This window comes from Balaenoptera physalus (assembly GCF_965194825.1).
Source record: "Balaenoptera physalus genome assembly, chromosome: 3".
Taxonomy (NCBI): Eukaryota; Metazoa; Chordata; class Mammalia; order Artiodactyla; family Balaenopteridae; genus Balaenoptera; species Balaenoptera physalus.
In genome coordinates this window covers 143,465,268-143,568,991 of record NC_138890.1, presented here as the reverse complement: position 1 = coordinate 143,568,991, position 103,724 = coordinate 143,465,268, and the positions used below count along the sequence as shown (strand labels likewise).

General features: G+C 39.5%; 3 protein-coding genes and 1 pseudogene across 7 annotated transcripts; 3 read left to right on the top strand and 1 right to left on the bottom strand.

Moving 5' to 3' along the window:
- Positions 1-3,862: 3,862 nt before the first annotated feature.
- Positions 3,863-6,596, bottom strand: RPL37 (ribosomal protein L37). Its single transcript, XM_082453635.1, has 4 exons — positions 6,456-6,596; positions 5,580-5,715; positions 5,251-5,335; positions 3,863-3,978 (listed from the first exon to the last, which is right to left on the bottom strand). Exons 1-4 carry the CDS (start codon positions 6,456-6,458, stop codon positions 3,909-3,911), a joined length of 294 nt encoding a protein of 97 aa, XP_082309761.1. The 5' UTR covers positions 6,459-6,596; the 3' UTR covers positions 3,863-3,908.
- Positions 6,597-6,697: 101 nt separating this feature from the next.
- On the top strand, positions 6,698-36,289 carry CARD6 (caspase recruitment domain family member 6). Of its 4 annotated transcripts, none has more exons than XM_082453632.1 (3): positions 6,698-6,822; positions 13,406-17,399; positions 22,802-22,943. In XM_082453632.1, the coding sequence occupies exons 2-3, from the start codon at positions 16,952-16,954 to the stop codon at positions 22,837-22,839; spliced, it is 486 nt and encodes a 161-aa protein (XP_082309758.1). In that variant the 5' UTR covers positions 6,698-6,822; positions 13,406-16,951; the 3' UTR covers positions 22,840-22,943. The 4 variants fall into 4 exon arrangements, 3 of the variants coding, with proteins under 3 accessions (XP_082309758.1, XP_082309759.1, XP_082309760.1); XR_014261508.1 differs by lacking the exons at positions 6,698-6,822; positions 22,802-22,943 and adding exons at positions 26,064-26,164; positions 31,861-36,289 and having other exon boundaries at positions 12,281-17,399; XM_082453633.1 differs by lacking the exon at positions 6,698-6,822 and having other exon boundaries at positions 12,281-15,152; positions 16,848-17,399.
- Positions 36,290-36,379: 90 nt separating this feature from the next.
- On the top strand, positions 36,380-36,963 carry LOC309656775 (large ribosomal subunit protein eL21 pseudogene; annotated as a pseudogene). Its single transcript has one exon. The product of its transcript is annotated as a large ribosomal subunit protein eL21 pseudogene (transcript).
- Positions 36,964-44,193: 7,230 nt separating this feature from the next.
- C7 (complement C7) lies at positions 44,194-100,376 on the top strand. The gene is made up of 18 exons (XM_082453631.1): positions 44,194-48,895; positions 54,314-54,369; positions 56,171-56,246; positions 59,200-59,341; positions 61,222-61,369; positions 62,371-62,509; positions 68,929-69,099; positions 70,386-70,629; positions 72,691-72,801; positions 75,922-76,088; positions 78,388-78,616; positions 81,185-81,356; positions 84,449-84,536; positions 86,705-86,837; positions 90,313-90,504; positions 94,727-94,817; positions 97,492-97,676; positions 99,151-100,376. The coding sequence occupies exons 1-18, from the start codon at positions 48,890-48,892 to the stop codon at positions 99,330-99,332; spliced, it is 2,532 nt and encodes an 843-aa protein (XP_082309757.1). The 5' UTR covers positions 44,194-48,889; the 3' UTR covers positions 99,333-100,376.
- The last annotated feature ends 3,348 nt before the right edge of the window (positions 100,377-103,724 follow it).

Sequence of the window (103,724 nt, the reverse complement as noted above, 5' to 3'; positions counted from 1 at the left end):
CCTTGGCCTAGAACTGCTTCTGACACATAGAGGTCACTAGATCTGGTTCATAAGGGGCACTGTATCAATAGAAATGAAAGGGAATCATAGAACATCTAGGTTCTTCCAAAAGTGTCTGTTTAATTTTAAACTCTTGGTTTCTCATTGCCCAATCTCCCCTGAACCTCTAGCAGGTTGGCTTTGTTCTTGATGCTCTATTGAAACAAGGTTTATGGAAGTAAACACTAACCTAAATTTTGCAAATCCCGTAAGTCTTTTTTTTTTTTTTAATTTTAAAATCTTTTTCTCCTTGGCCTCAGCCACATACAATACTTGGTTTGTGTGACTCAACCCTATCCTTGGTCCTGGGCTATTTCTGCAACCACTAGAGTCAACCATCAACTTCAACCATGTCAGTGGTTGCTCCCACTGCATCTCTAACATTGCCTAGCACATAGTAGCAACGTATGTATTATGTTGAACAAATTAATGAACCACTCTCTCTCGTGTCTCCTATGGACATCTCCCCAAATCGTTCCTTGAGCCTCTCCAAATTGTCTTTTCTTTCTAGAGTATCTGTATTTTCAAATGGTTTCAACCATTACTGAGTCAAGGATGGTTTACTGAAGTTAATCAGTCAAGAAACTGAATCCTCAAAAAAAGAGAAAAAGAAAAAAGAAAGTCCTTTTTTTCTCATCATTTCTAAATGCCTACCAGGTCTCACCATCACCTCATACCTCCATTTAAATTGTCCTCACCATTTTAACCCCTAAAATCAGTTCTCTTTCACAACTCTCTGGTCATTACTTCCAAATGCAGACCTCCAGCCCAGGCTTCCCACTTGAATAGCCACCAGGCTTACTCACTTCTTCCAGTGAACTTCCTCTTGGTATCCCACAGGCAACAAAACCTAACTTTAATATTTTCCCCCTTGTTGCCTCCACCCTATATTCCCTCAGTGAATGCACCACCTCCTTGCCCCCTAGTCCAAAACATCCAAGACTCCTTCCTACCTCCAATATTTCTGAGGCCTACCGCACTAGACACAATGCTACGTTTTTTAAGTTATTATTATTATTTTATTCATTTTTGACTGCTCTGGGTCTCCGCTGCGGCTCTCGGGCTTAGTTGCAGTATGTGGGATCTTAGTTCCCTGACCAGGGATTGAACCCGGGCCCCCGGCATTGGGAGCATGGAGTCTTAACCACTGGACCACCAGGGAAGTCCCGCTATATTTTTATATGTGATCTCATGGAAGCCTCACACAGCCTATGATACAGAAGGAAGAGGGGGCTTGGAAGCTACTCCCTTTGATTCAAGTTTTACATGTTCTCAGTAGACACATTCCCCCCTACAGCCAGCCCCACTGCTACCTTAGTCCACGACCTCATGATTGTCAGACTATTTAAGAACCTGTTGCCTGGTTTTCCAGCTTCAAAACTTATCACATCCATACCATCATCTTCCATCACCATCATATTAATCTTGCTAATGATAACTAATCATGCCATTGTGTGTGCTTAAAACCTTCCAATGATTTATCATTGCTTCAAGCTAAAGTCCAAACTCCTTAGTATAATACTCAAGACCTTCCACAATCTGATCATCCTCACCCCTCTAGATTCTTCTTACCAACCCCCTCACATTCTCTCGACCTGACAAACCACAGTATCTGTGACTGAAAGGCCAAGTAAACACACAAAACATTAAGACATGTTCCTGGGTCTCACTTCAGATACCCTTTGGCGACACCCATCTGGTCCTGAGTATCCTCTGCCCAAGAAACACAAATTCCTTAGTTGTGGCATTGGCCCCAGGCATCTTCTGTCAGATTGAGGTCCACTGTCCAAACCAACTTTGACCCTCAGGACATGATGAGATACGTCAGATATGAACTTCCTGCAAACTAGTATTCAATGAACCTTAATCCACCTGCTTGCATTCTATACTGAAAGTGTTAACCCAGCTCTCTCTCTCTCCCACTGCTGCTCCCTGAGTCTTAAAATTAATTTTAACTGTGATCGGAGCAGCTTTAATTAGTCTGTGAGCCACCTATGATCTATGGAGATAATTACCATTGCATCAATTTCCCACTGAAACCCAACCTATTTGTCAAGGGTCATAGGCACTGGCAAACGAGATAAGCTCACCTTACACTCAAACACACTTTCTTAATGCATCACTGCCCACCTCTCTCACAACCCCTTTGTGCCAACTGTTTTCTGGCCCAGGATTTAGAAATTCCACGTCTTCAGGTCAGTGCCCACTCACCTCAAGGCCTAATATTTATTCCATCCTGGGCATTACCTATCTTAATGGGCCTCTCCATCACTCAGGAACCAACCATTAGTAACACCGGAAGATTTCAGAAAGATCTTAATACCAAGTCAGATTATTTCAGTACTCTGAAGCCAAAGTATATTAAAACCACTATTTTTGTAGGTCAAAAGCAATTTCATAAACTTGAACCTACCATACCAACTTTAGGCCGCAGCCACTGTATAAGCACCTTCACTCACTTAACTCGGAAGCCCATAATGTTAAGACCTCCAGCTTACAACTGCACAGGCACAGCAGTAACATCACACTAACAAATGTCAACTGGATCCAGGAACCATGCTCTCAATTATGCATCCCTAAAGTACAGAGTACTGAGTCATTATATTGAGTCTCACATACTGGGAGGAAGCCCAATGTAGATTTAGATCAGCAGGGGCTTCTGTGGAAGTCAAGTGTAAGCTAAGACCTGAAGGATGAGTTAGGAAAAAAGCGGGAGGAAAGAAATTAGCTAGAATTTTGTGAATGCATTCTAAAGGTAAGATTGGTGAGGCAGTGATGATCATGAAGGCCCCTTCAAGGTCAGGTTAAGGACGTTATACTTAATACAATGGGAAGCTAAAAGCTAGGACTGCACAGCATGGCCACACTGCTACTTTATGCCAGTTGTTCCAACACTTACGCTGTTTAATTAATGTTCTGTTCTCTCATTCAGCAGTCCAACAAACTCAGCCTTGTCTTCACTTCAAAAAACTGTAGAGCAGTAACACCAGAACTGGGAAAGCAAGGCAAAAAAATTCAGAGCACTGAAAATCAATCATCACCCAGCTAAGGGTTAAAATAATTCCAGGGATCTACTTATCATTGCCTTTAGCCTACAAATATTAGTTTATACTTGGCCTTCCTTTACATTCTACTCAATCCACTGCATTTGTCTGTGGCCCTACAAACCTTCTTCCATATTTTGTTGTTGACTCACACTAAGCAGGTTGCTTTAGTTTTTCACTTAGCTGACCACCTTAAACGGCATGCACAGCCTATAACCTAGGTGCCAAGCAACAGTTAAGATCACCTTTCCAAAAATCTGAAAAAGTATATGCATAGCTGCATCACTTTGCTATACACCAGAAACTAACACAATACTGTTAACCAACTATACGCCAATAAACATTTTAAGAAAAAAGAAAAAATCACCTTTCTGAAATACAATTCATTGAACTCCTATCCTTCACGTTCTCACCGGTACTCCAAAGCCTATCGTACACGATTGACAACCACTCCCCAAACACCACAGATGTAACTAAAAGAAATTAAGTTATACTCTTTCACTTACACTAACATTTTAAATATCCGTATGTGTTGTACTAAGAATTGTACTACGTAAATTCACTATATTCTTCACATCATCTGCCAGTGTTGTCTGCTTGAAGGAATCCTGGAATTCTGCTTGTTCCTTGTCCTCTTAAGCAGTACCACAACCCAGTTCAAAAGTTACTGTTCCAGAACAGCCACTTAACAAGTAAATCTGATTTTAAGCTGTCCCATTTGCAAACCTATATAAATCATCGATACAAGCCTATTAAAAATACCTTAGCACACCAGACACTTTTTTAAAACCGGAACATTTATTGCGTGACTAATAATTGAAATCCTTAAGATGAACTGGATGCTGCAACAGCTGCCCTCTTGGGTTTAGGTGTTGTTCCTTCACGGAATCCATGCCTGCACCGTGTTAAAAACAAGAACAGTTACTTCAGCAATGCCAACACATACATTTTAATTTTTGCTAAAACAGATTTTTATGAGCTTATCTCAGTTAAATCTGAAATCAATATTGAATTCATATGTTCAGACATTTATTTTTACAACATCACTGATAAGCTGCAGTATTTACTTCCTTCTGCTTCAAGATAGCCATTTCAGGAATACAGATAACTTTAATTAGAAAAAATAAAGAAAAAAGGGCAACATATTTGGTTGTACTGATCACTGGGCCAGCATTTCCCCACCACTTAAGATTCCTAAGGCATTTGTGAAAACGGGTTCTTAAATTACGAGCCAGAGATCCTACTTTCCTTTAGCCAAAGAAAAACAATGTGTTTAATGGTAGACATTTTCTCAACTGCTTAACTACTCTATATCGTAACTCATTTAATATTAACACCTACTTGAAGTGTACCGTTATCCCTCTTTTGAGGGACAGACAGGTTAAAGTTGGCTTCAATTCATGCTCTTAACTCTTACATTGAACTAGCAGACCACTGAATCCTAAGCCTATACTACTGTATAATAGTCTTATACATTAGGAAGTGCAAAGCGCAAAGAAAGGTCACTTCAGCACATGAACACAAGCGCATCTAAGGGTGTCATGTTTACAAACGCCCAAACTGTCTTGAGGTCTTTTAAAATTTGAAAACCTGGAATTGAGCGGCAGAGGTCAGAAATTCTGCTAAATATCCTACCCTGCACAGGACAACCGCCCTCCCCAACAAAGAAATCACCTCAGCTGAGACCTTACATGGGTTAACCCCTCAAAAGCTACCACTAAAATGCAGTTTCTCTGTTTAGTCTAGATGGGGGCTGAAATTAAAACTCTAAGGCCTCTCTTTAAGTAATAAAAGATATAAAATTTCTTTCTACACAAACGCAATAGCAACTGACAGTTTTCTAAGGCAGACTTGCCCAAAGCCACAAAACCCTAAAGTCTCCTTTATGCACGATTATCTTGACAAATTTTGGTAGGAAAGTGAAATGTAGGTATGCCAACAAATGTCATCACATTTTCTGGAGTCTAGCTCCAACTAAGCCCCGGCATGTATAGCTCATACTACTGTTTACTGAGAGATTCACAAGATCTAAACTAACTGATCTGAAGGTTATGGTGGCAGAAGAGAAAAGTTCCTTGCTAATACCTCATCCCACCAACCAGGGCAGTTGAGAGGCTAATTATGCAAGCTCACAGAACCAACTACAACTGAAACATAAAAACTGTACCTGAATCTGCGGTATACAATTTTTAGGTGCCTCATTCGACCAGTCCCGGTGGTATTTCGTCTTTTAGCTTTAGCACTCCAGTTATCTAGAACACACATTCAGGTGAAGGTTCTATAAGGTTTTTCCCCACACACCTTGTAAGCACAGTCGGTCAATATACTTAAAAATGCCTGCCCTGGGTTTTAACCCCACTTCATCGCTATGCAGGTGCCCCATTCTGCTAGGGACCGCCTAAGGCTCAGTCATGCCCCACTGAGGTACAAAACAAACACGGGACAATTCTCAACGCCAGGATACACTCTACCAGAGTCCCGTAAATATGCACTTACACTTCCTCTTCCGCTTGGCAGGGTAGCCACATTTACCACAGGTCGACTTCTGCAGGTGGTAGGCCTTAGAGCCACAGCGGCGGCACAACGTGTGCGTCTTATTCCGACGCTTTCCAAACGAGGACGTTCCCTTCGTCTACAAGTTAAGGGGACAGACGATTCTTCAATCTGGCAATTTCTACACACGTTCTTACGTTTTCAGTTAAAGAAACACCATGACAACCACAGGGTCTCCAACTGTGGGAATCTGACTTTTCTTTTTTTTTTTTTAAATGTGGTTTATTTATTTTATTTACATGTTTTCAAATCCACTGCAATGTATTAAGAATTCAAATGCTATAAACACAGCAAAGTCTGACTTTTCTTAAACGCTAAATCAGAAACCTCTACCGGAATTTCACGTCATCTAAAGCCCCCTGCAAGAGTTGCTGTGTTTTGAAATCCGCTACGTTATTAAAAAGAAGAAAAAAAGATATAATGCAAAAGACGAGATAACGCGGTTTTCCTACCCAACCCTACTCCAAAAACTAAGAGCTCCTGCCCAGGGACCACCGCCAACGATTCCTTGGCTTACAGAGCCCAACACTCTCAAACTATGCTTCTTCTGTCCTTTCCCATAGGAGCAGGGCTGTGCGGGCTCCCCAAAGGTCAGACAGAAGCAAGGCGCCTAGACCAGCTGCAGCTCCACGACTGCAAGCCCCGCACTCCCAGACAGATAAGGACCATTCTTCTGCCTCTCGAGGGCCACCGCATGTCCCTTTCCTGCCCACCGGCTCCCATTATCGGAAACCTTGCCGGGCCCCCACGGACAGCAAGGAACGCGGCGCAGGGCGCTAGGATGGAAGCCGATTCCGAGAGCCCTTGCAGACCACTCACCATCTCGCTTCTGCCGCCGAGACCAAAGAGACCGAAAGAGAAGTCACTTCCGCTATATCGCACTCAGAAGCTTCCGCCCAGCAAAGTACTTCCGGCGGGGCGCGGTGCACCGCTCTCAAGCGTCCGTCGCTGCAGCGTGGGTGGGGCCGAGAGGAGGATCCCGAGCCAGGCGGGGCCAATAGAAGGTTCAGAGGGGCGGGGCTCACAGCTTTCTGGGTCCGGGGTGGGCGTCTGTGTAGGTTTCGGGGTGGGACTGGGGTTCTTCGCCAGGTTCTTCCTCAGTCCCGCCGGAAGCTTTCGGCTGACGCTGATCATCGCCGAGAGGTCGCTAGGAGGACGGAGCTGGGCTCAGAATATGAAGAGAAAGGCAAATAATGTTTTTTTCTAACTGTAGTACTTTAGAGGCAAATGATTTGATCCCCAATCTTGTTATGCCAAGGAATCAGACGTGGAACTTGTTAAATATTGTTTCCTAAACTCTAACGTGAGGAAATCTGGTTCAGCAGCTTTGGATGGGGCTTGGACATCTGTACTTCAAAACACTATAGTGTTAATGTTGGTGGTTCCCAGGCCTTCTTGATAAACGCTAATCCACTTGTAACCTTCTTGCCTAGGAAAGCCCCCACCCTCGCAAAAGGATAAAATATCCTAACATTTAAGAGTTAGGGAAAAACGATCCTAAATGTGCGTGCTTTCTAAAGGAAACAGAATTCGTGACCTATCACTTGTGAAATACTGGCAAAGTTTATTAACTAACTACCAGCAGAACAAGGTGACGTCTAGGAATTAGAGGTTTAATTTTGACAGGTTAACAGTTGATTAGTGCCTAGTCAGTACTAGGCTCTTCTAGAAACTGGGAATAGAAACATTAACAGGACATAGTCCCTGTCTTCATGGAGGTGGTAGGTGGGGAGTAGGGGGTTCAGGGGGAGGTGCAGCCAGGAGAGAGAGAGAGAAGGCCAACATTTGGGTGTTTGGACCATATGGACCATACTGCAGTTCAGGGGAGACTTAACTGGATTAGGTGTTGTATTAGTTCCCCATTGCCATTCTAGCAATTTACCACAAACGTAACGGCTTAATACTAAACATTTAATCAACAAGTATAAAGTTTCAGTTACGCAAGATGAATACATTCTAGAGATCTGCAGTACAATACTGCATCTACAGTTGACAATACTGTATCTTACACTTAAGGACGATAATCACAAACCACCAGCTAGTCTTTAAGCTACAGTCAATCAAATAATTTCCTTTCTTTGCTTCACACTTTATATAGTCTTTCCCCTGGCTCATAGAATGTTACTAACCACTTCTGGTTTGGTGCTGCCCTTTTTGGATCGATTTTTGCTAAAATACACTTAAATTTTAACTATGCCTATTTATCTTTTAATAGGCCCTTGTAAGTACTCTGACCCCACCCAGATAATTCTCTCATCTCCATGTCAGCTGATTAGCAGCCTTAATTGTCCTTTGCCTTGTAACGGTATTCACAGGTTGTGTCATCTTTGGGGAAGATGATTATTCTGCTTAGCACAAGTGTTATGACAAATGAGATCAGTGTAGACTGTTGTTGAACCCAAGTTAGTGTGCCTGAGGCACAGTGAGGCCAAACAAACTGAAACATTGGAGTTTGGAGCAGAGAAAGGACCAAACAAGGAGGACAGCGCAGCGCATGCTCAAAAGACCTGAACTCTCTAGTGGTTTTGGGGGAAGAATTTTTTGGGTTTTTTAAAAAATCATTTATTTATTTTTTGGCCCTGTGGTGCGGCTTGCAGGATCTTATTTTCCTGACTAGAGATTGAACCTGGCCCTCTGCAGTGAAAGCCCAAAGTCCTAACCATTGGACCACCAGGGAATTCCTTCAGGGAAGAGTTTTTAAAGGCAAAATAAGGGCTGCAGGGCATGTGACTTTCTTCTGATTGGTTGGTGGTGAGGTAAGAGAGTGGTGTTCCAGGTTCTGATTGGTTGGTGGTGAGGTAAGAGAGTGGTGTTCCAGCAATCTTGTGCTCAGCCACCCTCCACCTCCACCTGGGGGCCTTAGTTCCCATAGCAGAACTCAAAAATTTGTATCAGATTACTATGTATATCCATTGGGGAGTAACTAAGACTCTGCTTTATCGCTGCACTGTTGTTTCTTGACTGCCTTTCTTTTGTTTCTGCATTCCCTCACTTCCCTAATTAGTAACTGTTCGAATCTACCCTTTGGAACACAGCAGCGAAGATCTAGGAGGCTGAAGCCTTTTTCCTACAGACAAGAAAAGGGGGACATGGAAAGGCTTTTGTACCCAGGAGGGCCCCACAGGGTGCTGCTCGGTTTCAGGAAGGGTAGGACAGGTAGCAACCACTGAGGACACAAATTGTGTGACAGGCACTATGTCCGAGTCTCTTTTACCCCAGACATTCCCCAAACTGTAAACATCAGAGTGAAATATTTTTCCTCCTCTCCCTTTTTGGTGTGCTTGAAATCACACCATTCTGGCCCTGGTCAGGTAGGCCCTTGGCTCTATAGAGGCCTATGAAGCCAGTTTAGAATTTCCAGATTTCTATCCAAATGCCAGGTTTAGGTCGGGAGTAGAATGACTTCTGAAACAGATGATCTTGTTACAGAGTCCAAGCTCTCCGCTTGCCGCACGGCAGGCCAATAAACTGGGAGACGAGGTGCTGAGGCAAAGAATATGACTTTATTTGGAAAGCCGGCAGACTGAAAAGATGGCGGACTAGGGTCCCCAAAAAACCATCTTAGCGGGGTCTGGATGCCAGTTTCTTTCATCGAATCAGCGAGGGGAGTAAAGTAAAAAGGCAAAATAGAGAGGGAGATTCGGGGAGGAAGTAAAGTAAAAAGGGTAAACATCTTCTGGAATGACCAGCCTCGGGGAGGGGATGGTTAATTTCTTCTTTCTTGCAGCCATTCACAGGTGGGTAGGGTTCCCTGAGGCAGTCCATTATGTATGATTATAATAACAAAAGCTACGAAAAGCAAATGCTAAAGTCAAACAGATCCAACATGGAGTCAAAATTGGCTCTTCCCTGTTGCAATCTCTGCTGTTACTTATGGTGTTTTGCCTTTTGGCAGAGTGATAGAGACTTCATAAGTCTTGCATCTGTTGTTCTGATATAGTTCAGGTCTCTTGACTTGACCTGCCTTTTTTTCCTACAATAGATGAAATTAGTGCTGACTTTTCTCTTCAAAAAAAATCACATAATTTAAACTCCTAGCTGCAAACAAAATTTTTACACCCGTTTCACTGTATTTGATGTGAGGGATGTATTTTCAAATCTTCATCTCCTGGCCACCCTTCCCCCAGCTCACCCTTCATCTCCTGGCCCACCCTTCCCCCAGTTTCAGCTTCTGAAACCTTGTAACTCAGATTGGGACTTGAACCCGCGGTGTTTTAACTGAGATCACACACCTCACCTGGTCTCAGGATTTAGACCCACGGTCTTTTCTTGATGTCTCATCACAGAAAGAATTCAGTGAGAGACAAAGTGACAGGTAAGAAGTGGATTTATTTAGAGAGAAACACGCTCCACAGACAGAGCGTGGGCCATCTCAGAAGGCGAGAAAGGCACCAGGGTATGGGGTTGTCAGGTTTTTTAGGGGTGGGTAATTTCATAGGCTAATGAGTAGGAGGAGTATTCCAGCTATTTGGGGGAAGGGGTGGGGATTTCCAGGAATTGGGCCTACTTTTTTTTTTTTTAAATAAATGTATTTATTTATTTTTGGCTGCTTTGGTCGTTGCCGCGTGCGGGCTTTGTCTCGTTGCGGCGAGCGGAGCGGCAAGCGGAGGCTACTCTTCGTTGCAGTGCGCGGGCTTCTCACTGCGGTGGCTTCTCTTGTTGCGGAGCACAGGCTCTAGGTGCACGGGCTTCAGTAGTTGCAGCACACGGGCTCAGTAGTTGTGGCTCACGGGCTCTAGAGCACAGGCTCAGTAGTTGTGGCGCACGGGGTTAGTTGCTCCGCGGCATGTGAATCGTCCCAGACCAGGGCTCGGACCTGTGTCCTCTGCGTTGGCAGGCGGATTCTTAACCCCCGAGCCACCAGGGAAGCCCAGGCCTACTTTTTGACCTTTATGGTTGGCCTTGGAACTGTCATGGTGCCTATGGGCGTGTCATTTAGCTTGCAGATGTGTTACAGTGAGCCTATACTGAGGCTCAAGGTCTAGTAGAATTAGACTAGTCTACCATCTTGAACCTGTTTGGTTCTAATTAGTTTATGTCATGTCCTCGGGCTATGTCGTTCTTTTAAAGGTTTTGCCCTGCCCCCTTCCCTCCTGTTCACTTCCATTTGCATTCTAAGTGTGTGCAATGCAGATTTCCTGTTACCAAGGAACTGAATTTAAACTTCCTCCCCTAAATTTAAATTTTACTGTGAAATATGCAACTTCAAATCAACACTTTTCTTCCCATCAGCTTTGAGATCTCCTGGAGCAAGTTCTTGTGGGAGAGGAGGGTATTTAGGGGGAGCAGTGGGGAGGAGATGGGGTTTGAGAAGCTGGTTATTAGAATACCTTACCAACCAAGTTGAATTAAAAAAAAAAGATTGGCAAACCTACTAACATTGCCAATCAAATTGTTAGTATTAGGTGGGATACATCTCTTGAAACCCATACCTTTGTGACACATTTTAAAACTCTCAACCTAAAGTTAATTTTTAATGTCATATATGGATTCTCTTATTCTTTTCCAACCTTAGGGACACCAGAATTTAATGAATCACTATCCTTGGTTATGCTCAGCATTGGTCCATGCATGGCCTGCTTTCACTTACATGTTTAACTATTTACCTTTAATAATTTAATAAACATCTATAAACTCATTCCCAGATGATATCCTATGTCTAACTCCATGATTTCCCTGTCCTCCAATCCCATCCCATCCCTAGCCTCCCCTAACCAAGGTAACCATCCTTCTGAAGTTCATTTCCTTACTTCTCATTTTATATAATTATATTGATTCCATGTGTATTCCTAAAATGTGTGTGTATGTGTCTGTATTTACATTATTTTGAGCTTTTTAAAAAGGGTTTCATGCAGCATATAATATTTGGGGACTTAAAATTGCCCCTTAATATTGTTATGATTTATTTATGTATGCTGTGGGTCACTGAAGTTCATTCTTTTTCAATGCTGTATATTATATTATATGAGATACCACAGTTTACTCATCCAGTATCCTGTTGATAGTTATTTAGATTGTTTTCAGGTTCTTGTGAACTATAAATGAAAATAAAAACCAACTAGATAGTTTTTTAAAAAATTAAAGTCAGCTAACAAGACAAAAAATGTAAACTATTAAAATAAATAGAAATGTTTAAAGTAGAAGGTATGAATACCACTGTAATCATATCACCAGAGATACCAGTGTTACAATTGGAGTATCTCTTTCCTGGCTGTCTTCTTTAAAATATAATGTATATGTATATACACATATTGTATACATACACTATACACATATTAACTTTTTAAATAAAAATGGGATCTAGGGCTTCCCTGGTGGCGCAGTGGTTGAGAGTCTGCCTGCCAATGCAGGGGACACGGGTTCGAGCCCTGGTCTGGGAGGATCCCACGTGCCGCGGAGCGGCTGGGCCCGTGAGTCACAACTACTGAGCCTGCGCGTCTGGAGCCTGTGCTCCGCAGCCGGAGAGGCCGCGATAGTGAGAGGCCTGCGCACCGCGATGAAGAGTGGCCCCCGCTTGCCACGACTGGAGAAAGCCCTCGCACAGAAACAAAGACCCAACACAGCCATAAATAAATAAATATTTAAAAAAAAAAAAAAAACATCCTGTTCCTTGTTTCAGTTCTAGTTAAAAAAAAAAAAAAAAAAAATGGGATCTATAACTTGTTGTTTTCCATAATATATCATGGATATCACTACTTGTCAATATGTGTAGATTTACTTCATCCTTTTTTTTTTCTTTGTTTTTTTTTGTGGTACATGGGATGAGGGCAGAATGGTTTTGTAGCTTTTGCACTTTATTTAATTTATGTATTTATTTAAAGTCTTTATTGAATTTGTTACAATACTGCTTCTCTTTTATGTTTTGGTTTTTTGGCCGTGAGGCATGTGGAGTCTTAGCTCCCCGACCAGGGATCGAACTCGCACCCCCTGCTTCGGAAGGTGAAGTCTTAACCACTGGACCACCAGGGAAGTCCCTACTTCATCACTTTTAACTTCATTTTGGTATTGCATTGGAACTGAGCAGAACTCTGCACCCCACTCCCACCCCACCCCAAGCACAAAGGCTCCTTCATGTCTCCTGCCTCTTGTTTATAGAAAAGCTGAAGTCCCCCAGGCCTCCCTGAGTCGCAAAACAGCAAGCTCAAGCCGTTAATGATTAGGACAATAGAGTCACAGACTCAGTGTCTGATGCACATTCCTGAGTTGTTTTACAGATACTATAACTGCCACCAGAGGGGAAAAGCTAACTGCATGATGACTAGACTGTAGCCATGACATAAGCTGCTCCACCTTGAGCAGTACTGAATCTATGGCTAGTACAATTCCAAGAACTGGCCTTAAGAGAATGGGATTAACACTATTGCTCATAATAATCTATATCTTGGTGGGCATCAAAATAATTGTAGCTTGTTCTGCCTGCATATGTAAGTGGGCAACTAAAATTGTCAGCAAAGGGATACTGCAAACCCATGCTGACATCTTCCACTCTAAGAATACGGTGCCCTTTGTCAGAATGAAGAAGTTACAGAAGACAGACCTTCGCCCATGATCCCGTAGAAATGGAATGATGTTCTGACAAGTGGGGATTTGTAAGCAGCTTTTGGCAGGAGAAAGCTTTTTGCAGGAAAGAGCTCTCTGCAGGAGGCCCTTTTGCCTTGTCATTAATCTTAAACCAGGCGCCCCCCATGCTCTACTCATCTCCAGCCCTAGCATGCCTTTCAAATCTTGATCACACAATACCTTGCCTAATCTGTTGGTTCTTTCTATAGATCAAAGAAGTTGAAATGAAGAATAAGTAATTAACAGATGACCAGATCTCTTCCCTAGCTTCCCCTTCAGTAATCTTGTGAACAAACTGTGTGAACAAGATAGCATCTAAAGAAAAATCACAGGAAGTTGACAAGCCTGCATACAAGTCTGCACACAGTGGGGGATGGCGAGGACTCCCACCCCCTATCTCAATGATTAACTGAGATTAGTTCCCTTTTTCCCTATAAAAACTTTCATGGCCAAGCATAAGTTTCAGAGGTGGTTTTTGGGGACACTGAGTCCACCATCTCCCCAGATTGCCAGCATTCTGATTAAAAGCAACTTTCCTTTCTACCAACATTTGTCTCTCTCTCTCTCGAGTATTTTTTTTTGATTTTTTATTTACATTTATTTATTTATTTATTTATTTATTTATTTATTTATTTATTTATTTATGGCTGTGTTGGGTCTTTGTTGCTGCACACGAGCTTTCTCTAGTTGCAGCGAGCAGGGGCTACTCTTCATTGCAGTGCACGGGCTTCTCATTGAGGTGGCTTCTCTTGTTGTGGAGCATGGGCTCTAGGCGTGCAGGCTTCAGCAGTTGTGGCACGTGGGCTCAGTAGTTGTGGCTCGTGGGCTCTAGAGCGCAGGCTCAGTAGTTGTGGCGCACGGGCATGTGGGATCTTCCCAGACCAGGGATCGAACCTGTGTCCCCTGCATTGGCAGGTGGATTCTTAACCACTGCGCAGCCAGGGAAATCCCTCAAGTATTGATTTTTTGAGTGGTGAACAGCCAGACCTGATTAGGTAACACCATTGTTGATGTATCAACATTTGTTCCATAAACCCCCAATTTGTGGATATTTGAGTTATTTTCAATTTTCTGCTATTATAAAAATGTTGTAATGCAGATTCTTGCACATACATCTTTGGGCATTTGTCTGATTATTTCCATAAGATAATTTCCTATTCAGTGCAGTGGGATTGCTGCACTGAATGGTATGAATTTTGATTTTTATCTGTCACATTTATTTATTTATTGCTGCATATTGACAGATTTCTCTCCAAAAGGGTTAATCAATTCACATTCTTATTATCTCAGATAGAGCTCAGAGTAGAGAATACCTAGTCCAATCTGAAGTTCGAGAGAGGCTTCTCAGAGGAGTTGACTCAGAGGAGTTCTCAGGGGCTAAGTCATATGAAACTGAGTCAAGTCGTCAAAAAACGATAAATAATCTACAGGGAGCCAGGGTCCGTGGGGGCTGAGGGCTGGGTTCCCCTGCTGCTTTGGCTTGTTTCTATCCACCCTCTCCAACACTAGGCGTCATTGACATAGTTATTCTTTGCCAAATAGAATTACTCTTTGCCTTAAAAAAAACAAAACAAAAACAAAAACCAAAACCCCCCCCTAAAACTTGTATTTATGCATTGGAACTATTTCATAGTTCATTTCCTACTCTGCAGAAAACAGGAACATTGGCTACTGGGAGTGTTCCCTCAGAAATCATAGAAAAAGAATGAAAAAAGTTACTTGAAATCCTCCAACAAGATCCTGATTGTATCTTAGATACATTAACCTCTCGGAGGCTAATTTCTGAGGAAGAGTATGAGATTCTGGAGAATATTACAGATCCCATCAAGAAAAGTTGGAAGCTGTTAATTTTGGTACAGAAAAAGGGAGAAGTGAGCGGTCAGCTTTTTCTCAACTGTTTACTTAGTACTTTTTCAGAGTCAGCTACCATTTGGGACTTAAATCACTTAAATCATGGTAAGTTAAATTTCTATACTTTTTTGGGCTGAGAGGGAGGAGGCAGATTTCCTGAAAAAAAAGAAAATTTTTACTTTTTATTTTCATTTGTCATTCTCCTGCAGATAATTTTCACTGAAATATGATAAAAGGGAAAAGTGTCCAAGATTTAAAATGCAGGGAATGATGTATCTTATTGTTTTAGGGGATTTATAATTGTTTGTTCAAACTCAATCCAAAAGCTGCAATTGTTTTGTTTTTTTTTAATATTTATTTATTTTATTTGGTTGTGCTGTGTCTTAGTTGTGGCAGGTGGGCTCCTTAGTTGTGGCATGCTAACTCTTAGTTGCATCATGAATGTGGGATCTAGTTCCCTGACCAGGGATCAAACCCGGGCCCCCTGCATTGGGAGCATGGAGTCTTACACGCTGCACCACCAGGGAGTTCCCCAAAACCTGCACTTGTTTTAGTGCTAGTATAAACTTATTATTCTGGCAGTGACATTCTGAAATACTCATAGTTGGAAAGAGACTACTGTTAGTGACACATCAGAATTTCCTTATGAAGTAAGTGAATTCATGGGTATTAACAAACTCAAGACCAAAAGCTGCATCTTTCACTCAGTATAGCCATTTTGAAAATATAGGAAAAATAATTTTTAACACACATATGTGGTAGATTAGCAAGTTCTTTTTTTTTTTAATTTATTTTTGGCTGCGTTGGGTCTTCGTTGCTGTGTGTGGGTTTTCTCTAGTTGCGTCGAGCGGGGCCTACTCTTCATTGAGGTGCATGGGCTTCTCACTGCAGTGGCTTCTCTTGTTGAGGAGCACAGGCTCTATACGTGCGGGCTTCAGTAGTGGTGGCTCGCGGGCTCTAGAGCGCAGGCTCAGTAGTTGTGGCACACGGGCTTAGTTGCTCTGCGGCATGTGGGATCTTCCCGGACCAGGGATCAAACCTGTGTCCCCTGTATTAACAGGCGGATTCTTAACCACTGCACCACCAGGAGAGTCCACAACTTCATTTTCTCTGTGAGAAGAATGCCAGCAGAACCTTAGTTTTCTGGAGCAAATCAAATTCTAATTTTTCAACGTTCAAAGATAATTAGTGGCAAATGAGGGCGCACTTCTTCCAGAATGAATTGTTTAGCAGTTCTGTAAATTACTACCAGAGACAGGTGTAGCTCCTTTTCTAAAAAATAGTGAAGATTATTTTAAGAGATGTTAGAGAGGCAGAGGCTCAGATAAAAAGATTAATGTTAATGGTCTCTAATGTAGTACAGGACCCGTATGCTTAGAGAAACAGGTCTTGTTATTTCCAGGACTTATTCCAAATCAGAGTTATTTGCTTCTTGATTAGAAATGATTAGGATCAGATTTTGTTAGCAATGGCCTTATGTAGTCTGAGCTGGTTTGGGGTCACAGTAAATCCACAAGTAAACACAGGATTCAAGTTTTCTATTTCACTCATTTACCCTTTGAGTTTGCTGTGAAAGACTCAAACTTTTGAGCAAGGCAGGAGTGTGATCTGATATTTTTCAGTGGGAGAAAGTTCTGACAGTTGAGTCGTTGCCATTTATGTAGGAGGTGGTAGGTATTCCTGTTATCCAGTGAAATAAAGGAGGTGATGCTTTGAGGTCATGGAAAGTCAAGTTATTATAACATCTGTTAATTTCAAAAAAGAAAATAAAAATCCCCCAACCTTTCCTATTCTTTCCAGAACTTTTAAAACATGAGTATATGGAGCCACCGCAACCTTGGGGGTAAGCAGGGAAGGTGTTTTTTATTCCTGGAGAGAAAGAGCTTGAGGATCCTGAGATCACCATGTCCTTCAAAGAGAAAGAACACTTGGATTTGGAAACCTCTGAGTCTTTCACGGACAAGAAGGCTGGTTATCAGGAAACTGCTTGGTCCTCAAGGGAAAATGAGAAGGAATACAACACACCAAAATTCACATCTCTGCAACTGGTTGAGAATGTTGAATATGAATTTCTAGCAACTATTGAGTATTTACAGGATGAACAGAGATATGAGGAGCCAGGTGATTTTTTACACTTAGGAAAAGAGGACTATCTAGAATCTGTTGGGTACTCTGAAGATGGAGACACCCCCGTGGAAGAGGATGCTTATGATGACCCAGAGTGCATTATCTATGACAGCAAAGAGGACTCCTTGTATTCTGAAACCATGGAGTTCTCTGATGAAGAACAGAATTATGGGGATTCAGAAACTGGCATGTCATTGGAGGAGGAAGAGGAGAAAAGTATGGAAGGTATGGGAATGATGTGTGTGTAGTTACTTAGGCAACAACTTATTTTTAGGTTGCCGTGACATAATGGGGAGAGGGGCTGAGGAAAGGCACCAGATGGCAGCAGAAAAGTAGCTACACAAAAATTTCTTGGACCTCTCTAACTCGGAATTGCCTCAGAGGTGAGTGTTGACAGGGAGGAAAACCCAGGACCTAGGAACAGTGGACAGTATAAGCTAAAGTAAATATTGACTATCAACTTAAAGGTTTCTGCAGTCACCTCCATCATACATATAACCACTGATTTTAGCTGTTCCCTTCTGTTCCTCAGATTAAGCCTTTTTAATCATTTTAGCTCCTTTGTGACCAATGGAATATGGGGATTATAAACCTAACTATTGAAGTGGAAACAGGAGAGGAATTTGTGATAAATGGATAAAATCCCAAAATAAAGCTTGTCTTGATCCAGTCCAAATATTGCCATTTTGATGAGGAAATCTTGAATTTGAATATTTCTCAATGAAAATTCAAAATATGAGAAATGCTTAATTTGGAGAGATACTGTCTGGGAAAATAAACATCACCAAGTTCTGAGTACAGAAGGAGAAGGTAACTACCAACTCACATTCAGTCCAAATCCTGGGAATTCATAATCCAGTTATGGGTCAGAAAAGAGTAATTTCCAAAAAAAAAAAAAAAAAAGAAAAGAGTAATTTCCTCCTCAGCACACCTTGACATAGCTACTAGGGCTGCTGTAACAAAATAGCACCGCAAACTCGGTAGCTTAAACAATAACCATTGAAACGTATTGTCGTACAGTTTGGAGGCTGGAAGTCTGAAATCAAGGTGTCTCTAGGGTTGGTTCCTTTGGAAAGCTGTAAAGAAGAATCTGTTCCTAGCTTCTCGTAGTTTGCTGGAAATCTTTGGGCTTCTTTGGCTTGTAGAAGCATCCCCTCCACCCTCGCCCCCCTCACCCTACCCCTGCAATCTGCCTTCATCTTCACATGGTTGTCTTCCTGGGTTCACGTCTCTATGTTCAAATTTCCCCTTTTTATAAGAATACCAGTCATATTAGGTTAGGGCTCACCATAATGACCTCATCTTAACTAATTACATCTACCATGTGATGCCATTTCCAAATACCATTACCTTCTGAGGTACTGGGGCTTAGGATTTCAACATACGAATTTGAGGGGTACATAATTCAACCCATAACACAGCTCTTGTCCCACCCCCATACCTTCCCAATATATAGTTGCTTTTAGACCTCATTCTTAATTTTTTGAATATATTACAGTTGTTGCATAGGGTTGAATTAATTAATTAGTCATTGCATACTACCCTCATTATTCTGCAAAAAGCCCCTTTTGTTTATCTATTTCATTTTTTTCTCTATTTCCCATTCACCTTCCTCCATAGGTAACATTCTAATATTATGTGTTTCTTGCATGATATTGTTTTGTTTTGCATGATTTTTCTGTATAATTTATTTATCACAATAGTAATATCTCAACATAGCATCTCAAAATTAGGGTCACTTAAAACCATAAGAGTGTATAATTGTGCATGTGTCTGTAGTTGGCTGAGCAGTTCTGGTCTGCGCTGGGTTTACTGCTATATCTGTGGTCAGCTGGCATAGGCTCATCTCTCATCTAGCAAGCTAGTCTGGACTTGTTCTCAGACTCCGCGAGGCATATTCTTATGGTGAGGGAGAGTAGTCAGAGAGACAGAGAGAGAGAGTAATGAAGGCATTTTTAGGCTTAGGCTCAGAACTATCACGCCATCTGTATGATAGGTTTCCTAGGGCTGCCACAATAAAGTACTACAAAATGGTGGCTTAGAACAACGGGACATATATTGTTTCACAGATATGGAGACCAGAAGACTGAAACCAAGGTGTTGGTAGGGTCATACTCTCTCTGAAGGCACTAGGGAAGGAGCTGTTCCAGCCCTCTCTCGCAGCTTCTGGTAGCCTGAGGTGTTCTTTGGCTTGTAGACCATCTTCTTGGTGCATGTCTCTGTTTTTAAGTTTCCTCTTTTTATAAGGACACTGATCAGATTGCATTAGGGCCCACCCTAATGATCTCATTTTAGCTTGATCACCGCTGTAAAGACCTTATTCACAAGTAAGGCCACATTCTGAAGTACTGGGAGCATCAACATATCTTTTTGAGGGGGGATACAATGCAACCCATAATGCATACAATTCTGCCACACCCTGTTGGCAAAAGCAAGTCGCAAAGCTAATTCGAATTCAAGGGTTGGGGAAAAATAGACTCCACCTCTTGCGAGGTAGTATTGCAAAAAGTATGGATGCCAGAAAGCCATTAATTGGGGCTATTTTTGCAATCAATTTAACACCTTTAAGAAAATAGGTCAAGAAAAGTCTCAATAATAATGTAGTTATGACCTGCAATATAGTTCTAATGGTTACCAATCCACTCTAGTTGACTGGAGGCCTGTGGCTATCCTCTGTCTCTTTCCTTTGTAATATTTGTCTATGCAGCTGGGAACCGGGGTGGGGGGGTGGGGTGGGGAGGAATCCAAATGCATCTGATTCAAAGGAGAAGGATCTTCACGCTTTTTGTCATGTTAAATTTTATGCCCCCCACGCCCAACATTGTGTCTCAAATCAAAGTCTCAGGAAGACTTGCCTATGTGCTCTGCAATGTATAAGGTCAACTTGTATATGGACTATATCAATCAACTCCCTTCCCTTCTAGCTTATACTAGTTGGGGTCAGTCGATGGTAGGAACCCATATATTTACCAGTTCCTCTGCCCTTTCTTCTTCCTGAAGATCAAAGTTTTAATTTGATGTTATTTCCTGTTATCCTGAAGAATTTTATTTATTTTTTGTTTATTGAAACGTCTTTATTTTGCCTTCAATCCAGAATATTTTTGCTGCGATGAATTTCAGATTGGAGATTTTTTGCCTTCAGTATTTTATGGATGTCGTTCCTGTCATTTGGCTTGCATTCTTTCTGATGCTAAGTCTTGTCATTTTATCATTGCTCCCCCTTAAGTGTTGTGTTACTTTTCTTCTGATTGATTTCAAGATTTTTTTCTTAAAATTTTTTTTCTGCGGTTAACTCTGACGTGTCTAGGTGTGCTTTTCTTTGTTTTCATCTTCTGTAGGATTTGTGAATCTATAAATTTGGAATTTTTTTTCCAAATTTGGAAAATTCTCAGCCATTATTTATCCAACTATTTTTCTGTCCCACTTGCTCCCTCCTCTCTTTTTGAGACTCCAAGTACATGTGTGTTAGAGTTTCTGATATCTTTCCTGAGGTCCCTGAGGCTCCATTCATTTTTTTAAAAAAATTTTTTCTCTTTATTCTTTAGATTGGGTTATTTCTACTGCTATACCTTTAAGTACACTGAATTTTTCTTCTGTCATTTCCAATCTTCTTTTAAGTCCATCTACTGATTTTTGAAAAAATTCAGGTATTATTACTTTTAATTCTAGAATTTCAATTTTTAAATGCTTTCTGTTTTTTTTTCCTGAGAATTGCTATTTAATCATTCATTATGGGTTTATTTTATTGTACATTCTTGAAAATAGTTAAGATAGCTGCTTTAAAATTCTTATATGCTAAATCCAACATCTGGGTCATCCTGGAGTGGGTCTCCATTGATCAAGTGTGCATTACATTTCCTGTTTCTTCCTATGTCTCATAACTTTGGATTTTGTCCTATGCATTGTGTATGATCAGTTATAGAGACTCTGGATGTGAAACTTCTCCAAAGAATCTTGGGTTTTTTTCGTTGGTTTAGTTCCTAATTAACCTGACTGGACTCAAATTCAAAACTCAGTCTCCTTTCAGTGGGTGGTAGCTAAAATCTCTGATCATTTTTTTTTTGCCTTACATGGGCTATTTTCATGAATTTTTAATTTACATAAATGGTATTGGGTTCTAGAAATTACTGCTTCTTAATTTTTCATCCATCTCTATGCTTATTAGGTATATCACTGTACTGCTCCACAGTAGCTTGTTATTACCTTGTCAATGTCAGGCATCTGGCTTGGGCTGTGTGAGTACTGATTTCTGTGCTGAAGAAGCAGAGGATGGTTGTCCAAAGGAAAAGCAGGGGATAGGCAAGAGCAGAAATTAAATGCTTTCTGCAACCCATCTTCTTAGTGCCTCCTCTGGGAATCCTTCATGCTGGCCTTAACTCCTCCCTCACCTTTTTATCCATGTATACCGGTTCAAGCAACTTTCAGACCATCCAAGGATTTCTTAGAGTTACTTTTGTTAATTCTTTTTTTTTTATCATTTTATTTATTTTTTTGGCTGTGTTGGGTCTTTGTTGCTGTGCGTGGGCTTTCTCTAGTTGCAGCCAGCGGGGGCTTCTCTCCGTTGCAGTGCGTGGGCTTATCATTGTGGTGGCTTCTCTTGTTTGCGGAGCATGGGCTCTAGGCACATGGGCTCAGTAGTTGTGGTGCACGGGCTTAGTTGCTCCGCGGCATGTGGTATCTTCCTGGACCAGGGCTCGAACCCGTGTTCTCTGCATTAGCAGGTGGATTCTTAACCACTGCGCCACCAGGGAAGCCTTACTTTTGTTAATTCTTGAAATCCATACTTTCTCTCACTTCTACTGTTTCTTCTAGGCTATTTTTATAGAGGATCCAAGAATCTTATGCTAATTTGCTATCCATCAGGAGCAGAAAATGCTCTCTGATTTTCTTTCTCTACTAAGCACTGTCTCCGTATTCCCAAGAAGTGGCTAGAAGATAAATTAGAAAATAACATCAGGAGAAATTAGGTACAACATGTAAATTCTGAGAAAACTTCAATGATAACAAAATGTTCCATTTCTCCAAACTTTAGCAAGAGTTAACATTTAAGAAATAAATTGGTATCAACCTAGAGAATTCCTCATACATGTGTATAATGAAGCTTTAACAGGGTTTTTCATTGCTGCATACAAACATTAGCCAAAAAAATTGGAAAACCTAAATGATCACCAGTAGACAATTGTTAAATAAATAATGGTTCTTCCAAACCATGAAGTACAATGGATTAGCTAAAATGAATTAAGTAGTTCTCTATATATACTTACCTGGAAGAATTTGCAAGGAATACCACTGAGTAAAAAGAAGTTTTATACCGAAGAAGAATCATTCAGTATAATATCATTTATAAAATAAAATAGCATCTATTAAACCAAACTGTGTATTTCTACATATGCAAACATACTTATGTACTTGCATAGAAAAAGGATGGGAAGGAAACGTACCATACTATATTGACATATCTCTTAGAAGGAAATAGAATTGACAGAGCAATGAAAGAGAACTTTACTTGTATTGTTTCATCTTTTTTTTTTCCAATGAAAATGTCAATAACTTATTTAATTAAAAAAGTCATTGAAGGAAGCTTAGATGCTGAACACGACATTCACTGACTATCTTCTTTCCTACAGAAAGAAAAAAGTGTTTAAAGATGTCCTGTCCTGTTTAAACCCAGATACAAGCAGAAAGCTTCTGCCAGATTTCGTTAAACAATTCTTCTTAGACCGAGGATGTAGGTGGGTGACTGAGACTCCAGGTGACTTAGCCTGGAACTTCCTGATGAAACTTCAAGCACTGGATATGACAGTCAGAGATTCAGTCCTCAGGCACAAGGTTCTGGGTGAAGATAGCAAAGGGGAATTTTTGACTGGAGTAGAGAATTTGGAAATTAGAGAAACAGAAACCATTAATCCCCTTGATGTCCTTTGTGCCTCTATGCTGTATTCAGATAGCTCTTTGCAACGTGAAGTCATGTCAAACATGTATCAGTGCCAGTTTGCCCTTCCCTGCTACTGCCAGATGCAGAAAAGAACAAAAGCATTTTAATGCTGGGGGCCATGAAGGACATTGTGAAGGAGCAGTCAACGCAGTCTTCAGGAAGGCCTGCAGGGGATACAGAAAATTTCTGACTCTCATGAAGATGCCTGTCATCTCTTTTGTGCGTCTCGGATACTGTAGCTTCTCCAAGTCCAGAATCCTCAACACACTGCTCAGCCCTGCCCACCTGAAATCCACAAAATCTTTCTCCATCAGGATTTGCCTGTTCTGGTGCTTCCCCAGCAGATCTCTGATGGCCTGGTTGAGGTAACATGGAGTTTTCCTGATAGTGATGGTCTAAAGGAAAACCCCAGTTTTTTCCAGAAAGCTGTTGCTGTGGCCAACCTTCGTGGGGATCTAGAAAGTTTTTGGACACAGTTTGGTTTCTTGATGGAAGTTTCCTCAGCTGTGTTTTTTTTCATTGACTGCCTAGGTGAGAAGGAATGGGACTTGCTAATGTTTTTAGGGGAAGCTGCCATTGAAAGATGCTACTTTGTCCTCAGTCCCCAGGCCAGGGAGAATGAGGAGGCTCAGATTTTCCAGAGGATCCTGAAGTTGAAGCCATCACAACTACTGTTTTGGGAGGAGGAGGAAGCTGGAGAGAGAGGGAGGAACATGGAGGGTCTTCAAGCTGCCCTGAAAGAAGTGATGTCCTCTTCACTCAGATGTGTGTCTGTGGAGGACATTGCACCCCTGGCCAGGGAGTTGGGGATACAGATAGACCACGACTTTGAGAACATGCAGGGGATTCAAGTTTCCCCTACTGAAAACTTGGCTGGAACAGCTGAAGATGAGGGACCACAAAGACACAGTCAGCCAAAAAACTCATCTGAAAGCCCCGCTTAGATGTCAATAAGAGAGGCAGAGGCTAGATGTGAGATCAGCCAAAATCTTCAGAATTTCCATCTCATCCCAGTATTCATGCCTCTTCTGAAAAACTGCCGTCCTTTACCAACCAGAATTGGAGGTAATTTTTACCGTGTTTCTTTGACAGCCCCATGGGTTATGGTCTCACAGTTTTGGTTAGAGCGGAGGTCTTAGAGTTTCCATCCTTCACCCTTTCAGAATACAAGGGCCCATAGTCCAGGTAAAGTTTTGGGATTCAGTACTTCCAACCTCAGAGATTTTATTCAGATGAAAGATTTATGAAATTTTCTAGAACTGCTCAGGGACGTCACATGGATAAAACTTTTGGGAGACCACCAAGACCCATTTCTCAGCATGTACAGGCCTGGTCTGAGAGACCGCAGAAAATGGGAGCCCTTGAAAAGTCTGGGGAAGTGGACTCCCAGGGAGCTCACCTCCGTTCCCTGGGTTCACAGCCAGCAAGAGCGGTTGGGAAATCACAGCCTAGGCAAGTCTATGCCTGGGAAACACGGGAGACAACTTTACTAGTGATTAATGCACTATAATTTTTGGCTCGGGTCCTGATTTGACAGCCCTGCATCTCTAAGCCTCGCAGACCAGATCAGTTTCTCTGGGATGCAGAGGCAGAGAGAAAGGAGAATAGATGAAGATACTGAGACGTGCATATCGTCCAGAGGGCCCCTGCCCCTTATCCCCAGTTCTGGGTAAACCCCCAACCCTACCCCTAGGCCCCAGGTGAGCAATAAAACCCAAAGAGAGATTCGAATACCGCATGTCTTTAGTATCTGTCACACTTCCCATAATCGGATGGGTGAAGGGATCATGCAAGAGAGGAGGAAATATTATTAATAAAAAACTGCATCAGTTAATACTTCAAATATCATTCCATCACAGCAGTAGCCCAGGTAGTGTGGACAGAGTGACAGGCGCAGCTTGAGGAAGGGCAGAACGTAAGGGACAGGCAGAGGATCAGTGATGTATGCAGAGGAGGACTGGATGGGGAAGAAGAGCCGAGAGGGGCTCCTGGAAGCTCTGGGTGGGGTGTTTCAGGAAGTCAGCAGAGACTGTCCTATCAAATTAGGGCCAATTTCCTTACCTTTAGACTAGACCTACTTTTGGTGTTTTTAAGATAAGGAATGAGATGAAAGTTTCAGAAACGAAGAGATAGAACTGTCGAAGGATTATTCTGTTGCCTCTTTATTCTGCCCAAACCATATTAAAATTATTCAAATAGTAACCAGCCGAGTTCAGTCCTGGGCAGCCTGGGAGTGTGCTGCTGGGGATCCTGCTGTGAGGAGAGTCGCCGGCCAAGAGCCCTCTGTAGGGACCCACTGCGGTGGTCCAGAAACCGCACTCTGGGCTGGCTGCTCCGAGTCAGGGACTCAGCATGGTGAGGGTCCCGGAGCCGGGCCAGTCCTTCCCACGTGTGGGGACCCTGCCAGGCGGTCTTGGCTCTGGGGCTCCTTGTTGGCCTGGCTGAGACTTTCTCTGAGCTGCAGTGTAGTCCGATGCTCTTCCTCACCAGTGCCCCCTCCCTTCTTTCTTGCCTTGTCTGACCTGCAGGCAGTATGAGCTCTCCCCACTTCTGCTCCCTCCTCCCTTTCTGTGTCACAGACTTTTCACGGACTTGAATTCTATCTTAGCATCTGCTTCCTGGAGGACCTGAAGTGGCACAAGTTATTTGTGAAAAATGTTTCTTCTTCTTTCAGTGTCTGAGCAGTCTTGGACACACCTACTTCTCCCCCTCCCCCTTTGTGAGAAAGCAGACCCAGGGAAACTTTGCTATAATTCTTGAGAGTCTGCTTCAGAAAGGGAGAAATGTTTTGACTCTTTTAGTTCTTTTAGGATGGACATTAATTTTGGATGTGGAGAGATTTTTTTAACAAGAGCTTTGCATGCATGCATATTTCATCTGTTGCCAGGTGTCAGCACTGTTCCTTGCTTAATAACAACACGGAATCATTCATCATTTACTATTCTCATTTGTAGCCCACAAGAAAGAAGAAAAAAATCATTAATGATATGGTGTGTGCTGGGATATTGCTTTAGGTTCCTGGGACCTCTTGCAACATTGGCCAAAGATTAGTAAGGTAAGAACTGAGACGTGACCCCTTGTGTTGTGTGGTTATTGTCAATACAGCTTTAGGGAGAAAAGGGCACAGAAGCCAGACTGGGGAGGGTTGAGATGTGAATGGAAAGTGAGGAAGTGGACACTTTAAGAAATCTGATTGAAAAGGAAAGTTCTGTACCTACTGGATCAAGAAAATTTTTTCTTCCTCCCCCTCCCCCCTTTTTTCTTCTCTTCTTCCTTCCTTTTCCTTCTCCTCCTCATTCTTCTTCGTCTTCTTCTTCTTTGTTTTTTTTTTTTTGGCTGTGCTGCATGGCATGTGGGATCTTAGTTCCCTGGCCAGGGATCCAACCCACGTCCCCTACAGTGGAAGCCCTGCAAGTGTGGAGTCTTAACCACTGGCCCGCCAGGCAAGTCCCATCCTCATTCTTCTTCTAATTCATCTTTTTTTTTTTTAAGTCCAAGGTAACATAATATTTGGCAAAAAGTTCAAACACTATAGAAATATATGGTGTAGAAAGTCCCTCATAATTCTACCCTCTGGATAGCAGGAGTTCTCAATATTGTCTGCACATTAGAATCATCAGGGGAGATTTTTAAAAATCCCGATGCTGAGCCCACAGCCTGTGTCAAAGATATAGAGATCTCTGGGAGTGGCAGCCAGATATTGGCCTTCTTTAAAGCTCTCTAGGTGATAACGACACACCGTCAAGGTTGGGAACCACTGCTCGAAGTGTGGCCTGTGGGCCAGTGGCGTCAGCATCAGCATTCAGCAGAACCTCAACTCTGCAGCCCTTCTACCTAGTGAATTGTAATCTGCGTGCTAACGATATCCCTTGATATTTCATATGCACAGTAAATTTGGTTTTACATTTATGGTCAGTTGGGTTTTTTTAAATTGAAATATAGTTGACTTACAATGTTGTGTTAGTTTCTGGTGTACAGCAAAGTGATATATATGTATATACTTTTCAGATTCTTTTCCATTATAGGTTATTACAAAATATTGAGTATAGTTCCCTGTGCTATGCACTAGGTCCTTGTTATTTATCTATTTTATATATAGTAGTATATGTGTATGTTAATCCCAACCTCCTAATTTATCCCTCTCCCTCTTTCCCCTTTGGGTAACCATAAGTTTGTTTTCTATGCCTGTGGGTCTATTTCTGTTTTGTAAATAAGTTCATTTGTATCTCATACGCACAATAAAAATCGAGCAGCACTTTTTAGAGAAAAATCACTAAAAGAAATAAGGAAGCCTTTTTTTTTTTTAAGATGGAATGAACTCATACTTACAGAGTTACTGAGAGGAAGAATCTGTAAAGGGGAAAGAATAGAAAGTATAAGACAGAATGTATAATTGGTAGGGCAATGTCCTACAAGAGGTAGGAGGGATAGAATTGGCAGCTGGGAAAAATGAACTTTGAAGAGAAAAGGGAATTTGTCTTCTTGGGACACTGGAAGGAAGAGGGAGTGAATGATAGACTTGCAGGTAGGTTTGAATTGTGGGGAAACTGGAAGTTGATGGTATTGCCTCGTGATGGCCTTTGTTTTCTGCTTTCCCCAGGGAAGTAGGAGGAGAGGCGCTCTGTGAAAAATGAATGGGGCAAAGAGGAATAATGGCTATTGAAGCCCTACTATGTGCCACAAGGGGTGTTACATACAAAAAGCCTATATACTCCTTCCAATAGCCCTAAGACAGTCCTATTATTCAGATGGGGAGATCAATCCTCTGCTGGCTTCTCCTTTGCTCAGTCTCTGCACATCTATCCTGAGGTTCCCTCTCTATTTCTTCATTCCTTTGGTGACATCACTCAGTCCCCTGACTGTGAGTGTTATCTACATGACTTTGCCTGCAAACCCCGCCCCCCCACCCAATCTACATTTCTAGTCCTGACCTGTGTTGTGAACTCCATCCAATTGTTTACTCAACATTTCCATAGCATGCCTGATAGAAATCTCAAACTTATCATGGGCAAAAGAGAACCCTTCCCAAACTTGCAACCCTCCTCCAAAGCCCACTCCCTTAATTATAATAATGCCCAAACCCAGGACTTCTGGCAGTGTCTTCCCTCACCTCCCTCCATCCCAAATCACCAAGAAGTTTTGTCAATTTTATCTCCATAACATTCTGAGTCCATCCACTTCTCTAAGATCTCCACTCCCACCAGTCCCATCTAAGCCACCATCACCTCCTAAGTGGACCACTGCAGTAGCGTTCTACCTGCCCTCTCTGCGTCCGCTGCTGCCGCCCTGCAGCCCAGTCTCTGAATCTCAGCCAGACTGAGGTATATACACATGGTGTATGCACATGGCAATTTAAAAACATATAAACAGAATAGTATCACGAATCCCCTTAATCTTATCATAGCAACTCCAAAAATTATCAATAACTTGTCAATCTTTTTTTAATCTCAACATTTTTCTTTTTAAAAAAAAAGCATTTAAAAGCAAATTTAAGATGCCTATTATTTCAACCATACATATTTCAGTAGATATCTCTAACAGAGGAGGATTTTAAAAATTAAAACCAGAATGCTCATTACATTCTCAGTGCTGCACAGGTTTATATATTTTATCTCATTTAGTCTTTGTAATAGTCTTGAGGGGAGGGTGTTGCTAGATGATTTCACCTACAGGAAAGTGTAGATTTAGAGTGTCCTGGCCCAAAGGGCTGAAATTTGAAGCGGGAGTCCTCAAGTTCCCTGTCTGCTGTGCGTTCCACCCATTATGACTTCTCTTTCCTGTAAGTGTGAGGTCTCCTCTACACATTCCTTAGTGCCTTACATCTAGTGATCTTGCATCATTTTAAGAAAAGAGAAAATAAAAATGGGAAGAATCTATATTTTCAGATTTTCCTGCTTAAATTTTTCTCTAAAATTTAGGGACAACATCATTATACTGCCATCTTCTGGATCTTTTGAATGCTAACACATCAATGACAATATAGATATTTAAAACCACGTCTGTCCAACTCTCTAATCTAGGGCTGACATATTAAACTTTGCATAATTAAAATTATTTCTTTAGTTAATTGGAAAAGTTTTCTTTAAACAACTTAATACATATTAAATATAGAGGCTAAAAAGTAGATGTATTTAGAGGTCAGTTATTTTTGTTTGTAGGGGATGGAGGCAAACGTACATAGTTAAAATTTACAAGTAATTCAACCTCCACCATTTGGCCATTAATTTTAACCTCTTCCAATGACAGTTTTTAAAATTAATGTTAATAGAGGTGTTGGCTAGAAAAGCATTTCCACTGCTGGTGAGAGTATAAATTATCACCGTCCTTTAGGAAGGCAATTTGATTGCTTATTTAAAAAGTAAAAATAAACTATGTGTAACTTTTGACCCAGTAAACTTACTTTAGGAACTCATCCTACATATATTCTTGTTAATGTATGCAAAGAGTATATATCTTTGAATAAGATGTATAATCTCACCTTGTTTATAAAGGGCTAGAAAAACCCAGCATGCTTCAGTAAACGATGTTACTACATCTATGCAATGTGGTTCTATGAAGGTGCTTAAAAATAATGGTGTAGTTCTAAGTGCACTGGTAATAATAACTAATAATGACTGATATTCTAAGAGGTTTGTTTAAAATATTTTGGCCTAGAACTGGAAGATGCTATGCAAATTAAATACTCTTTCATATTTTTTACTAACAGATATTTATGTAGCAAAAAACTACATTTGGATTTCTGCCTCTAAAAGAGTGATAAACTCAGCTTTTAAAAAATGGAACATGAGGCAATAAAGTCCTCAATCTTAGCTTCATAATCAATGGTACAATAAATAAGATAAAGATAATTTGAGTGTAAGTTATATTTTGTGGTTTCTACTCAAGAAAAGTTTAAACTAACGGGGAGAAAAACTTAGTACTCCGTGAAATCCATGCCATGAAGCCAAATTTACAGTGCAATGTCTTTTTACTTACCTTTATTATTTAATAATAAAAGATTGACTAGGCACAGTAATCATGACTGGTATTTGTCAAGCCTTTTCTATGTGCTAAGTCCTATCCTAAGTGCTTAGCATGTGAGAAGTCAGTTCATCTTCTCCATGACTTTGGAAAGACAGTATATAGACAATATTTCTATTTAATGAAATTGAGAGTGAGGAAGGTTAAGTGAGGAAAGTTAAGCACATGGTCAAATCAGGAAATGAGTCCAAATATTCTGAATTCGGATGCAGTGCTTTTTTTTTTTTTAATTACACCCAAATGCGTCAAAAGGGAAAAACATATAGGTGTAAATGCCTATATTAGAATGCTTGGTAATATATATGAAGTGCCAAGTACACTGCCTGGCATATTATATTGATAAATACTCAAAAAAGGTTGACTATAACTCTTGTTATTTTTAGTATGTTGAGAGGACAATAAGGGTAGGTCTTTGACCAAGTGACACAGGCAAGCATCCTTCCCACTCAACACTTCCATTGAAAATTCTCAATTGCATTGTAATGTCTTCACACTCATATGAAGCATAAGCCCCACGAGGGCAGGAGTTTTCTCTGTTCTGTTCACTGTTATCTCCTGAGGCCTGTAAGACAGCTCATATTAACTTCTCAGCAAACATTTGACACCTAGATTGAGAGACCAGAAGATTTTCTTGCTCCTTTTTTCTTCTTTTTGACTGTGCCATGTTAGCTTACTATTGTTTTGCTCTTCTGTATAATTTGTATACTTCAGAGTAGTGCTCCCCAAGTTTTAGGGGTTATGAAACTTCCTGGGATCTTGCTAAACATGTAGATACCCCCAAAAAAGTAGATCCTCAGAAAGCTCCATTATGTATTTTTATACCCTCATGCTCCATTATGTATTTTTATACCCTTCACCCAAAATTTTGGTTTGGACGTCAAAACTGATGATGCATACACATATCAAGAGAGTATCAGAATACATAATGAAGCTTTCTGGGGGAAAAAGACCTGGGCAAGCTTTCCAGCTGGTCCAAAAATGGCTTGAGAGAGCAGGGAAAGAGGCTTGGGGTTTTGTTGTGTTTAGGGGGAGGGGCTGGAATAGGTCTCTTCCAGGAAGTTGCACACACCACCTTTGCTAATATCACTTTGGCCAGAAGTTAGCAATATGGCCTCACCTAACTACAAGGGAGATTATAACATGTAGTCTTTATTTCAAGTCATAGTGTGTCCAGTTCAACATCAGAGTTCCATTGCTATATAACAAGGGGAGAATGAACATAAAGGGACCAGAAACAGTCTCTGATCCAGTTATGAAATAGACATTTTTAAAAAAAATCAATTTATTTATTTATTTTTGGCTGCGTTGGGTCTTCGTTGCTGTGCGCGGGCTTTCTCTAGTTGTGGTGAGCGGGGGCTACTCTTCCTTGCGGTGCGCGGGCTTCGCATTGTCGTGGGTTCTCTTGTTGCAGAGCACAGGCTCTAGGCGCGAGGGCTTCAGTACTTGTGGCTTGCGGGCTCTAGAGCGCAGGCTCAGTAGTTGTGGCGCACGGGCTTAGTTGCTCCGCGGCATGTGGGATCCTCCCGTGCCAGGGCTCAAACCCGTGTCCCCTGCATTGGCAGGTGGACTCTTAACCACTGTGCCACCAGGGAAGCCCCGAAATGGACATTAGGTGGAGTAACATCAATTATTTCAAGTCATCTGTGTATGGTTTACTACTCATAATTTCTAGTTAGTGTTCCAAAGGTTGCTATTTTTGTAACTTACTCTGGGTTTTATTATGTTCCATAGCAATGCTTGGTGAGCTGAGGAGATAAAACTTAATGGAAAAGAGTATTTATTTATTTCTGGCAATGTGCCAGGCACCTGATTGTTTACTTTCACATATATTTTCTCATTTGGAAGAGCCAAGAGAGAAATAAGAAAGAGTTCTCTCATCCAAGGTCAACTATAGGCAAAATGGTAAGTAAAGTAATGTTTCTTTTCTTTTTTCTTTTTCTCCTTTTGCATTTAATAATATTTTATTTATTTATTGAAGTATAGTTAATTTATAATATTGTGTTAGTTTCAGGTATACAGCAAAGTGATTCATATATATATATATATATATATATATATATATTCAGATTATTTTCCATTATAGGTTATTATAAGATATTGAATATAGTTTCCTGTGTTATACAGTAAATCCTTGTAGCTTATCTGTTATATGTACAGTAGTTTGTATCTGTTAATACCATACTCCTAATTCATCCCTCTTTCCTTTTCCCTTTTGGTAACCATAAGTTTGTTTCCTATGTCTGTGAGTCTGTTTTTGTTTTGTATATAGATTCATATGTACTATTTTTTAGATTCCACATATAAGTGACATCATGTAATGTTTGTCTTTCTCTGTCTGACTTCACTTAGTATGATAGTCTCTAAGTCCAGCCATGTTGCTGCCTATGGAAATACTTCATTTTTTTATGGTTGAGTAATATTCCATGGTATATATATATATATATATACCACATCTTCTTTATCCATTCATCTGTTGGCGGACACTTAGGTTGCATGTCTTGGCTATTGTAAATACTGCTGTTATGAACATTGGAGTGAATGTATCTTTTCAAATTAGAGTTTTCATCTTTTCCGGATATATGCCTAGGAGTGGGATTGCTGGATCATAAGGTAACTCTATTTTTAGTTTTTAAAGGAATTTTCCATACTGTTCTTCATAGTGGCTGCACCAATTTTTTCCACATCCTCACCAGCACCTGTTATTTCTTGTCTTTTTGAGAATAGCCATTCTGACCAGTGTGAGGTGATAAGTAAGGTAGCTTTTCTTTCATAACTTGTGCTTTCCTTTTCAATAGATCTTTTCTAAAGTGTGTTCTGTGTATTTATTTTTCTACAACAGAATGTCCAATGTAGAGCATAACTGAAAATATTCAATTGTGCAAAATGGTACGTAGGACTTAAGTTCAAATGGAAAACGTAATTTGTCAAGATAAATACTTGAAAGTAATTTGAGGTCTTACAGAGTAGTATTTCAATTAGATGATCTTTAAATCCAATTGGCTGAGCTGCCTTATCTCTAGACCCCAAATTACAGTTATTCTTTCCCTGCCCAAACTGAAATAGTCATTATGTGGAAGCATCAGAGCCAGTGGTTGGGTGTGATCATAATTGATTCTTGTTTCTAGAGCTTTCCCTAGCAACCTGCAAATATAACCTGCCTTGGATAAAAAGACACCAGAAATTTCTCAAAGGCCAGTGGTTCATATGGTAAGTATGATGAGTACTCTACATGATTCCCTTGGTTTCCATTTCTAGTTAGACAGCATCTAGATGGCTTTCTTCAATTTATCGTATAGGACAAACACAGGGACTCCATGCAGCCCCTAAGAATTTTGAATAAAGCGCCTAGAAAAAGGCTTATGTGCCTGCATTTTTTTAAAAAAGAATTTATTATTTATTTACTTATTTATTGGCTGCGTTGGGTCTCCGTTGCTGCACGCGGGCTGTCTCTAGTTGCAGCAAGCAGGGGCTACTCTTCGTTGCCGTGCGCGGGCTTCTCTTGTTGCAGAGCACAGGCTCTAGGCACGTGGCCTTCAGTAGTTGTGGCACGTGGGCTCAGTAGTTGTGGCTCGCGGACTTTAGAGTGCAGGCGCTCAGTAGTTGTGGCGCATGGGCTTAGTTGCTCTGCGGCATGTGGGATCTTCCCGGACCAGGGCTCGAACCCGTGTCCCCTGCAGTGGCAGGCAGATTCTTAACTACTGCACCACCAGGGAAGTCCCCGCCTGCATTTTTGACTTATACAGTGCCTTATGTCAATTATGTCTCAATAAAACTGGAATAAAAAAAGGTTAAAAGTTGGGACTTCCCTGGTGGTTCAGTGGTTAAGAGTCCGTGCTTCCACTGCAGGGGGCACGGGTTCGATCTCTGGACGTAGAACTACTTTGCGCATAGAACTAAGATTCCGCGTGCCACACAGCACGGCCGGAAAAAAAAAAAAGGTTAAAACTTGAAAGGTCATCTGCTTTACAAGGGGTTTATTGACTGCAGCATCACCGCTGCCATCTCCAAGGCTGCAGTGGTCCAATCAAGTGGGCGAAGCTGCAGCATGGGAGCAGAGAGGTTACAGCATAATTATTTGACTTATATACATTATGAAATGATTATCACAAGTTTAGCAAACATCCGTCATCTCCTATAGATACAAAATAAAAGAATAAGAAAAAACCTGTTTTTTTTCTTGTGATGAGAACTCTTAGAATTTACTCTTTTAACGACTTTCATATATGACATACAGCAGTGTTAATTATATTAATCACATTGTACATCACATGCCTCATACTTATTTATCTTATAACTCGAAGTTTGTACCTTTTGACTGCCTTCATTCAGTTTCTCCTCCCCCATCCCCTGACTCTGGTAACCATAAATCTGATCTCTTTTTCTATGAGTTCTTTTGTTTGTTTGTTCTTGAAGTATAATTGACCTATAACACTATGTTAGTTCCTGGTATACAACATAGTGATTCGATATTCTATACATTTCAAAATCATCACCATGATAAGTCTAGTTACCATCTGTCACTATACAAAGACAGTAGATGACCTATTTTCTCACGGCAGCAGAATGGGCTGGAGGAGGATGCAAGGCCAGAGTGGGAGCTTTGAGATCCAGGAATGTTGGTATCACTGGCTCAGCCCTGACACAGACTGAAAGGCTAATATGCTTAATTTCTTTCTTATATCTTTCCCTTACCTTTCTTTTCTCTTTCCCTCTACATAGTCATTATTCTCTTCAAGTAGGACTTTTAAGTTGTCCAGCCTGGGGGAGGATGGTTTGAAGCAAAGAATAAATTGTTAAAGCTGTAATTTCAGGTGTCATGGGAGATAAATATTGGGGTTAAGGGTATCTGGAAAATATGCCTGAAAATTGACATGGGGGAATTTTTTTGTTGTTGAAAGAGAAGTGAAAAAAGAGAGGGCAGATGACAGAGGCTGGGACACATGGAAAAGATTTTGCAATGACCTAATGTTGCCACTAATTCATGAGAAACACTGCTTTAATGTCTTGAATTTATCCTAGAAGAATTAAGCAATAGCTCCTTTCATTACCTGGGAGCTTAAATCGTCAGTGGCATTTTTTTCCCATACATTTTTGAAAGATGCTTTCATATAGAATATAAAATGTTTTAGAAATTCAATTTTATTTGGGCAGCATCATATTTTTTATACTCTTGCTGAAGAAACTTAGGGTAAGTAGAGGGTCAATTTTATCTTTTCTTTTTTAAACCAAAGGGGCATATCACTCAGCAGAGTGCTTAGTTGTTATGAGAGTGAAAAAAAATTCCTCTGGTATAAGGTGTGGGGAACCTATTGGATTTAAAAGGATAGTAAGCTTTCTTTTTGAAATAGGCCTAATCAACATACTTTATTGTACTTTACTGGGGGCATTCATCAATAATGAATCAAACACTAGGCAAAACTTTTCCTGAGAGAGTTAGAAACTCTCTGGCTGGAGTTGAACCCTGGGATCTGGTGTTGTGTCTGTGAATGTTATTCATTCTGCAAAATGCTCTGAGTACCTACCTTGGGCCCAAATGCAGAGAATCATTGGGTCTTGGAAATGTACTTGTTTGGGGAAACACTGAAATATCTCTGCTGGAACAAGGGTCACATAATCACTCCACCATGCAATGCTTAATTGTAAAAGGGAGTGGGGATGTGATCTCACTGAGTGCAGGACTGTTTCTAAGCAGAGTTTTTAAGGATAATGAACGCTGGCTCTGCAGGTTCTAAATGTGAGTGAACAAGATGGAATTTGGTCAACAGTTGGAGGAGTTGGCCTCAGTTAGTAACACGTGGAGTTCACCTGTGGTAACAAAGGGTAAGGCAGAGTATTCGGGCTTAGATGCTGGTAGGTGCATGGATGCACAGTGGGAGTGTGTGGAAGTCCTTTACAATGGATTCCATTTTTTCAATGAAATAAGAAAGCCATTGATTAAGAACAAATGTGAGATAGTAGATCTTGAAAGTATGAGGGGGAAAGTAAGTATGAAATAGTTATCAACAAGTCTTTCAGTGTAAGAATTCTTGGATGTTTTCAGTCTAAGTTATAGGCACCAGCTTTCCCCATTGCACCCCCTACCTATCCCTAGCATCCCAATTATCAATATTAAGTAAAAACCAGTAAAGAAAGGTTCATGACAAGACAAATAAGAGAGGAATGTCATAGGGCATAGACAGGCAAGACAAACACTGGTTAAGCCCAGTATTGATTCTACTAAGCCTTATGGGGCTAAGAGAGAGCTCTGTTCCTGCCACTTAAAATCTTGTTAAGCTTTTTGGCCGGAACCGCCATCTTCCAGTAATTCGCCAAAATGACCAACACAAAGGGAAAGAGGAGGGGCACCCGCTACATGTTCTCTAGGCCTTTTAGAAAACATGGAGTTGTTCCTTTGGCCACATAACGTGCGAATCTAAAAGAAAGATGATATTGTAGATATCAAGGGAATGGGCGCTGTTCAAAAAGGAATGCCCCACAAATGTTACCATGGCAAAACTGGGAGAGTCTACAATGTTACCCAGCATGCTGTTGGCATCATTGTAAACAAACAAGGTAAGGGCAAGATTCTTGCCAAGAAGATTAATGTGCATATCAAGCATATTAAGCACTCTAAGAGCCAAGATAGCTTCCTGAAACGGGTGAAGGAAAATAATCAGAAAAAGAAGGAAGCCAAAGAGAAAGGTACTTGGGTTCAACTGAAGCGCCAGCCTGCTCCACCCAGAGAAGCACACTTCTTGAGAGCCAGTGGAAAGGAGCCTGAACTGTTGGAGCCCATTCCCTATGAATTCATGGCATGATGGGTGTAAAGAAAACAAAAGACCTGGACTGTATAAATGTTTCTCTTAATTGAGTAGAAGTGTGTGACCCCCTTCCCCAAACAAATATTTAAAGCACACACACAAAAAAAAAGAAAAAAAAAGAAAAATCTTGTTAGCATCAACTCACCCATCTTCACATCCATCCCAGTGCCCCAAAAGACACCAGTTTAGTTTCAGGGCTGAAGTTGGGGCAAAGGCTCCTTTCTTGTGTAGAATGCCTGCCTGAGAGTATTCTGAACCAGTGTTCTCTGATAGGCATCCCAGGGATTCTAGAGATCAAAAAAAGACTCAGTATGAGTCCAAAGTTATCTTTCTTTTCTTCAGGACTCTAGTAGAGAAACATGAGGTAGAATTTCTAGCTACTGAGTTAGGAGTATAAAGAAGCAACGTACTAACCAGAGAGAAAATACATTGGTTCAGTGAGGGTATGTGGAAGCTCTCTCTTTTGGTTCAGTTTTCTCAGGGAGGTAGAGAAGAAGGTTATTACCAGAGAGTGAATTTGTGGAGAACGGTTTAGAGAAAGAAGTGTGAAATAGTCAGGATGAACAACTGAATGGACTAGGCAAAGTAGTGTGATTACCATTTAAAGGCCCACTTGAGGTTCATAATCATCACTTTAAAGTAAGACCAATCACAAGGTACAGGAAGAGAACAGGCAGACTGAATTTAATAAGCGTTGCGGTTTTGACATATATATTAGGGATAATTGACAGGGTGGAATGGGGAGAATTGGCAAGGGTAGTTTTGACTGTAAGAATCCAAGATTTCTTACACTGAAAGACTTGTGGATAACTGTTTCATCCTTCTCTCTTTTCATCCATCCAATCATAAGAACATATATTTGTATTTCTTATATTTGCATGAAAGAAATACTGGAAAGACACCCCAAACAAACACAAATGGTTACTTATACAAATGCTTACTAATAGGAGGGTAAGGTGACAGAGATGGAGTCCTCCCAATCCTTCACAAACTTTTCCCAAAAATAGAAGAGGAGGGAACATGTTCCAACTCACTCTAAGAGGCCAGTATTACTCTGACATGAAAACCAGAGAAAGATATAACAAGAAAAGAAAGCTACAGAACAATATCCCTTATTAGTATAGACACAAAGTTCCTCAAGAAAATACTAGTAAACTGAATCTGACAACATATAAAAAGGAGTACATACCATGGCCAAATGAGGGTTTATTCCAGGAATGCAAGGTTGGTTCAACATATGAACATCAGTTAAGGTAATACATCATATTAAAGCAATAAAGGACAGAAAGCCCACAATCATCTCTGTAGATGCAGATGAGATGCACCATTTCATGATATAAATACTTAACAAAATAGGAGTAGAAGGGAACTTCTCCAACATGATAAAGAGAATTTATGAAAAACCCACAACAAACATCACATTTAATGGTAAAGGATTTAAAAAAGTTTTCCTCCTAAGATGGGGATTTTCAACAAGGATGTTGAGACAATTCAATAGGTAAATAAAAGTCTCTAACAAATGGTACTAGGACAACTGTATATCCATAGGCAAAATAATGAAGTTGTACTCCTACCTCAGACCATATACAAAATTAACTCAAAATGAATGAAGACCTAAAAAGAGCTATGAAACTCTTTGATAAAATATAGGGCTAAATGTTCATGACCTTGGATTTGACAGTGGATTCTTAGCTATGACACCAAAAGCAAGGGAAGAACAAAAAAATTAGATAAATTGGACTTCATCTAAACTAAAAACTTTTGTCCATGAAAGGACACTATTAAGAAAGTGAAAAGACGACCTATAGGATGGGAGAAAATATTTGTAAATTATATGCCTGATAAGGGTCTAGTAACTAAAATATGTAAAGAACTCTTACAACTCAATAACAAAAAAACGAGAAACCAAATTAAGAAAATGTGTAAAGGACATTACTCCAAAGAAGAAATACATATGGCCAAAAGGCACATGAAAAGATGATCAATATTATTAGTTATTAGAGATAAAAATCAAAGCCACAATGAGATACCATTTTGTACCCTCTCAGATGGCTGTAATTAAAAAGTTGGATGGTAAGAAGTGTTGCTGAGGATGTGGAGAAATAAAAACTTTCATACATTGTTGGTGGGAATGTAAAATAGTGCAGCTGTTTTTGAAAACAGTTTGGTAGTTCCCCAAAATGTTAAGCAAAGAGTTACCATATGACTCAGTAATTCTGCTCTTAGGTATAGTCTTAAAAGACATGGAGACCTGTGTCCATATAAAAACTTCTATATGAATGTTCATAGCAGCATTACTTATAATAGCCCCAAAATGAAACAACTCAAATGTCCATCAGCTGATGAATGGATGAACAAAATGCAGTACAGCCATAGAATATTATTCATCCATAAAAAGGAATAAAGTACTGATACATGCCACAACATGGGTGAACCTTGAAAACATTGGGCTAAGTGAAGAAGTCAGACACAAAAAGCCACTTGTTGTATGATTCTATTTATATAAAGTGTCTAGAAGAGGCAAATTCACAGAGACAGAAAGTAGATGAGTGGTTTCCAGGACCTAGAAGGCTGTGGAAAATAGGGAGTGACTGCTAAGGGTTACAGGATTTCTGTAGATAGTGGTGATGGCTTCACACTCATGTGAATATTTTTTAAATCACTGAATTATACATTTTAAAAGGGTGAGTTTTATGCTGTGTGAATTATATCCCAATAAGCAAATATACCAGACAGAAGATAGGGAGTAAAAGATATGGAGGGCTTGGCTCTACACTGACAGTAGAACAGAGTGAAGGGGTGTATAACTCAGAAGTATGTTCTACAGAACTTGTTGACTAATTGGGTGTGGGAGGTAGTGAGAAGGAAGAAAAAGTCAAGAATGATTCTGAGGTGCCTCATCACCTGTATTGCACTGATTCATTTATGTATGTGCCCATCCTGTTAAAATACGTCTTTCTCAACCTGCTACCTAAAAACATAGGGTCTATTCTGGGGGAGAAGTAAGTGGCAGTTTTAGACACACTTCAGAGCAAACATTAACAAGTACGTCCATTTTCATGGGTCTGTTTTATACAATGTTGCTCAATTTCCCCTGTGAACTGAGAGGTTACTTCCTGTGTTTGGACAGTGTTGAAAGGCTACTTCCCATTTTGAGGTTTCCCCAGTTTAGTCTTGATGGGAGAAGCCACTAACCTCTACTGACTCTAAGTGCTAAATGTTCTGCCAAGTTCTTCCTGATGTCTTCACAAATGAGGTGCCCTCTTCATTTCACCCTGCATTGGACCACAGGTTTTGAAAGATTTTTTGACAATAAAAGCATTTATTAACATAACTGGTTTCACTGTTTGCCTAACCAAAGTCATAGTAATGCAACTGTCAACTGGCCTTTCCCATTGCGTGAACTGTACCATCACTATCGCAATGCTAGTTGATATAATTTCAGTCTAAAGAAAAGGGTCTTGATACTTTGATAAGCCTGTACATTCTCATTTTAGATCATATAAACTTAGACCAGTAAAATAGCCCTAGGTTCCCCAGTAACTATCTTCACAGACTCATAAGAATCTAATGTCAGATAGTTGGTAATCTCCCTGGTAAATTATTAATCAGGTTCCTTCTGGACTGAATGTTTGTAAGTTGGTTTGATTATTCTCAGGAAGACTGACACCCAAACTGTGTATCACTGGAGGAATATCTTTGGATAAACTGCTGAAAATATTTGCTAAAATTTTTCTTTGGCTCATATTTGCTTATGCATATATTTTAAAAACTCACTTATTGCCCATGGGTGGGGAGGGTGTGGAAGCCTATATGTGTTCAAGATGCTGCAGTGTATATTTTATATAGCTTGATTTCATCGACCCTATAAAGAAGGTTTCATTATCCTTTAAGTAAGAAAATTGAAGCTTAAGAGGATAACTCAGATAGCAAACAGTAAAGCCTACATTTGAGACAAGATTTGTCTGATGGTCTTTCTGGCAAGCCACATTTTCTCCCAAGAAGCAGGTTCATACTAGTAGAAGCTGAAGAAGGAGCAAGAAGAGAGTGAAACTAATTTCTTTACGAGTACAAGTAACTTATTACATCTATATGTATATTTAAATACATACCATCAGTGCACTTCACTCATATGCTCACTGTTTTTTTTTAAAACATCTTTATTGGAGTATAATTGCTTTACAATGGTGTGTTAGTTTCTGCTTTATAACAAAGTGATTCAGCTATACATATACATATATCCCCATCACTGTTTTTTAAATAAATTAACTTATTTATTTATTTATATTTGGCTGCATTGTGTCTTCGCTGCTGCCCGCGGGCTTTCTTTAGTTGAGGTGAGCGGGGACTACTCTTCGTTGCCGTGCGCGGGCTTCTCATCACGGTGGCTTCTCACAGGCTCTAGGCGCGTGGGCTTCAGTAATTGTGGCATGCAGGCTCAGTAGTTGTGGCGCACGGGCTTTGTTGCTCCAGGGCATGTGGGATCTTCCCGGACCAGGGCTCGAAACCATATCCCCTGCATTAGCAGGCGGATTCTCAACCACTGCGCCACCAGGGAAGTCCCACATGCTCACTGTTAAAGAGCATACGTTGGAAACACGGTCACGTAAATATCAAGGAACTATACCAGCAGTGCATTAAAGTGAAGATCTATGAATCACCAGATCTACTTTGCATCCAGACCATCCTTTTGTCCCTGGTGCCCATGAAGCATTTCAGTAAGATTCCTGTTTCTATCACGGCTCTGTGTATCATCACAATATTCTCCGGTTCCTTCAAACAAAAGAACCAACAAACAAGCAGACATACAAAAGACAGAGCATCTTTAGGATGCCCATCTTATTGCACTGTGAATAAAAAAGTAATAGCAACTAACAAAATAAAATTAAATAATTTAAAATTTCTTTTGCGAATAAGTAATGCATTCATTAACATATTAAAAATATAAGCTAGTATAAGGTATAAAGTCTTAGTTCCATCTCTTTTTCCATCTAACCTGTTGCCATCTTTTCGCCTAGTGGGTGAAAAATGTTATCAGTAAACAAAGGATGTTGCAGCCACCAAGCCTGCAGCCACTGCAATCACCCCCAACTGTGCACCCTGAGGGGATTCAGGATGGAGAAAAGCAGGATACTGGCCCTAGATAGCTAAGGTGCATGACAAAGGAATGATTTCAGTGAGCCCAGACTCTTGCATCTTCCCATACACAGAACAGCGCTAAATCCAATAACTTGAGATGTCTGGTTTTCTTCGTTAACAGTAATCTTTTGATGTTCCAGCTCTCTGGCTTCTGTTGCAAAACTCCTGTGTATCCTGGCTCCCGCCTGCCTCCTTGGAGCGGTGCCTGAGAGTGCTCTGGGAGGCTGTCTTCCAGGCTTAAGCCCTTGGAAGATCCTCTGAGTAAAACACAATTCTCCACTTCTAGGTTGCTCGTTTTTTTTTTTTTTTTTTCAGTCGACAACCTAGTCCCCTTCTCCATGTATCCCCCGTCAGATAATAATTTTTATTAGTTTCTCATGTATCCTTTCAGAGTTTCTTCATGCAAATACAAAGAAGTATGAAAGTATTCTTTTTGAATCAATTGTTTAAACTTTTTTTCTTCTGTTTTATTAAGATATAATTGATACACAGCACTGTATAGGTTTGAGGTGTACAGCATAATGATTTGACTTACGTACATCATGAAATAATTATCACAAGAAGTTTAGTGAACATCCCTCATCTCATATAGATACAAAATTAAAGAAACAGAAAAAAAATTTTTTTTTCCTTGTGATGAGAACTCTTAGAATGGACTTTCTTAACAACTTTCATATATAACATATAGCAGTGCTATCAAAGGGGATAACTACCCAAGGTGGATGAAAATCATCTGGGTACATAGACCAAACTGAAGCTCAGCCCACTTCCACAGCTGGTGCCGAGCTCTGCTCCTGACTTTCCCTGGGCACGCAGCGAGCCCCACAAACCCAGAGAAGCACCATCGCACCTGGGGATGGTGCAGAGACCCCCTCCCCCAAATGTATTCTTACTCTCCCTCATCCTTTTAACTCCAAAGTAACTTATTGTTCTGTATCTTTCTTTTTCTTAACAGTGTATTTTGTAGATCTTTCCATATCAGTGCATAGAAAACTTCTTCCGTTTTTTTTAATAGCTGCAAAATATTTCTTTTAGTGTGTATACTGTACAAGTTACTTAACCAATCCACTGCTGATGAATATTTGGGTTGTCTCTAATCTTTTGTATGCTAGCTCACATTTATTGGACTAAGCTTACTATATTCCAGGTGCTGTGCTAATTGCTTTACTCGGGTTCATTAATATAGCAACCCTTTGAGTTAGATAGTATTATTTCCACTTTTCAGATAAGGAAACAAGAGGATCAAAGAGGCTAAGCAACTTGCTCAAGATTTGAACAAAGACTGTCAACCTTTAGAGCACATATTTGTACTAGTGAAACACAAATTAGTACCCTTTATTGCTTTAGGGGAAAGTCCTACTTTTAAGGAAAAGTCTCTAGTTATGTGTTTATAACTGTTTTCCATTGGTTTCTAAGATTTTATCACAAACATTTGAAAAATTTGTACAATTCAGGATTTTACTCCTTTCCACCACTCATTCTTTACTCTTTCTTGACCTGTGGAGTATGTAATGATGAATCTGATATCAAAATATATCTGTTTAAAGACAGTTTAAGGAGGTAATGTTTAAAATTATGGGACAGACTGACATTTTTCTGAAAGTGATTGATTTTTTCATTTTAGTATAATATGCTGAAGTCTTAGTCTGAGAAAAAAAAAACAACAACCCACCTTTTTTTACTTGGGCACCACAAGTTTAAAGTGAAGATCAAATAAATGACCTTGCCCTTTGATATTCACACTTCCTCTGCAGGATTTTACCCAATACAGTTATAGAGCCACGGAAATCTTTGCATTTCTTATCTGCTTTCTCAGAGCTGTTCGACTTCATTCAAATATAAACCAAATGAAATGTTTCTTAGACTTGCAAGCTCCTGCCACATACTGCAAAGAACTGAAAAACCCAGATGATAGCTAGAAACCCAAAAATATCCAGGTCCTCTCCTAAATTTAGCAAGTGCCTGCCACTATTGAAAACCATCATGACAAAATGTCTTATCACCTCCTGATTGTCATTTGATCCTTGCCATCTGCAGCCATCAGGACCACCAGGGCAAAGGTGTGTCCAGTGTTGTAAAGGGCAAGGACAGCTTGCCTAAAAGGGAAGTGTGAAGCCCTGTTCATACGTCTTAATCTATTTAAACCTAAAACAACATTCTTATGAAGAACTTGATGCCAACAGAGGATACTCATCTAGTGACCTCACTCTAAATTAATGCACAAATCACAGTATTTAGGGGTAATGATAAAGCATTAACAATAATTATTTTGCTGAAATCTTCCTTTAGCTAAGTCATTGCCTAGCAGCCATTTTTCTTTCTCAAACTATTCACACAGTGACAATTTAATGGAAAAAGAGATACCATCTGGAGTACTTATTAGCTTAACAAGCCCTTGACTGGGAGCCTGAGAAGATTCCATGTTTCTCATTCCCTCTGAGTGGTTTAACTCCAGAGCGTAATGCTATTGTTTAACTCAAGGGACTGGAGCATACTTGCCACTAGGCGGTGCTGTTGCTTCTTTACTCCAACCTCTGGCGGTTTCAATTCTGACCTTATCAGACTTAACAGAAAAAAGGAGGATTTATCCTTCCCCAGTGTGTTCCTCGTATGTCCCCAGAGTAAGTGGAATCTGTTGGAACAATTCAGAACAAAACAAAATAGCTAGTAAATGAAATAGGCTTGTTAAAATGTTTTCTAGTATCTCTCCGAGATGGACCAGAACAGCTTCTTGATATCATCAGTGGTCTAACAGTTTCATTAGGGTCTGGGGACAGTAACAGTTTTTGAAGTGCTACTTCAGGAAGTGGGGACTAGTGGGAAACAGGGAGTGTGTCTCTGCAAGGGAAGGGGAGAGGGCTGGGTCCTTGCAGACTCTTCCACAGTCTGGCAGAAATCTGCTTCCCCTTCTACTGATTCAGTGTTGGCTCAGACACAACTTGCCAAAGCCTGGCACATGTACCAGTTTTGGGGGTTGTTAAAAATACAAGTTCTGGGACTTCCCTGGTGGCACAGTGGTTAAGAATCTTCCTCCCAATGCAGGGGATACAGGTTTGAGCCCTGGTCTGGGAAGAGCCTACATGCCACGGAGCAACTGACCCCGTGCGCCACTACTACTGAGCCTGCGCTCTAGAGCCCGCGAGCCACAACTACTGAGCCTACGTGCCACAACTACTGAGCCCACGTGTCACAATACTGAAACCCGTGCGCCTAGAGCCCATGCTCTGCAACAAGAGAAGCCACCGCAATGAGAAGCCCGTGTACCGCAAGGAAGAGTAGCCCCCGCTCGCCGCAACTAGAGAAAGCCTGCGTGCAGCAACAAAGACCCAATGCAGCCAAAAATAAAAAATTAATTAAAAAAAAAAAAGAAAAAAAAATACAAGCTCTGTGATCACATGAATTTGGGAAATTCTGGTTTAAAAAAGTTGAAAAAAGTTTTACTTGCTGTAGAACTTTCAGAACATTTAATTGACATTACCCTGTGCATTGCGCTTTGTGAATCTAAGGCTGGGCATTCGCTAGGGGTAGATACTCTAACAGTGGTTCTCAGTGGAGGGTGGTGATTTTGCCTCCAGGGGACATTTGACATTGTCTGGAGACATTTTTGATTGTCCTGACTGGGGAAGGGTGTTATAGCCATCGAATGGGTAGACACCAGTATGCTGCTGACCGTCTTCCAACGCACAGAACAGCGCCCTGCACCCCCCCACTCCACCAACAAAGACTGATCAAGCCCAAAGGGTCAGCAATTCAGAGATTGAGAAACCCTGCTCTATAACATACACAGCTTGTTACACTCATTCAACCACGAAATTAATTATTTCTTCTTGAATTGTCTTGTAGGACTAGAGTGGAAAATCTGTGGGGAAACTTTGCCTTCAGTTTATCCACAATGTTCTAATTGCTGCGTGGTGTGGTCTTACCTTAATACTTCTCTTTGACCTCCATGTGGCACTTGTCTTTGTTGACTGGCCTTTCCTTGAAATTCCCCTCAATTGGCTTGACGATTAATTGTTTTGGTTTTCCTTCTTCTGTAAACTCTCTCCCTCATGCCAAGATATTTTGTCCCAAAGAGATCTACGTTTCCAGTTATGTGTTGGATATTTTCTTCAAAATAAAAATGTCCCTTTTCTAAAACTACCTCTTTCTCATCAATTTCCTATTTCCCTCCTTCATTAATTTGTTCTTAAATTCTTCCAGTTTTCTCAGTCAATCTGATATGTGATTATGTTTAATCACTAAAAGTCTGGTGAATCCTCTGGTCCTTCGTCTTTCTTTTCTCAAATGAGGCCTTGATTGCCCCTTGTCTGATTACTGAAATAAATTCCAAATCACACTTCCTGTTTCCCCTCCTTATCCTTTCCATGTAGCCTGCACACTACCAGTGTTTAAATCATCCTAAAACATCACTTTGATTCTTTCCTTAAAACTTCCAGTGAGCGAGTTCCCATTGTCCTTTGAATAAAGTCTACACAACTTTTTCCGGCAGTCAAATTTCCCACAGTGTGGCTCCCACCTATATTTGAAACCTTTGTTCCAATGGCTCCTCCATTGAAATTCCCGAAAGAAAAAACACTGTTCATATGAGAGCAAAGCTGTGGAGAGGGGCAAGTGCAAAGCACTTCATGAAAGGAAGTTTTTGTAAACTTTTTAGATTTAATTTCTGGCATACAATCTCTGGAAGCCAAACAATGCAAGTTCTAAATTATCGCAGATACATCTGTATGTGTGTGACTCATCCTCTAGACTAAGGAAACTCTATAAATGGGCTACTATGATCTTTATAGCATGTAAATGATGAAAATAAAGAAGGATGTTGCTCAAGCCTCCCATCTGTCAAAGCCCCTAGCCTATCATATTATGCAACCTTTGTCAGTATTTGTTGAATTTAGAATGAACAAATTAATGAGTGCATGCGTGAATGAATGGAAGAACTACTGTGGCAGGTGCTGGTGGTATCCTGCCTATATCTTGCAAATACTGAAAATACCAGCAACTTTCTACTGGAAGTCTTTTTTTTCTTTCTTTCCTGGCTACAGATGTGTTCTCAACCTACCTCCAGTTCAAGCTGGAAGTGTCAGAGAGTTGATGAGTCCAGAAGCCACCCTTAACCAATGATAAGCAGGGTGCTGGTAAATATAGCCTTACCCCCTCGTTGGAATAACTCTGTGACATGCTCTTCAGTGTCTCCCAGATTTCCTCATTGGGACTGAGCTATAATTGCCTCAGTATCTTGCATATTAAAGTACCTTTTATTGACTTCCTTTCCTTCCCAGTCTCACTTTCTTATCCCTCAGCAGTGCTTTCTAGAATCACTTCACTTCACAAAACAACCCCCAAAACACAAGAAACCCCCAAACCAAAAAAACTAAAAAAAAAAAACCCACTTGCAATTGAATTCTTGTCTCAGATCTGCTTCTGGGGAACCCAAACTAAGACAGCCACTGAATGTGGAATTGTACATTGAGTGCTTAAGGAGAGTCCATGACATCTGGAATTCATGCAACTGGAGTCGAATTAAAAAAAAGAACTCTTTCAGGAATCAGACATCATCTTCTCTGTGGCAAATTTTTTTCCCACACAGAGCACTAACAGTTTGCACAAAAGATGTGGAAGTTTTGCCTCTGGAAGACCACCATTAATTTATAAATGGAGGGTGGGGGTCTTTCTTTATTATTCAAATTTTTTGGATATAAAAAGAAAAAATATTAAAACTGGTAAATATTCACGAATGGAATGTTTAGTTATAAAATTACTCTCAGTTCAAATTTCCTTTCCTACTTCACACTTATGTCACTCCTACCCATAATGCCCTAACAGCAAGTTTCAGAATATTTGGCCAAACCACGCAAATAAAACTGTAGCTCACAAAAAACCAAAACCAAAACCAAAAAAAAAACCAAAAAACTGTAGCTCAACTTTAATAGAAAATCTGAAATCTTGCAAAAATGCAACCTTTCGTGAAATCTATGAAAATGATGTTGGAGAAGTGCTAGAATCAATGGAAAGCCATGGAAAGTGAGGATCTGGCAGAATAAGACAAGGCAACTGAAGAAGAGAACATAGACATGGTTGATGACCGTGACAAGAACTTTCCAACAGAGTGATCTGAATATCATAGGATTAAGGGCTGTTCTTGGGGAAATTAGTGATGCCTTTAAATATGTTTGCAAAAAAACATGCTCTTTTTGATCATTCTTTGAAAGTTAAGCATGAAGGGATGTGCATTATATTGTGTTAGGATATTATATATTTTGGGGGGATTCCACTCCAGAATGTTCCATTCACATTTTGAGTGACAGAATTGCATTTAAATTTTTTCTTCCACAAAGTGTTTAATCTCAAAGTCTGTTGTATAACACCCTTTTAGAGAATCATGAAAACATCTGCTTAGCGTGGTAGATTGAAACAGGAAGGAGGCTTATCCCTTGCCTTACACAGAGTCTCCTTTGGCAGAAAATCACTTAAACACTGAAGTGAGAACATTTGCTGCTTTTCTTGATTTACAGATGTTTTCTCAGAACTACACTTCCAAACAGTCCCAGCTGACTGTAGCTAAGGCCTGGGTCAATTGATAAGATGCATCTGGTTTCAAGACACAGACTAAGTACAGGGCAGGCTCTCCGTGTCCCCAGAGAACCTGGTTGGGGTCACAGCTAAGTCTTGGAACCACTTGCTCTATATATGAGTGCCAAGTGAATCCCCAGCAGGGAGAGACAGGCGGGGAGTAGACTGCTGGGCTCTTCCTCCTGTTGAAAATTCACTGGGCACTGGAGGAGGAAATTTTCCTTCTGTCTTCTGCCCTGAATGTTTTCCCAAACATGAAGGTAAGATAACTTCATTATTTTTGTGAATGAAGCTAACTCAAAAGGGAGTAAGGCTTAACTTAAATAACTCAAAAAAACCCAAAAAAACAAAAAAAATGAAAATACATGGGAAAATAGGAAAGAGAAGTCTCCGAGGGTGACTTTAAAAAAATCCTTAATTAAATATAGTTAACAATTCAGCCAAAGTGAATTTGTTTTTCTTTTCTTGCAGTTAATTTATTGGTTTAGAGGTCTGGGAATCAGAGATTGGAGACAATGTTTATGAAAGTCCCAAGAAAGCCATTAAGAAATAAAATACAATAATACAATTGTTATTCCTTAGGGAAAAATGCTCTCCCCTGGATTTCGTTTGTTTGATTTGGAGTCACGCAATGAACCCCCTTGATCTGACTTATCTGAGAGCTTTATAGAAAAGTGAATTTGGAGACTTGAAACTTTAGAGTTTGGAATCTGGATGAGAAGATAAGGCTTGTGAGAGTAGAAGATACAGATAAATGGAATGAAACTAAAGGTTTACCAAAAACACATATTGGTCTAATGGAAAATGGCCAAACGTTAAGAAAAAAACATGCAGGACTGAAGACAGAAATCACTATCATAGACTAGAATTCTGGGATGCAAAAATAAGTTGAACCTGCTATTACAATTTTATTATTGCAGACGTTTGTATTTAAACTTTAAAAATTTTACATTACAATGCTGGAACAATAATTTCTCAGCCCTGTCAGCTGCTAGATTGCTTTTGTCATCACTATGCCACCGATTTGCAATACTGAGTCTACGCTCACTTTCCAGGGGCTTTGGAGGCGAAGTGAGAGGTGGGTCTCGAGTAACTCATGGGTGAAATTACATTTAATTAAGTTATTGAAAATTACACACAAATCATAAAGTTAATTTGTTTAATGTTATGATGCTAGAACGTCAAGTAACCATACAAAGTTAGAATTATGATATAATCTAATCTCTATCACTCTGTCTTTTATTTTTACTTAAAAATTTAAAATGTTTGTTAGCTCAAAAAGAATAGGATACATTTCCTAGAGTCATCTAGCTAGTATACTTTCTCCTAATATTTGTATTAACCATCAATCAGTTTCCTTACTTATTTTATGATGAGACAACTTAATAATTGTTTTGTGCTTAAAGATGGATCATTGATTATTATGACATTTTTCTGCTGGGGTAACATATTTACTTTTATCTTTCAGTTGGTTGATAAAATATCAACAAATAAAGAAATGATTTCTTTGTGAGTTGCATGCAGAGTTCTCACCTATATTTGAAAGTAGAGATTCATATTTTTACAGTAAATCTGAAGGGTATGCTTTTGTGATACGTTTCGGAGAAGGTAAACTTAGGCTATGAAGACACCACTAGAAATGGTTTTCAGGTCTGGCCTTTTAAGAGGGAGTATTCTTTTTTCTACCCGCGCCCCCCACCCCCATTCATGTGAACTAAGTTCAGAGAGGTGGTCCCAGAATTCTTTTCATTCTCTTTGTATCCCTTGGATAGGAGATAATTGGGTCTGAAGTGTTTCAGGGCTATAGAGCAAAAAGTGTTTCCCTCTGAGCTGGCTGTGGTCCAGACCTTCACTTTCTCTTCCGTGGACTGAGATGAACCTGGGGTTTGTAAACCTAAAGCATGATTCACATGGTGCTGGGGTGTGGTCAGGCACAGTGATGTCTCAGATGAGGGCTCTTCTGCTTCCTCGCCACACCCAGAGCTGATCTGATGTTATCAGCTGTCTTCTGTCAATTATACTGTGATGGTGTTTGTGCCTTTAAAAAAATGTCTTTTTCCAGATTATAATACTACCATCTTGGCAAAAATAAGTTCAAAGAGAAGATAATATCGATTATTTCTCCACTCAGAGATAACCACTATTAACATTTTAATCTATTTCTTTTCAGACTTTTATATGAGCATGTACAAAATATATTTTATGAAATTGCTATCAATCTGGATCTGAATCTTTTTACTCACTATATCATAAGCATGTTCTCCTGTCATTGTTCAATCTATAACGTGCTTCTAATGACTACAAAGTACTCAAATCATATTATTGTGCCCTTTTGCATTTCTTTATCGTTAGAAGTGTTGCAAATTGATGTCTATTTCTGATAAAGATGTAAGTAAATTGATTTTAAAATCTACCTTCTTCTTCATCTGTTTGGTGCCCTATGTTCTAAATTTATTGATCAAGATATTAATTAGGGCATGTTAAGAAATTAGATTTGATTTTTCCATACTTTTTTCTCTTGGAATTTGGATATTTGGAACCCAGTGTATGCTACAGAAATTAATATTTTATTTTTTACCTCAAATGGGCTCATGATTCAACAGACAAATGTAAAGGACCAGATGTGGAGAAATTAGAAGCATAGAGACAATGGTTGTAGCTGGAACACTTTAGAGGAAGGAGGTAGAGCTAATGTTCATTCAGTCATAAGAAAGAAGAGAAGAGAATTCTGGGAAATGTAGTCCCAGCTTAGCTACATTACACACTGCAAAGATATGATATCTTTTCAACGAAGCAATTCTTTTATAGAGTTAACTCAGTTGTATGTCTATGTCTGTCATTAATTTGTTTATTAATTTGTAATTGTTCTCTCTTGTCCATTTGATGAGATACTCTTTCCAAAGGCAAGGAATGATAACTGCTTCATTTTCAGGTACCCAGCTAGCAAATTTTCAAGACATTCTTTTGGTTAAGAGATTCAGCTTGTATAACTCATGAACTTGTGATAAGCACATCTTCATGGGTTATAATATGTATACAAGGAGGATGGTGGCAAAGTTATCTTTTCTGATGAAAAAGTATATCCCTTAAAACTTCGTTGACATTAAAAAAAATATGTAATAGAATGTTAAAATGGATTTTTTCATGATGCCTGTTTTGCCTGAGAGTCAAAGGCCAATAATAATAGGTGCTCAGTACCCTCACATTTTAAAGTGAGATATTGTACATTCAATGCAGTATTATTGCAATACCAAAAGAGTAGCCCTGAATTTGTTTGGTGACCCTTTGGCCATCTCCTTCCTCAAAAGTATGCAATATTGTGTCCCTTGGAGCATGAGGGTGTATAGGGAATGATACCCTACTCACGTTTGAGAAAATCTAAAGGCATAGGCTTGTTCACTGCCCTGTGGTTAGCAAGTAAGTCAGCACAGCAGTATTGGTTACATCCTGACATCCAGAGTTTGACAGGACAAGGATGTGTGCAGGTATCCCATGGACCAGATGTGGACCTTTAGGAAGGGGCCAGACTTGGGTTGTCAGGGACTCTGCCTGGTAGACGCCTGCAGGATGAAGCAACCCCAGCAGACAGCATCAGGAAGCAGGCACTGGTGAGACTCAAGAGAGCTGAACAAAGAGACGAATCATTTGTTCCAGAGAACAGTGGTTGTAGATTCCCAAAGGAGGGATATCCAAACAATGACAAAAACACCATGAGAGATAAAGAATTGGCATTCAAACATCTAACACACCCTGATTTACCATCACTAGACTCCAGCTGCATCGGGCAAGCAAGATCCTTTTGGCTCTTACCCCTCTCACTCCTGCTGCTCTGACTCTGAAGAAGACAGGCATCTTGGGAAGGTGGGGAAGAGAAGAAGGAGAATAAAGCAGAGGAATTTCGAAGTGGACCCCACCCCTCCCGCAGGACCTGGGAGTAGGATAGACATTTAAAATTGGATGATACGTTGCAATTTGACTGTTAGATTGTTCCAGAACGCCTGGGAGTGACTAATAAAGCTATGGGATAGGCTGGCCCAAGGGCAGGAAAAATGAGTTGACATACTACAAAAAAAGACATATTGTTGAAAAGAAAAATCTCACTGCAGTTTATATTTAAAAAAAAACAAAAAACAACGTTTAAAAGGTGTTGCTTTCCATTATGTGCTTCACGTGTTTGTTGAAAAATCAGAAAAGTATCCATAGCCTCTCCCACCATTGTTCACATTTCCAGGGTGCCCACAGCTGTTGGTACCTCTCTGCCCTTTTGATTATGTTAATCAGATTATAGGCTAAAAAATCTGTAAGGCTGTAAAAGGCAGAAGAAGGCAACTAGGATTTTACAACTGAAAAAAAGATACCTAATAAGAGGATGGGTGATCTAGGAAGGTGAGTAGAAGGGTCTGGAAAAAATGTTGGGAAGCCATTCCACAGCTACCCTGAGAGAAAAGAGGTTTGGGGAGATCAAGAGAAGAGAAAGAACATTGGCCTGGTAAAATGTGAGGTAAGATGATTTAAGGACTTTTTTTACTGGGTTATGAATTGAATGTGTTTGATATTCTTAAAGAGTCTCCAGTACAGATTTGAATTGTATTTCCTTTCACCTTCAGTTGTCAAAGTAGGAAAATACATAGAAATGAAAATAAAATAATAGAAGTCACCTATGATTTCACAACCAGAAATGAACTATTCTCCTTTGTTATGTTTCTTTCTAGATTTGTTTTCAATACACATTTGATTTTCAAACAAAATGTAATCACATTTCACATACAATTTCATAACCTGTCAGATGCTCAATATTTAGGCTGCTGCTATCACATGAATGTGATTATAAAGGGCCTCTGTGGTGTTTTAAAGGCTGAAGGAACCACGTGCAGAACTAAGGATTGTGAAGATCATCACGGCACCTCTGGCTAGGAATGTACCTCCACTTTTGATTTTTCCATTCAGGAAGATATTTCTCTTTTAGCTTCTCAGCCCTTGGAACTGTTCTTCTTTCCAGGCTTTCTCTTCTCTGGTGTCCTCACGGGTACCAACGTTAGAGAGGAGAGTGGAGTAAGGAATTAAAAGATGATGGGACCCTAAAGAAATGTTTGTGAACATTTAACTCTAGGGAGTCTTTTCAATTTATTTGTCAATGACATCACCTAGCCCCTAGTTGTCTTTCCAGAAATGAATAGTGGGAGGTGAACTCAAGAGAAATGTATTAGAGACTTCCCTGGTGGCGCAGTAGTTGAAAATCTGCCTGCCGATGCAGGGGACATGGGTTCGAGCCCTGGTCCGGGAAGATCCCACATGCCACGGAGCAACTAAGCCCGTGCGCCACAACTACTGAAGCCCGCGTGCCTAGAGCCCGCACTCCGCAGCAAGAGAAGTCACCGCAATGAGAAGCCTGCGCACCACAACGAAGAGTAGCCCCTGCTCTCCACAACTAGAGAAAACCCATGCGCAGCAACAAAAGACCCAATGCAGCCAAAAAAATAAAAAAAAGAATTGCATTAAATTTTTATTTAAAATGAAAACTTAAAAGTCAAGCAGAATCATTGAGGCTTCTCCATGGTTCTTTCACTCTTTCTATTCCCAACTCACAAATCTTGACTTGTACGAATGTATTCACTTTTGACTCATTAAAGCAATGCTAACTAAAATATTGCTTTATTGTTTTTTTTCCCCCTTCCTAGGCAATAAGTTTATTCTTCTTGGTGGGATTTATAGGAGAGTTCCAAGTTTTTTCAAGGTGAGAATTTTTTGGATTGTGTGTGGAAATCATTAACAATTATTTCTTTTATTTTAAGGAAATTCTTAAGTATGGTCTGATTTTTACATTGCAGCCTGAGCTTGTTTAACCCTTCAACACTTTTTTTCTTTCCCTTTTTTAGAAAAGGCAATTATAGAGAAAGTGTGTTTTATTCTTATTCTTATTTTACTTTATTTTATTCCCTGTAAGGAAGAAACCTGAAGACTATAAACACCTCAAGGTTTCCTGCTTCTCCCAGTATCATGGTTTTACCTGCAATTCAGGGAATGGCAGCTGACTTACACATCTTAGAGCAGAATTTGATTTTTAAATGTAATCTTTGCAAAATAGTCTTTGGGATTTTAAAAGTTGAGAGTTTTTTTTTAAGAAAATAGGTTTATCGGCTCTTGAGACCTGGAAAAAAGCCAGCGTCATTTACTCATGGCCTTGCTTTGCTTTCACTGTCTGATGGGACAGGACCAGGTCGGTTTACCTCATCGAACTGTCAGAACATGTGTCTGGAGTTGTGCCTGTGACTGGGACACAGAGGAGCCAGACGGTACTGAGAGTAGAGGGGGTGATTGAGATCTTGAAAGAGTTGATTTCAATGCAGGTGTGGTAAGGGCTCTGTGAGGGGACTGGACAGGGGGCACAGAGGAGGTGAGGCCAAGCGAGCTTCCCTTCCTAAGCCTCGGTGTTTGGGGAAGGCCTCTGCCTGTCTCTGGGAGACAAAATAGACAGATAGCATTAAGTTCAGATTGTTTAAAGGTCAAAAACACTAAGGCATTTGGATCACTGATGCCATATCAAGACTACAGGTTAGCAAGATTAGCCCCATGAGGGCACCTGAGCCACAAACGGGACTCCTTATCTGCAACACCTGGCAGTGCTATGCTTAACTAAGCAGGAATCACCTTGACCTGAGATGTCTCCCAGATTAGGAATGTACTCAAAGTCCAGAAATCAGGAGTCCTGGTTCCACTACCCCTTGTAAAGTGTGGTTTTAGGTAAGGCTTCCTTAATCTCTTTGGACTAAGCAACATGACCTCTTGGACACAGCCGGAGTTAAGCATTGTAAGAGAGTCAACTTGCCATTTTCCACATGTATTTTATTTGGGTGGAATTCTTTGAGCTCCACTTGACCCTACTGTACTTGGGTGTGTGCTTGAGAAGTGACCTAAATAAGCAGGGGGAGCACGTTAAACTAAATTCTTGTCCATTTAGCCTTTGCCAGATTTTGGTTTCCTACTTCTCATACGGTCGTTTTAGAGCTTGTTGTCTCTCAGTTAAATTTCTGTATAGCTCTTCAATTCATCGTCCAAAATCCCGTCAAAGGCCATAATACCTTTCTTCTGTATGTTCTCACTTAGCCTCCCAACTTTGGACACTCTCTTATGTGTATTTCCACAATGCATTATACTGTATACATTTCTGTTAGGAAATCTATCTCATTAGCTATACTGTATAAAGGATCATGATTATATTATTGTGTTATGATTATTTGTTTACACATCTGTGTCTTCATCCTCCCCTCCACCAATTGTTAGTATCCTATCTCTTTTATGTTTATAGCTCTGGTGTCTAAATAGTGCCTGGTACATTCTAGATATTTCATAAATGATATTTAATAAATCTCTGAAAAAGTGAGTCCTTCCCACATATATTTTTATATATTTTGGGATCCTCTTGGTGACTCTTAGGAAAAAAATCGTGAAGCAATTTTTGACTATTCTTGCCAATTTTTTGTCTTCTCTCCTACCTTTCTGTCGGCTTTATGATGGACAATTTGACACTATGACAGTGCCTCCTCGCCAGTCAATTGCCAGTGGGCTTCCTATGCCCCTTGGTCAGAATGCAATGGTTGTACCAAGACTCAGGTAGGACCATGTGAAAACTTTGTATTTACTATTTATATGTAGAAATAGCTTAGGTGTGGACACAATGGCATTAACTTTTGAATGTTGTTTTATTTTTTGAAAATGTAATTAGTAATTTTGAAGGGAAAAAGTATGACTTATTTCATACTTAATATTGTAATAAAAAATTTCTGCATTCTCATTTTTCTTGCAGGACTTTTCTAAATCTTACATTTGAGCCTAGAAATATACATAGGAGAGACGCTAAAAGCAACTCACTAACTCTTTCACTATCAGAGAAATAAGAATAGCGTGAAATGAAGTTAGCAGATAATTCAAAATTTCATATTTACTGAATTCAACTTTTCTTTTCATTTGAAACAAACACTAAAGAGTAGCAAAATAGCTGCTTCGTTTTACCTAACTAATAGTGAATGACCATGGAAAGTCAAACATTTTTAAAGTTTAATACAAAAGTAATATAAATTAAATACCAGACTTGACTGGGAGATTATAGAGTACTTCTAAAAATGTCTGTTTTTTTTCCTTATTATAAATTAATCATTAGAGAAAATGATTTATTGTTTTATAAATGAAATAAAATGGTTTATTTCTATATAATAAAGAAAACACTACTTATAATTCTACCATTTAGAAAAAACCAATATGTCAGCATTTTAGTATTTATTCTTTCAATTTCTTTTCTTTTCTTTTTTTTTCCATGTAAGCACAGATCTGCTTTATTCTTTTTGAATAGCTACATGGCATTTTATTGTATGAATGTACATTTAAAAAATGTAATAAGAGTTCTATTTACTGGCATTTGGGTGTTTCCTCAATTTATTTTCTTTCTATGTGCTTATGATTTTTAAAATAAGATTATTTCATCATGATTTTGTATTCTATTTTAACTTAACATTATACTATCAGCATGAATTTTAACAGCTGAATTATGTTCCATTATATGTATATACCAATCTTATTTATCCACTTCCTATTGTTTGAGATTTAGGTTATTTATATATTTTGTTATTATGAATAAAACTTTAGTGAACATTTTTGCACATAGATATGTCTTTTTTCTGATAATCATCTTAGGATAAATTCCAAAAATATAATGTTGGTTTCAAAGGTTCTGGACATTTGAATGGCTAAATTTTTTTTTTTTTGTATTGAGATACAATTGACATATAACATTATATTAGTTTCAGGTGTACAACATGATTTGATATTTGTAAAATATTTTAAAGGTGGTTCAGTTTAGATAAAAATGTGCATTTAAAATCATTTTAAAATTATTAAAATAACAGAACCATATTATAGAAGATAACTTGTGTTTTGAAGCATCATCATTATCCTCATTTTCCAGCATTTATTTAGTATCTACATGAGGGGTATTTACAAAACAAGTTACACAAGTAACTAGGATTTGGTTTCTGGCAAATATAATATTAGATGACAACTCTGATTACAGGCAAACAGGTACATGAATAACAAAACAAAAGTCAAACACCAACTTCAGAAAAAATTTTTATAATTTAAAAACAAGTTAAGAAAGAACATTAAATAGAGGTAGATAGAAGGTATTTTTCATATGAGTAATTTTTTTGAGTGAAGGTCATCGTGCTTAGATTATAAAAACAGAATTTTCATCCAGAAGAAGACAAGTGAAAATGAAAAAGGGGTCCTAAGATCAGAATTTGATAGGTGAGAATGAGACCCTGAGAGCAGACAGCCATCAAGGTCATCCTGGTGTCTATGGAGAAGGAAAACATTACGTATACGACAACGCAATCTATGCTTTGGAACTTCAGAAAAGCACGATGTTACTAAGCCACATATAAGAGGTGTCTTCATCAATTAAATACAGAAACTAAAAACTTACTAAGAAACCGTACTAAGTTCCATTCCTCACTCATACTCCTCTATGACTCCTCTGCTTAGACTCAATGAAAGCCCCAGGCTGTTGCAAACCTGCTCAGAGTTCAAATTACATATCTGTGACCCTTTGTCCCAGTTTAGGATGAATGAATAGATTCAACTTTGGTTTGTATATCTAGTCTTCCCTGTTGCTCAAGGTTTAAATTCTCTGGAATCTCAGATTTTGTCCATTTTTATTAACTGGTAAGAGTAGAGTATAGGAAGAGGCTTAAAAGATGCACCTTTGATTGCCTTTGGGGAGGAAAAGGATTTTGCAGATCTTTCTTTTTGTTTAAACATTAGATACATGTCTTCATATTGAGTAAATGAATTTTAGGATGAATTAGTTTTCTCATTTTCCTTAGAGATTTCCTCAAATTTTTTTCTACCCGCTCCTACCCCACCCCACCCTAAGATAGGCCTTTGACATCTTTCCCATTTCAGAGGTCAGTAATTTTGGTTGTCCAGTAAAGTATCATTGTAGATGTACCTTCACCTGTGGACCACTTAGGCTTCTGTTTTGTAAATTTGACTTCCATGTTAGCATATATGTCTCTCTGGATTGTTTTGCCTCACCTTGCCTTCTTGAAGAAGGCTTAAGGTTCAGCTCAAATTAATTACTACCACTTTTCTAAAGGTTTCCCTTACTCCTGTTCATCTTAACTTCCCTTCCCAATATGCTTACCCTTTCTCCAGCAAAATTCACTTCATCTTTTCTAATTAGCTCTTGGTACATTGCTTTGGCAAAAAATTAGTCATTCTGTGTTGTGATCTGGTCTATCCAGCATACTTTCTTAAAGATTCACTAATTTTTTTTTTCATTCAACCCTGAGTAAATATATAACTGGGAGTGCTCTATAAATAATAACCCAAGTGTCACTGGACTCAAAGACAAGTGGGTTTCTGGGTGCATTGATTTTGTAGGCTTTACTTCTGTAGTACACCAGAACAATTTTACAAACATTATTTCTCCAATTGTATTAATTTATCCCAGATTTTATTTCTCAGATAAAGGAAACTGGAGATATTGAAAAGCTATTTGGTTTGTATTTAGACTCGCAGGCGATCAGTTGCTGTTTATGGGCAGTATGGCGGCCATCCCTGTGTTGGAAGTGCTTTTGAACCACAATCGTGTGAACCTACACGAGGATGTCCAACAGAAGAGGGATGTGGAGAACGTTTCAGGTGTTTTTCAGGTATTTGCTTCCCATAGGTTCGGCATGCAGAGTGTAAATTCAAATGCTATTTGTTTAATTTGCTCAGTATGTATTTGTTGAATTGTACTGCATTTATATTAGCCTATAAATTAATTTCCCCCCAAATCAGTTGGATTTTTATTGGCATATTAGTTGCACACTCAACTATCATTCTTTTAAATGCATGGGTGTCATCTGGTAATAAAGGTGGGGATACTCTTTGCTTCTTTGAAAAAGAAATATGGCTATTGACAGACCCAAGCAGTTCTTGACATTGCATTTTTGGTGAAGATGTAGATTGAGTCTGGAATGAAGACTGAAATTGGGCAAAAACAATATTACTGCCCAAATTATTTTTATGTTTACAAGAAAAGCAACTCTAATTAGTTAATCAAGGAGCAATACGGGTCATCTCTATGCATGGGGGAATGAAACAGCTTTGGATTGAATAATAGTTGACCTATTGTCTATGTTGCATTTGTGCAGAAAGGTTAATTCAACAACTTTTAGCAAACATTTATTATTCTTTTTATGTTCCTGATACAGAAATGAGGGTTGTGGATGTAGAATGAAACACATAGCCTCTTCCCTCAAAATTCTTAAAGTTTTATGGGCAAAATAGTACATAAATATTTCCTGTGTTAGACATGTTTTTCAACAATACTTGTCAAACTCCTATTGTACTTTCAAAACCCAAATCAGATGATGCCGCCTTAGGGAGACCTTCCCTAAATGCCCAACTGATAGAGCTATTTAACAGATCACTTTTCTGTGTTCTCTATGTGCATTGTATCATCTGTAATCTGAAGTATTTGTTGCCCTGGATATCTTTTGGTAGACTGAACTCCTTGAAGGTGTGGATTATATTTCTTTTATTTTTGCATCTGGAGTGTGTGGTACATAGTAGACTCTCAACAAATGTTTGCTGCATTGGATCAAGTGACAGCATAGTGGGATGTGCTATCAGGACAATTTTGTGCCATGCATACTATAAGGGCACAGATGAAGGACATACATTGTAGCTTGTGGGGCAAGGGTGGTTTCTGAGAGGAGGTAATGTGTGATTTGATTTTTGAAGAACTGTAGGTGCAAAGTCAGTGGAGATGGCAAAAAAGGTTGGCCTTTGACTTATGTAAATGATCCAGTATGACTAGGGCATAGGAAGCTAGTAAGAGAATGGTTGGATATAATGCTGAGGAGGGAGGCCGGGGCTAGATCATCTGGGACCATCTAGTGCTTCCTCGTGCTTCTGGTACCCTGGGCTTATATCTATCACAACAATTACATTGCTGAATTGTAATGATCTAACTTCATACTCTTTCCTGTTAGATTGTAAAGTATATGAAAACCCTGGTGAATACCCTTTTTATTCATATTTGTATCCCAACACCCAAGAGTGTCCTGAACAGAGAAGGTGCTAAAGAAATGTTGAATTGTAATCTTTTAATCCAGTTCCCATGCTCTCAAAGCATATATATCTAAATCACCAAGAAAGACAGCACTTTGGCATCTTGGTCAGTGATTACAGAAGAGAAATGGAAAGTTGAAGGGCAGGAGGTCACTCTGTCTTCCCAATGACTGGCATTGTGTGATTTTGGAGAATTCAGACAAAGTGCTTGATGTTTATGGGTGAGAGCCTGGAATTTGAATTCAGGTTCTATTTTCAATCTTGTGTCCAGCCAAGGTCAGAATCAATTTGCATGTTGAAAAATGAAGACCAAAATAATCAGCAGTCCTTCCCTGGGCGCTGAGGGTTTATCTCGAACTCACATTAGAGTATCAGTGTTGTGTTGGGGGTCCAGGGTGAAATCTTTTGATCCCAGGTAGTGTTTTCCTTTTCACCTCTTTTATTTTTGTGTGGTGGCTTTTCTTGTGTTCAGGTCAGTGCATCAGCAAATCTTTGGTTTGCAATGGGGATTCTGACTGTGAAGAGGACGGTGCTGATGAAGACAGGTGTGAGGACTCGGAAAGCAGGCCTTCCTGTGACCTCGATAAACCTCCTCCCAACATAGAACTTACTGGACATGGGTAAGGTGTTGGGTGTCTTCCTGTACCCATCGATGGGTTGTAGTTTTTATTTTGTTGTATTTTATTTTGTGGTTTGGTAAGTCTAATAACAAATCACCTAATAGTCAAGACTTTGCTTAGAGCTCTTTGCCACATCCTGAAACAATTTAAAAATTCCTATCTATATACCTGTAAGTATATGTGGTAAAGCACAGAGGGACCAGTTGTCCCTGGACTGTTGGTTTTGGCACTGAAAGTCCTGCATCTAAGGAAACCCCTCAGACCTGGGAAAACCTGGCCAGTCAGTCCCGCTATGGGAGGGAAGGGGGGAGAACTAATTCAATGATGTGGGTCTACTTAAGGGAATGAAGAGACAACAGAATGAGAGCAGTGGAAGGAGAGAGAAAGTGTGTTGGAACACTCAGACTGAAAAGTAATCACCTAAACTTTCAAGTGAAGTTGAGGCAATCCTCTTAACCTTTTTAAAAAGAATTCTGAAAAACTTTTATGGTCAGACCCAAGTTAAAGTTTCAAGGTTTTAAAATAATCTCTTTGAGAGTGATAGTTAGGTGTGATTTTTCTATACTACTATAAAATTCATTAACAGAAAAATGGTAAAATAAAAGAGTATACCAGTTAGCATGCTAAGAGGCCAACTAGTTGTAAATCGTTGTAGAGAGTTCTCTGTCTTCAAGAGTAATCTTAATTGTTTGGTTTTATCTATAGATTCAATTCAAAACCAGCTGTTGCCATAGATACAAAAGGGCTGTGTGTTTCCTAAATATGTTCTTAGGCTAAAAGGATGTTGGGTTTCCCCAGCTATTAGTTTTAACCATTCTAGCAAGCAGGGGGAGTTGGGTAATGCATAGTGTGCTTTAGGAGGCTTTTTATTTGAGCTCTCGCAGAGATGTTAAACTGTAATGTATTTCAAGAATATCTAGAGTTCTCTAATGATGCCTGTTTCAGCAAGTGGTATTTCTGGTTTTTAACAGCCTTTTCTTCTTTCATTTTTTAAAAAACAGTTACAATGCGCTCACGGGCCAGTTTAGGAACAAAGTCCTCAACACTAAAAGTTTTGGTGGTCAATGCAGAAAGGTGTTTAGTGGGGATGGGAGAGATTTCTACAGACTGAGTGGAAATATCCTCTCCTATACATTCCAGGTACTTAATGACATTGATTTGATTTCTTTCTAATCTGTGAATTGTTGCCAGAGATCATTATTCATATGATATTGATTTTTTTGGTATTTTGTTGAGAATTTACTTGTGGCCTCATATGTGGTCAATTCTTAGAAATGTCTTATATAGGCTTTAAAAAATACATTTTCTTTTTTTAAAAAATGATTTATTTATTCTTAAAATTTTTTTTATACAATTTTTAAAGTTTACTTTCCATTTACAGTTACTGCAAAATATTGGCTCTATTCCCCGTGTTGTACAATACATCCTTGAGCCTATCTTACACACAGTAGTGTGTACCTCCCACTCCCTCACCCCTATATTGCCCCCCCTGTTCCACCAGTTTGTTCTCTATATCTGTGAGTCTTCTTCTTTTATGTTACATTCACTATTTAAGAATATATATTCTTTAAATCTGGGTTATAGGGCAATGATACTTTTAATTTGTGTCATTCAAGCTGAAATATCCATTGTCTCATTTTCAACTCCATACTCCATGTGGGTCCAGAACCTGATGGTCTGTCCCTGTTTGGGTGCTAAAACCCAAGGCCCTGCTCATGACTGGTTGTGATAGTCTCCTAACCACTGCCACAGTGTCACCTTACTTAAAAATGCTTTTTTTTAAATTATGAAATATTTCATATGTACAAAAGGCTGTGAATAACATATACTTGCAGTTTGGAGAAAACTAATAATACAAACAGGACTATATATGCCCACCACCCACCTCAAGAAATAGAATATTACCAGTGATTTAAAGGCTCCTATCTACCTCTCTCTGTCACATCTTCTCTACCTGTACTGCCCATGCAACCACTATCTTATATTTTGTATTAATCATTTCCTTGTTTTTCTGTATATGTTTATCCCATAAGTCTTTGTCCCTAAAGAAAAATTTGTGATTTAGTTTTGCTTGTTCTTTGCCACTTATATAGATAAATCATATAGTATATATTCTTCTATGAATCGTTCTTTCACTCAAAATTAGAGTTTTAAAGTTTATTCATGCTGATGTAGATGGCATTTTTACTGCTGTTTCTATTTTTTTCTTATGAAAATGCCTTGAACATTCTTGTGCATGAGTTCCATACAAATGAGCTAGAGCTTCTCTAGTGCAGACACCTGGAACTCGAATTGCTGCTTTGTAGGCTATGTTTAGGTTACACTTTACTAAAGTTTCCAAAACCTATATATGACCAATCTATACCCCAGCAGCAGTGTGGAAGAGTGGCCTGTGCTCCACATCCTTGCCAGCAACCATATTGCCAGACTTTAAAATTTTGTTTATGGTCTCAAGGTTTCCTCTGCAGGCTTCTGCTTCTTGCAGGCTGTTTCTGTCCTACACACCTAAACTCATCCTGTTTATTGATTTCAACACAAAATCTACTCACACAAAACAGTAATGGCTTTAGGGGAAATTCCTGAAGATTTAGAGGGAACATAGAGGAGAGATTATCTACCTCATAGTGCCAATGCCTCCGAAAAAAACAGTTGAGATCCTCTATCTTAAATTGTCTGTCTTTCCACAACCTAAGCCGAAAGAAGTTTCTGGTCTTATCCTGTTTTAGCCTCTTTCTTGCTCATCTCTTCCAAGATCTCCTCTCTCATGCCTTTCCTCCCATCTTCCCAGTGCTCAAAAATTTCCAGTTCAGCCCTCCTTACTGATTACTCCCAAATTTGTAAACCAAAACTATTAGGATATTCAGAAGGAAGGGGCTTTAGTTTACCAAAATTAGTCATCTTCAGAAAGCAGTTCTGATTATAAGGAGCAAACCCACCAACCTCCAACTTATAATGGAATTAAATTACATTCAAGAGTTATTGAATCATGAAAGTAGAAAGTGGAACTGACTTGAAAAATAATCATAGCTACCAATTTTTGAATATTTCCTGTGGCATCTGCACTATTTTAGGCAATTTGTGTAATTTTAGTCCTCACGACATCTGTGGAAGGTAAGTAATATTTTACTGTTTTATATATATAGAAATCGAGGCTCAGAGGACTTCAGCAGACTTGCTTCAAGTCACCAAATTAATAAGCAGTAGAGCTTGGATCCAGTCTGTCAGACTTCACAGCCCTTCATTTTTCTAGTATATTTTACTCTCCCAATGTATTGTATTAACTGCTTTTTTGACTCTAAATTCTACTTGGTGAAAAACATATATTGTAATTTACCCTTTGGTAAAGGGAGAATGTGAGATAGGCATATAAAGAGAATTTTTTCTTCTCGTATTACTAAGAGGATGTGTTGATAATTCTTTCATAATTATAAGGGGGAGAATTGCATATATGTATATATATGCATATATATGTGTATATGTGTGTGTGTGTATATATATGTAGTCAAATTTAGAAAGTTACAGAACAGAGGAATAATAAGGGAGAGAATTTCTGACATGGTTGGAAAGGAGACATGCTGGAAACCTGCAGCTTCTGAAGAAGAAAAATAACTTAATAACAGCATAATCCTGACATTCATTTTCTACAGCATGGCTTGGTTTTTGGATTGACATCTGAAATGCCTTGCCAGTCACTGAATTTGAAGGTGTTTGTCAGAGGCAGAGGGAAATTATAGCCTGTTATTTAGGATCCAGCTGGAGGGAAGTGAGGTGGAAGCAATAGGCAGTGAGTCAATCACTGCCGCGGGAAACTCAACGTCCTCCTCAGTTCAAATAGAGGGGGAGCCACTGGGGATTCAGGCCTCTACAGGTGGAACATGACTTTTGGCTTGTTGGAACATAAATGTTAGTAAATAAACATAAAACAGAATCAGTCAATCTCTCTTCTAATCTCTGTTTTGGAAATCAGCATGGTAGTTTATCCAGGACAAACCCAGTTTCTTATTGAGTAAGCCACTTACTTTGATGCTATGCACATTCTCTGTTTGCTCATATTTTTCATACCACAAGGAAGCCTTTGAAACATAAGCACATTCCAGCTCCACGGTCACTTTGGGAAGGTGCCACCCTGCTTAGCTTAGCCTGGGAGATGCTGAAAGACTGTCTTGTTTATTCTCAGCATGTAATGAGTTGCAGATGGGAGTGAGCAAAGATTAAGGTGGAGAAAATAACTTCCTGGATCCTCCTGTTTTGCTCTTGAATGTAATTCATTATATTAAAAAAATTTTTTTATTGAAGTATAGTTGATTTACAATGTTGTGTTAGTTTCTGATGTACAGCAAAGTGATTCAGATATATATATTCTTTTTCAGAGTCTTTTCCATTACAGTTTATTCCAAGATATTGAATATAGTTCCCTGTGCTATACAGTAGGACCTTGTTGTTTATCTATTTTATACATAGTAGTTTGTATCTGCTAATCCCAAACTCCTAATTTATCCCTCCCTCTCCTTCCCCTTTGGTAACCATAAGTTTGTTTTCTGTGTCTGTGAGTCTGTTTCTGTTTTGTAAACAAGTTCATTTGTATCCTTTTTTTAGATTCCACATATAAGTGATATATGATGTTTGTCTTTCTCTGATTTAGTTCACTTAGTATACTTCATTATATTTTTTAAAGCAAGATCCTATATGTATATCAAATGAATAACAAAAACGTATTCTAAAGGCAATTTTAACTAATGCTTAGTTATCTGATCCTCTGCTTCCTCTGTTGGTATGTGTCTAGATATCTGAGATTTCTAAATCTACTTTGTTAACAGAAAATAATCTGAATGATAATAAAAGTAGCTCACATATATTAAGAACCTTTTATATACTAAGCACCGTTTCAAGTGCTTTAAATAGAACATTTTTTAAATAATAACCTAAGTATGTAGGTACTGTCATCTACTGTTTTTACAGATGAGGAAACTGAGACAAAGAATGCTGAGTAATTTACCTACAATCACAGAGGTAGCAGATGACAACTATGGGGTCTGAACCCTAGAAGTGTGGCTCAGAGCCCTTGCAGCGCACTGTACTTAGGTGGGGTTAGAATATGTATAAGCGTTGATAGGAATGAGCCAGTAGAGAAAGAAAAGTTGAAGCTGTAAGACAGGGAGTAATCAATCAATTTAACTAGTCCTTTGAAGAGGTGAGAGGGAATGCAATACAGAAAAAAGATAGAGAAATTAGCCTTAGACAGGAGGAGGAACACCTGCACAGGAAAGGAAGCGAAGACATTCATAAGTCTGTAAATTTGTTAGCCAGAAGTGTAAGAAGTCTCTGTCTGATAGTGGGAGTGTTTGTAAAGAAAGAGGTTAAGTTTATCTTCTGAGACTGAAGGAAATGATTGTAAGAGTGGGGGATTGAGATGGGTGCAGAACTTTTGAAATAGACACTGTAAGGAATGAGAGAAAGAATTGGCTAGAGATTTAGGGTTGCTGGAATGTATTGAGGATTCCACTGAGGTTGGAAATTATGAATGGACTTACAGTAACACCAATCAATAGTTGTGTGATTTTTCTATAGCAGTGCTAAGGTGCTTGGCTGCGAGCACTGAACAAAGGTTGAATTTTTGCCTGGCAAATATGGTGGCAGAACATACCTAGGCAAGGTTCATTGGCAGGAGTTAGGTTCATTGGCAAGAGAATAATAAGTCATGAACCATGAAACTTAACTACAACATGAAGGAAGTGACAAAATGAAGGTGCTGATAGGGAAAGAGAAGGGAAAGTAAGTTGAAAGGCTGTCTCTATGAGATTGAATAATAGATATGGCAATAATAGAATGAGTTTCAAAAGAGTAAGAGATGTCAGAGTGTAGGATGTTTGAATTTGTGACTTCAGAGGAAGACTCAGTCTGGGGAAATTTCAGGATCTTAGCTGGAAGGAAGAGGGTATTAAAGAAAATTTAAGATCACACTACCTTGAGAAAGGATTCTTGTGGCTATGTGTAGAGTACGTGGGAGTGAGGAGACGCTGAACTAAAGTTCGTAAGAGGCTTATCTGCATAAATCATGAATCAAGTATTTGAATTGTACATCTGAAGAAGAGAAAAAAATAGGCTAAGTTTTTTTTTTTTTTACATTGAAAGGAAGGTAGGTAACTTTTCTTTCTCGAGAGAAAAAACTAAATTCTGTGTCTGTCCAAAACCAAATAGGACTGAGACACTATCTAGTGACTCTAGATATCTCTAGTACATTTTTAAATAATGTCCTCTTTGTATTCAATAATAATAATAATAATAATAATGTCCTCTTTGTAGTTAAGAATAATAATATATTCTTCATTTTGACTTGAGCTGAATTTTTGCGTTTGACTTTTAAACAAACCAATTTCATAATATAATGAAAATAATGTTGGAATAAAAGGTATGGTTAAATCTATTTTTTCTTCTCTTCTGTCATGCTTCTAGCATGAATGCCTGATTTTTAACATGGGTAGTGATGAAAGTATTTTTAATATTTTCTGGCATTTTGTTGAATTTCCTTCTAGTCTTTTTTTGACTGGGCATATACTTGCATATTTGTGGTTAATAGAATTTGTAAATATCACATTTATACTTGCTTTTTCATTTAACATGAACAATTTGTCCTCACACTCATCCTTTACGATGGCTGCATAATATTCTGTTTTCTTTTTAGCTTTTTTTTTTTTTAATTTTTATTGGGGTATAGTTGATTTACAATGTTGTGTTAATTTCAGGTGTACAGCAAAGTGAATCTGTTATACATATACATATATCCACTCTTTTTTAGATTTTAGCTTTATTTTTTAAATGTATCATAGTCATCATTTAAATTTTCTCTGTGTTTATTTATACTTTGATCTCAAATACAGATGTGTATGGACATATAATAAAAAAAACAAAAACAAAAAAAACCACAAATACTTGTGAAAGGAGAGTTACTGATTTGAATATTTATATAGAACAGACTGAGAGTCATATTTCATGTTGTTTTATTCTCATGGTGACTGACATTTTTAGCAAGATAGTTGCCTATGATTTAAAAAAAAACTAAAGATTTTTTCATGAAGATTCAGATATATCTCTTTTCTTGAAAAATCAGATATCTGTCAGTGCTAGAACCTGTAGTAATGTACAGGACTGTTGGATGGATTTGAGTGTTGGGTACCTTTTAGACCCTTTTAGACAGGGTGTGTGCCCACTTCTTCATTACCCCGCCTTCCACTGGATGCTTCCAACATTTATATTACTTGCCAGTCCTCTGTGGGCATTTCATTTTGACACTTGATCTAGGACAAAATAAAGGATAAAGAAATAGTAGTCTTCATGAATGCTGGAGCTGTCCCTTCTCAACCACATGTGACTATCCTGTTGTCTGTTTTTAAATTTGTTTGGGATGACTTTTTCTTCTACTGTCTAGCATAGGAAAAACAATTCCAATCTTAACATTTGTTCAAGTCGAACAGAATTAGAAATTTAAATCCACTACTGGATCACGTAGAACATTTCAAAAACAAAGCCCCAGAGATCTAACTTTTTCATTTTCTTTATAGGTGAAAATAAATAATGATTTTAATTATGAATTTTACAATAGTACCTGGTCTTATGTAAAACATACATCAACAGAACATTCATCATCTAGTAAAGGACGCTTCCTCTTTTTTAGTTCTTCATCTTCTTCGTACAGTTACTCTTCAAATATTGAAGAAATCCATAAGGAAAAGGTTAGTATGAAATATTAGTTAACTTTTCCATATTTTACTGGTTTAGGTATTTCTAACATTAACAGAAGTGCATTTACTAAAAGAATCAGCTTTCATTTTTTAATTAGGGCACAGTATCTTCTTCAAAGAGATAATCCAATATATTTCTTTAAAAGATATGGTTTTTGTCTTGTTAATTCTCTTTGATAATACATTTATTTACACTTTTTATTTTCTCATTGAAGTATTTGTTCTTATTTAAAACTCTAAAAAAAAAACTTATTACTTTCAAATCTTCTAGTTAAAACTAGCCTAAATTTCTAATTCATGATTACTGATGCTACTATTTTAAGTATTATATACAATTTCAAAAATCCAATGAAATGTGCTTCCCAAACACTAATACTAGTTTTTTAAAGAAGGTGCATGAAAATAAAAGATGTTAAAATACTTTACTACTTTGGAGATACCAACATTTTCATCTGAGGAGGTTAAAAGACTTAATTTTAGATACTCTGTTGTATTGAGATACTAACACTTTCATCATGGGCAACCTGAACAGTTGAAATGAATTGTTCTAATTGATTCACACTTACTGCTGAAGAATTTTTCAGGCTGATCATCATTCATAATACACATAATTCATCTCATTCTTAAAGTCAGTAGTGATTAATAAATCACATAAGCGAGGTATAAAGGAATATAATTTTGTTTGTTTTATGACTAAGAAGTTGATTGTGGAAATATGAGCTGTAAAAACATTTATTATACCCATATTGTATTGTTCACATAAGTGAGGATTTGGTGTAAGGTAGCTCTGTCTTGGACATCATGAAAAGATGCTTAGGAAGGGTTTAAAAGACCTCATTATAAAGTAGCTTACCCTGTAAATACTCCAGTATGGGAGATAAATTATATGGTCACCTTACCTATAAGTCATTGTTATGATGTGGACTCTAGGGATATTATATCCCTGTTTGTGAGATTATTTAGCAGTTAACAATGTTGAATCTTTTTTTCTAGTTGAGGAAGGCATAACAACTTGGTCTTGGGGGTTTTAAAAGTCGTGTATAAAATCAGTTACCATGTCATCACTCAGATGTTATTTCTGTTTGGGATTCCGAAAATTCCTTAGATTGCTTCAAGTGGGTGGGCCCAGAAGAGACCTCATTATGCATCAAAAAAAAAAATTCATTTAGTCTGCATTGATGGAGGTGGCTATTGATGGAGACATTGGACAAGGAACTATTTCCATTGCCTTTTAGTCTTCATCCTAAAACTCCTTTTACTCTTTCTTCTTCCTATAGAGTTATCAGTTGTTGGTTCTTCAGAACACTGTTGAAGTGGCTCAGTTTATCAATAACAATCCGGACTTTTTACAACTTGCTGAGTCATTCTGGAAGGAACTCTCCTACCTTCCCTCTCTGTATGACTACAGCGCCTATCGAAGACTGATCGACCAGTATGGGACACATTATCTTCAGTCTGGGTCCTTAGGAGGAGAATACAAAGTTATCTTTTATTTGGACTCAGAAAAAATCAAACAAAGCGGTAGAGTATTAAAAATATTGTTATATACAAGCATCGCAGGGATTTTAATGAGTAGTTAAACTTTAGAGCTTTAAAATATGACAAATGGAGATTAAATTGCAAACGAATCCAAAATTGCAAGAATCTATTATACTCTACTCAAAATCTTCCAGGGTTTAAGAAAAAGCCTGCCTACTCTTTTGGATAGTACCCTAAAGTGAGAGTTAAGCCATTATCATTATTGCTATCTCTAGAGGGTGTTGACTGGATTTTTAGAATACTTTTTAATCTTCCCCGTTTCTCAGATTAAGTAATATTCCTCGAGGAAAAGTAATGAGGAGTTTACTGATATTGCAGAAATCAAAACGTTTCAATGAAGTCTTTTCTTATTTACCTCTGTTCTTTACCACTCACATTCCTTTAAAAAAAAATCTGCTCTGGATATCATGAGTTTGCTTACTACCTAAAACTTGTAACAATAGCTTAAATTTATTGGATGCCTTCTTCTAGACAGGCAGGTTGCCTATGTTAGCAATAATCCTCACTGCTACCGAGTGAAATCCAGGGGCATACTGATTGTAAGCAGGTCTAACTGGCTCCAGCGTCAACTTAGCTTTTTCCTTACGCTATGTTGCTGCTGGAATTGCCTGCTTTTTGTTAGACTCAGGGCACACAACTGAGTTCATAGTTGGTTGACTTCACAGTGAGAGGATGTTCCTCACCAGCTGCTGCCATGTTGGAGAAGAGTGTGTGTCCTGGTATCCATTCCTCCTTTCCAGAGACCTTTTGGCTTATTTACGTTCCAAGTCCAACCTGCTCCTTTCCAACTTTGTCCTGAAGCTCGTGGCCACACTTGCTTCTCTATCCCAAATCGTCTCGTTAGCATCTTACTCTTCAGTCAAGACTCTTACCACCTTGGAGGAGAGTAAGACTGCTTACCTGAGATTCGGAGGAGGCCCTGTAGCCTTCTCTTGTGAGTGAACTACAATATTTTTCTGTGTTTCCATTGACTATTTTTTTTTTTCTATTGGGCTTAATTTTTACCAATTAAGATTTAATTAGAATGTGAGCTTTTCCAACCTCAGCAGGTTGGAAATGAATGCACAAGCACAGGTTTTTGTAGCAACAACAGAGGTAATATTTCTTTGGGGAATTAATCCGGAAAGGGGCTTGATCTAAACTCAGTTTCATGACCATTTTTTTTTTCTTTAACACTTAAAAAGAAACGAAGAGGATTTTTTTTTAAAGCTTTCTGAGTTGGTAAAAAAATTTTGAGTAAAAATTTTACTCTTGAGCAGTTTATGTTCTTAAAAGTTTTAAGTGAAATTAATCAAGGATTCTGGGATATGTTATATGCCCCCAATTGTTCTTTAAGAAATTCTGAGTTTATTATAATATAGTTAGTAAAATTATATAAAAATATATTTCTACCCTTTATTATTTTCTATCCTCTTTTAAAAAAATGCATTGGCAAAACTCCATTTGATAATGAGTAGAAATTGTAACCATCTAAGATTATGTGTCATAGGAAGAAAATGTAGAAACCAGAGATGTTAAAGATAGAGAGACTGAGGCACTAGAACTAGGATTTTAGGAATTAATTGCTGTAGAACCAGAACCCAGCTTTTGGGGTCTCCAGTGGGTGGGCTGGAGGCCATTGTACGTCTACTTTTACCTATTTGCCTTATGCCTGAGAAGCTGACTGCAGTTGGGTAAAAGGTATCAATCTGTGAAGTGCTCAGTTTTTTCTCCCTTCACTGTTTCACCGACCCCCACCCTCTGGTCAAAGTTAATAGAAACCAAGAGTGGCTGAACCATTTGAAAGTAAGTTTCAGACATATGATGCTTTACCCCTAAATATAATGCATGTATCTTATTTTGTTTATAACAAACATCAAATATTGCTTTTTCTGACCCTTGACCCTTCTAGAGCACTTGAAAATGTACGTATAGTATATTTTTGATTATATGGCCCCAGTGGTAGGAAACAACCTCTTATCCCACTCTCACACCTGGTCAGCATCTCAAAGGAGAGTTTCAACAAATGTGGAAACTAAACACCTTTAAAATTTTTCCCCCCAGGTCTTAGTTCAGAGGAGAAGAAGAAATGTGCTTCCTCACATATCAATTTTTTGTTTAAATTATCAGAGCACACATGCAAGCAGATGGAAGAGACCTTAAAATTGGTTTCAGGTAAATGAGAAGTGGGTAATTTTCATTACAAACTTACCTCCATCCCTCTTTCTTGTGGTTAATTCCTGGTCTCCAAGGGCCTTTGAAATTCTAGCGGGTGTTCTGTTTTGTGTTTTTGAAATACTTGGTTATTTTTACCTCTGATCTCTCTGTCATATGTCATGGCAGTGAGCCATCATACAGAGTGGAAATTTCACTGGGTATCTCTGTGTACTGTAACTATGTCCTCAGTGAACACCATCTTTGTTTCCTGTGAGGAAGGTTGACAAACAAGCCTAGAAAAATGACAGCAAGAGGAGAAGCTTCAGTTTCACTCTGTGACATGGATACTCAGTGCAGTTAAAAGTTTTTGGTGCATGGTGGTGGTGGTGGTGACGGTGGTGGCAGAGTGCGGGAGGTGGAGTGTTAGTCTTTGAGTGATTGAAGAAGGAACTGGAAGGGTAAGCTGATTTAGACTGTGTCTAGATGCTGTGTTAGGGAGTTTGGGTTTCATCCTGATGGCAAGGGATGCCGTTAAAGGATTTAATACAGGGAGTGATTAAATGAAAGATGACAAATATAAAGTTGTAACGAAAGAAGAGAGACTGAAAAGGAATAATCTGATAGGGTAAGAATCAGAAAAGATGAGTAACATGGAAGGTAAAAGAGAAGAAATCGACAGCGAGAAATGCTACAGCGAAGTGACGTAAGAGAAGGTCTGAAGACTTCATTGGATTTGGTGATTAAGGCTTAATTGCCTTAAAATGAAGAGATTCTTAGTGTAGTAGGGATGGAAATGAGACTGTGGTGCATTGTGCGAGGCCATGGAGCAGCATTAAAGCTCAAGTTCTCTCGGGGTGATGGCAGAAATTGGGATGAAGGAGAAGACTGACCCAGGTGCTGAAGTCCTCATCAAGGAAATGAGAATCATTTAGTAGATGACTGCAATAAGGAGGGAGACAAAGTGTTAAGCCAGGCTTAATTCCTCATTCACTTACTTTATTGATCAACTATTTACGGAACCTATAGTGCCTGCAGAAATTGTTCTAGGCACTGGTGATACAGCAGTGAACATGCCAGAAAAAGTGCCTGTCTTCTTGGACCTGACATGACGAAGGAGGAGGACAAGTTTTTGAACAACATGGAAATACACTGATCTGGAAATAGAAATGAAAGTGGGAGCTTTGAGAAGTTGTTGACATCAGTTATCAGTTGGGCTGGTGATTGGAAGCTACTTACTGATTTTATTTTATTTTATTTTAATTTTGTTTTGTTTTATCTTATTTTATTTTATGTTTAACAAACATGTAGCACTTATGATGTGCCCAGCACAATTTTAAGTGATTTACAAAAATTAACCAATGTACTCCTACCTAAGAACTGGGTATTATTCATATTTCCATTTTACCGACAGGGACACTGAGGCACAGAAAGGTTGCCCAAGACCACAGTTGGGGTCAGGCACAAGATTCCAATGTCTGGCTTCACAATCTGGGCCCTTCACTGTTGCCCCAGGCTGATTGTCTAGGGGAAGAGGGCCAGCTGGAGCACAGAGCTCACTTAGGTGTAGAGAGAGAGGCTACAGGCTTAGAAATAAATATAAAAGCTGATTTCTTAGACTCTGTAGTTTGTAAACAAGCATGTCAGTTTAGGTGGTGATTCTCAAACTTTGGTATGCAAGAGGATTACCTGGGACAGCCTGTTCAAATGCTGAGTACTTGACTTTTCTCTCAGCTGCGTCCTTCTGTGTCTTGGGTGGAGCTCAGAAATCTGCAATCATTCTAGGTGATTCTGATTCCAGTAGTTCAGGGACTGAACTTGGCAATACACTGCATTAAAAGTGTAACTATTTGCATTTTAAAACGTAGCTAACAAGGAAGATGAGGAAGCACTCAGGCATTTCTTTAAAAATATGAGACTTTAATAACTTCTGATGATAAAAGTGTAATTTTTGAATTTGCAAAATTTTATGAAAATGTTATGAAATTGCAAAATTTAATTAAAAAAAGGAAATGAAAATCAACATAAGTCTGATCAGCAAGTTAGGAACTTCCAGTCATGACCAGTGTGGAAATCAATTATACATGGAGATGAAAATATTTCTGAAATTATAAGGCACAGAAATGAGAAAAAGGATTTGATTAGTATTCAAACTTTTTAGAACACTTTTTATGTGTTAATATATGCCTGTTAATAGCATTTTGGTTACTGTTAGTATTCCAGATGCAATGAACTTTTTCCTCCCAACATTTTCTTATGAAAATTTTCAAACATACAGAAAAGTTGAAAAAACATAGTAAAAAACGCCAACGTACCCACCTCATACATGCAATAATTATTATTTTGATGTTTTGATATATATATCTACATATAGTATTTATAATGTTGACTGTTTAGCAATGCATAAATATATATTTAAAATATTTGTGATATTTGCTGAACCATTTGGAAGTTTCAGATGTCATGATGTTTCATCCTTAAATACATGCATGTATCTTCTAAGAAACAAGATAGTCACCTGTATAACAAATTTTCTTCTTACACTAAGAACATTAAGAATATGAATAATAATTTCTTAATAATCATCTACTGTTAGGTAATGGTTGTGTCTCTTTTCTTTTCTCTCCTAATAGATATTATTTTTTAGAGTAGTTTTAGATTCACAAAACAATTGAGCAAAAAGTACAAAGAATCCCTATATCCCCGCTGTCCCCGTGGGCACAGCCTCTTCCATTATCAGCATCCAGGCCTTAGTGGTCCATTTGTTACAACTGATGAAACTACATTGACACGTAATAATCACTCAAAGTCCATAGTTTACATGAGGGTTCACTCTTGTACATTCTGTGGGTTCGGAGAAATGCATAATGACGTGTATCCATTATAGTATACAGAGCAATTTCACTGCCCTGAAAGTCCTCTAAAGATCCTAAAAATCCACTAAAAATACTAAAAATCCCTCCTACCCCACTTCCTGGCAACCACAGGTATTTTTACTCTCTCCATAGTTTTGCCTTTTCCAGAATGTCATACAGTTGAATGGGTTGTGTTACTTCATTGACTTTCAATTTCATATTCTCATTCTCATTCTCATTTCATTTGTGCATCCACACTTATTTTGTTTGATTTCTCCTTGAGTAGGAGCTCAGGGCAATGTGTTACGAGGGGTCCCATTTGTCAGAGGGGGACGTCCTGGCCTTGTGTCTGGCCTTAGTTACCTGGAACTGGACAATCCTGCTGGAAACAAATGGAGATATTCTCGCTGGGCAGGATCTGTGACTGAACTTCCCCAAGTCATAAAACAAAAGGTACGTGACACTCTGTTGAAAGCACCAGAAAGCAGTCATGTTTATTTGCACTGGGAAAACGAGATTAAATTATGGTGGTTAAACAGAGAAGGCTGTAATTAGCGTTTTCTGTATCTCAGTTATGTTTTGTATAGTAAAATGAATGCATACATAATAGGAAACAAGTTTCATTATCTTGTATGTCCATATTTCAGTTGTAAAGGTTAAATGTCTTGTAAATCCCAAGAGAAATTAATGCTAAAATTTGCATTTCGAGCTTTTGACCTAAATTTGATTATGTTTTCCTTGGTCCCTGATTCAGAGGAGTAAAAGATTCTTGCAAGAGGAAGGCATTTAGGGGCTTGTCTAGTGTTACATTTGTCAGGTCACCTTTCTTCCTGTGGCCATGGCTTGTAGGCTCCTGGTCATGCAAATTAGTTCTAAAAAGATAGAATCAATTTGGCTGGCAGAATTTTAGGATGTTTTATTGGCACAGTCAGTTCTTTTATAACACAACGTATGTGTTCTTCAAAATCAGAGAGCTAGGCAAAATTACACAATAAAGACCACAAGGCTTATGGGAAAAAAGGTGTTAGGAAAACAACACTCAAAAACTTTTGTGACACTCATTAAAAAAAAAGAGAGGCACCAATAAAAACAGTAGCAGTTTTATACATGTTAAATTGTTAAGAAATGCACGGACTACAATAAAGGTGGCACATTACCTAGAAGAGGATCTGAAGCTTGCTGGGTGATGGGAGGGTTACAGATTGTGAATTATTGTGAAGTGGTAGAAGGAGCGCTATCAGAAATGACAGACAGTCGTAACACCATTTGTGGTTGGTGTGGTTTATTATACAGGTGGTGAACTAGATGGGTGTTTGAGATGTGCGCTTGTGTGTGAGTGTTTTGTGTGTTCTTATGCAGCTTGGTTCAGTTGTGTGCAGTTTTCTGTGTTCACCCCGTGTTTCTTATGGACAAAATTGTACATAAGAAAACACAATATTTGTGATATGCTCATTTTATTTTTTAATATCTCAATCTCAATGGAGCAAATTCACATTTTCAAAACACATGTTATAGCAGAAGTGATTCTATGATCTATTCCTTGCCACAGGAGTCAGGCAGTGTCCCAGGTCCAACCTGACTTTTGAGATTAAGAAACTTGGACACATTTATAAACTCAAAAATTACGAGTGCTCCTCAGGTACCCTCCTAACACCATACTGAGCCCAGTTGCCTCCCAATAACAGTGACAGTGGGAGGGGGAGTTTTTCCTGGGAAGTCTTACCTTAAAGTGTCATTCATTAATATTCAAAATGACCTATTTTCATTGTCAGTATCTCATACAAATCTTTAAAAATCCTAAACTGTTGTTTAGGGTAAAAAACAGACATTCTTTTCTATTCTCAACTATGTGCTTTCCTGCATAGGACTGTGACTGTCGTAGCTATGCTAACTTATTAGCTGGACAGGAAAGGGACAGAGAAAGAAGAGACATTTTACAGGTAGATAACCATGCAATGCTGTTCAGTTCAGAAGAGCTTGGGCAGAGACGGAGGGCAATGTGACTCTCTGAGCTGATCTCCATACTCGCAGTGGTGCTCTAACCAGCTCACTCAGACTCTCTCAAGAGCCAATGGTGCAGATCTCTTCCCAGCTCCGTGCTCAGTGACATCATGGTGGCAGCCGGAAACTGGCCATGGTGAGAGTAGTTACACTGCAGAAATCGGCAAAGGCTACAAATGAGAGCCTTTTTGTTTCTGGGAGAGCAGATTGTTAGAGCTTAGCCAATCCATCTCCGGTCTTGAAGTTGCTCTTCATCAGAACTATCCAGCACAGAGCGATAATGCCTACCTGTTTTAAATTTCTTCAGGGAGAGAGAATCATAGTCTCCATTAGAGAGATATGTTAAGTATCTCAGAGTCAGGATATTTAATCTCAAATTTAATTGCATTTGCTTCTTTACTGTAATTTAAGTGCATTTCCTTTTCTTCTATCCTCTGCAGAGGTGGAAATTTGTTGTCTTCAAAATAATCTTTCAGTAACTAGAAAATGAACATCCTGTTGGTTTTTTAAAATTTTATGTATGCACACAAAATACAAAAAATATTCCCTCCCTATCTGTTTCTAATTTTCCCTAGGTTTGTCTTGTAAAGGTAGTGAATTGCTTTCTCTTTTTATTTGAACAAGAAATAGTTGGAATTAAGATAAGAGTGGCTTTTGATTTTGTTTTAGTGGAGATTGAGCCAAAATGCTGAAAGGAAAATATTCTCGCCCAAAACCCTGATTACTGACCGTGATGTCTTTATCTGTGTAGCTGACACCTTTGTATGAGCTGGTAAAGGAAGTACCCTGTGCCTCTGTGAAAAGGCTGTACCTGAAACGGGCCATTGAGGAATATCTGGATGAATTTGACCCCTGTCATTGCCGGCCTTGTCAAAATGGTGGCATGGCCACTGTGAAGGGGACCCAGTGTCAGTGCCATTGCAAACCATACACGTTTGGTGTGGCGTGTGAACAAGGAGCCCTCGTAGGGGATCAAGCAGGTCAGTGTGCTGCATTCTCTCAAGTTATGCTGGACACAATGAAAAGGGAATTACCCTTTCCCTCTGGCCTCTGAGATTGTGCTTCTTCGTGTATGGAGAAGGGGAAGTCTCATAGGGCTTTGAATTTGTCTCTCCCTCCCTATTCCACCTCCGGGTTGTAGCTACTGAGGTCGGGCCCTTTGCTATCTCTCTATTTTCCCATCTGAACTAACAGAACTGCCTTCTATTCTCCACTCTCCATTAGAACAGATTTATGCCTGAAACACCTTCCATCCTTCCATAGTCATCTCAGTAAGGTTTTGTCATAACTTAGGTCTACAGAGCTTGTGTCTGCACTGACTAACCTTTCTGGTGGCAAGCTCTTGGAAACACCTCTATTTCTATTTTGTGTTATGTCCCACCAATCAATCATTCACAAATATTTGTTGAACATTGGCTGTGTGCTCAACAGTGCATTTGGTGTTTTAAGTATTTAGTATGTGACGTTCACTTTATGAGTAGGCAAAGTATGAGATGATTTGTGTATATTTATTTTTATATTTATTTGTGTGTCTCTCTCCTCTAGAAAGCTTACTTCTTAAATTTGGAACTGTTTGATTCCTTTCTTTATTCCCACAGCCTGACATAGTTCTTGATTCATAAAGTCACTTAATAAATGTTTGATCAATGAATAAGTACATGACTAAATCACGGTTGCTTATAGACAAGCATCAGGAAAGCATCCTTGCCTCCAAATGTCTCCCCAAGTGGCCTGTCCTGGTAAACTAAAATGCCACCACTGTGATTCATTCCTTTGAGGCTTAGATTTACAGCTAGCTATTTGATACAATGGAAGCTCCCCCTGCTGGTGAGGAATGGAGTAGCAATCATAATACATCCAGCTCTTATTACCTACTATTAACATACTCAGGGGACTATATTATTAACTCAATTTCTAATTGTGGAAGAAGGGGTAAGGAAGATCATGGGAAAAATTGTATAAATTATTTTAGTTTTTTTGTGTGTGATACTGAGGACTGGCTGTGGAGGGAGTGGAGGGAAGAGGGATGTAGGTCACACAGTAGAAATAGCTAAGGAGCAGTAAACACACCCATCTGTTATCAGAAGTCATACTTTGGGAGAATGGTTCCTGAGATCAGTTTCTAACTAGGAAAGCAAAGCTCTTAGAATATGCTTCAAATTCTCTCTTACCTCCTCCAAGGAATATGATGGGAAAAATACTAAAAACTGTGAGCCATGAACCAGCCCTGAGGTAGAAGGTGGCCAGAGTGAGTTGAGGAGGTGCCTGTAGATTGGAGAAGGATGCTGACAGGGGGTAGAAGCATTTTTCCTACTTACATATTTCCTCATTTTGTACAGCACCAGCCCTGGGGTTGCCAGCCTGGAGTACCCAATAGACCAGGGGTCCCCAACCCCCGGGCCACGGACCGGTACTGGTCCATGGCCTGTTAGGAACCGGGCTGCACAGCAGGAGGTGAGCGGTGGGCGAGGGAGCAAAGCTTCATCTGTATTTACAACTGCTCCTCATCGCTCTCATTACCACCTGAGCTCCGCCTCCTGTCAGATCAGCGGCGGCATTAGATTCTCATAGGAGCACAAACCCTCACAGCGTGAACTGCGCATGCGAGGGAACTAGGTTGCGTGCTCATTATGAGACTCTAATGCCTGGTGATCTGAGGTGGAGCTGAGGCGGTGAAGCTAGCACTGGGGAGTGGCTGCAAATACAGATTATCATTAGCAGAGAGGTTCGACTGCACAGAGACCATAATAAATCAATTGCTTGCAGACTCATATCAAAACCCTATCAGTGAGTGTCAAGTGAAAACAAGCTCAGGGCTCCCACTGACTCTGCATTATGGTGAGTTGTATAATTATTTCATTATCTATTACAATGTAATAATAATAGAAATAAAGTGCACAATAAATGTAATGCGCTTGAATCATCCCAAAACCGTCCCCTCCTCCCCAGTCCGTGGAAACATTGTCTTCCATGAAACCGGTCCCTGGTGGCAAAAAGGTTGGGGACCGCTGCAATAGACTATGCTCTTCTCATGCCCAATCACTGCTTTAACATTAGGAACTTATTTGCCTTACTAAGAGACTGTGGGGTGATAAAAAGAGCCTGGACTCACCCATAAGACCAGGTTACAGTCTGGATGTGGCTCTTGTCCACCAGTACAGCATTGCACATATCATTTAACCACTTTGTCTTGGATTCCACACCTATCATATGAGAATGTTAACAGACCTCTTGGCCACCTCCATTCGTTCTTGTGAGAAGTAAATGAATGATAAAATGCATGTGAAAGTGCTTTGAAACAGTTGTAAAATAATAAACAAATTTAAGATAGTATTGCAAGAAGTTCGTTAATGCAGCCTTAAAACGGACAATCCTAGTCAGCGTGCAGAGACAGTCTGGCCATTGTGGAGACCTCAGTGAACAGAGTGAAGGTAATAAACCCCAGATCGTCCCCTCCCCCAATAGCCACGTAGTAGGAAGCTTAGCTTACTGAGCTCTGAAATCTTCCTCTCCAAGTACTCTCTGAACAACGTTTCTCTTATTTACAGGAGGGGTTGATGGAGGGTGGAGCTGCTGGTCCTCTTGGGGCCCCTGTGTTCAAGGGAAGAAAACAAGGAGCCGAGAATGCAATAACCCACCTCCCAGTGAGGGTGGGAAATCCTGCATTGGAGAAACGTCAGAAACCAGACAATGCGAAGACGAGGAGTTGGAGCACTTGCGGTAATAGAGACCAGACCTCCTGGCAGTTATGTAAAACTCAGTGCCCTCTGCAGTAAGCACGGAATACACGATTGCTGCTATTGAAAGGTTTAAACCTTAAATGGTGATTTTTATCAGGGAGTGCTTTGCTCTTAGCATTGGGGTCAGTTGAAGGAGAGAGGCATATTGTGGCCGATTTGCACTTGTGTGCTTCAAGTTTTCCTGACACAGGTGTTACAAAAGGCTGGGGAACTGGAAGGCAGTCTGGCTCAGTGCATGTGAGCAGCAGCTTTGGCATCAGGCAGATCTGCCACCTACTTGCTCTGTGAACTTGGGCAAGTTAGGATAAAAATAGTAGATACAATGCTAATAGGATATTGCCTGAGGTTAAGAAGATAAAGTGATTTGTACTGTGCCTGGCATATAGTAGGCATTCACTAATAGTTGCATTATTTTTCAGATATACCACTCTCTCTTATTTATTTACTTTGGACTAAGCATGAAGCATACATTTGAGACGGCTAACATCTTCACTTATTAGTCCAGGTGTCTGATACCAACTTCCTGTTTGCCAGGATCTTGCAAAAGCTATCTTCAAAAATGCTTCGTTGCTGGACTTCCCTGGTGGTCCAGTGGTTGAGAATCCGCCTTCCAATGCAGGGGATGCGGGTTCGATCCCTGGTCGGCAACTAAGATCCCACATGCCACAGGGCAACTGAGACCCGACACAGCCAAAAATCAATCAATCAATCAATATTAAAAAAAAAAGATGCTTCGTTGCTGAATCATACCCCTGGGTTAGAGTTCTTTATGCCACACCCCACTCTTTAATACTGTCCTTATTAACCTTTTCTGATCAGGGATTGGCAAAAAATCTAGAAAGATAATTTGAAGGTCATGTGAGTTGAGGAAAAGTGTAAGATGCTTGGGTATCTGGTATTAGCATAGGGAGATGAGATGCCTTATTCCTTATTCCTTGGGTGCTTCGTAATCCAACAATAACCAATATCTCTTGGCTGAGGAAGCTGGCAAACATATGAGATTCTGGTAGGAGGGACCAGAAAAGCTCATCAAGATTAGGAGCCCAACCGGAGACAAGGGAGGGCAAGCCCTGCACATACCCTGATCTTGTCAGAAACCCCACCCTTGGACTGTTGTTATAAACCCCTCATCAAATCCTCTGGGGTGGGGACACATAGTTTTTCAAGGCAGGAGCCCGCTGTGTCCCCCCTTTGCCTGGCAAAGTAATAAAGCTATCCTTTTCTACTTCACCCAAAACTCTGTCTCCGAGATTTGATTCGGCATTGGTGTACAGAGAGGCCGAGATTTCGGCATCATAATCATGATAACAATGACATCTATCATTAAACAATGATTTTCAGCAGTGCCTCTGAGGTCACTCTACACCAGTATTATCTCCACTCCAGAAACACGAAATCTGAGGGGAAGCCTTACAAATAGCCTGTGAATGTCGCCTCCTTCTGAGCTGAGTTCCTTATATTCTTGCCACACACTGAGGAAACTCAGAGATGTGAAGTATTAAGCATAATTTTCCTTTTTTTATACTAAGGAGGAAGAGGATATTTCCTCTCCTCTGAGCACCAAGAAGAGTGAGAATTCTCTCAGTGCTTCCCTTAGGCTGCTCCTGTCCATCCAGCTTTATGTCTACAGGCAGAGGAAATATGCCCACGGAGGGAGAGGTCTCCTCAGAGACCCTCATCTTCCCAGAGATCTGTGCCCTTGAAGGCAACATTCTTCTCCTACCAGAATCTCACACGTTCGCCAGCTTCCTCAGCCAAGAGATATTGGTTACCGTTGGATTACGAGGCACCCAAGGAATAAGGAATAAGGTATCTCACCTCCCTATGCTAATACCAAACACCCAAGCATCTTACACATTTCCTCAACTCACGTGACCTTCAAATTATCTTTCTAGAATTTTTGCCAATCCCTGATCAGAAAAGGTTAATAAGGACAGTATTAAAGAGTAGGGTGTGGCATAAAGAACTCTAACCCAGGGGTATGATTCAGCAATGAAACATTTAAAAAAATTTTTTTAAACATTTATTTTTAATTTTCACTTACTTAATTTATCCTTGTTGCACCAAGTCTTAGCTGCAGCATGTGTGCTCCTTAGTTGCAGCATGCAGGATCTAGTTCCCTGACCAGGGATTGAACCCAAGTCCCCTGTGTTGGAGGGTGAATTCTTAACCACTGTACCACCAGGAAAGCCCCTCTGGTCCCTTTAATCTTGCCTCAGGTGGTTACTTGGATGCTCCTCCCTTGATTAGCAACTGTTCAAATCTGCCCTTTGGAACTCAGGGAAGGTCATGGAGGCTGGAGTCTTGCCTACAAGAAATGGGGAACAAAAAAAGGCCTCTGTGCCTTGGAGCCCCACAGGGCCCTGCTCGGTTTCAGTTACTGTGAGCTCCCCTAGAGATTGCCTTGTGAGAGGTAGAAATAGCATGATTTTAGGAGCTTAACTAACTATACATGAATCCAGCCCTGGTATTTTTTACTCTATAACCTTGGACAAGTTATTCAGACTTGCTGAGCCTTTCTCCACATATCTCATGGGGTTACTGTGAGTGTGAATTGAGCTGAGGCACATTTGTTGAACATCTGCCAAGGTGCCTAAGCACATAGTAAGCACTCAGTCAAAAACAGTTATTATTTTGTGTTACCTCTCTCGCAGGATCACGAACTTGAATTACCTTATTTTCAATACAGAATTGATTTTGTGTTAAAGGTATTTAAGAACCAAAGAGCAGGAGAAAAAGTGGGTGTGAGACAGGTGACCTCTAGGAATCCCATAAAGCATACGTGTTGCCCAATGGCTTTATTTCTTTTTCTTTTCTTTGTTTGTTTTCCATACTTCTGATCTGGTAGTTATCTTTTGGAAGCTTGAGTTGATATTTGTGTTTTCTATCATGGGATGTGATCAGATATTTTATTCTGAGAATGACAAAAACATCACATCACATCACAATGTCCACTACTCACTTGATGGAGTCCCTTCAGATGCAAATGAAAAATTCACTGTGCTGTAAAATATTTATTAAACTGTGGAAAATCCATCATGTTAATTATGTTTTGTTTCCTTTTCCTTTCAGATTGCTTGAACCACATTGCTTTCCTTTGTCTTTGGTTCCAACAGAATTCTGTCCATCACCTCCTGCCTTGAAAGACGGATATGTTCAAGTTGGTTATAAAAGATACTTTTTTCCTTTACATACACTGTTTGTTCCAAGTTCTAGCTCTCTACTGATGTCATAACCTATTTCCTCCTTCCGTGATGAAACAGTACTAAAAACATTTTATGTGTACGTTTTAGTTTAGCAGTGAGGGTTTTAGTTTGTGAGTTTTCTTCTTTGGCCCAAGGTGGTTAGAATTCTTCAGGAGGTAATATATCTCCTGCGGTAAAGGAAATCAATATCGCCACCCAATGAATTAGAAATGTAATCATGCCAGAGGGTTGCTAAACATTTCCATTCTGAACACGAAAGTAGGAATCTATAAGCAAGTTTTTCAGCATAGAGAACTTACCCTGTTCTTTTCACTGCAAGGAGTCTTTTTAAATTTTTCATAAATACAAGGGTTGGGGTAAAGCATTAGGTTTATTCCAGGGGCCAGTAAGACATTTAGCCAGTGTCTGGTGAGATATGGGTCATTGTATTATACTTTGAGCAATTTTCTTGTTCAGGAAGGAACACAAGTCATCTGCCATTTGTCATTCTGGGAAATTAATATGGCTTTGGGGCCATATTAATTCGTGTGCTCTTCTCACTCCTTCTTATGATGAGGCTTTACCTCCAAACACCAGGAAGTATCTCTTCATGGTACATAGGAGCTATTGTTCATCAGGATTTTCTCAGTGCCACCAGCCTTGGTTTCTGGGTGAAGAATTTGTCTCTCAAATGCCAGGCCCTTGAACATATACTCACTGAGTGTTTGCTGAAATTTCCCCAAATGTAGGTACTGTTGGGAGATGTGTGTGTGTGTGGAGAGAGAGAGAAAGTGAACCTAGAATCTCTAACACTCATATTGTCCCACCACAATCCATGAAGTTCCTGAAGGAAACATGCTTATAGAATGAGGCCAGGCAGACTCATATACTTCAGCAAACCACGAAGCTGCTGTCTTCAACTGTAGTGCATGTGGTGTCCTGTAAGGAGCTGGGGGTTCCAAACACTGTCCCGTGGACTGGCTACATCATAGGCACCCAGGAAACTTAACAATAGATTGCTGCTTGCCCCTTGTTTAGTGTAGAGCCTGAGAGGTTTTTTTTTTTTTTTTTTTTTTTTTTTTAATTGTTACTAATGGTTTTGACAGAGACGGCCAGGTTTAGACACTGTTGAGTTAGACCTTCTCATATAGAAGTCCCTTCTGCAAGGCAGAGGAAGGCCTAGGGGCTAGAACCCAGGCAGATCAAATATCTTTCCCCATTTTCTTCAAATCACAATGCCAATCTGGGTGCTCTTTTGCCTACCAACTCTCATGATGGAGCCAGACTGGGCCAGGAGGAACAAGACTGTCTGTGAGAAGAAAGCGCCACAGAATTTTGTTCTATTGCCTACAGCAGAGCTGGTCCAGCTCCACGCCCTCTCCCAGGCCAGTTTTCTTCCCCATCTTCTTGAATAGCCGAGAACTAGATGGATAAGGAAAGGAACCAAGAGAGACACCAAACAAGAATGATGACTCCCTCTAGGCTCAGACCTCAGATTCTTCCTTGCTTCACAGCGAAATCTCACCTCCTGGCATTATGGGCTAATGGCACGTCCTTGAATCTGACCCAGCCTCAGCATCACTTCCCTTACAGGATGGGGCTGGGGAGGGTAGTGGGTGGAGATCAACATCATGCTTCCCCTGAAAGTCATCCGTGGGAACCTCAAACTTCCGTGAACATGTTGATAGGACATTTGAACATTTCTGCCTGTTCATAATGACATTTGTTGGACAGTATTGCCAACGGACAGCCCATAACACCTCACTAGGAAGAGGTGACTGACAAGGACATTTCCAAAATCCTATGCTTTCCTGAAAGTGTATTAGAAGTTATTTGAGCAGTGTCCACTAAAGTAATTTTAGTAAAATGTTTAGTACAGTGCTTGGTTTTGGGGAGCTGCCAATAAATTATAGTACAGTGGCATTAATAGCTTTATTTCAATTAATGGTGGTACCAGTGTTGTTGGCTAGGACTCTACAGGAAAAAATAATTTTACAGACAATTTTCAAAATGAATTATTTGAATGTAGGCTGCCTGACGATTAAAGAAGTCATGATTTATAGGCTGAATATATCTAAAGAAACATTTTGTTAAATGCAAAAGAGATATATTCTTCCTTTCTCCATCTTTTATTTCTGTTTAGGATGAAGGTGCAATGTTTCCTGTTGGGAAAAACATAGTGTATACTTGCCATGAAGGATACTCTCTTGTTGGAGACCCTGTTGCCAGATGTGGAGAAAACTTACAGTGGCTTGTTGGGAAAATGCATTGTCAGAGTGAGTGGCCTTGATTATAGTATATAATTTAAGATGAAAGAATAGTGTGGAAAGGAATAAATCAGGATAAATAACAGCTTACCATATGCCCATGTCTTGATCTCCTTTTCCTGAAAGGTTTATATGATCCTGTCCAAATTTCAGGAATATCTTGAAAAACCCCTCAGCTCTCTCTAGTTGCTAGTGCTCCTGTTAGGTGAGGCACATTTTATTGCAATTTTAAAGTTTCTGGTGCAAATTAGAATAAGTCAGGGAGCTCAGTTCTGGTTAAGACCATCAGGACATTCTTTAGAGTTTAATTACCAGGGATTTACCACAATTGACTTCCTTAAATGCTTTTGATCCTATTTTGTTTAGATGTTGGCATCTGAGTAAGTGCTTCTGCATGTTGTATCACCCTAACGCTATTTTCTGGTTTCTATCTCAGCTGTACTACAATATAAGATTCTTCAGCAGATGGATAGACAGAGCTACAGGGATGTATTTGTCCTATATCAGTTGGTCTAGGCTATGTGAGGAAAGTCCTAGTGCACACAGGTACATTTTATTCTCTTGAGTACATACATATTAGTAAAAGTTCTGAGTTGTCAGGTATACATACATTTAGAGTTGGTAGATGCTACCAGTCTTCCAAGTGGTTGTACCAATTAACATCCCGGACAGAATCTGAGACATCAAGATTGCTCTGTATCCTCACCTACACTTGATATTGTCTATCTTAATTGTTTATTTTTAGCTATACTGGTGAGTGTGTAGCAATATCTTATTTTTTAATTTGTATTTTTAAATTTGTATTTCTTCTGATGACTAATGATATTAAGCCTGTTTTCATATATTTATTGGGTATTTGGATACTTTTTTTGGTGAAGTGGCTGTCTAATCTTTTGGGCATTTTTTCTGTTGGTTTGTTAGTCTTTTTCTTACTGATTTGTAAGGTCTCCTCTTGTTCTCTCTGTTTCTGTCTGTCTTTCTGTCTCTCTGCCCTAGAGTCCTTGGGAAGAAATAAACTATCAATATTGCTGAAATAGAATATAAATATTCCCTAGCTAAGAGTATTAAAGCCAAAATTTAGTTCTTTTAAAAGGTTAATAAGATACTTCTGCTTGAAGAGCTTCTTTTTCTTTATTGTGTATCTACTGGTGAAAAGTTGTCCCAGTATTTGTTCATCTAAAACGTTTTTATTTTATCTTTACTTTTGAAGGATAGTTTTACTGGATAAGGAATTCTAAGTTAGCAGTTATTTTCTTTAAACCCTTTAAAGAGTTTATTACATTGCCTTCTGACTTCATTGTTTTTTAGTGAGAAGTCAACTTTCAAGTTTATTGTTTCTCCTTTGGAAATCATATTTTTTTGGTCTGGCTGCTTTTAAGATTTTTTTTTTTTTTTTTTCTTTACCAGAAGCAACTCTACTCTGATGTGCCTAGGTGTGATTTTCTTTGTCTTTGTCCTGGTTGATCTTCAAAGCACTCTTGAACCTATGCTTTAATGTCTTTTGTCAGTTTTAGAAAATTCTTCACCTTTGTCCTCAAATATTGCTCTGTCTCATTCTTGCTCACGTCTCCTCATGAGACACAAATTATACATTTTTTAGAATGTATATACATATACATACGTGTGTGTGTGTATATATATATATATATCTTTGTTTTGTTTTGGTTTTTTTTGCCTTGGCCTGTGTCTTGCAGGATCTTAGTTCCCCAACCAGGGATCGAAGCCACGTCCAAGACAGTGAAAGTGCCAAGTCCTAACCACTGAATCGCCAGGGAATTCCCTACATTTTTTTGTTTTACATCAATTTTTCTCTCTCTGTTTCATTTTAAATATTTTCTATTGATCTATATTCCAGTTTATTCATTCTCTGTACAGTTGTGACAATCTGCTTTCAAGAACTCTACTGAGTTCTTAATTTCATTTTCCAATTCTAGATATTCCATTTGTCTACTTTTCTATACTTTCTAATTCTCTGTTGATATTCTCCATCTTCTAATTTCATTTTTCCAACATATTAATCATAGTTATTTCATGGTCCATGTCTGTTAACCCCATCATCTGGATCTGCTGTAGATGTTTCTATTGTATTTTTGAATGTTGGATTAGTTTTGGTTGAATGCCAGATTTATATGTAAAAAAAATACATATGGATGATGTTATCTTCCTCTAGAAAAGATTTAGGTTTGTTTCTGGCAAGAACAAGGCTTGTTTATGTCCGGTTTACCTTTATCTCAGGTTGTATCCATTAAGGGATCATAAGGGAAAGTATGGGATTTCTACTGAGGCTCCTCCTTTGTAACAGGACTGGACTCTAATTTTTGGTCTCCTAGCCCTGTGAGACTGCTAAAAACTCCATGCAGCTATTCAGCTTCTGAGCTGCAGCTTTCTCCTTAGTTTAGCAGCCCTTCAGCACATTAAAAAAAAAATGTTTTTTTTCAAATTTACAAGTAACCTCAAGGGCAAAAGCATTACCAAACGTTGTAATCACTACTTTAGACTTCCCTTTTTCTAGAGTCTTGGGCCTTCAAATTTCCACTGTTCTGATTGTTGTCTGATGCTCTCAGAAATACTTTTTCTTTTAACTTTGTACAGCCTTTCTATGTGTCTTAGTGGGAGCATTAGTGTGAAACCAGCAAATGTGTCATGGCCAGAAATAAACAAATCTGATGCTAAATTATTAGCTTTTTGAAGGCAGATTATGTGACTAGTGTTTTGTGTCCCTAGTAGCACACAACATATTTGGCAAAATATAGACACTCAATAAATGCTGATTTTGAATGAATGAATGGGTTTTCTGATTAAAATGGTGCAAAAATAAAGCAGTACTTTGTAGAATATTGTCCAAAGTCCACTAGAGAGATTGGCAAGATTTTTTTTTTTAATCATGAACTCTGACTCGCTTTCCATGACTATGCATGTTTCTCATTTTTCTCCTTGTTGTTTTTTCAAGTAGAAGATTTGAGCTAATGAATGTAATGGAATAAGAAAAGATAGAACTGGGAAACCAAAAATGATTTAACACTTTTATGGTTGCAAGGTTAAAGGTGGTTCTTTAAAGATTTCAGATAGCAAAATATCTAATTGGGTATATGCTAATGATATGCAAATGAACACAACTCTTGGGAAAATTCTAGTGGGGCTTCACCAGACAAGAAGTAGCAGCTGTAAAAAGTCTGGTTTTAACAGCAGGCTGGACTTCAGGACTCCAAAAGGCTTATTCATTTTAAGTTGTCACATGGCTTTGAGGGCAGGGGTGAGAGAGTGGGAACTGTTTTGGCCTTCAGTCATTCATGTCATTAACATGCCAGGCATGTTGGGATATGTCTTTCAGGGCATCCTAAGAGTGAACTCACCCTTCCTCCTTGTCCTCTAATTAGAAAAAGCAGAACAAGTGTATCAGCACCATTCAAGGCTGTCACTTTTTTTTTTAAAAGATGGTTTAGGAAAGCAGTGACCCTTGCATTCTTCTCTCTTTTCTCTTTAGAAATTGCCTGCGTTCTGCCTGCACTGATGGATGGCACACAGAGTCATCCCCACAAACCTTTCTACACCGTTGGTGAGAAGGTGACCTTTTCCTGTTCAGGTGGCAGGTCCTTAGAAGGTCCTTCGACATTTCTCTGCGGATCCAGCCTTAAGTGGAGCCCTGAGATGAAGAACGTCCAGTGTGTGCAAAAAGGTGAGTGGCTCTTGGGTCTGTCCAAGGACACGTACACTCAGGGAATGAGAGTCCTTGCGGCAGTTCCTCAAGGCACTGAACCTCCATAACGGAGTCATTCCCTCCATGCCTGCCCTGCTACAAGAAGGAGGTCAGTTCATAAAGTGGGTAACAGACTTTTTTGCACATGGCACAGATAGACTCACAGAATTCAAGGAAAGGCAAGAATTGCCCTGGGGATTCTGAAATTTTAACTTAAATCCTTCATATCAAAGATAAGCTTTATATTTGTTAAGGTGCCAAGAAAATAAAGAATTTCTAAAAGCTGATTTCTGGTTTCCTCCTGATTTTTAAAAATGTACTTTTATGAAGTACAGAGTTGAGATCATAATTTATATAAAATTCTGTATGTTTCATTTTTGGGCTCTTAGAGTTTATTAGTGCTATTGAAATTGAAAATTTAAAAGCGCTTACATATAACCCTGCAAAGCAGAGTTATTGAAGGAAAAGTATTGTGGTTTGTGAAGTTGTTCTTAATAGTAGAAATCCAAATATCCAGTATTTTGAACACATGGCAAATTAAAACAGTTTTTTAAAAAATTTTTTATTGGAGTATAGTTGGTTTACAATGTTGTGTTAGTTTCGGGTGTACAGCAAAGTGAATCAGTTATACATATACATATATCCACTCTTTTTTGGATTCTTTTCCCATATAAGCCATTACAGAGTATTAAGTAGAGTTCCCGGTGCTGTACAGTAGGTCCTTATTAGTTATCTATTTTATACATAGTAGTGTGTATATGTCAATCCCAATCTCCCAATTTATCCCTCTCCCCCCTTGCCCCCTGATAACCATAAGTTAGTTTTCTACATCTGTGACTCTATTTCTGTTTTGTAAATAAGTCCATTGGTATAAAATGGTCTTTTAAGAAGCTAAGGCAGGAAGAGATTTAGAAAGCCAAACTATTTCTTTTAGAGATACTTAAAATGGGATAGATTTATTTTCAAAATAACCTCCTCTTTCTTCTTTGTTTATATTTTTTTTTTAATTTTTTTTTTTAAATTTTATTTATTTATTTATTTTTGTCTGTGTTGGGTCTTCGTTTCTGTGCGAGGGCTTTCTCTAGTTGCGGCGAGCAGGGGCCACTCTTCATCGCAGTGCGCGGGCCTTTCACTATCGCGGCCTCTCTTGTTGCGGAGTACAGGCTCCAGACGCGCAGGCTCAGTAATTGTGGCTCACGGGCCTAGTTGCTCCGCGGCATGTGGGATCTTCCCAGACCAGGGCTTGAACCCGTGTCCCCTGCATTGGCAGGCGGATTCTCAACCACTGCGCCACCAGGGAAGCCCTACATTTTTTTTAAGAAATGGAAAATATTATGTTTGTAACAATTAAAAACAAGAAAGAAGAAAATCGCACTTGCATTCTATTTTATATGATATTCTTATTTCTTGAGTATATAATTTTTAATTCAATGCTGAAATTTGGCTTCTATGGTGAAGATGAAGTAGTTGATTCCGTGAGTAGTAATATTAGGTGAATTCGATCTTCACAATTGAAAAGAGAGCAGGCTGTGACTGATGGAGCAGGCTGTGACTGATTGTGTTAAATAGATCACAGAGGACAGAATGGGAGGGCTGCGTGTCCAGTGGAATGGCTGCCCTGCCTGTTCTCAAGTGCTCTGTAGCTGTCACAGCAGAGACAGCTGCTTTGTTTTCTACATGCACCGAAGTAAAGCTATGAGTTTATTTGGGATAAAGTAATGGACCTGTACCAATAATGCTAAAATTAAGGAGAACAATGTACAGTTGATGAGGTTGCTCTTTTCTTCCAAATGAGATTATATACTTTATATACTTGTTTTTTTCTGAAATGTCTTTTTCAGTCACTTTATAACACATTTGGTATGAATTTTCTCCCACTCAGTAGCAAATCCTATTAAGGTTTTAATTAAGGATGTTTTTCGGAAGACTTAGATAACAATAATAACTACCCTTAAAATAAGCCTATAACAAACCAAAAGTTCCAGGTTTGTCAGCCTCCAGAGTTTTAAAATACCTGATGTACAAGTAGTTAGTCTTTTTTATATTGTGGTAAAATATACACAACATACAATTTAGTATTTTAACCATTTAAAAATGTGCAATTCAGTAGCATTAAGTACATTCCCATTATTGTTCAACCATCACTGTCATCCGTCTCCAGAGCTTTTCCATCTTCCCAAACTGAAACTCTGTATCCGTTAAGCACTAGCCCGTTATTTATCCGCACCTGCATCAGTACTTAGTCTTGATGTGAAGATATTTGATTTTAAAATAGTAAACGTATATACTGTAGGTGGGTCCTAAGAGTGTGTTTACTTGGTTAGTCAAGCCATGAAGATAACAAAGCTATATTCTTTTTAAATGCAAAAGTCTTTGGTCTAGGTAATTCTACAAGCGATTTTCCGCAAAGAAATTATAATAACTTTTAGAAAATATTTAAAATTTGAAATTCTATCCTTATGAACGGTTAGCAAATAAACTGCTAATAATAATGCAGAACTAATGTACATGACTTAATCACTGAACTTCAGTTTTGGTCCATTTAGATCAGACTTTCCCAACCCCAGCACTACTGGAATTTGGGGCCTGATAATTCTTTGTTGTGGGAGCCTGTCCTGTGCCTTATCAGATGTTTGGCAGAATCCCTGGTCTCTGCTCACTAGATGCCAATAGCGTCTCACAGGGGTGACAACCAAAAATGTCTGTTGACATTGCCAAATGTCCCCTGGGGAGCATACATTTGCCCCTGGTTGAGAAGCATTGATCTAGATAATACCATTAAAATATTTTATTTTGGAGTTACTTAGGATTTCAGAAAATTTGCAAGTATAGTTTCCATATACCCTTTACCCATCTTCACATAATATTAACACATTACATACCTTGACACAATTTAGTTGGTCAAAACCAAGACATTAATATTAAACAGTACCATACTATTGACTACCCTACAGACTCTATTCATACATCACCAGTTTTTCCACCGATATCCTTTTCATGGTCTAGGATCCAATTCAGGATACTACGTTGCATTTCAAATTGGGCGATTGGGATTGACATGTATACACTGATGTGTATAAAATTGATGACTAATAAGAACCTGCTGTATAAAAAAAAAAAGATAATACCATTTCAAAGAAAATGTTTAAAGAATAAGTACTTGCTAGAGACCTTGCTGGACACGGCAGGCATACTTCACCTTGCTACCATTTTTACAAGTTCATGCCTTCCTTGTTCATGAGATTTTCCTGTCATGTCTAAAGCTCTTATGTTTTCTGAAGTAAGGAAGTATTCCATAGTTTGTGCACCCATAAAAACACATCCTTCAGGCAAATGACCTTTATAGATATATCCAGCAGGTAGCTAGTTTTATGATGCAAAAGTATATGCCACTGAATTCCATTGTAATGAAGCTGGCAGGAGGTGGAAATTGCAGGGTGGTATAGACTGTTCACGTTGTAGGCAGGCATAGCCTAGGCCGTGGCAAATTATGCTCTTGTAAGTTGGACCAAAGTGTTTTCCTGTCAAAACTGGAATGATGATTGGCTTTCTATCAGTTTGTAGGAAACATAAAATAAAGGAAAGGATTTTATTAACGTAAGTACCTCCAGACATTTAGTCACTGTTGAGGGGAGACCACTTGGACATTTACATGTAAGAGGTTATTCTAGTTGTCCTTGAGATACTGAGAGCTCTTCTTGTATAGGTCAAGTGATGGTATGCTTTCTGTCTCATTATAGGCACAGTGGGCAAAATGCGTCCACATAACAAACAGTTTTTAAACCCCCATGTACTTGATGAAAGGGAATCTACTCTGTGGGCCTTCAATTCAGACAAACATGGACTTCAATCCTGGCTTGGGCAATTTGTTAACTAGCATGAATTTCCTAACTTTTCTGTCTCTTAGTTTCCTCATCTCTTAAACGGGCATTTATTAAGGGGATTAAATATCACAGTGTATAAAAAGGGCAGGGCCAAGAGTAAATGCTCAAGAAATGGCAGCTATTATGACCAATGAAATTGGGTGGTCTTAGGAATGCTCTAGCTCTTGTAAAGTGCTTTATAGCTTTATTTTTTACTGTACAAACTTGTTGCAGTTGAGACTATTACAGAGCCTGGTTCAACAATTAAAATAATACCTTGTTTGCTATAAAGAAGCTTTTCACCTAATGATCGCCTCTCCATTATCATTTTCTTTTAGATGCCCCTTTGGCACCGGAAGTGCCTGAATGTCAGCGCTGGGAGAAACTGCAGAATTCAAGATGTGTTTGTAAAATGCCTTATGAATGTGGGTAAGCTCTGTCTTCTTCTCTGTTTTATTTTATTTAAAATAGATGGGATGATTTCTTAATGCCATTTGAAGCAACATGGATGGACCTAGAGATTGTCATACTAACTGAAGTAAGTCAGACAGAGAAAGACAAATATCGTATGATATCACTTATATGCGGAATCTAAAAAAAAAAATTGGTACAAATGAACTTATTTACAAAATAGAAACAGACTCACGGACTTAGAGAACGAACTTACGGTTACCGGGGGGGAAGGGTGCAGAGGAAGGATAGTTAGGGAGTTTGGGATTGACATGTACACACTGCTGTATTTAAAATAGGTAACCAACAGGGACCTTCTGTATAGCACAGGGAACTCTGCTCAGTATTATTTAACAACCTAAATGGGAAAAGAATTTGAAAAAAAATAGATACATGTATATGTATAACTGAATCAGTTTGCTGTACACCTGAAACTAACACAACATTGTTAATAAACTATACTCCAATATAAAATAAAAAGTTAAAAAATAATAATTAAGTTAAAAAAAATAGATGGGATGATTTCTTAGATGCTAGTCTCTGTTAGCTCAAAGGTGTTACTTACCACGGGTTAAGGGTCTTTGCATTTCAATCCAGCCCATTTGCTGCTTGTTTTTTGCCTGGGTCACCAGGGCTGACCATTGGTGACGTTAGGCAGTGTTCTAATCTGGCTGGTGAGAAAGGCTGAAGGACTGCTTGAGATTGCTTGTTCTCTACATAAAATCGGGCAAAATGACAAAACTGTCACCTGAGGATTTAGAGCTTGAGGAGATTAGGGCTGAAATTCCCATGAGACATAAACTCTTAAAGATACCAAGAGAAACAAAAGCAGCTGCTTTTCTGATTCTTGAAATATATTTATTTCTAGATTTGCATTCTAAGAACACCACCACACTTGAAATCACTCCATTGTAGAAAGATATCTGAAGTAATTACTGTATGTTGGATACAGATGGCATGATTAAGTTGGGACAAGAGGAGGTTTACTGGTGGTACTACTTACAGAAATGTGGGCAGAGTAAAGAAAACTGCAAGCCACAGGGCAGTACTCCTGGGCTGGTAGCAGTTCGGGTTTATAGTATCTCCATGCCCAAGCCAGAAGGTGTGAGAGAGGAGCACTTAGGAAAACCTGTTGACAGAGGGCTAGTCGAGGAGGAGTTGAGTCCCTCATTTGGGGACCTCAGAGATCCCTAGCAGTGAGCCAGGGGAATAAAACCCCCCATTGTACCCTCTTCTCTCCCTCCAGTCTCTTGCCAGACTCCCCCATTGATCAAACACCCCTGAAGCTAGAGGACAAGGAAGTCTATTGATGTGGTCCATACATGTCAGCCTCCCAGGCAGGGTGGAGAAGAGTGGAGGGTGAATCGGGAGAGGCAAATGGCAGCTATCCAGTCCCCAGGACTTACTGGCCATCTTTAAGGTTAAGAATCAAAACACAAATTATTAGCCAATTACTTGGCTTTCAATTAGTATGGTCATCAAAACACATCTTGAACACCTACATTGGGTAATGATGACTATGGTGGTATCTTATAAGAAGTAACTTCTCATGTGAAGGAGAACATAAAACTGAACAGCATAAATGGAGATGGTCAGCCCAGAATCTTCTGACTGTGCTGTTATTCTCTATTAATCATTGTTTACTTTGACTCACTTTCATCCTCTTTCCAACTTCTCTGATTCATTGAGTTTATCTGCAACCTGTTTATAAATACGGTAAGAGTTTTAACATCAGATACTGATAACAATCAGATAGATGGCCTTGTAAGTTCTCTGCCCTTTAAGCTGTCCTGAGTACTTCTATTTAAAGTTTAAATAAACAGATAAAAAAGAGATACTAGGATTTGTTTCTGTTACATAAATGTCCAAATAAATTTAACTCTTGGTCAGAGAAGTAAGCATTAGAGCTAAATATATATAAGTAAATATAGATTCTGTTTACTATTCAAAAATGCCTTGTTGTCTAGGGTTTCACTACAGTAATTGTTTCCTTACCCATCAGCATTCAGAAATGTGGTTGTTTTTATTAGTGACATTTCAAATAGTTAGCACTATTTTAACACCGATGCATACGAAAAAAAAGTAACCCATTTTATGGAGATATTTCTAAACTATTTTGTAAACGTAGATACTCTAAAAATAGCATTGAAAAATAGAGTTCATTTTCCCTTGAGGATTCAGTCATCAGCTGTGGATAATGCTATAATATGGACCTGAACTCTCAGGCCTGCTGGCCTGGGAGGAGGTGCTTTCTTCTGCAGTCAGTGGTCCCATTTGACTACCATTCCTCTGAGTGTTTTGATCTTTGCTAATTTTCTGTCTCCTTCTTTGTCGTCAGTCTACCAGCTGTGGCTAGCAGACGTTGCCTTCTCTTCTAATTTGCTGTATCTGATCTGCTCTAGATGAAACTACATTGACACTAGATATCTAAGCTTGTAAAATTTGTGAGTAAATAAAGAACAAAATATGTTCATTTTGAAGATTGGAGGGAGTTGGCCCTAGTAATGGGGGGCATTTGCATTTCTGTTCCATCTTTTTGCTGTAGGTGACAACATCTGAGGCACTGAACCCAGAGCCTCACCTTTCACTTCTCATTCTCAGCTTTGAAGAAAGAAAATCTTGTAAATAAAGTAATTTAAAAAATTTGTTTCAGATCCTCCTTGGATGTATGTGCTCGAGATGAGAGAAGCAAAAGGATACTGCCTCTGACAGTTTGCAAGATGCATGTTCTCCAATGTCAGGGTAGAAATTACACTGTTGCTGGTAGGGAGAGCTGTACTCTACCTGCCTCAGCTGAGAAAGCTTGCGGTGTGTGTCCACTATGGGGAAAATGTGATGGTAAGGGGCATTTCATATTTGTAACTATAAAAATGCTAAAGTAATAGGAGTGAAGTTTTCAAACATGTAGTTTTCTAGTTTAGCAGCAGATCAAAGCACATCCCTGAGGGTGTCAAAGACCCCAACTGGTCTGAGCATGAACTATCCTCCCCCACTGCCTTCCCTGGGGAGGGGGTGGATCAAGAACTCTCCCTGATGGTCTGAATGTCCTCCCAAACATCACGTTCCACCTTCACGATCTTTGCTGTGTCCTTGTATTATCCATACTATGTACTCATTGAGAAAGAAACAGACTCCCATAAAAATAACAATTTTTAAAAGAAGAAACTTTGTATCACATCTTTAATAGGAAATGTCCCTTGTCTTAAATATTAGGTAACCATGAAAATACATACAGTGAAACAAAACAAGGTAGGAGATTCCAGCCAGATGCTGCTCAAAGCTTGGAGGATGATGCTTCCTGGTGATAAAGCGTGTTTAGCAAGTGCCGGGGGCGTGTTGAAAGCACACCCGTGCCAAGCTGACACTTCCTCCTAGAAGCAATCAGAAGGACGTGAAGAGAATAGGAAGGGAGGTACTACATTCTCAGGCTGTGATTCCATACTTGCTGGTGCCGTGTCCAGGGAGCACTTAACAGTGATCTTGACAACCAGCACCGGCCACCGCTCCTCCACGGGGGGAAGAGTTGGGTCGCCAGAGCCAAGTCACCGTCCTCAGTTTCCCCATCTGTCAGTTTGGGAGCCAGACTGTGCGATCTTGATCTGTAAGGTCTCTGCTAGCTCCTCAGGCCCTCCTTTTCCTGGCCGGTACCCACTGGGCACCTTTCCCCTCACTCCCGTCCCATGTGCAGCAGAGACGATGACACACATAGCCGCGTCTGGGTCACTTTCGGCTTGGCAGTCACCACAGTGGTCTGGCAGACCTGGTTACCCTCCTTCTGGGGACGCCTGGCTGGTGTGTTCCAGCCTCGCACCTTCAGCGCACACACTGCTTTCCTCCCCTACTCGTTTCTGATGGGTCTTTACGGGACATGAGGCCTTTTGCATCTCATGCCCTCTCTCTCTCAAAGCAAGTTAATTTTTCTTTTGTCTCCCTCTGTTTGAGCCTTGCCGCCCGGCTCTTTGCTGAGGTCTCTGTATTTGGTCTGGGCGTTGAGGGATCCCACCGGGGGTTTGGGCCCCGCCCTGTGCAGCACGTGGAGGAGAGAACCGCTCCGCGGGGGTCCCATCGATAGGAAGCCTGGCAGCAGCCTCAAAACCTGCTTATTCTGTCGGAGTGGAGCGAAATGCCTCCCTTGCCCAATCCTGCGGCTTTTCCTGGGGGTCCGGGAGAGGGGATGGTAGTTGATTGCATCACGCGAGGCAGGAGCGTCTATAGCTCTCCAATCACCAAACATCACGACTTTGGACGTGATGCGCCTTGTCTTCCCCGCGTCCACCATGGGCCACCAAGCCTCTCTCGCCTCTTTTTCCAGCCCAGAGCAGCAAATGTGTCTGCAGAGCCGCCTCGGAGTGCGAGGAAACAGGGTTCAGCGTCTGCGTGGAGGCGAATGGCAGGGAGCGGACCATGACAGAGTGTGAGGCCGGCGTCCTGAGATGCCGAGGACAGAGCATCTCCGTCACCAGCATCCGGCCCTGCGCCGCCGGAGCCCCGTAGCTCCCGGCGCCGGTGGGTCTGCTCGCGATCCTGCAGCCGCGTGGCCGAGTTAGAACCTCTGCACGCCCAGCCCTGTAGACAGCTTCTCAGCACGCGGGCCCATTCTTTCTCCTTCCACTCCGTATCCACTTCTCGCAATCCCCAGGCCCTGCATAATTACGCAACCCTTTGTTCTCCCAAACCTGAATCCAGATCCTCTTTTTCTTCTCTTTTTAAATGTCAGTCAGGCTGAAGGCTATTGATGAACCTTTGAAGGAGCTGTTATGTTCTTGGAAAAATGGCTGACTTCTCTGGACCTTGACTTTTTTTTAATCTGAAAATTAGAGGGTTGGACTAGAGAAATCTGAATGCTCTATGATTCTTTTAAGTATGATTAAAAGAACCGACCAGAACACACTCTACAAATTGATTACAAAAACAGAAAGATTAGAGAGGCTGGCTTCGCGCAGTGAAACCGAGTACAAAGGGGACCTTGAATGGAAAAAGGCAGATACAATTATTCCATCCCAGGCACCACACCTAGAGATCCCTAATCTTTTCAGGAGGTTGAATCACTGCTATCAGAGTGGAATCCATCACATTATGGTTACAGGGGCACCTTCTACTTTCTTGTCTGAGAACAAGTATTTACAACTGAGGCTTCTCTCTGGAGCTTTTCTTGTGTTTTCCAGACACAAGACCTGCAATCTGTCCCCCTCCTTCCCTTTCCTTTTGCAGGAAACATCATTCATGCCTGAGCCGTTGAGTGATTGCGTATTTGGGAGAACAGCGCTTTCTAATGTGGACACACACCTAGACTTTTTAGGGGGCTCTACAGGTAGAACCATGTGAGGCATTAGCCTTCTATTTAGTCCCTATTCATCTTTCATCAAAACAAAATAACAGCTGTAGGTGATGAAATGAGTGGGCTTCAATGGAATTTAAAATACGCTTTTATATACAAATAATATCTCTGTATTTTTCTGATACATTTCAATGAAACTTTAGTTTAAATGACAATGATTAAAAAACTCATTAAAGATACTATACTTTGGAATTTTAAAATCTGTGTTATGTTTAATTTTAAAGACCTTCCATGAAGGATGGCTAATGTGCTCTTTTTTCTATTTTTAAAATTTTCAAAATACTTTATTGAGGTATGATTGACATGTAAAGATCTGTACATGAGTTTGGGGATAAGTGTACATCTGTGAAACCATCACCACCATCCAGACCATAAACATATCCAACATCTCCCAAAGTTTCCTCCCACCCTCATTATTATTATTATTATGGTAAGAACACTTAACGTAAGATCTTCCCTGTTAGAAAATTTTAAGTGTACATTATAGCATTGATAGCTACAGGCACTGTGCTATATAGTAGATCGCTAGAACTCATTTATCTTGCATAACTGAAACTTGATATCTTTTGACCATCATTTCCCCATTTCCCCCTACCCCTAGCCCCTGGCAACCACCATTCTACTCTTTGCTCCATGAGTTTGACTGTTTTAGATACCTCCTAAAAGTGAGGTTATACAGTATTTATCTTTTTGTATTTAGCTTATTTCATTCAGCATCATGTCCTCCAGGTCTATCCAAGGGATGAGTGAATAGTCAGTGGAGAAGGAGGGGACCAGTGAATGAGGTTGCAGAGAGTTGCTGTCTTGAAATACGAAATTTCATGCCTTTTTAAGTTTTCCGAGCATCCTTATACTTGACTTTTCCTCTGGTTGGACAGAGACCTTCACAATTGTCTATGCGCGAATTAGGATCGTGGCAGCAGGGCTGCAAGAAGAAAGTAACTTTCAACATTAAGACTTCAAACACGTTTTGAAACTTCCAAAATAAGTTCTTGAACATCTGAAGAGAAGGCTTTGAGGAAAGCTGGGAGGACTGTTTATGCCATGAAAATTGACTGCAATGAGAGCAGAGGGAGTGTGAGAATGTCCCCATCTGCCCTTCCCTCTGCCTCAGACCAGGTGAGGGACATCTGAGCTGGGCTGGGATCTAGCCTTGGAAGAGAAGGCAGAAAGTGCTGAAGTTAAAGTCATCTGGACCTAGCAGGGGACAGAGGGAGAGGAGGGAATCAGCTGGTGCATTGACCAGTTTCAGGGAGCTACATGGGAGCCCAGTCACATCCTACTGGCCATCACTCACATTTTCAGTGGACACTGTAAGTCACCTGGGCAGAGACGCTGCTTTGGAAGGTCTCCTAATTGCGTCGGAGTGTGCCTTATTGTGACACTCCACACATTTACTAATAATTGACCAACAGGAGTGCTGCTTATCAATGCCCTGAGATTTAGGGAGCCCCGTCCTAACTGCTCTGTATGGAACCTCCCTCCCGACAGCAACAGTCCAGGGTGCTTGTAAGTCCCTTGAAACAGAGGGAATATTCCTGGTATTCAGGTGGGGGTACGGTGGGGATGCGGAGTGGCAAGAGGAATATCTGACAAATGACCCCTGGAACTCTTGAGTTGCCTAGCAACAAGCCAGGTAACTGGCTCATTGGACTGAGAGCTCCCCCTCTCAGCTAGGCAGGTCATTGCTAATCTCAGCTTCATATGGGACTTGCGAGTCCCTCCTGTTGTTAAGTAGCCACTCAGAGCTGCAGGTGCTGAGCGGCTGGTTTACTCAACATTCCCCGAAACAGCTGCACATGAATTATTCGTCACTTTTCCTTTTGGTTAAGATATGTGGACTCATCAATATGTTTGGACCGACCCCACAGTTTATCATTTGTTCTATATTTTTTTCTATACCTACCAACATTCCTTACACCCTCATACTCACACACATACTGACCCACCACAGGCGTTTGGATTATTTGTAAGATGAGCAGAATAGCTAGTGAAGGTGGTCATCATAAATCTGAAGATAAAGGAAGATGTTACAAACTTAGGGTGTTCAGGTGTATCTACGACTCTTTCTTTCTCTGAGGTAGGAGAGGAGGAGGAGACACAAGAGGAGAGAAGAGAAATGCAAAGAAGTGGGGGGGGGGAAGATTGGAGCATCCTTAGTACAGGAGGGGCAGAATTGAGCCGCTGCATTAGTCCTGCTACCCACCAGTCCACTGAGACTTTTCCCCCTTGATGGACTAGTTAAAGTGTATTCAATACTTTCGCTAGAAATGGAATGACCTGTTCTCTTTCAGGACACTGAGCCAGAAAGCAACTGCAGTAGGAGGCAATTTCCGTTAATATCTGAGAAACCCGAGGTATATGCATGCTTTTCAATTACCTTGGTCTTTCAGGCAGTTCACACATTTGGGGACAAGAAAGCTGATGGCATGATAGGAGTCCCTGCTGTGACCACCAAAGCACCTACAATTTGTCTTTATATTTATTCCTGTCAGGCAAAGCTCCAGCTTTATCCTCAAAACATCAATCATGTAAAAAAATTTGCTTTTTTCGTCCAAGGGTTAACAAGACTAGATGGGAGGACTGTCGTTTCAGAAGGGGTGGGCTGAAGGTGAAAAGGTGGGCACAAGAAAGAACAATAAAATGTTCTTTTTGATTCACAGGCTGAGGACAATTTCCTGTGAAAGGACAAACATTAAGAACTACTCTGTTATCACTGTTACTTCCGTGCATCCCTATGAGAGGGGGCTGGTACTGAATCCCAGGGGAGGGGCCTCAAGTACATAACAGATCAATGATGCTCAAGACAGAGAAGCATTGATTGAAAGAATGAAGCAGATGTGCTGCTGGATGAGGGCCTGTTATGCAATAATGAGCTGACCAAGTGGGCTGGGAACGCAGACAGGTCCAAGGAATTTTCTGTAATAGTGAAGTGGAATTTTCTCATCAAAGGAAAGTTTTACCAGACACCCTCAGGAGAAAGTGATTAACATGAAAGTCTCAGGATTGGTGTATTATTAGATCATATGCAACCCCAGTGTGTACCATGACAGTAGTTCATAAAGGGCCCCCACTGAACTCTAAGTCCAGAAACTCTTCTCTGCACAGACACTGAGCACCGGGGTGTTGAGGGGGGAATTGCTGAAGTCAGGTGTGGTGTAAACCTGGACAAGCTCTCTGATGGGATGATTGTGGCCCTATAGGATTAAATACTTTGGCAGGATGATGAGGAGATATCCTAAGTGTCTGGAGTCTCTTAAAAATGCAATGATTGGCACCATGGACGTGGTGCACAGATTCATTAAATGTGGGAGAAAGCCACCTTTGAGGAGATCTGGTCCCCAAGCCTCCTCTGGACTGGTGAGGGTAGGGACTTGACGATATGGTTCTGTGCCCGCTGTGACTCAGGACACTGGCTGTATATATTCAATAAAATGGCCATTTTCCAGTTGTTATCCATTGTGACACAGCTGGTTTACTCCAGAAATGGCTCTTCTGCCTCCCAGGGGAGTGCTCATCCCGTTTCACTATACCTGGCCCCTTTACTG

Excerpts from the sequence above, each read along its gene's own strand:
- C7 (XM_082453631.1), top strand. Across the intron at positions 76,089-78,387 it reads CCCAAGTCATAAAACAAAAG|CTGACACCTTTGTATGAGCT; the intron begins GTACGTGACACT and ends TTATCTGTGTAG. Across the intron at positions 84,537-86,704 it reads TGAAAGACGGATATGTTCAA|GATGAAGGTGCAATGTTTCC; the intron begins GTTGGTTATAAA and ends ATTTCTGTTTAG.
- CARD6 (XM_082453632.1), top strand. The coding sequence starts at position 16,952 with ATGTCCTTCAAAGAGAAAGAACACTTGGATTTGGAAACCTCTGAGTCT. Across the intron at positions 17,400-22,801 it reads AGAGGAGAAAAGTATGGAAG|AAAGAAAAAAGTGTTTAAAG; the intron begins GTATGGGAATGA and ends TCTTTCCTACAG.
- RPL37 (XM_082453635.1), bottom strand. Across the intron at positions 5,336-5,579 it reads TGCCAAGCGGAAGAGGAAGT|ATAACTGGAGTGCTAAAGCT; the intron begins GTAAGTGCATAT and ends TGTGTGTTCTAG. Across the intron at positions 3,979-5,250 it reads ATTGTATACCGCAGATTCAG|GCATGGATTCCGTGAAGGAA; the intron begins GTACAGTTTTTA and ends AACACGGTGCAG.